Here is a 143,933-nt window from a genome sequence, read left to right on the forward strand (position 1 = left end):
ATTACTTACTATATGTATATCAAGCGAGGAATCTATTTTGCCTACAAAGCTCTTGTTAAATCAGGATCTCTTGCTTGTATGCATATTCGTCAGATTTGCAGGTCACCGTGATGTTTATCTTGCAAAGGAATATTCTCTGTAGTGAGCCAACCAACGTCGAATCTTTCCTGGCTCCCCTGCAGTTTCTTAACAGCCCTCAAACTGTATTTATCTGTGATGTGCGGAAGTTGAATAATATCTCAAAAGCGAGTCCCTTCAAAAGCAGCCTTTGTCGGTACCATTGCCCTTTTATGCAAACTTGTGTTTTTATGACAGTTGCACCAGTGAAGTCCTTATGCGTTTTATGGCGCTGAATAAATAGGACGACTACGACGACGGCGACGACGACGATGATGATGAAGAAGGATGAAACTGTTTTTTAGGTTACTTTGAACAGTACTGCTTAAAAACTTTCACACGTATGCTCTGAGATATGAGATTTTGCTTGTTTAAGTAACAAGCATGAGAGTGTTTGCTGGTGTTACAGAGCATAATTCATTCTTTGTTCTGAATTATTAGTATTTGTAACATTTTTCGACGTTTTTACAGACTTGAAGAAAGTATTGTGGAACCATATTTTTAAACAACCAGTCATCACGGCCGAAGCTCTATTTCAGGCATCTGCAGTAACCAGCTTTCTGCAAATCCCTCAGATTATTTTGCTTCATTTTTTCTTTTACAGGGCAGAGACTAACTACATAGGCCTATGGACCTGTACGACGAATACATGCTTTATTTGAGAATAGCATTGTTCAGCTGCTGTTATTAAAACATATTAGAGGTGACCTCAACAACGTTAAATGAACGCAGTCGGAGAAAATTTGCCCGTAACGTTTTCTAAACGAAGGCAAGCGGTGAATGATAGAAGCTTTTAGTTGGAAGATAAGATTGCAAACTTCTATCAATGGTCCCTTTATCACCACTCTGTTGTTGATGTTTTATTACAACAATATAGCTCATTGATTAATTGATTGATTAATTGATTGATTGGTTGGTTGATTGATTGATTGATTGATTGATTGATTGATTGATTGATTGATTGATTGATTGATTGATTGATTGATTGATTGATTGATTGATTGATTGGTTGACTGACTGACTGACTGACTGACTGACTGATTGATTGATTGATTGATTGATTGATTGATTGATTGATTGATTGATTGATTGATTGATTGATTGATTGATTGATTGATTGATTGTAGGGGTTAATGTACCGAAGCTACACCCGGGCTATGAAGAGCGCCGTAGTGGAGGGCTCTGCATTAATTTAAACGAAGCGGGTATCTAACGTGCGCCGAAATCTCGATACACGGGCGTTTTTGCTTTTCGCCTTCATCAGAAAAGCAGACACCGTGACCGGGATCGAACCCACGACCTCGGGACCAAACAGTACAGCTCGTACGAATACGTCATTATTCAATGCAATTCCTTCGCCTTTCAATCCAATTGTTTTGTCACTTGGCAGTGCAGTTCCTTCGCTTTTTAATGCTATTGTTTCATCACTTGGCAAAGGTTTGGTAACAATGAAATTGTTTCTGTTACTCCTGCAGTAATGTATTCGCCGCTGAAATCGTTGACTGGGACACGCTGGTGCCAATATCCAAACAATACACGAAGAGCGCTTTAACAGTTCCAAGTGCGCCTTCCACAAAGATTCTGTGACGTCAAATATGTCAAGGGGTTGTCAGTATGGTACGTGTAAGAGACAGCGCATACATGGCTTCAGGATCAATCAAAGACGCCTATTGAAAGACAAATGGTAGGCACGTGAATCAAATATGACAAGTGCGCCGGGAAGCAACGGAGCTGTAATGGAAAATCTACGCCCCTTTCTGGAAGAAAGATGGCTGAAACGCGAAGCTTTCTCCGCTACAAATGCAAAGTCCACAATCCATGCCATAGTCCACATCTACGACAACGCTGAGCTAAACGAACGTGATGTTATGATTTTCTATAGTTCCTGACTGGGTCATATAAAGGTGCTGATATGACGTTCAAATGAACGTCATATGAACGTATGGTAACAGGATAAGAGTGGATCCCTAGACAAGGCAAGCGTGGCAGGGGGCGGCAGAAAGTTAGATGGGCAGATCAAGAAATTTGCGGGGATAAATTGGTCGGAGCTAGTACAGGACCGGGGTAATTGGAGATTAGTGGGAGAGGCCTTTGCCCTGCAGTGGGCGTAGATAGGCTGGTGATGATGACGATGGCGATGATTGGATTGTGTACTTCGCATTTGTTTCAGAGAAAGCTTTACGTTTTTCATCATCATCGTCGTCGTCGTCGTCGTGGTCATTACGGGCTCTCCCATTGTGTAAAGTTGGCTTTCCTACTTCGTGTTGATCATCATCATCAGCAGTGTTATCATGCGTCCCCCATTGTGTAAAGTTGGCTTTCTCGCTCCGAGTTTGATTATCATCATCGTGACAGCATCATCATCATCATCATCATCACGCTCCCTTCTTTTTGTAAAGAAGGCTTTCCTGCGGTGTATTTGGGGTAACATCGCCATCAGCGAGGCCTAGAAAGCTTCGCTTTAATAACAATAATTTCCTGAATCAAACTCAGGTGTTACCGTGACAGCCTCCTTTCCTCGCAGCGAGCTCGAAAGGGCTACCAGCCACCACACATTCATCTACAAGGGCAAAACAATGTAGCCCTTGAGCATTAGGTTTTCATAAATAGCTCCGTTGCTCGCATCAAGGCTAATTCCGGAAGAATACTTAGCATTTCCCGCAAAGCGCCGTCGTCGCGAATAAGCAATCGGCGGCAGCGGGCTCCGTATACCAAGGGGCACTCGTTGACTCACGCCCGTGTCGCTGTTGCAACACCGGGCAGGTGGGTATGTGAAACGAGACGGAAGGTCGCCACAGAGCGCGCGATATCCGCATAGACCCCCTCCTCCCACCATGAAGACAATCAATTGTCACCTGTGGGTCTAAGGACTAAACCAGCTGCCGGGGCTGGGCATATAACCGTAGCGATTGACTCATTACGGATGCGTTGCAGTGCCGGCGATACTATCGATTGTGGGGCGTCTCGAACAACTACATAGATACATGTGCGCGCGGCAATACACGTATACAGGTCTTGCGAGAGGTATGGCACCGACCAAGTGGCATGGGCGAAGCGGGACTGAAATTGTCGGCGGGCTTTTGGAGGTCATTCTCTGGAACACCCCTATAATTCCCTCACGCATATTAGGACTGGCTTCAGCTGTGAGTGGTCAGTCGAGACCCGATTTCTCTGCTTATACAATGCGAAACAATTCGAACGCCAAGGTGACAATACAAGCCCACAAGTCGCACCCTGTTGAAGAGGTGTAGGTATATTGAAGAGTGAAAATTGTTGAGGGTTTATGTGGCCTTAACAAAGTTCCTAAACGCACTCCACCGCGGGTGCTTAAGGTTATTGCGTGTTACGTCAATGGGAAAGCCAGTACACACCTGGTTTCTGCTGGCTCGCACCAGTGTCTGCATATTCTTCGGCAGTTCAGCCCTCGGACCCGAATAAGCTTCGATTTCCTGTTTTCCATTCTTTTTTTTTTTTTTTGTAAACCCTAAACATGGTTTGTATGATTCTCAATGAAAACTGAATATTATAACTCCTGTGAACAAAATGCAAGCCAAGTTAGGCTCTGATGCTCCAGTGATACAAACCGTGAACGGCGTGAACGCAACGTCTTCTTATAGTTGCAAAAAAAGAAAAAAAAATAGCAGCTTTGTAGCCGATACCCACATGTGCGTTTCCTGTTCGTGTTTGAAAATTTTCTCGGGCGACTTAAGTCTTCTAACCTACTAATGTGCTTTGAAGGCAAAAACCTGGCGTACTATTGTGACGGGTGCCTTCTATACAGCAGCCACGCCATACCTCCTATACAGCAGTAGCATCGACATAGCATCCACGCTATTTCACCGTCCTTAAATCATCTTTGTCTGAAATCATCTTAATTCTCCATAATCCACAGTATAATTGGTCTTACCTCATTTTAATCCACCCTAATTTATTACCTAATCAGTTTTATCAACTCCCTTTATCTATCATAAGTCACCTTAATCTGTCTTTATTCATATCAATTCATCCTAATCTGTCTTCATTAATCTATTAATCTTAATCTACCTATATACCTTCATCTCACCTTTCTAATTATTACTATCAATCACCAATCAATCATTTTTCGTCCTGCTTTATTTAACTACAATAACTTATTGTAATCCATCTGAATAAACCTTGGTTTATCTTAATCCACCTTAATCCCACCAAAGTAATCATTACCATAAACCGCTAATCGATAGAGGCCGGATGGTCGGCAAATGCCTATTTTGTTCCTCGCCCTCCTATCGCTACACTTTGATATATGAGCATGGACATTCTCGACGCCTAATGCTGCGTTTGAATAAAGTTTTTTTTTTTCTCCTCCTTATGATGGTGTTTTTATGTTATGGTGCCTATAAATGCCTATTTGCTTCCGCTCCTATCGCTCCACATTGATATATGAGCATGATGGTGTTTTTAAAGTGCCTATAAATGCCTATATTGTCGTTCGGGAATAAAGGCCTATATATGTCTATTTTCAAAATTGGCGCCAATATGAACTTTATTTAGCCTCGAAGTTTCGATTTCGACTGCAATTTTAGATCGTTATTCACGTTACCAAGCAGCGTTGACAGTGCGAAACTCTATGGTGTTCAGCCTATATAATAGTCCACTGGTTCAACGAACTCCCGGAAAACAACCGCTAGCAGTGGTGTAATGAGACGCTCACTGTCAGTGACAAGATCCACAATTCTGAATTTAAAAAAAAAATGGAGGCGGTAGTAGTTTAATGCTATCGTTTCCACAATGTTCAAAGTGATTCTTAGACTACGGTTCCGTGTGCTCTCCAAACAGATTTCTTCGAACCTGTGCAGTCGCATCTTCGTTTTTATCATACTAAACGCAACTCTTTTTTTCAACGGAATGGGCGAGCATCGAACATGCCATGCTACCAGACCACTACCAGACCACACTGGCGACGGGCTATAAAGCACGCTGTTTCACCAAAAATCTGTTCGGCTGCTGAAGACCTTCCAAAAAATGCTCTTCAAATGTGTGGAAGTGTATTTGCCAGTGTTGTGACATCTTGCCCGAACAATTGTGATACAATTGCGTATGAGGAAATGCTATTTAGATTAAGTAGTACTTAACAGTCCTCATGTAGGAGCATGGTAATTTCTTGATGCATCGTCGTCTCTCTTGCGCTTATTATTTGTCTCTTTTTATTGTGTCGTAAATAAACTGCGTCAGGCAGATAAAGTGGCGCTTTGTTTAGTCGTTATTCCCACCTCTCAACTATTCTTTTTTATGCATTCTTCACTATATGCGACACTCGAGCAAGCAACGGTGGACATTGAACGTGAATGTGAGCAGTGCGCTTGTTGAATTAAGCCAATAGATAGCCATTAGTCCAGCAGTCTTATTGAAGAACTGAATGGCCATGTTCAACTGTTGATGCCTTTATGCCGTCGTAAATAATAACTTTTTTGGTTTTCCTGTCGTAGATTACAGGTCGTGCACGTTTTCGTTTGAAGTTCTTTGCATTTATGTAAAAATTTATGGCGCTATATTGTCGACGTTGGAGGCCTGAAATGTTGTTTTGCCTGCCTGTTTTTGGCGCCTAAAACGCGCTTTTTGATGCCTAAAAATCCGACCTCTACTAATCAGTCATTTTTTACTTCGGTAACCATTAATCATCTCCAACACATGGCTGGAATGTATTGGTTTGCTTCTGGCATTTATTGATTCATCTAGGTTTTCGCATCATTCGTGTCGACGCCGGGGTCACTCGAGGTCAACATTCCAATGCGAACATATAGGCTTTCGTTTAAATAAACCGCGCAAAACGCGGGCACAGTGAAAGAAAGACACAACACAGGCGCTGCGTTCCCTGTTCGTTTACAAGGCGTGGCGGCGTGCGGAAATCAATTATCTATCACGCCGCTTAATTCAGCGCGCGTGTTTTAATGTACGAGTTAAAGCCTTTCCAAAACGTGGTTGCTCGGGAGACGAATAATTTCTCTTAGAGTGCTCAAACAACTGATGGAACCAGCGGCGTGATATGTATACAGCATCAGCACTCCATTTTTGTATATATAGCACACTCAAGAATAGTAAGGCTTGCTTACAATAAAGCGACCGCTACTGCGTTACCGCCCTAAGCAACAAAAAGCAAACACCCTGCAGCCGAAGCGCTAAACAGCCAGCCCATTTCTGAAAACGAGATTCGGGGCTCCATTAGTGTAACGAACCGCCAGGCCGTGGCAAATCGACAGCCTCATCGACAGCGTTCTCAAAGCTTCCCCAGAGCGTTATCTATGCATGCGCCCTAATGAAAACCAAACCACGCTGTTCGCGATTGTCCATCCGCACGGGTCAACGCGCCCGTTCGTACACACACGATCTATCCGGGGCGTCGTCCGAATCGAAGGCTTTCCGGAACGCGAAGCGGCGCGCGGTAGCGCACATGCGTCCGAGGGCAATGAACGCAGGGCCCGGTGCAGAACCGCTGAGTCTGTTTCTCATCTGTTTCACATTTACGCGTGCTCCGGAGCGCGATGCGACTCGGACAGGCCGTCGAAGAGGCCGTTCGTTCTTCCGGTTGGCCGTGAACCCGACGCTTCTATTGGACAAAACAAACACGGGCGACACAGCAGGGTCGGCTCCCTCGCCGCCTGCCTTTTTCTCGAAAAGCCACCGGGTTTGTTCACGGTGCTAGGGTGATGTCTCTTGATAACGGTCATTCAGCTGCACTCTTGATGCTGATGCGCTGCCCCGACACTATTTTAATGGCAGCGCTGGCGAAGAACAGAGAGGAGACGGAGGGAAGTAGAGAAGCGACTGCTCTTTGAGGCGAGGCAGGTGGTGCGCCTCCCTTCCGGAGGCTCCGATTCCCGATTTGGCCCAGTCGCCGTAATAACCCACGGAAGCACCACTCCACTGCCTTGTGCATGCGTGCATTTGTTGTGCATTTTTGTCCGGTGCTGTGAGAGTAGTGGTCTCATTCCGGCCTGGCAAGACGCGAAAGCTTTAACTGCGATGATGAGATTACGGTAGCCCGCAGGAGTGTCGTAGAGTATGCGGGATATAAGGGGCCCGGAGCACGTATGCACGCTTAGCGTGTAAGGAATCGGCTCTGCGGTGGGCGATAACGATGTCACCGCGAAATTATGGCCTCCGTTGGGTTCACGGTGGCGCTGGAACTGGACGAAATATACGCACGGGCATTGCGCTTACACAAGCCGTGTGACGGCTCTGGGAGCGTTTTAATGGAAAGAAGAGAGCGGGTGGCCGTCTTTGTGGACAGGTTGTTTCTCACACTAGTACCGATGCCGAGACCATGATGACCCGTTTGCAGAAACTTAGTAAAATAGCCCGCACGGCGTGCGAAGATGGGTACACGATGCGTGTTAGGGAAGGAAGGCAATTCTTGATGGCAACTGCGTTCGCACCTTGGATGTATAACTATGTTGTGCCCCATATTGCAGGTTTGGTGAAGTTCACTGAATATGTCCCACTTTCTGGTCGTCATCTAGTGCTGCGGAAGAAGCAGTCAGAAAAAATTTAGAACTAAAATTGTCTTTCTGGGGACTTTGGGTCCCATATATATATATATATATATATATATATATATATATATATATATATATATATATAGCGAATCAGATATGGGAAATGAGGGGCTCGGTGAATTAAGACAGAATAAGGGTTGGCAGTCAAGAAAACCAAGGAAATCAAAGGGGGGAATGCGGTAGGTAATAGAGAAGAATTTTTTGAGTCAGAATGAAAGTGGTGAAAAAACGCCATATATGGGGGGAGGTGCGTGCATGCGAGAGTGCTCAGATAAGGACGTTGGCGGGATGCGTCGCTTTTTTATTATTATTACAGGCCACCATATGTCCCCTTACTTTAGTTTCCGAAGATTCCATTTGATATAAAAAATGACAGGTGGATTTATTAACTTTCATACCAGGGCGACATCACTGTTTTGGAGGCACGAAACCCTCATAATCAAATTTCTGATGGCACAATTTTTACAGTGCATGTTTAATTTATGTAACTTCTACTTCCTCTGTACATGACTGACGAGAAATTTCTTCTTGGGAACATGGACAACCCGCAAGGGACTCTACAGAATAAAAGTTTATCTCTCTCCATCTCGCTCTCACACACTCTCGCACACGTCGTCTGCTTCAGTCGGACTCGCTGTCCCTGCTGTTTCTATGCACCCGGTTGATGTTTGATGCTTGTCTGCACCATATTTTGCGTCTGCGTAACTTTTTTAATGTTTCCAAGGAAACTGAAAATTGCATACACTAGCTGAAAACATGGTATTAAGTACAGTTTTTTGATATCGCTCCGGAAAAAACATTGCCGGCGTCGCCTCATTCTTTGCGAAGTAGGTCCTGTTCGGAGCGCGAAGAGTCAGTGCTAGGTGTTAGCTTCTGTATCATGCAATCTTTGGAACAAAGGGAACAACCAGCTGCTAATAACCGACAACCCAGTCAAAATGACAACAAGAATACCGCCGAAACCTAGTAAGAAATTCTGTTGTACGACAAAAACCTTTGTTGTGACAACAGAAGCCCTGTTCTTACTACAAAGCTATCTGTTGTTACGACACACATTTATGTCATAACGACAAAGTCAATTTTCTCAATTACAAACATTCCTGTAGTCGCAACAGAACTGTCTATCGCTACGACAGCCATCATGCTGTCATGACATAGCCGGCTGCCAGAAACACGACACAAGAATACTAAAGGACGACAGTACGGCACATACAAATACGACAAACTACGGGAACTTTTTTGTCGTCATTTTCAACTGAGAACAGCGAAAATGCATGACGAAAACAAGTTCGAGGCCTTCGGAGTTGTCGGCTTTGGCAGAAGGCATTACGACTCCCGGTAATCGTAGGTAAGGAGATGGTAAAACAGTTTTTGTAACCTTGTCGAACGCTCGAAAGTATTGTAGCCCACTATTTTATGTTTTATTGGCATGAGGGTATTCTGACATGCACTGTGGGGCGTAAAAATGTAGGTTTAGTTCCAAATAACCTACTGTTGGTTTTGTACCAGGCTGCTCAGCAGTATGGAGGTTTGAAGTGGAGGGCTCCATAGTGATTTTGGCCACCTGGGGATCTTTAACGTGTGGTGAAATCTCGCACACGCGGGTGTTTTTACTTTTCGCCTCCATCAGAAGAGCGGCCGCGGCGGCCGGGAATCGAACCGCGACCTCGTACTCAGCAGCGCAACTCCTTATACACTGAGCTACCGCGGCGGGTATATTATAACAGATCAATGAGGGGCTTGCACAATAAATTCCATACCAAAGTGATCCGTCACAATTCAGCTGCCGCAATGACCGTATTTGAATGTAAAAAGTTAGTGTGGAGAGGAGCCATAATGCTGGTCGGTTTCCATCATTTCTGCAAGCGCGCCGCCATAACATGTTTCAGCCATAGAACACCTGCACGCACACACACATACAGATACACACACGCACACGCACGATTTCACGCACACACACACACACGCACACGCACACGCACACACACACACACACACACACACACACACACACACACACACACACACACACACACGATGCTAATCACGCTTGGTTCGTGATTATCTCAAAATACTTTAGTATTTTAGTATCTCAAAAATGCTTTCAGGAAGTTTACTCATTTTGAATACTTATCGAGGAGTTCTGAACGCGGAACCTCGCAAGTAATCAACAAAGGACAAGGTTCGCGCGATCTTCTTACAGATGCTCTGAAGAAAGTTGCTCTCTGTATCATCATGTGCCGCAAAATTGTGCGAAATACAGCTTGAAATTATTCAGAGGTGTCAGAAGCTGACAAAATAACTTAATCACTGGAAAATACGCTTTTCAATGCACTATAGCATCAAAGCGGGCGACTTCTAGCACAGGCACTGCCGCCCCTCACAAGCGGAGTCTAGCAGACGACAACGGCGCGAGTCCCTAAGCTTACTCAGGAGCCAGGCGGCGCCACTCGAACATGTCACCGCCAATAGATGAAAAACACATTCGAGTTCGTATGTGAGTTGGACCCGCTTCTCAATATATAGAGAAGTAGCCGAATGGGTTAATACCACTCCACTTCCGCCAGTTGCCAGCGGCGGAACAAAAGGCGCACCCCAGCCACGCTGGACTCTTTTTGTGCCGCGAACTCTAACCGGGCCGCCTATCCGCCGAAATACGAAGAAACGGGAGTGAAGTAGGAGAGGCAAACACGATGTGTTAGTAAAGGAGTGTGCGACAGGTATCGCCAGGCTTTCGCCTTCAAACACAGCGCGGTGGCTCAGTGGCGAAGGCGTTGTGCCGCTAAGGCCAAGGACGCGCGCTTCATCCCGGCCGCGCTGGCTGCTTTTCTGGCGTAGGCCAAAAACGAAAATGCCGGCGTGTCGAGATTTCGTTGCACGTTAAAAATCGCCAGGTGGTCAAAATCGGCCTAGACCGGAGTCCTACACCCGGGTGTAGCTTTGGACCATCAGGGTATAAGGGTGGCTACCAAGAGACGGTACTCGAGGTAGAGAAAGACAATTAATTCGACGGAGGAATGAAATCAGAAAATTAATCTACCATAGGCATCGCAAGAAGAAATGGTTGCAGGAAGGCGGGAGAGGCCTTTGCCCTGCAATCGACACAAACTGGCTTATGTTGATGATAACGACCTCGATGATTATGATTATGATGATGACGGTGGTGGTGGTGATGATGACGATTACGACGACGACTGCTACATGGCGATCTCCCGTGTTAAGGGCGGTAAGCTTTTGGAACCACGCATCATATTTCATTGCTTGAAAGTCTGTGGGCGTAAGAAATAATTGACTTGCCGGTGAGGGGAGCCTACAAGTCCAAAGCCCGTAAGAGCTGGGCGTAGTTGTGTCGCTCGCGCGGATGGATTGTTCCAATTCTTCGTTAATACGAAGGGTGAGAGCGCTGCTATAGATTAGCCTTTCTCCATTAAATGCGCTGTTTGCATTAAACGTTCACTGTATTCCCCAACTTACTACGAGATATACGACACCGGCTTATTAAATATTTAAATTGGTGTTAGCCCACCGCTGGTCCTGAGTGCGCGACATGGGCAAGGAGACGTCCCGTAATGAGTTGTTTCCGATTCGTTTATTGCGCACCAGAATCTCAGACTAAATGACGTCTGTAAATGCCCCGTTTACAAAATAAATAAAAAATTGATGGAAGCTCACACCCACGCGTAAGACTTGACGGTAGCGAAGCTGTACGCAACCTTCACAACTATCACAATGGTTAAGCCCACGATTGCAGCCGCTTTGCGTCTTGTTGGCTGCCTCAATTACGGCGGGCGCTGGAGTCTTTCTCGTTCCGAGCAAGCGTTGTCCCGATTACGGTGGATGCTGGAGATTTTTTGTTGTTGATTTTTCACAATCATGGCCAATCTTCCTAAGTGGGTATGCTTGGCTTGGCAAACGTGCGCCGGGGACGCTGGGCGGTCACCGCGAGGCACGGACACACGAGCGATTGGCATTTTTTTGTTTTTTTAACTGCTGGGAAGTCGCCGCGAGGGGCATTTTCTTGGCTGCGGTCACGAAACTTTAACGATTTGCTAAACAGCTTCGCTGTTAAAATAACACTAGGAATTGGACTATAGTGCATAGCTGCGTAGTCACTGAGCCAGTACTCCGGGTATAAATAATAAATAAATACAAACGCAATAAATCAGCACGACGACCTAACTTCAGAAAAAGCTGATAATAAAAAAACTTAGCACAGGGTATGGCATTTCTTAAGCGATAATGCTTGCATTTAGAGTTCTACACGGCTCATAAGCGTCGTCGGCATTCCACTACGAAAAAAAAAAATGGCTGCGTGTCTGCTCCTTTCGTTGCAAATGTCGCCGAAAGACGATAGTCGACTGGTGCCCCTGCCAAGGAAAGGCCTCCCTTCTCTTTCCCGCTCACCTCTCATGCTGTTTCTCTCCCGTCGCGTTCCTCCCTAGATAACACGCTAGAGGTCTGCTCAAGTCAATTTAAATTTACCGCATTCTACTGCTACAAGTCGGGTGCTTCGATGCCAGCGCTGCCATACGGTGGAGACGCGCGTGAATTGAGGCACCCTAACGCCATCTTTATAGAACCACGTTGTCCTACTGCATGAGCGTTCAAAGCGGAACGTGATCCCATCTAGTGGAACCTTTCGTTGCTATTGCCGTCTTTTTTTTTTCTTAAATGCCGCCAGGAGGTAGCGCTGGCAACAGCAGGCGACGGTTTTCTGCTGTTGATGTTTCATTTGCTATCGCAAAAACCAAGCATCCGTCATTTTTTTTAATAAGGGAACACTGCAAATATCACTTATGTATTGATTTTTTGTCTCATATTTGCGTAACGTTCTGTTCTTGTTCAGCAATGTTGACAAGTATGAACATTGACAGAGGAATTGGACGTTAAGATTTGGCTGCGGGTATATGACTATTGCGCAGATTCTGTTTCACTTTGGCCGGGTGGCTGAATCGAGTCACAGACAGACAGACAGGCAGACAGGCAGTCAGACAGACCAAAATTTCTGCGTTTAAGTAGCCCAAGAAAGACTATCGTCTTTAAAAGCTGAAGCCCACTCTTGCACACAGCGTGACCAAGTAACCAAAAAATACAGACGCAAGGAAAATTACTGCCTCCTTTTCTCTTTTCCGTACAAACCGTTCCTTTCGTACAGTTTGTATCCTCACTGAGTCGTCATTCACTTGTTGCAAAGAGGCATCTTTTCAGCCCGCTTCCCAGCGAATATATTTATGACTGTTTCCGCGGATTTTTTCGTCCGTCAACAAATCTCGGGCGGCAAAAAAGCATTGCGGCTGAGCCAACTTTATCGCAAATGCTCTCCAGTAAACGGATGTAACCTAGGGCAGAACTCCAGTTTTTCCAAGTTACACTAAGTAATCACGAAGCCAATGTAACTGCCATTACCAAACTATGAGAAAAATAACTACGTACACATTCTCTACCCAGTGTGTGTTGTGCTTTGTACACAGCTTCGCTGGCCATCCACCTTCACCAAGTAGAATGGCTCCCAGTATTTTTCCTTCATATATTGGACTGTGAGAAAAAAGCTTACCTGAAGCATGGCGCCATATTTTCGTGTTATACTAGGTCTTGGTATTTCAGTTTAATGGGCAATCATTGCTTAGAAAAATTTCTGTCGGCATTCGTATAGTAATTAGAGTACGCCTTTCTTTTGAACAACTGAATCGTGTATAAATACACTATATGCATATTCACGCGCATTCGCTTATAATCGCGAAGCAACGCATTTCCTGTGCACCCAGAACCGCTTCAACGTCCTGAAAATTATGCTACCGGGCTCGTTGCTGTTATTCTTTCCATTTCTATATCGTTCTATGCTCCAATAATTATCTTAGACTGGCTGAACCAGTTATTCACTCCAAAGCCAGATGCAATTTTATATCGCCTTATGCATCACAATTTATTCATCGAAGAGTTCCACCAAAACACCTTACCAACACAAACAAAACCTGATTTCCTGCTGGCCAAAATTTTCTGCTTCCCAAAGCGCGTGCTAACTATGGCAGACTAACCGTAAGATTATCTGCTGTGTCCATATAAAACTGCATACCTGTTGAAATTGGGTCATTTTATACATTACATTACTCCCGTAAACTGTTTAAAACATACCTATTTGTAACACTAAGGGTTGATTAAACCGAAGAATATCATTCGCCTTTCTTACCACCAAAGTTATTATTGTTTTTTATTACCTTTCAATAATTGCCCTTGTATTCTTGTTATGCGCATCGCTTAGATATTCTTGTAATCTTTCATGTTACACTAGCTGCTTCAAGACTCGCTGCGTTGATTAAACGAGAGTCGATTACATCGGGTTTGTTTTAGCGTTTGAAGGGTCGCAATGTTTGTGGGGATATTTTCTTCGGGCTCTAAGGCATACATTCCTTTATTCACAAATCGGCTTTCGTTATGGCTGTGTGCGAGAAGGGGCATATCCCCAGCGTGCGTTGTTTATTCACGTGCAAATTCAATAAGAAGGTATGGGCTACGCCACCGCGAAACGACACAGACAACGTTGTTCAAAGTACTCGAAGGCAGATTTTGTGTTCCGAATTTCTATCATAACCATCGTTATCATATATACGAACTGGCTCTCAACCCGAACATTTATGACATGATTACAGTGTTGAAGGCTTTATATACTCGCTAACGAACGCAATAAATTTGGTATACGCGCCGGTTTCCAGTATACCAAGAACCGAATCTGACGAATATGTCCAAGCAGCTCTTTATTGTTTTCCAACCCTTCCAGGCGCAAAGAACAAATCATGGCTACTCGAAATGGCATTCTATGCATTGAAGGAAAATACTCAAGATTACTCTCTTTATCTGGACTGAGGGCCCCACAAACTAACCAGCTCGATTTTACTCTTAAATAAAGTTTTCTCCCCCTCCACCTCCTCCTCCTCCTACTCCTCTTAAGTGCAGTTTTACTATCGTGCATATCTGAATATTGAGGAGATACGGCTACAGGAAATGTACCGAAATATCCCTGTAGGTCTGAACAAACATAGGGTCACTGTATGTTTACCGCAGACGTGACTCGTTTTGCTCAATAAGCCACTACACTGGTTAGAAGCCACGTACAAAACCAGCACGCGCCTATACACAGATAATGTTATTTGGAACTCAACCTACAGTTTCTGCAGCCTATATTGCATGTCGGCATACTTTCATGCCATGACAACGTAAATTCATGCGATACAATACTTTCGGGCGTTTGGCAAGGTTTCGAAAACTGTTTTACCTTACATACGATTGCCGGGAATCTTTAGTAATGCCAGAGTCCTTGAATTCTTTTCATTGAAGGACTCTGGTAATGCCTTCTGCCAAAGCCGACAGCCCCGAAGCATGGAATTTCTTTTGATCTTGCATTTTTGTTGTTGTCAGTTATTAGCAGCTGGATGTTCCCTTTGTTCGAAAAATTGCTGAATACAGAAGTTGACGCCTAGCTCCGACTCTTCGCGCTCCGCACAGGACCGGCTTCTCAAGGAATGGGGCGATGCCGGCAATGTTTCTTCCGGACCGGTACCCAAAACTATACTTCAAATCACGCCTTGAGCTAGCGTGTGCATATTTTAAGTCTTTTAATATGATATAAAGTTACGCACACACAAACTCTGGCCGGACAAGTGTCAAAAGTCAACTGAGAGGAAAGAAACAGCAGGGAAAGCGAGTCCGAGTGAAGCAGACGACAAATGCGAGAATCCCTAAGCCGATGTCACGGAGACGGGCTTCGCAGCGCCGCCCGTGGTCGCGCTCACCGCCAATAGACAAAATCACAAAAAACGTGACTGGCGATTACGAACTCCCTAATCCGAAACTTGTGCGCAGCTAAACTGAGTCTTAGGATGCGAACGCACATCATCGCTGAGGCACATCATCGCTGAGGCAGCACTCACTCGTGGGTTCTCTCTACGGCAGCGATGGTGAGCCTCTGCGTAGGCGGCGCGAAGTGCATTTCAGGAGGGGACCGCGAACTGCATCCTCAGGAAGTGAACGCACATCATCATCACGCGCACGCCTCCCCCTCATCCTGTTGCATAGCGTCGAACAGACCAGTGTCTCGTGCGGGCACAACATACTGCTTTCCCTCGAACCCTTTCGCCACACTTTCCTCCGCAGTTTTCTTTCTGTCGTCGCTCGCTCGGTTACAACGCCGTCACCATGCCCGTGGCCGTGTCCGTCGCCGACGCCATCCAAACTGCAGTAGTGGCGCCCAAAGGGATGCGAACTAGAGATATCACACAAAGGTCCTACGGCCTTCATATTTGGTATCAAACGCACCCTTTTGCCCCCTAACAAGCGTCTTTTTGCAATGCATGTTTGCTTAGAGGTGAAGCCGACTTAAAAAAGACCCGTGTGAGCTTGATTATTGTACGCTGGCTTTCCCGCATTGCCCGTTGAGCAGTGAAGCATGGCCATCTACGGAGGGACTAAGATTACAGAAAACGGCTCTAACTCTCCTGTTGTTGAAAGCGTCTCAAAACAAAATAGTATGTGATAATTAGACACTGAAATGTCCCTAAGATTACGCCGATTTTAATTTACTTGCCTTACGTAGTTCACAGTGTAGTTCTAAACCTTATATAATTACTGTCTGCTGGCCATCAACGCAGGGAGTATGGTTACAGAAAACGGCTGTAGCAGTTGCTTTACCAGAACTACCCGGGAAAAAAAATTATATCGCAAGTATCCGCTAAGACGACTCTAACATAATGCACAAGAAAGAAGCCGGAGTTGAACGGAATCTTCGTAAAGACAACCGACAGCTCCGCTGTTAAAGCAGATTTCAAACTGGGTGGAACTGGGTTTCGGACCTGTTTTGCACCTGTATTCGTTTTATTCTGCGCACAGTGTCAAATAAACATAAACTTTAACTTTGCTTTGAAATTTTAATGCACGGGGTTGCACCTTTATCTATGTCCTCTTATCGGAAGCCACCTGTGGCGATCACGCTCGGACCGAGTGCGAATACGTCGGCACAGGGAAATGAAACTTGTACCCTGAAAAAAATTGCGCCCACCTCCCCGCGAGGGGAACCCTGTGTAGATGCGACGCATCGTGGGGTTCACTTGGTGTTTCCGTTGGATTGATTCTGAAATCGCGTGAAACGTGTCGGGAACGCGTATGATTATTATGTTTTATGATTATTATTATGTTTCAATCTTGGTCAATCTCTCTAAGTGGTATGCTTCGGGCTTCGCTGTCGCAACGACCTTTACTCCATCATTGTTGCTGTAACTAGGAGCTTATTTTCTTTTATTGCAAGTGTTAATCATTGCCCCATCATGCGTTGTATCAGTAGCATCTTGACGTAGTTTGAATGAGTCAAGGATATAAGGCGCGTTCCTAGCATTTGATTCTGTCTCGATTTTGTGGCGCAGTGGGAAGAGCACCCTGTACCTCGCGTTCCGCCCACAGGGTCGTGGGATCGAAACCGGGCGCCGCTAACTATTTTTTTTTTATAGTGTAGGGGAGTGGTGTGGACGGACAACAACGCCGTATGGAAAGACAAGGCGAGTGAATGAGATGCAGTCGCATCTAAAAGCCTTCTCTGGGCAGCGAAGCTGGCTTGCGTGCTTTGAAGGCAAAAGCCTCGCGATGACTCTTCACCACTCTGTTCAACATGCGATGTAACAGAAGATATAGAACATGTCATCTGCATGTGCTCTAAATTCACAGTGCCAAGGCAGGCTGTCTTAACATCTTTGTGTATGCCACACCACGTAGGACTTAAACTGAGGGCAGTTTTTGGCTCTTTGTCGTAACCACGCCAGCCTGTACGGGCTACCAAAGCTCTGTTGCTGTCCTTGCGAAGCACTGGCTTGGACGAAGTGTTGTGATTGACTTCACTGCCAAACTTCGCGTATGTGGTTGAACGTTCGTGCTCATCACCTCCCTTTTTTAACAGCGAAGTTGTTGAGCAAATCGTTTTTCTATGGTGTCCGGAGGTAAAAATAACAAGAAAATGCCGAGCGCTCGTGCATGCGTGCCTCGAGCGCACATTCGTCAAGCTAAGCAAACCCACTTAGGAAGGTTGGCCAACGGGGGCCACAAAAAAACTCCAGCGTTCGCCGTATCGTGGCAACACTTGCTCGGAAAGAGAAAGACATGTCATAGCGTGCGCCCCTCGTTCGTTCGTCCTTGTTTCCTCGTGCGCATGCGCTGTGTACTGTAGAAGAGCCGCGACTTTAATGTCGAAGCGGCTGTAGGTGATCTTCGATTCCACATTGCACGGCCGCGGATAGTTTGCACGGCCGGGGAATAGGCCCCGCTTCGAGAGGCTCGGTGTTCAAAGCATCTGCTAGAGAAGGAAAGTTACGTTTTCAAAGTGGCGTACGAAAACGTCTATCAAAACGACGAGCTCACTCTGTTCACTGTGGCCTTGCTCAACGTAGGGCCATTGATATGCCGTGCCGCCGACGTCAACCATCACGCCACAACGATACTAAAACTCAAATATGTGTCCGCCAATGATCATCTACAACATCCTGACCATTCCAGTCTTGCGCGTGAGTGCAAGCTACCCTGAATTTCTAGTTTTTATTTATTTATTTTAATTCACAGACCTTCATGTTTTTGATTTCTCATATGGCGTAACAAGCTGTAGCGAAATGGTTCTGCTAACCCAGCATTGTATTCCCTTCCTCCCTCCCGCTCTCTCTCTCCCTCCCTCCCTCTCTCTCTCTCTCTCTCTCTCTCTCTCTCTCTCTCTCTCTCTGTCTGTCTCTCTCTCTCTCTATCTCTCTCTCACAAACACACACACACACACACACACACACACACACTTGTTTATTGCCACATCGTATTCAAGTTTCTTGGCTTTCGTATCTTTGATTTTGGCGAAAATTATTTGAACCGGCCTTTTACTGGTACAGCGTGTTTGAGTCTCTTTCATCGCCTTCGTTGGAACCGTATTGCACGGTTCAGTCTATCACGAGAGAAATGTGGCGTTGTGATGACACGTAGGCTTGGCAGATCACCAACAGAGACGTGTCATTCACGCTGAAGGATGAAGTTTCTGTAAACTCGCTGCCGCACCTTCTGGACGTCTATGGTCAACAGTCTCTCATATTGATTCCTGGGTTTCCGCTGGCGCTGTAACAGGATAGGCCACATAAGAAGGCAGTGTAAGACTCCACGTTGCAACAAATGCCACCGTTATGGCTACTTGTCAGCAGCATGCGTGCAAACCTATGCAGAAAAGCTGCGTTCGCGCCGTGAAGCGGAACTGTTGCATCTTACATCATGATGCAAGTGAGGTCGTGGATTCTTCGGGGGAAGCTTTTGCGGAGCAGCAACGAGACGACAAGGCTCCTGCTGTGTCCACGGAGGACGCATCACGTTTGTCACCACCTGAGGACCAAAGAGGTGGCGCCAACGTTGCGCTCTTGTCTGCGACAATGGACCGAGTTACCACATTACCGGAATCGGCCACCGTCGACGCAGAACGAAGACATGGAACTTAACTCTGGTACCAAAAAGCGGCCTGCGCCTCTTGATGAAGTGGAGACTTCGGGTGACAAACCAGAGGTAATGGAGTGGAAGCAGGCGAAGAAGTTTCTTGTCAGGGATGCTTCGGATTCTGTTCCCGCCGCTTCGCCGGTGCCATCCGCGGCTTTGACGGCGGGCTTCACATCCGCCTCTGGTACATGCCTGGTGAGCTCAGAGGCTGCTCTAGTTGTCGACCCTGCATCGTCATTATGGGCAGTTTTGGCTGCCTCCCAGGCTGCGGAAAGTGCTGGTCGCCGTCCTGCTGACCGGCCTCGAGATGGTAGAGACGCTACACTGCTGTAGGGTGTCATGGTGGGCGCTCTTTCCTTTCAGTCTGGAACGTTAAATGTCCGTGGCTTACGCAACAAAAGACGTCAAGGCCAGCTTCTTCACTTTTTGTGGGGTTGGAAGCTTGACGTATTGGTCATTCAAGAAACCAAAATTGAGTCGGATGAAGGGACTGCGGATGCTCTAGCTCCTTTTCAATCAGAGTACAAAGTGTGCGTTAGCCATGCGAAATGGTTATCTGCTAAGTACATGCTCTTTTTGAACAAGCGCCTCGAATTCGGTGTAGAATTTGTATCTACTGGTCCGGAGGGGCGCCTAATAGTATCTGACCTAATGATCGCGGGTCATTCATGGTGATATCTTGTCGTTTCGCACCATCTCAACCTCGGGAACGGGAACAATGTTTCCTATTATTACATCTTTACCTGCGCACTGAGCGCCACTTCATGGTCTTGGGGGGCTTTAACTGTGTGTGTAACCTGCGTGGCAGGTCGTGTGAGCACTTTTGAAAACATTGCTCGTGACTTTCACCTTTGTGACATTGGAGAAAACGTCCGACTGCAAAATCGTTCTACCCATTTTCAGGGGCCTCACACGCTAGGCTATATATATATATATATAGATGGTATTAATGTTTCTTTAGATACCCTACCCTGTGTCCATATATATAGCTATTCTGTGCATCCGGTATTTTTTAGCGACCATTGCCTTGTATCTGCTGCGCATGGTAGCCAACAGTGTCGGAATCGTCGCCTCCGCTGGGAATCAGAGAAATTTAACGATTCTTTACTAACCCATGAGCCTTTTTTAAGTGTGTGCCAGAAATTTTGCAAAATGCAAGAAACGGCAATGACCTGCCTATGCTCGCACGGTGGGAATTACTTAAGCAAAAAGTGAAAGTCACTGCTATTGGAGAGGCTACAGTGATGTTGTTTGAAAAGAAAAAAACACATAAATCGCTTAAATAAATTGTTGAGACAACTTTACAAACAAGAAAGCCGATTTTGTGGTCAATATATGTATGACATTCGGGATGTGAAGGCGCAGCTACAGGCGTTGGATGTTGAGAAATACCGGGGAGCACTAGTGCGGTCGAGATCGCAGCGCTTTGGTGAAGTGCAACCGTGTCGCCGGTCTCTACAGGAGATGAGCGCAGTCACGTCCTGTCTAAACTATAGGGGTGGGCGATTGGTCGATTAACCTTCCGATTAATCGATTAATGCTTTAATCGCGATTAATTTTTTTGATCGGTTAATCCGTTGAAGTGTAGTGTGCCACGAGAGAAAGGCCTGCTGTCTTCAACCCTGCGTGCGACTCGGCGTTTTTTTTTTTTTTTTTTTGCGTTTTTTACGTCCTGCGTACCAGCCTTCTGCTTTTCATTAGCGGCCACCACCCTGAACTGCCACGTTGCTTTTGTCCAGACCGTCGCTGCCAGTTTAAAGTCGCGCCCGCAGGCGAGTGGGGAACTCCGTGCTGTTAACGCCGCGCAGCTCTGAACAGAAAACGCTCTTTGGGGGTTCGTCTAACCGAAACAACATGCTTCCGCATCGCGGAAAGGAGCGATCGGTGGCGGCTGTTTGAAGAATGTAGACTTTCGAAGTCATTAAGCAGATTGTACAGCAGCATTGTACGCTGGCCAACGAACCAGATGTTTTCCAAAAAAGACCGCCTGTCTTGTCTGCCACCGTCCTCGTCTTTTTTTTGCTAAGCCTCCCATTCGACAGATCGCCGCGAGCACGTTCTCAGCTGGCCGTTAAGTCGTCCGCCACGCCCACTGAAAATACTTCCAGCCTTCCACCGTGCTCCCAGCAAAAAGCGAAAGTACCATTTTTGGCGGAAAATGAAGAGCAAACCACACCTTGCCAGGTGCCGTTATACCGCTCTATGGCAGAAGTAGCCGACGACGATCCGGATCCCTTGGAATGGTGGAGGGTGCAGAGCTGCCTCCTTCTAAAACCAGCACCCGTTGTAAAAATGCTGCTATGTGTTCCGGTAACCTCAACGCCATGCGAGCATGTGTTCAGCACAGCCGGGATGACTGTCAACAAGAAAAGAAACTCTTTGCTGCCTGAAAATGCTAACGAGCTTGTTTGCCTCCGCAGCTAGATAAATTTTCATTAGTTGTATAAAACTATGTACAAACTGATATCGACAGCGTGGAAATAAAAACAACCACCAGGAAAAACTTTTTTGTTTTTTAAGCCTTATTCATCTAAATGAACACATCCGATTAATCGATTAATTAACCGATTAAAGACATCAGATTAATCGGATTAAAATTTTTGATCAACGCCCAGCCCTAGTTTAAACAAGTGCTTGATATCAAGTAGAGAGGAAAAATTACTGATGACACTATAATGTGATAACGATGGATTTCGCCAATTATTCTAGAACTCTATTCCAAGCTCACCCCCCCCCCCCCAAAAAAAAAAAAGTGGTGAGCGAGGAGTCTATTGACAAATTCATTAGTTTGCTGCCCAAATTAAACCAGGACGAGCTTGAATCTATTGACCACTAGATCAGCATGCGAGAATCGGTGTCTAACATTGAATCATTGGCGAAAGGCAAAACCCCAGGACCTATAGGTCTCACTGCAGGATTTTACCAGACATTCTGTTCTTTGCTGGCTCCATTTTTACTTGAGGTTTACCGCGAGGCTTACAGTACTGGATATCTTTCACGCTGTACGAAGGCCACACTGTTCTAGTCCCTAAAAGTAATGATCCTGACAAACTGCGTAAAGTAGAAGGATAGAGTCCCATTTATTTATGTAATATAGTTTAACTATTCGCTAATATTTTCGCCAACCGTCTTCAAAATGTAATTGAGCTCCTAGTTGGTGACCATCAGACATGCGGCATCCGTGGGCGATCCATTCAAACTAACTTACACATAGCGAGGTCTATACTTGAGTGTGTTTCGGGTTCTTCAGTCCAAGTAAGGGAAACTAATTTGGCAAAGGCCTTCGATCGCGACAGTCAGCAATTCCTGTTTCGTGCTCTACAGCATGTGAACGCAGGATCTTGGCTTACCGAAGGTATTCAAATATATCATACTAATGGCTCGACAAGAGTGATAGTCAACAATCGACTAACCCAACCAATTCACCTTTTTTCATCGGTTCTTGAAGGGTGCACGTTTCTCACCACTCCTGCTTTGCATATACCTGGACTATTATGTATGCGCATAATGCAGGACAATAATGTTAGAGGCTTTACTCTATCGTCCTTCGAGGTGAAAATCTTAGCATATGCCTATGATTTCGCTGTCTTTTGTACTGACAAGCAAACGCGGAGAACGCTCTTGCCATTACACAAGAATTTTGTGAGGTTTCAGGTGCGGCCCTGAATTTCGAGAAAAGCTGTGGATTTGGTTGGGAGAATGGGGAACGACACTCGATTGCTTCATCGTAATCAATTGTAATAGTCACCTATCGTATATAGGAGTACCCATCTCGCAGTTTCACAGTAAAAACTCGCATTGGTCGGAGCAGGCGGTGAAGGTACAGCGCCAAGTGAATGACTGGGCTGTCCAGTACACGGGCGTGTAATATGTTTTTTTTTTTTTTTTATGACGCGTCTTCTTTATGTCCCACAGGGGTTATATTGCTCTCTCCTCAAGATACAAGCTTTTCACCGGATTTTGGTGTTCGCGTAGTGAGCCCATGCGTCGCGATAACCTTTTCCCTCCGGTTGTGCGAGGGGGCTTGTTCATCTTTTTGTTTGGCAGCTTGTTTGGCAACCTGTTGCGTTTGAGTCAGCTTTGAATACAGTTTCTGACGGGTTTCTATTAAATTTATCTTAATTAGATTTCTATAACATTTTTATTGTGCCCAGTCATCGCAACCTGTTGCATATGAGCTAGGTCTGAACAAAATGTCTGATGAGTTTTTATTAAATTTATCTCTATTACCTTTCTATAAAATTCTTATTGAGTATAGTCGAATATCCTGTTGCCTGTGAGTCAGGTTTTCTGGCACGTTTTAACAGAGGAGCTTTGCAGGGGCTCGAACTCTCCGGATGTGATGTCCGCCATCCCAGGCGCCACCGCTCCCAAGTGCTCCCAAGACGAAGTGACGGGACGTCCATCGCGCGATCTCGGTTGACGAGGAGGGGCAGGCGGCGCTATAGCACCCCACATATATGCACCGATAAGCCTCCGTGGGTGGGCTATAGAAACGCAATACAGAGTCTATTGAAACTCAGCATAATTAAGGCAATAAGATTCTTGCTGCGTGTACGTTATAAAAAGTTTATTGCCTGTCTAATAATCACAGTCCGCACGTTCGGAGGTCTAGCGGCTTTATAGAAAGGCAATACAAAGTTTGTTAAAACTCAATATAGTGAAGGCAATAAAATTCATGTTGCATTTTTGCAATAAAAAGTTCATTGAATGTATATAGGCTGCAGTTTTTAAGATGGGAGATTTGGTTCAGTCTATAAAAACGCAATATGAAGTGTATTAAAATAAATGTCTTGAAGGCAATAAAATGTTGGTTGAGGTTTTGCAATACAAAGTTTGTTAACTTTTTAACGAGCACAGTCTCTAAACGACGAGTTTTAAATGAGTTTTTATTGACTCTATAGAAACACAATAGGGGGTCTATTAAAACTCAACGTCCATTTTCATGAGGGACGAGCAAGACTTGAGGGACGAGCAAGACTTGACACGTAGTAAAGTTCCAGTATCATCGTTTATTTGCATAGTTGCGGAGCGAGTAATTCTCGTCATATATGCATCGAAGAGGTCGTCGTCTTCTTCGCGGCAAGTGGTGGACGCAAATTAATGCTCAGCATTGCTGTCTTCCACCAGCTCAACTGGCGAAGCTTGCACCAAGTCGCGCAAGTCTTGAACCACACATCGAAGCTGCAGGATTTCATTATACGTGAGCACTGAAGGACACAGCACCGCACATTTGTACGTCTGAAAATGTTTATTTACGTGTTCCATCGTCGTTTCGCACTGTGTTGTAGCCATCGTAATATGCATCGATATCGTCCTGTTCCTCGTGCCAAGATACATGCGCGGTATACCGCCTGCCGACGGCGCCGGAGTTTATTTTTTGTTTTGTTTTGTTCTGTTTTCTAAAGCCACTGCGTGCCGGGAACGCTCGACGGTCACCGCGAGGCATGCGCTAACGAGCGTCCGCATTTTCTTGGTATTTTTTTCCCGCAAAACCGAACTTACGGCTTGTGCAACCGCTGTTAAAAGTATACCCACTGTGCGCCAAGCAGCATGCAGGTACCCAAACCCAAACGTTAGGCCTACGGCGTGCACACCCAAGTGTCGCCGTGGGTATTCTGTGGTGCGTATCTCCAGAGTAGCACATACTCACAGTGTTGAATTGGCCAGCCAAAAAATCCATCAAGAGAAAGATTACCGTTCAACCGTCGTCGTCGTAAGGCGGAGGGGTTCATGGGTTCATGATTTATTGTTATTTATCTACTCTTTACATCGGCGGCCATTTTCTTGACCGCACAAGGACGGTTTTCGCAGAATGGGATACTTACAGCTCTCGCCTTAAAATTGTAAGCCATACCACTTTTTAACGGTGCATGAAAGCGAAGATATTCAGCACACGACACGGAGGCGACATAATTGTTAACATAGGTAGCAGCTCATTTATCGCGAACTAGCAAATCATGACGAGTAAATTGAACACTGCCTATAATGATAGAGTCGTCTTAGCGGCCAATCGTGACATAATTTTTGCTGGGGAAGTTTCGATCAGACAGCAGTTATAGCCGCATACTCCTGCCGTGAGAAGTCCATGCATTGACAGCAGACGTGCATTCTGTAACGTTCACAACTTCACTGTGAAGTAACTAGTTATTATTTCTAAACTAAGCGCAGTGACACGGTCGTCTTAGGGTCCAGTTGTCACACAATTTCTTTAGCAAAATTTCTGATAAAACAAGAGTTACAAGCGTTTTCTGCTAAGCATCCGGCATTCAGTTGTCTTTGCCGCAAGGCGCTTCCCTCGCGAACAGGAAAAATGCACGGTATACTATACTCGGTGACAACTTAAAGGAGTACTGACACGAAATTTCAAAGCTGAGATAACTATGTAAAACGCTTCCTTTTTATCAGGAGATATCTCCCAGCAAGTTTCAACAGCAACCGTTCAGCGAAACATATTTAAAATCCATTTTAATCTTCGCCTTCACGAGAAAGCCCAGAGCGGGCCGACGTGACATCATCTGCTACGTGCCCCAAACTGCCGACGTCGGGGCTCCCGTGACGAAGCCGACGCGCTGGCTGTGGTCATGGCGCGCGCTGCTCGGGCGTGTGTACACGTCATGGTTTTGGGACTGACGTCATGCTGCCCGGGCCTGTGGGGACGGCGAAAACCTCAGCCGGGCTGGGCGCGCGCGTGCGCTCGCTCGCGCGTGCTTCCAGAGAGGCAGCGATACGGCAAGAATGGTGACGTCATGTTATACATGCTGTCATGGCGGCCGCTCGGTGTTTTTCAGTCGAAACCGAAACTGGCACGAATAAACGACGCCGTAAATGAATGTTTACGCTGCGCCCGACCGTCTAATCTGTCATTCTATGATTAGTGGGCTGGTAGGCAAGCGAAAAAAACGTAACATAAAAATTTCGTGTCAGTACTCCTTTAAGAACGGCACCGGAAGTTGCCGCTGTGCCTTATCACCGTAGCCGGATGTTTTTCCGCGCGGCGCAAGTAGGGCGTTACTGGGAATATTTTGAACATGGCGTGAGCCGTTCCCGTGATTTTTTGGACTTAAAATGCTGATAAACGACTCCAGTGACGACAAAGAAACTGCGTGAGACAAGGCAGACGATATCACGCATTCATAGCAAACCCCTTTCAAAACGCGCGCGCACTGACGTCACGGGTCCTGCGCTTTGGCGGAGTGATACACTACATGAGGTGGTGCCGTTCTTGAGTTGTAAATAGCCACTTCAAGCTTCGCTCCACAAGTCCGCGAGCTTTCAGTTCAGACAACGAGTGGCCTGATACCCCTGTACGCCAAGCATGCGCAACCCTCTGTTTTGCGACTTGAATTTCCCTATACGTCAACTGAGCCGACCGCGCTGCAAGCAATTATTGGTTTGTGTGAGACCGAACTTTACCATCATTCGCTCACTCAGCTTGTAGTAATTCAATAGGCCTATTAATTTGTTCATCGGATATATTTAACGCTACTTAAACACAGAAGCCCCGATAATGAACATCCATTACATTTTTTTTTTCGTGAAAGAAATGAACACATGCCGGTTTCGAGTTATCCAAAAAAAGAAATAAATTACACCATCTTCCCGTGGGGAACCCTGATGAGGATGCGAAGCATCATGGGGGTTCCGTGTGGTTCCATTGTGTTACCGTTATGTTGAGTGACCTGGTGTTTAGTAGCGCCAGAGGGAATTCCGCGTCCGGGTCCACACCGGTGGCAAAGACACGCAAGTACTGTTGTGTTACGGTGAGTAGGCGGTGGTTCTCGAGGCGCCGAAACTCGTCCGTCATGTTCTTGTCGATGTTGGCGTCTCTGTGGTAGAATCGGTAGTCTCAGTCAGCGTTGGTGAGGTACAGGTTGTTGACGTTGGTGAGCCGGCTGAGAGCAACGTACACGCCCTCCTCTTCGCAGCTTTGTCTTCTTCTCCTTCTTCCGTTCTTCAGCGGTTCCCCTACGGGAAGATGACGACGATGGTTGAACGCGAAGCTATCTCGTGATGGATTATTTGGTTGGCCAATCCCTAGGGGCATCCTGCCACAATCATCATCAGAGGCGCTGCGGACGGGGCACGGACGCGGGACATCCCCCCGAGCAAGAGATGCTTCGCATCTAAAGAATAAATTATTCCGTACAGTTAATCTATACATGCAAATAGACGCTGTCATCTAGATGAGCTGAATAGGTTTCCACAAGAGATCTATTCCATGGATTACTGGGATGTTATAGTAATCGAATGCACGAGCTAAAGACCAAATAACAGTCCCGGGCTGTATAGGCATACAGAAAAAACGATAGCCCAATTGCGCTGGTGTGGGCACGTTCAGGATACGCTTCCTGAAAGGGACACTAAATTGCAAGAACTAGTTATTTTATGTCGGTAGATCACGTTTCGGTAATACAAATATACCTAGCGCGGTAGCAACATCTTTTTGGCCAGAAGATGCCAAAAGCGTAAAAACAGGTATCGCCATCCCATACATTTTTTCCGAACTACGATTTGAACGCCACAAATCATGAAAGGCGGACTGGGATTGGTGGAGCTTCTTCAAGAACCTACGGCAAGCTAGCTGGCAGCTTTACCTGAACACCTGATTTTAGAATGACAGACACAAACATCAGCACAGTCAGCTTTGAAAAGAGGTGGCGTCACCGGCCACCTCACAAGCTATAGGCTTTTTTCCAGTCCCGCTTTCCTCGAAGTTGATTTGTCTTGGTGAATAACCGTATAGTCGAAAGACTTGTGAAGATGGAAGCGCAAGTGGCAACCATGCATTCTATATAATTGTGCCAGTGTGCATATACACCAGAAATAATGGCAAAATATGATAGATCATTAGCGGGAGTGGCCAGGCGACCAAGCTGGTGGTACGTCGTCGTCTTTACTAGTAGTTTTATACTCTTCGCCTTGGTGGCAGCACCTCACGATTTCGTCAGCATGTGGGCGGCACTTGTTCTTCACCGTTTGTGACGTGCCTTTTATGCGGTGAAAAAAAAAACGGGACAGAGAAATACCAGCGTTTATTATTTATTCCTAAGCAAAATCTGAAAGAGCTACGATTGCTCTAAACTTTCAGTTAAAAGAATAAGCTATTGAGTTTTTAGTGCCAATTTCATGTGCCCAATTTGGCGCTGCCCCACTCAGCATTCGTGGTGTCGCAAAATTCGCGAGGGAAAGTGTACGGGGCAGTGGTACGTTTTCACGCCTTTGGAATTTTCCGCGCAACTGCTGCTGCTGCGAGTGATATATCTGCATTCGCGACACTGTAATCTGCTGATATATAATTTCACGCTTTAGTATCCCTTTAAAGAAAGCGGTGCTTGCTTCAGGGAAAGGGGCCCATGCAGAGACAAATTTTGAACCGCATGCGGGGGGAAAATATGTTCCAGAACCTCGTGGAAAACGCTTGGGATAGAAATTGGAAGATAATTACCCGAAGATGGCCAGCTCTCTTCCCCATAGACCGGAAAAAAACTTGCCTGCCAGAAAATCGCGCAGAACTCAGACGTGAAATAGGAGCGAAAGAAAAAAAAAACTGCATGCATTTTCGCGTTTTTACTTTTTAGATATCCTTCACACCAGTCCTTAGATATCTTGCACATTTTTAATAGGTTTGGCACATTTGTATGCCGTGAGGTTCAACGACGACGACGACGATGATGAGGGTTAGGATGATGATGGTGGTGATGGTGATTATGTCCATATGTGGTGGGCAAAAACGTGGGCATCCAAAATGTCTTTCTTTTCTTTCGTAAAAAACTGCGCCGCATGTTTCTCTTGGAGCATCTTGATAAATCAGGAACTCGAAAGTCAGTGTGGCTACAAAAGAAATCATCTTTACTAAAGTTGGTTTATCGCTTACCGCAAGATAGCGCTTACGGTCAGCATAAGCAGAGAGAGTATACGAGTTTAGAAAAACACACTTCGTTCGTTGAATTATGGTATCATACTATTGGTCGGCGCCGAATACTTTTCCCTTCCGATAAATCTTAGAGCTTTTGAGAGTCTACAGCCGAGCTACTGAAAAACTTTATTCCGAGCTTTGTGGGATTCATAGAAAAAAATCACACCGTAGCTGCAGTTACAGTCAAACCCGTTTATAGCGAACTGCAATATGCACCGCGATTACTTCGATATATCCAATAGTTCGATATAGCCGAACCCGCCTATAACGAACTTATTGCTACGAGTTCGCAATGCGCGGGAGCAACCCCCCCTCCCAACTCCGCCATCCCCGCAGCAGAAACGAGCACAGTAAATTAGCCATTACCATACACAAAACAATCCATTTATTACAAATCATAAAGCTACTTTCCGCCTTAACTGCCTACTTTGCAAAAATGCGGTGATTTTTGTTTTCACTTTTGTTTTGGCGGCTTCAACTAGCATAGCATTCTCTACACGAAACATTGTTTGCACCAGTTCGAGTCCGCGTCCTCCAAAATCTATGGAAGCATTGGCGGAGCACATCGACTGCCGAAAGCGCTTCATTGTAAGCGTCGGTCGGCTTTCACTCGCGACATCATCGCGAACGCTGGCGAGCTCTTCCCACAGTTCACCGATGCTGCTCTCTTGGTCCGGACTCGCGGAACGGGCGGGTTCCATCGTGACTCCCGCGCATTGGAAACAGTTACGGAAAGTATCGGGCATCACGTCGCTCCGCGCGAGGCCCAATGTGTCAGTCACGGATCTTGCTCCGTGGTCGTGGCCAATCCGCACCTAATTCGCCGGTTCGAGACCATGCATTTCGGCAGCCATTCTAGGCGCGCAGAGTTCGATATATCGGATGTGAACTTCGTTATAAGGAATATTTTTCCCAGGTATTTCTGTAACTGAAATATTTTTGTTCGATATACAGCATAATTCGCTCTATCAGGGTTCGTTATAGCCGGGTTTGACTGTATACTGTGCGATTTGCTACACAGGATGTATGTCCAGGGTAGATTCGGCGTTTGCGTCCCGTCGTCGATATATGAATGGATTTTCGTTAGCTACTGCTAAATGGCTGTCACACGCTGGTTGGCAGCAGTTTCGATAACACCCGCTTTCGTATAGCCGCAGTCACATGCATGGTCCCAAGCAAGCCAAAGGCAAGCTTTTTACACATTCATCATACCAGATCTGCGTATTAATCCTGCATGCACCTCTATAAGCGTCCCCGTATTTCCCTCAGCTGTTAGGAATTGGTTCCAACTTGGATGCGTATGTAAATAAATGACGCGATCGCACTGCTGTGTGAATAAGGAGCACTCCTTTTTTTTTTTTTCTCTCCTGTGCGGATATACGACGTGTACCTGTATCCTGGCAATCGACGAATGCTTTAAGTCGTCGCCGGTGCTCTTGAAGCCAACCGCAACATCCCACATCTTTCCAAATTATCCTAAGCTGAAAAATCCAACTCTGATGGTGTTGTCAGCCGTTTTGAAGCGTGATAATCTAAATGTTTGTGTGATACATTAACACCCCTCCCTCCCAGGAACGTCCATTTTTCTCAAAATTTCACAGCGGCCTTTTGCATTGCATCGCCTGGTTGACACTCCACGACTCGCTCAAGATGCGCGTTAAAACGCTCACTATGAACGTTATCCGGTGTACATTCACTTGGCGGCACCTTGTTGCCTTTGCCGAGTGAGTGCGCAGACGGCACAGGCCTCCATCGATCGACCTTGGGAGCACCGCCACCCCAAGACAATTGCGCGCCTCGACCCGTTCCCCCCTCGGCCATCGGGCTTGCAGCTGCGGGCTGCTGGACGCATGCCACGGGCGGATGTGTGCGGTACGCGAGTTACGCACGCCCGAGGGGCTCGGGCTCTCGTCGTGACGGAAGACATCGGTCGGAAATTCGCGTCACGTTTTGCTACACGCCTGCATTTAGTCGCGAAACGATACATACGGAATCGCAAGGAGGCGATGAGCACCTCGGATGCTGTCATCCGCGCTTCTCGCACGAACACCTTTCGGTGTGTGTGCGTTTGCATGCGTGACGCGTTATTTCGCTTATTCCGTATAGTAAACGCACCTGCCTCACGCATGGCGCCACGCCAAATCCTACCAAGCGCTTGTTTTCTTGAGAATTCGTCAAAAGCGTCAGGGAAAGAAGACCACAACATCCGTACACTCCGAATGGCCGCGATCATATTTATCTGCCTTCGTTATTTGCGCGTTTGGAAAGATGCGAATCTGAAAGCGATGAAGTAGCGTCAGCGAAGGACGCGGAGTTGTCCAGACGGGATGACAAGACGCAAGGAAGCCCGGGCAGAGGTTGCGCGCCTCCAGTGAGACGCGAACTATGGACGCGAGCGGAGGAGCGTTCGCCAGCTACAGCGACCGAGCGCCGTGACTCGGCTGGCCTCCAAATGAGGCATAATACACACAGCCTCGACGCGCTCTATCGTGTCGGCCTCTTTCCTTTCTCTCGCGAGTTCGCGCCGAACGGAAAGCAGGGAGCAAAAACAAGTGCGGCGTCGGGAGGCGGTCCGCGTGACGTCACGGCCCGACAGGCGGAGCGAGGCGGCGGGCGTTCGCCTCCCCGAGGGCGTATCCCGAACCACCGAGCGGCGGCAGCGTGGAGGCGAGCAAGCGCTCCGGGGAGCACAGTGCGCTCAGTGAGCGAGTCGTCCCGCAGCGCGCGACGATGCTCGCGGGAGCCCGACGAGCGGCAGCAGCATGATGGAGAGCGCCAGCCTGGGCCGGCCGCGCACGGCTGCGGCGGCAGCGGCGGCGGCCGCGGCCGCCGCGGCTGCCGCGCGGCTCGACCCTTTCGACCAGGAGCTGGGGGCCGCCGAGGCGCCGCACTTCCAGAACGGATTCGCCATGCACGCGCACCACCCGCACGCGGCCGCGGGCTACACGGCCGCCGTGGCCAGGGACTTTCTGCTGCGCGGCGCCACGGACCTGGCGCCGCCGCCCCCGCACCACCACCACCACCACGCGGCCGCGGCAGCGGCGGACGGCATGTTCGTGCACCACCACCACCACCACCACTCGGCGGCGGCAGCGGGCGAGCTGTACTCGTCGCGGCTGCCGCTGACGGCGGCCGACGTGTATCGGGGCGAGGCGGCGTTCCAGGCGCGGCCCGAGCCCGTGTACGCGACGGCCATGGGCGGCCACCCGCACGGCGCCTTCTTCCGCTACATGAGGCAGCCCGTGAAGCAGGAGCTGACCTGCCAGTGGGTGGAGCCGGCGCCCATCCACCACCCGCACCACCCGCACCACCACGCGCAGCTGGGAAGCCCGCGCAAGCCGTGCAACAAGAGCTTCTCGTCCATGCACGAGATCGTGACGCACCTGACGGTGGAGCACGTGGGGGGCCCCGAGTGCACCAACCACGCCTGCTTCTGGCAGGACTGCGCGCGAAACGGCCGCCCCTTCAAGGCCAAGTACAAGCTGGTCAACCACATCCGAGTGCACACGGGCGAGAAACCCTTCCCCTGCCCCTTCCCCGGCTGCGGCAAGGTGTTCGCGCGCTCCGAGAACCTCAAGATACACAAGCGGACGCACACAGGTCAGTGCCGGTGTCCCATTCTCCCGCCGTGCATGCCGAGCGGCGGCCCCGTGTGGTGTGCTTTGATCGCGGCACGCACTTAACCCGGAAGCCTAAAACCGGCACGTAAATCCTTAACGCAGCCGCGGCCATAAAGTCTCCTGGCCAACCAATCCCCAAGAACCGGCTTTTTCTCAAACCGCGATCGGAAATTCAGCCACCGTATCCAAGCGTGGCCTTTGCAGAGTTGACACCTCAGCCACACCTATAGCGCGCCTCGGCAGTGTCAAGCTCAACTTTGAACAAAATATTTCGCCACTGGTTGCAGGGAATCAAAATTGGCGCGTGCCACTCACAGTTCCGTACTCTTTCAGTGCTTTATGGGGAGAGAGAGAGAGAGAGTGTGTGTATGGTGGGGTTCCGGACACGCCGCGTAAGCGCGCGGAAACTGAAAGGTTGGAGTAATAACGCTATCGCATTAAAAAGTAACGGTAGTGCGGCGCCAACTAAGTGAGACGCATGAAATCAATGCACCATGCTCGCGAGCCGAGGTTTGTTTCGAACACCTGTGGTTCATGTCAACGCAACCCTCTCTCTCTCTCTCTCTCTCTCTCTCTCTCTCTCTCTGGTGGGCGATGCAAAACAAACGGCCCTTTCCCCGGCCGCAAGGGGCGCTGCGGTGCGTGTATTATGCACACTTGACCCGTGCCGAGAGTACCTTTCTGCTGCGTAATGCATCACGCATCGACGGCCTCTGTCGAAGTGGCTCCGTCATCGCCAATTTGTAAAGCGGCCACACGTTCGAGTTTGTATTCATTAACATGCTTGGCTGACAGCCACTTGTGCATTGCCGCCCCTCTCCCCACTTGATACGACAGACTTCTATTCGGCTATGATAACGGCGAATTAAACTGTACGCACAATACCCCGGAGAAACTGCGCGGCATAGATGTGGTACAGTTGATTCCGCGCGGCATGCCAAATATGCGAGGCTGCGCATTGTTCATAATTCATATTTAGATCCCGCCAAAAGGGGCGGAGCTGTGGTACGCCTCCGATTGGACGACGCCCGCCGGGCTATTTCGACGTGACGATACTGCGACGGCCGTTGCACAGCTGTGAACGTGGCAGGTTTGTGCATTGCCGGCCGTGCCGACAAATTAGTCCGTGCGACTTTTCGAGGAGTAAGTTCTGGACGCTACTCCGCCGAGTAAGTTCTAGACGCGTCTCCGCACAGCCTGCGCGGGTGTGATTTGTTTCGGAAAATCGCGTGCTCCTTATTTATTTCATGCACAGAGACGGCGCGGGCATCTTCGCGTAAGGCCGGATCTGGATTAATGTCTACCGAAATCTACATTAACGTGTTTTGTTGTTACTCCCCCCCCCCCCAATCCGATGACTATATTTTGTGTACACGTCGATAATGACAAATTATATTGGAAAACAGCACAGAGTTACTGGAACACGTTGGCTGTAATTTAAGCCGCAGTGACAGTGTTCATGCCATCCTTCGCGAACTGTCCGAACCCTTTGGATACTTCGGAGAGACCCGTTGAGTTGTCCATTGCGTTGTCATGCGTGGGTGACCAGTTGCCTTTATCCTTTCGTTGCACTGCACTGTGTTCAATCGCGAACTTTGTTGGAGACTACGCTTGCAGCTGCGAATCTTTTAAAAACCGGGACGGGATACTCTATCTCGCTTATGTCATTTAGTGCCGCATATACCTTCTTTTTAACTCAGTCCAAATCCCCGACACGCCGCATATCGGTAAACTGGCAAGTATACACGATGATGAAGATGGTGACGACGACGCCGATGATGATAATGACCCAAGCTCTTAGGTGCCCGCGCACGTCCGAGAGCGCTAAAAAACGGGTGCGTTCGCGAGAACAATCACTCCTCATATTTATATCTGCGTATTTTCTCATCAGTGTCAGTCGTTTCGAATATAAAACTTACAAAAATTTCCGCCGCTTGCTTTTGTGCGCACACGAAACAAGCACTACAACGCAAGGCTGCTGTAGTACCACTGAGCCCGAAAGAGGCATGTGCTCATTATAGCTGTAGATCAGTACTTAGAAGTGAAGCCTGGGGGCCTGTTGGGACCAAATATCACCCTTTAACCTGTTCGGCATCCTTTTAAGAAAGCTTTATATTTAGTTTACTGAATCATGGGCAAGAAAATAACCACAATAGGTTTCATTACTCTAATTCGGATCTTTGGAAATACGGCTGCCGAAACGAGTCGAACCTTGTACCTGAGTGGTTAGCAGAACACAGCTACATAGGTATAACTCCACCCTGCATGGAGGTTGTTCTTGGGGATCCAAGAGCTCTGGCAATACCTGTGAATTCGATCGCGCCATTTGCGATTTCTTTTTAGGGAATTGATGTTAATTAGTACATGTTGTGCAGTGAAATTTGTGGAGAGCTTCCTCTGCCAATATCTTCGCCCCAATTTATTTTTACTCCATTGACGCAATGATGGCGTAAAATACCGGAAACAATATAAACATAAAATCTGCTTTCGTAAAATAAAGACGAGAGTCGATCGAGCAATAGCTTTTTAGCAAACGTGTTTTGGAAAGAGCTGAAGTTCGCTAGCGGACTGAGGTCGATATTCCCTAGGTAACACGGACAGCCAAAAGCATGTTACAACCCGCCGTGGTGGCTCCGTGGCTAAGGCGTTGCGCTGCTGAGCACGAGGACGTGGGTTCGATTCCCGGCCGTGGCGGCCGCTTTTCTGATGGAGGCGAAAAGCAAAAACACCCGTGTGTACGACATTTCGGCGCACGTTAAAGATCCCTGCAGGACGTCAAAATTAATCCAGAGAACACCACTACAGCGCGCCTCATTGCCTGCGTTGCGTCGGTGCGTTAAGCCCTACGATCACTCTATTAATCAATCAAAACCGTGTTACAATATGAAGAGGTCCAAACGATCCAGTAGAATATTGATTATCCTGTAGGCACACATTTCAAGACGTTTTCATCCATATGCTGAGTAAATTTTCTCGCGCTCTTTGTGAGTTTATATATATATATATATATATACAGAAAGAAATGCCGGCAGTCTACAACGCCAAAGAAGGCATAGGGGAATGGTTAGAATATTTTTTACCGTTAGTGATGTTACATTTTTTTTATTTTTTATTGTTATTACGTGAGAAAGAAAGAAAAACACGCGCCCAGAGTGGGGACCGAACCCACACCTTTCGATTAGATCTCGAATGCCTTACCAATTCGGCTATCTGGGCGACTGTGTCCTCCTTCACTTTCTGGGGTATTTATAGTTACTACAACTGTATCTGACGCTTGAGGGTGGTAGCCAGCGCCACTCAGACTACACGGGGAGAAGGGGACCTTCTTTTCAACCCCCGGGGCGTGTCGCGAACGTCTACAGCCTGTCATAAGTGGTTAACCGGCGGGAAACCCTCTTATGCTACCTTGGCATCAAGGCTGCCAGAACCGAGGCCCTCGCTAAGCTTTCGCACGATAATAGGGTTTGGAAATGAGGGGCTCGTTAGGAAATACAGAAAGAAATGCCGGCAGTCTACAACGCCAAAGAAGGCATAGGGGAATGGTTAGAATATTTTTTACCGTTAGTGATGTTACATTTTTTTTTATTTTTTATTATTATTACGTGAGAAAGAAAGAAAAACACGCGCCTGGAGTGGGGACCGAACCCACACCTTTCGATTAGATCTCGAATGCCTTACCAATTCGGCTATCTGGGCGACTGTGTCCTCCTTCACTTTCTGGGGTATTTATAGTTACTACAACTGTATCTGACGCTTGAGGGTGGTAGCCAGCGCCACTCAGACTACACGGGGAGAAGGGGACCTTCTTTTCAACCCCCGGGGCGTGACGCGAACGTCTACAGCCTGTCATAAGTGGTTAACCGGCGGGAAACCCTCTTATGCTACCTTGGCATCAAGGCTGCCAGAACCGAGGTCCCCACTCTGGGCGCGTGTTTTTCTTTCTTTCTCACGTAATAATAATAATAATAATAAAAAAATGCAACATCACTAACGGTAAAAAATATTCTAACCATTCCCCTATGCCTTCTTTGGCGTTGTAGACTGCCGGCATTTCTTTCTATATATATATATATATATATATATATATATATATATATATATATATATATATATATATATATATATATATATATATATATATATATATATATATATATATATATATACGTGTTATAGGTATGTATGGACTTCACAATTGAAAATGAAATACTATCAATAGAATTGTTACTGAGAAATGTTACGTGTTATTTGCTGTCTTTTCGTAGGCCGACCTGTTGTTTCAAACGTCCATTTATGAAACACGTGACGCAAGAAACAGATGGCCGGTCCTTACGAAAATTACTACAGATAGACGTCATTCAGCGGCCGTTACGAGCAACGCTGCAGGCCGCTTTTGTCTGTCGTGTATACAGCGCAGCGGGTCATTGTAGTGGTATGCAGGCTGCAAGCGAGGACGACCCTTCTTTGTTTTGAGAGCAGCTCCATAGTTCGCTTGCCCAAGAGTCAACAAATATTTGTAGAGAGAGCGGCGTAGTAGTCGATAAGTATACAGCCTGTCAGAGCGGCAGACGTCATATTGACACCTGGAGGGGAACAAGGGAATATTATTTCCGTTACGAGCATGCAATGCCTCCCTTTGAGCGTGTTCGAGAGAGAGAGAGAAAGAGCACTTTTTTTGAACAGCTCTGCCTGGTGTGACGCTATATCTTTTGTCGTTTTTTAGGGCAGGTATATAGAAATTGGCGTGCTGTTCACGCTCGTATTTACTCACGAACCCAAACCGGCACTACCATTAATTACTGTCAGTCTAATTACTCACACTTAATTTTAAATCACGTTATTAGTCTCTTTTTTTGGGGGGAGGGGGGTGACGAGAAAGAGAATTTGGAACATAAGACATGGGGACAATGTAGGACGCTCGAGGACCAGGAAAGTTAACGATACACAAGGAGTTTGAGCCCCACCGAAATGTTGTGCAGAAAAAAAAAACAAAAACACCGGGTACAACACAAACCATACTTGAAACTTCTTCGCGTATGTAGCATTCCCCGGTTGACTACAGTTGGAAGGGAGGGGAGTATCTTGAACTAGTATCCAGTACGTTGTACCACGCACTGGTTATCACCCATTGCAAAGGGACACTGAGAACCCAGACCTTGGGGCCGGTAACACAGTCGCACCTCTTCAATGATCCGGCGATTTTAAATTTTAAGCACGTGATATACCACAAGTATTGTATGACATAGGCGCCTGAAAATCGAGCGAGTTTAAATAAAATTAATGTTTTTGAACCTATCATATGACCACTTCCGTTGGAATAAGTGAAGCACGTTAGGCCCAAAAAACGATTAGCGATGCCATTGTATCCACTGCAGCTGTAAAAATGCCCCCGGCAGCGAAAATGAAAATAACGTTAAGTCTGAAGATAAGCTCAAGCATTGCAACAACAAACCGTGAATGAATCGCGAGCTGATATGAGGCGTTTGGCACACCGAGGTATGCTTTGTGCAGCACACAACCGCCAAGCATCAGCATGCATACTCCGGACACGCACACGAGGGAGAGAGAGAGAGAGAGAAAAAACTTTAATGAGCAAAAATAAATTGTGGGGTATGCGCTTCTGTTTTTAGGAGCGATGCCCCTTAGGGGCTGGGGCTGTTGGCATCTCCTGTCTCATGTAGTCACGGCACTAAAACACCGGGGAACTCGTTTACGCCTCGCTCTATAGAACATAGCGCGTACCGAAAGAACACCGGGACACTCGTTTACGCCTCGCGCTGGCGTGCTTCGTAACGCGTACTAAAAAAAAAAAAAAACCGGGAAATTCGTTTACGCCTCGCGCTAGAGAGCTTCGTGCTCCAAAGACAACAGTCTTTGGCTGCAAAGCTGTATACCACTACCCCCCCCCCCCCCTTCCATGGTTTCATCTCTGCTGGCAAAAAACGCTAAGGCGCCAGGAATACACTTATACACTACATGCTTCGCCCCTCACCAGGTTTCACGTTGGTGTAGATGGCCCCTACCCCTCTCTTAGCCTAAAATTGACCGCTCGTAGAGCATGTATAACGACTGCAGTACCTCCGTTCCAAAACGCTCCTTCGTTGACGAAGTAGTAAACGTGTATTTGTGTGCGTTTGCGCGCTGACGGTAGTGTTTATTTGGACCTGTTGGTAGCAAGTCTCTGCAATCGGGCAGAGTAGCTAGAAAAAACAAAAGCCAACCACTCCAGTTTGATAGATAATCTCGCTGTGTCGCAATCTCTTCACTAACAACGCACTGTTTTACACCGTAATTAACAACTGGTTCCGCTTGGAGAGCGAGTGATAGAGCCGTTCCTGATAGCTGTGTGGAGAGAATCGAGGGAAATGGGGGGCGGGGAGGGGGGCGGAATTGGTAGAAGAACGGAAGGCGCTTTACAGTCTATCGGTGCATTCGTGAATTACGGCCGCGTGCATTATAAGTAAGCAGGAGAGACACATCAACGTCCGCGAAGCGTACGCGTACATGTCCCGAGAGCCATCGCGTATCGGCGGCTCAATCGACTCTGCCGAACTAACGCCTGCATTCCTCGGGCAAAATGGGCAGGGAGACAACATCGCCACTGAGCCTCTTGGGACGGCTTATCGTCTCCAGACACGCGCTGCTCGCACTTAATCCGCTTGTGGTGGAGCTGCAGCTAACGACGTGTACCGGTGAAGGGGCGCGCTCCCCCTTCGTCGTAAGGGGCCTTTTACTTCGTTGACCGCCGCGGGGCAAAACAGACGGTCGCGCACATCACCGCCGAAATTTGCATTTGTGGCGCTGTGCGGATGCGGCGCGCCTTGCCTCCGCGGGCGCTGCGCCAGGGTTGCGTGCATCACCGCTGCTCTTTCCCCAAAAACTATGTGGCTCTTGATGTACGGGCCGTGCGTAATTAATAGGCGAATGTCGTTTCGTTCGTCGGCGCTGCTGCAGCGCCCCCCCCCCCCCCTTTCCTCGGGCCCCTTCTTCTTTTCATGAAAAGGAATTAGCGCGGATGCACACATACGGATCCTCTAGAGCGCGCGCTGCGTCGATGATTATGCCGGGCTCTCTGGATCGTGGGCTTGGCGTTTACATATATAGTATACATGTCGACTGCACGGCGGAACTATATGGCGCCCTCTGCGTCACCTCTTGCGTAGATATAGTTTGCCTATGTTGTCGTTTGGTTTGTTTCATGTTTATAATTTGATTCACTGGTTGTTGAATGTGCGTCGGTAGTGCTGTGCACATGTGCTACCACGGACGGGGCCTCGTCAGGCGGCCCGATCGGGCTCCATCAACCGGGCGCGATCAAATGAGCTCAAACGCCTTTTGCCCCGTTTACGTCGGCAGAACATTGAAAATTACACTATTTTGGGTGTTGTACTTGTACTCTGCCTAAACAAACAAACAAACAAACAAACCTCTGCAAGAGACACAAGCAGGGCGTATATATGAGGGTATACATAGATTACTGTATGGTCACTCGACGACGGAAATGGTCTATTCTCGTCGCCTGACGTACACAGGAATTTTAGAGCACTTAGATGCTCTCTCTCTCTCTCTCTCTCTCTCTCTCTCTCTCTCTCTCTCTCTCTCTCTCTCTCTCTCTCTCTCTCTCTGTGTGTTGTGGACTAGTAAGAAAGCCGGCGGCAGGAATAATGGCTGACGAAGCCGTGCTCCCCTGATTTAGAGTAAATATGGGCAACTTCAGGGTAACCTCACTTTCAAGCACAGTGATTGTAGTATACACGTATTCTGTACACCTCCTTTTTTTTTTCTAGCGTAAGGTCGCGGGTGCGATTCCCGGCCTCGGCGGCCGCTTTTCTGATGGAGGCGAAAAGCAAAAACGCCCGCGTGTACGAGATTTCGGCGCACGTCAAAGATCCCCAGGTGGTCAAAATTAATCCGGAACCCTCCACTACGGCCCGCCTCATCGCCTGCGTTGCGTCGGCGCGTCAAACCCTACAATCAACCAATTTTCTAGCGAAAGTTGAGGCCATTAATATCGTGATGCAAAGACATGCACATCAAGGACGTGACGTGGCGTCTAGTCGTTGCTTGGGAAGGGACGGAAAAAAACTAAACAGAGTTATCTAATCCGCCTTCCCCGTAACATTTACGAGAGCCGCGTACACCTGTAATCGATAAGGGTACGTGGAGCTCTATTGCTTAATTAAGCAGTTGATTTAGACCTCACGCTACGTGCTTCTCGAAGCCATCGACGCCGTGTCTGTCAGTGCATAGATTAGCGGTCAGATTTCGCATTTCAGACGGGATCCACACCTGCAGTCGCGCGCTCGCACTATTTAAGCATGCACGTTGTCAACACTTCGGAGCGTATACAGTATATACTCCTGAAACATGGCGCCGCAACACCTCTCTTTGCGGCTTCTTTCCCATGCTTCGCATGCGCCCGGGCAGCTGCAGAAGAGCGTATGCATGCCTCGAAGGCTTTCCCCACACCTGGCCCTTATTCCAGTCGCTTATTCTTGCTCTTTATTTCCGTTTGTCAACAACAAGGTGTGAGCGCATGCAAATGAGGGAACGAAACCGGGACGCAGTGCGCGCATTGTTTTCAAACCTTGGATGTCAATGATGCGTTAAGAGAATACAGATTTACTGTACCCATGTTTTGTGTTCGTTTGCTTTCGTGCTACATTACAGCGTTTACGCCGTGGCGTTTTGATCTCAACTGGTGAATACTGACCGCTGTGGTACTGCGAACTATGCATTGCTTCAGAACCCTTTCCTCGAAAATACGGAGATTAATTATTTTTGGGGCTGACAGGGTCAATGAAAATGGGCGAGTTTCAGTAAAGAGATTGCGAGAAAGCGCTTATTTGCTACTTGGCAGTTCCAGCAAAGAAGGCCCCATTGCCGGGCGCGCAGGAAAAATTTGGGTGTGAAGAATCGTTTACCGTTGTAAACAGTTCACAGTTTCAGAACAAAATACCATGCTTAGGCGCAAAAAAAAAAAAAAAAATTTGGAATTGATACGGTTTTGAAAGGAACACGGTCAGAACACACAACGTGATGGCCGTAATAAAACTGGTTCATCTAACGGATTGCCGCATGAGTTAGAGAACGAGAAATCTGTTCGGCGGCGGCGAATGACCCCATGTGCTACCTTGCTATAGGCGTTCTCGCTTTAGCTTCTACGCCAGCACTATTGAGAGAAAAGAAAAGTTTTGTTGGGGAGATCTCGGGACATACGAACCGAACAAATTTTTAACAAAACGCCGTCACTTTCTGTTATGCAATTTCGGCAGACCTAATTTTGAGGGCATGGCTATTTTTGACGGCAACTGTTATTTGGAGCCGGAAGTTGTGCTTGTTATAATTATGTTGTGCCGCTTTGGCGGTAACTTTTTGAACGCGTTTTCCGGTAGTACTTATTCCGTTAAATTGAAACAATTAAATTGATTGAGGTTATGCGTTGATTGGTACGTCGTGTAAGGAGGAAACGAAGTGCCTTACATCGCATTTTTTAAAAGTCGAAATCAGACAGGAGTGACAATATGCGCGCGATGACATGCAAATGACTTCAATCTGGCTGCACTCGGCAGAGCAAAAAAAAAAGAAAAGGCGCAAAAAAAAAGAGCACCGAAACTAAGAAAACGTATATACCACCGAGCAGCTGCAGCAAAAATGGATGTCACCTTCCACTACAATTTCTTAGCATGTGTCAGCAACATTCTAGACATGCAACACACGGGCACGTAAATACTTGGCATGCTACTTTTAACTCTCGTCACGGTTTTGACGCGATATTTTAACGCCCCGGAGAAGGCAAGAAACATCGTGGCCAGCTCCAAAAATACCACGCAGCACACGCGCGTTTCCTCCTACACGTGCATACGGTGACGTAAAGCCCCAGTGCGATCTTCTCCATGAGTAATTTCTCGTTGGGCCTGCCATTTGTATTTGTCGTTCATACGTTTGTCATGATTCTTTCAACCAAAAAAACTGAAGTGCGATAGAAGTGCTCGCGTCAAAAGGGCGCAAGAGAGGGATTCCCAGCGCGCAGGCGGCATTACATGAAGCGGTCGACCTTTTCGCCCAAAGTTCACGCGTACGACATGCGTGCGACGATAGGCTTCACGTGCGAGCACGATGTCGCCGCTGCCTCCTCCTTCAGTTCTCATGCATGAAGGAGCCCGGCGATAAATCACCGCCAGTTAAGAAGCGTTCCTCCACCGGCGGAGGAACGCTCGTTCGGGTATTACCTGCGGGCAACGCGTACACGGCCTTGGCGTGAACTCGCATGCGCTGCCGTGCGGCGATGAATTGACGCCCCTTCTCGCTGCTTCGTCGCACTTTTGTACACGCGTGTGGAGCGTCGAGTCCTATTGGCATGCGATGCGACGCGCTTGTTCGCAGCTGTTCTCTTCCCCCTTCCCAACCCATAAAAAAGATCAATTAAGACTAAGCTCCGGTAACGACGACGGTTTATTGCGTCTATGCGCACGCAAAAGAACCTGCGTATTGCGCTACTGACATTGAGAGGTGCAGCCCGATAAAAGTCGAATATGACAACGGGTAGACGACAACTCTCGGACGACGTTTACATTTTACGGGGCCCAAAAGACGCGCTTATAGCCTCGTTCGGCGTGGCTGCGTAGGACGTGGCACCTTTCCCTTCGAATGAGCCCTATTAAAAAGACATATTTAATTTAGGATATTTGTATGTAGATGTCCGAACGCTATATCTGGCATTCATTTGTGTAGTGCGTACTTGCAATTACACCTGTGCTCGGCGTACATCTCATATACAGGCGCAGTCCAAAGTATGCAGAGCACGGGTTACTGAACACAGTATCATTTCCCGCTATTCTATAGGCTTCTTCCAAATATGGCGGGCGTTGTTGGTGGCTCTCAACTTCTCAAGCAATCTGGAGCGAGAACAGGTGACAACGCAACGTTGATGTTAATGAGTGCAAGTTTCTATTTCTGAACTTACGACGTGGTTCCCGCACTAATGTAAACGACCCCAGCGGTAAAAAAAAAGAGGGGGGTGCTCATCCTAATTGTCTTTTTTTCTCTGGTTTTCATTCCCACGCCTCGATACGTTTGAAAACGATTTTGTGTAGTTCACATGAAATTTCGGGTTAATTCCGATGCTCGACGTTAGAGTTGTCATCATTTCACCCAATGCCGTTGGGTCAAATATCATTGGAGTCGCATTTGCGTGAACGAAAACTGTGCATGCATGCAGAACTGCATGGCCGGGAGTTGGCAGCTGACACTCGAGCGATCCGCGGCTCTTCGGCTGCTGTGCGCTCCACACACGGTAGAGTTCACGACAGCGGGATGTATACGCTCCCTGCGTCATGACCGATCGCGCCGACCGAAGTTCACGAACCGCTGACAGCAAACCAGACAAAAGGCGAGAGAGCCCGGCGAAGTCGCGAGGCGTGTGCACCGATCGTATGCGGTGAGCGGTAACCGCGCCCCTGTGGCTGCAGATGGCGTCGTCTATGCACTGTATACGCGATTCGCACGTACTTCAGCCGTAGCTCCGTTATGTGTTTTTCTTCTATTTAGCCTGCTGCTACCTCTGTATACGTATTGACCGTATGAATGCCGTCTGGGGCTTCTTTTCGGGCAGGTGGTGGACAGACGTTGATTGACGCGTTTCTGACTCGGCAGATTCACCCGAAAGCGGAAAGGGCCGCGTCAGGGTTAGGCGACCGAGAGCCGTATTTCCTCTGTACACAAAGAAAACAAACAAACGAAAGAACAAACAAACAGAAGTATCGTATTCGTGCACACAATATCGCATGTTCAGAAAGTTACTTGCCCTCGATTTTGCGGAACGTGATAAAGTAATGGTTTTTCCGCGCTTTGCGGAGACGCTTGAGGACAAAATACAACTTCATTCATTTGTTAAGAACTATAGTTTTTGGTAACTCACGGAGCTCTATTCCATCCACGAAAGACGTCTTTTTAACCGAAAAAGTGCAAGAAATAATTAAAAAAGACATTCAAATTTCGAGCTACAGTGACGTGATATGGGAAGGAGGGACGTTTTGTGTGCCAGCACTGAAAATGTATGTAGTTGTATGTATGTATGTGTATGTATGTATGTATGTATGCATGTATGTATGTATGTATGTATGCATGCATGTATGTATGTATGTATGTATGTATGTATGTATGTATGTATGTATGTATGTATGTATGTATGTATGTATGTATGTATGTATGTATGTATGTGTTAATGTGTGCTAAGGTATGCATGTGTTAACTGCACGTTAACATACAAGTGATACCATCAAACGCAACATAAGGCCCCACTGGAATCGGCCTGTCATGCATGTTCCTTGGCGGCGAGGTATGGGTAGGCGTCCGCCAACCGCACGAACAAGATTCTGTGACGTCATAGAGAAACCGCCGGTAAGTGACTGGGGAGTAACCACTGCCTCACACGTTTTGTATGATGTCTCATTTATTTGCTGGAACTTTTCATATAACTGGGATCATTGATATCCGGAGAAAGGAGAAAGCAGTCTTTTTATTGAACCAAGCTTGCATTTTGTCTTCGTGGCCTCTTTACGCCTCTTTTCTGTAATGCGTCCTCTCTTTCGAATAACCGGCTTTTGGGGAGATCGAGATCCCTTTCCGTTGCGCCCCGTTTTTGCAGCTCCCATAGAGAAGGAAACAGGCCTTAGACAGTACGATTTCGCAAAATGTGCCCTGCGAATTATATATGTGTAAGGGGCATTACATGCGAGCGGAGAAGTCACGTCGCTTTTGTGATGACAGTGAGCGTACGGCCTTTACATTTCTGATTTGATCCAAGAGTCCTGCAGAGACCCACTGGTCCAGAGTGACGGTGCTTTTGTTGAATGCGGAAATGACGGTGTGACCGTCGATCTGCCGTGTTTTAGGTTGCGTCATAATGACGCGATTGCTCGCTGTACAACGAAGGCAGGTACATAAAAGCACCAAAGAGTAATTAAACATGTAAGGACGTCACCATAGCACGTCACCTATGAAAGAGACATCTGTAAATTACAAGCAACATAATATAGAAACCGGCCCACTAACAATTCGATGGGTAACTATAGGCATACTAACGATACAGCGAACATCTCACAGAAAAATTCCATTGTCACACGGCACATCTGATGACAATTACAGCGAATGACGTTATCTGTAAGGGCCATTTGTTTGGTGCTACACGAGAATACCGAATGACATTCGACGCAAGTGGTATTCTGTGGTCGAATGAGTTCCGGGGAGAGATTCGCATAAACTTCGGAACCGAATGAGTAGCCTCGACAGCAGTGGTCTGTTACTGAACAAGGAAGCTTTAGCAAGTAAAGAGAACTTCGTCTGAAAACTATCAGCAAAGCAATACTTTCCTTTGCTTGTTGTTTTATGTAAAAGAATTAATGTCCTTTTTGAAAATCTCCACCATGTTTGCCGTTACTCAAATACGAAATTTTTGCTTACTTGTCTCGGCTTCTGATCTGAACGTCTTCTGTAACGGAGATGCACTTTTTAATTTAAAAATAAAATTCGTTTTGTTTAGAAAAATTAAAAAGTTTTAAAAAATTATGCACGCATTTTCATTTATTTCTAGCAGTCCTGCGAGTTTTGTAATAGTCACTGCTGTCATTATCAAATGACATTTACTTCGCCGTGTACACTCGCAAGGCCAAACTGAATGTCATTTATTGCTAATGTCATTCGCTTTGAATGACATTAGATTTACCGCATGACAGAGTATTGCATAAAATACCTGTTCTTGTTAATCTTAACTGTGGAAGCATTAAAACGCTTCCATCAGCTGTTCAATACGCACTCAGAACGCCTGTCGCTACAGGAAAAAATACGTAAATAGACCATGTGCAAAAACCTGTAAAGCTAGCTTTTCCGCACAACTAGCACATTAGCTTGAAGGCCTGACAGGACGAGTGGTTGGTTGCAGGTATTAAAGCGAAACTTTCTTTGCCTCAGTGACGGCGACCGTCCACACCAAAACGCACTGCAGGAAAGCCAACTTTCTCTGACGATGATGATAATCGTAGGACAAGTGAAACATGGTTGAAACGCGAAGCTTTCGCTGATCGAAAGCCAATGTCGTCAAAGTCCAAAGTAAAAGTCCAAAATCCAAATCGTTCAGCCCAAAAGGCACTGCAGGAAAGCCGACTTACGCAATGAACGCCTCAAGAAAACGCTTCCCGTCGTCGGAATCGAACCACGGGTCCCTCGCGCTATCAAGCCCACATCAATCCGATTGCGCTATTCCGACCCGGTCTACGCAGTTTTGATTTTGGACTTCGACTTTGACTCAAGCTTCAAGGGAGATAGCTTCGCGTTGCAGCCATCTTTCGCTTCAGGGAGCGCTTTAATTTTTCTGCAAGCATGTGGGCAAGTATTGCATGTGGAAGAGCTGCACTTGTATGCCAAAATATCGGGAAGCACCGAAAATTTATGCGCATGACAAGCAGCCCTTGTCACAAAAGTTGTTTTCGCTTTGAGATGCCGTGTGGGCCGGTAAATCAACCGTAAGCAATGTGGGAAAGCTGAGCTCGGGGGAAAAGAAGGGATTCCCCACGTCTGCTTCGCCGCAATACACCTGAGCGTCTAGTCGCGGCGTCCAAGGGCGAAAATTTGTCCAATCACTAGGCCGAACGTATGAGGGCTCGAGGAATGTTAATTTTTTGGATATCTCCAAAACGAAAGGAGGAGGAATTCTACCCTATAAGCGTTCGAACGCGACATAAAGAATTGAGCTGAAAATTTACTCTGCGGGGTGACGTCATATTTGCGTTCCGTAATATCAAAGCGCGAACCACACTACTTCCATTAAATCGTTTACTAGAGCAATAAAATTTACTGTAGGAAATTGCGAAACTGGGACAGTTGGCGCACATTTGGGAACTAACGGTAACAGTGTCGACGCCCTGTATAAAGCATAAAGAAATATAAACACGGCACGAGCATTAACAACTCTCACAGCGCTCGTGTCGTAAGTATTCGCCTGATTAGTTTGTCCTGGTGTTAACCCTATTATCGCTCATTCAGGCGTATCCTTGGCCTTGCTTTTGGCCTCCTTTGCACCTTACGGTATATTTGCTAGTCCTGCAGGTGCGATGCGGTGAAGCAGACCCTAAATGCTTCCTACTTCCTTCGAGATACGAGGTACGGTTTCGGCGAGGTCGCGTACACGAGTTATGCGCCTTGCCAGTAGGAATATTCATGGAAAAATCGTCGGGCTCTTGTCCCCGCTCATTGCTTTGTGCATGGGGGACCAAACGTTGCCTGTCGCGCGGCGGTCCTTAGGCGTTTCCAGCTGAAGGCCGCGCCCCTGAAGGTGCATCCGATGAGATGTCGCGAGGATCAGGCGTCCGTCGGACACTGTACTCCTAACGCTTCTCCAAAAACAGCTCAACGACTTGCCAGTCGCGGCGATCTTCTCAGTGTCAAAGCCAATCCGGATCAGTGGTACCTGCGCGCCACTCTTTGCGCAGTTTTTCTTATATATATAGCGACTGTCGAATCGCATGTTCGCCGCTGAGCCTCACGTGAGGAAGCTCTGGGATCGGCCAAAACGAAACTTGTGGCCGTTCGTTGCGTTCATTAACTGACTGCGAGTGTCGTTATATCAGTAGGAATCCCCCTCCTTTCTTTTTATGGCGAGCCGGTTGAGGTTTACGTATACATATTGATTGTAACGATGTGAAGCGACCACGCATACGAGACGTTCGGACTTGTTTTAGGGGCTGGGGCTGTTGGCGCCTCCCGTCATCGTAGTCGCCGTAATCGTCGTCTCATGTACTCATGGTACTAAAACACCGGGAAACTCGTTTACGCCTCGCGATAGGACGTAACGCGTACTAACAAAAAGTTAAAGCCATTCCACTCAATGTGAAAGCTGCCGGAAGTGCAGAGGAGTGATTCGCCGGGCTGTAGCGCCGTTCTCTGCTCATTGTTACCACCAAATGCAATTCCAATTTCCCGCCCTCGCAGTGCTCGCGCGCCCCCTGCCTGAAACTGCGCCAGTGGGAGCTCTGTTTTCTTTGTGCTTTTCTCCCCGCACGTGCCGGCGTCACAAGCCACATTTTGCGTTTACTGTCGTAAAAACCAGCCCAACCGGCGTTCTTAACTAAAGGAACGCGGGCGCTGCTGGTTTATGACTATGATTTCGAAGCCTCTGGGGTACGCCGCGAACAACAGCGTTACCTCGGGTCGAGCGAGCGAGCTAGGATGACAAGGCGAGCGCCTGAAGTGCTCTGCACTTAAAAAACACCGGGACACTCGTTTACGCCTCGCGCTAGAGAGCTCCGTTCTTCAAAGAGAAGATACTTTTACAGCAAAGCTGTATACCTGTACCTCCCAATGGTTTTATATCCGTTGACAAAAACGCCACTGGGCGCAAGGAATACACTTATACACTGCATGCTTCGCCCATCCTAAAGTTTCACGTTAACGGAGATGTTCTTTTTTTTTTTTTTTTTTTTTTCGTCTACGCTGGTTTCTGCCCTAGACCTAACAATCTCCAAGTGGCCGTGATTGCTGAGGACTCCGCGCCGGGGCAGGTCTGCTCGCTTCAGCGCTCCTGTCGTGCTCCACTCCCGCGCATGCAGCAGGACTGCGAACACGTCTGCGTGTGTTGCTGTGCTCGGGGCTTTCAACCATAGCAGAACTTTCCTCTGGTACAGCCTTCCTTCCCTTTCTCGAGCATCACTTTTACTACGCACATCCTTTTTTCTTCATATATTCCCTCCCCCGTTCGCGTTGTGCCTTCACGGAAAGAACAGGCACAATTGTTGCGTTGCTTCCAGATCTGCCCGAACGTATATACGGCAGCGCGTGCGCTATAAGTGAGGCGCGTGCGCGGCCACAAATGTGACTGGTGGTTGAAGCGGCGTGCATATACATAGTTACACTGTAGAATGGCGCGCGTTGTCCAGGGGAAAGGCAGCGGGTCTCCCCGTATACATTGTTCGTTATACATGGATGGATGCGGGGGCAGCTGGCGGGACGGGCGTAAAGCAGTGCCGCACGTCGTGTCGACGTCTCCGAAATGAGGCATAAATCTGTCAGGACGGCGAAACAATGAGCTGGCTTCCCCTTCTTCTCAGCCGAGGCCGCGGTCCTCCCTGTTGCGCACGGCTGCTGCAGCTGACGGGCCTCTGCGGCCATCCACACCCCTTCGCGTGCTCCTTTATAGCTCCCGCGCACACAACGCGAAATGCTTGGGGAGAGCCTTTCCTGAATGCATGCTGCGCCGTGGGTTTTATCGGCGCGCTGTTGGATAGGACGGCCTCGCAGAGCTGACTATTCAAGGCCTTAGAGTATCGTGGGCAAAATAGGACAGCCTGACTTGGGATTATGGTCCGGCACTAAGGCATCTTTTTTTTTTATTCGGTACGAATTTTTCTGTCAACCAGTCTTTTGTTGTTGTTGTTATGACTGCTAGTCTGAACATAGGTAACATTCGTGGCTACATATACATTCCACCTTTTTCATGTATGGTGTATAGGTAACCTTCTGCTTTGCCTTTCCAACTGCAAGCAGGCTGTTGCAACCGTTCTGTGTACGCTGTTGGATCAGATGTAAATATACAGAATATACACACATCACAGACGACAGTGTCTTTTTTTTTGTCATACTTGTTGGTAAGCGGTTTAAGAATATCCTGGTTAACGCGCCGGAGGTATATCAGTATACCTTTGGGTCGATGTGAATGTAATACCCTTGTCACACGGGCACTTTCAATCGCGATTGAAGTGAATCTCGATCGAGTTTTCGAGCGCGCTCGACGTACTACCGCTGCTACACGGCCCGTTTCAATCGCGATCGAGAAGTTGCCCCAGTTGCACTTGTGTACGCCAGATTGCGCTAACAATGTACTTGCGGCCGGCGCCTGGTAACTTCGCGCGGTCGTAGGTATACGTAACTATGGAAATGTTACCGCACGCTCATTTGGGTCAAGTTATTTGACAGAATTTGTGGCATTAGTTGAAGTTTTCACCTTCTGTGCCATTACCGAGCGGGGACGAGAGTATCGCCGCTTTCGTTCGATCGCGCTTGGAAGCCTCGATCGCGCTTGATAAACCAGGATTGAGTTCGAGCGGGATCGAACTCGATCGCGATTGAAACTGCCGTGTAGCAGGCGCCAGATCCGGATTGACTCAATCGCGATTGAAAGTGCCCGTGTGACAGGGGTATAAGGCAGGGATATAGGCACTAACAGGACCCACCGCGGTAGCCTAATGCGTATACCTGATGTTTCGCCTTCGACCGTCTTTGCACACGTAACCATTGAGTACACGCCTATAGCTACGGAACAACTTAGTCGTGTTTGCTGCTTGTTTGCCTTGCGAATCTGTTTAAGAGTTAGAACAAAAAAAGGGTTTATGGGAGGCGCCCTCAAGTTACCACAGATCTGTCCGTTCCGAAGACACCGTCGCTGACAATTTCCCGCAGACGGCATGTCGGCATGAGGACAAAGGGGAAAACGATGTCCGTAATATGGATTAGAAATAGTATGTTCCTGTTAACTATTAAAGCTGCACGAGAAACTGCTACGCTTTAAAGAGAGTCGTCGGTCGCGTCCCATCAGCGAACCTCCCATTAATCGTCAGGCTCGTTTACTCCATATTCAAGTCTTAAAAAAGAGACAACAGCATTCACAGAAACGCGCGTTTCAATCACGAAGACAATCTCAACACACGACACCCAGAAACCGCAAGCAGCAGCCAAGCCGGGGCAGCAGCGCCCACTGGCAGTGCTCCATGCAGGTGCAGCGCTCCGACGCCTCGTTACACGGAGAGGCAACGCCTGCTTCTTCGCCGGAGTTCAGTGGCGGTCAAACGGCTCCCCTCTCTAACCACGACAGGACGCAAACGACGTCCCGGGCCCCCGCGGCCACAGAGACGCAAATGTGGGCCCATTAATTGACGAGCGAGCAGCGAGAGAGCCAACTCTCGACTCGGAGAGCGCAGCTGACGCGCGCCCTTGCTTCGATGAATGCGCAGTGCCATCGGCGGCACTACGCCGCCGCGGGAGTGCCTCTCGTATACGCTACGCCGATGCGGGAACCAATTGACGGTGCCGGGCACTCGCGTTGTCTGCTCCTTCCTTCCTTCTTTTTGTGGTTGCCCGTGCGCTTTGTTTTCTGATGTCGCCGCAGTATAAATGACTCGCAACCACGCCGAATGGGAGCGAGACAGGCTAAGGGAGAAGCCGCGAAGAGTCAAGAAGACGGCAGAACCATTCCGAAGCCACGCGCGGGCAGAGGAGAGAAAGCTGCACATACACAAGCGCGCTGCGTTTAAAACAGGAACGCGCAAAGGCGTGTCCGGCACTTCCATTCATCTGGTGGGGAGACGGCCGCAGGTTGCTCGCGTAAAATAACAAGTCCACCGCGGCTGGCTGCAGGAGAAGCGGCTCGCGCGCGCGCGCGCTCTGTTCTCCATTAACGCAGCCTCGCCCCTCAGCGCGGCCGAAAAGAAAACCGCAGACAGGCCTTCAATTTGGGCGACCGTGCGGGGCCCCGCGGCAGTTCGGCGTCGGGAAGAGATCGCGGCGTGGACGGACGTTCCATTACGCACACCTCGGCACGTCCGCCCCTTTTCCTGCCCCACCTGCGCGCCGCGATGAGCTACCGGAGTTGGTGCGCGCGAACCGGCCCGCTCCTGACGCTGATCCCCAGCCACTCCCTTGTGCTCTCAATATACTTCCGTGCGTCGACCGCGAACACAACGCGTCCCCACGCAGCGCTCGCGCCGACGGGCGGCGTCGATCAGCGCCGACGGGGATGAGAGATGTCAGCGGCGTGAAGGACAAGGTCAAGAACGCAGGAAACGTCCGATCGCCGCAGCGACGGGGAGCGGCTTCGGCTGTGCGCGCGCACGTCCCCGACGGTCGTGTGCGGGGCGCTATCGTCCTTTCGTTCGGCACGAAGACCAACTGGTGAAGCGAGATCATCTTGGTTAGTTTTACCGCGGGAGCGGTTATGACGTGTCGCGTCTATACGCGGCATATGGACGCAACGCTGACAAATGCATTTGTGAGTAGAAAAAGGCCGAATCTCAGTCGAAGCCGCGCACGCCGACACGTCGTCCGGTGCGCCTCAAAGTACAATTTCCTATCTCCCTCTAAGACTGTGTATTAGCATTCATACCTTCGACGAAGAACAAGACAAAACGGAAACAAGCTATTCCCCTTTATCCCGGCCATCACAGCTTTGTGTTCAAAATGCAAGCAGTCAATCATACGTTATCACGCGAACACAGTAGCGGTCCCAGAGATCGGTTTTGGGGGGGGCGATTTTTTTTTTTTTTTTGGGGGGGGGGGGGGGGGGGGCGAGGCGAATAAAGAATCGCTACCCTCCTATGCGCCAATTCTGCGGAGGTGGTGATAACCATGGAGGCGTGTGCGCGTATGCGGTGTAACCCGCTGGGATTTAACTTCGCGCAAGTGGAATGCTTAAAAAAACTAAAAATAAGAAACTGAGGACCTCTTTGGGGGGGGCGACCGCCCCCGTCGCCCCCCCCTTGGGACCGCCACTGCGCGAACAGTAAGTATAACCGATCAGTGGAGAGCAGCCTACATTTGATCAAGACGCCGCAAAGTCCTGTGGCCCCTTGTTGTTAGTCTCGCAGCCATTAAGGGGCGAAGCCCCTTAGGGGCTCGAGCTGTCGTCGTCGTCGACGTCGTCTCATGCAGTCACGGTACTAAAACACAGGGACACTCGTTTACGCCTCGCGCTAGAGAGCTTCGTGCTTCAAAGACAAGCGACTTTTACAGCAAAGCTGTATACCTGTACACTCCCAAACGCTTTCATCTCCGTCGGCAAAAACGCCAAGCAGCCAAGAATACACTTATATACTGCATGATTCGCCCCTCCCCAGGTTTCGCGTTAGTGGAAATGCCCCGGGATTTTGTATTCTCGAAACGCTTAAGCGTTTGTTGGCATGACCAGGACACATATATGCAGGTGAACTATAGTAGGAAGAATTATTACTGCAATGCCATTTTATGTTACTTTTATGCCGCTTCAGGTCAATGCTTGCATTGCGGCGCCAGTTTCAATCCATCCTGCTCCATTCAAACTTCACATCTGTTCAAACTCCACATGCCGCTCCCAATTTAAGGCGCGGATGCAATCGTCGGTCGCCTGCACCAACGCGATGCTTCGGGTGCACGAAGAGACGTGCTAAATTCTCTACGAGCCTTGAAGGTGTACAGCGTTCAGTTTAAAGGTCTTGAGCACCCCCACCACTGTCACATATGTATACAGATACAATGAGTACCGTAACGAGCTCTGCCCCTCACTTGCCCTACAAGAATGACCATGTTGAAGCACTGTTCTTTCTTTGTTACTTTTTAACCACAGATAACTCAAGGCGGTCTCATACATGCTTAAATTTCAAACTGTTCTGTTTTTAAGCACTAAATCAATCCAGAGTGCAGCATTGGGCAGCTTAGGATTTGAGTAATTGACGCTAACAGGTGGCCTTGGTTATGCGAGCCCATAAAACCACAACCTTATATTTTGTGGTCAGCCTAATGGGGCCAGTTATGCTACACAAGCACGTTTTGTTGCTGCTGAGTGTGCCCAAATTTTTCAAATCCAACTTTGGGCAGTCCTGCCGTCGCGATGCCTCAAAGTGATGTCGATGGCAATTACCATGCCACGCGCACTGAAATGAAATCTTCGAGATGTCACTCGTCGAAATAGGGTCGCTTTTTTGTTTCCTTTTGAGGAAACAAAATCAATGCTGCTATACCGGGCGTACGTCTCCAATGTAGCTTGTCAACTCCTGCTTTGCCGAATGTTGTCCGTCGCGACATTCGTAAACTGTCCATTCGCTGTTCGGACGCCGCCTTCTCTGAAATCTTCATTCGCGTTCGCACTCGATTTGGAACTACCGGAACTGTATTTATGTATCACTCGGTTTTAAAAATCCCGCCTCCACTAAACGGAATCTGCGTACCTCAGCGTCAGCCGAATTTTTAGGCCGCAGTACTCGCTTCACTGCGTGCGTACAACACACGGCGCGGTGTCCCAAAGTGTGCGTACAGTATACAGCAGAAGTCCCTTTATGCGCACGGCTGCCTGTCATCCGCAGCCGCTCCTCGCCAACCGAGTTCAACGAGTCGCTCCTTTCTCGCGCCATAACCGTTCGTCGACGCCGCTGCCAACCGCTTCTCCCATCGCACCCCCGCCGTCGTCGTTGCACGGAGAGTCCCGACTTCACCTGCAGGTGGCCGGCCCCGGGGCAGCAGCTTTGTTTCTTTACTACATCCTGCGTGTTCGTCGGTCGCGGGTCTTCCCTCCACTGTATACGCGCCCGCTGTACGTGTGTGTGTGTAGAGACGCTGTCATGTTTGGCTGACTCGGCTGATGGAAATTGGCGGCTGCTGCGGTTCTTTCTGTGTGTGTTCCTCGCTGCGGATGAAAACATGCTCTTCTTCACGCAGCTGCGCGGGTTTACACCGTCGGCGGCAGCGAAGGAAACAAAGACGGTGTAGCCAGGATTTGATTCGGTACACAGGCCGTTGTTAATACACCGTTGGTGTAATTGTTGCGTTACGCTGCGTGCTTAGCGGTCTTTTAAATCGGCTCGTTGAGTATTCCGCGGCGAGAGGCGATATATATATATATATATATATATATATATATATATATATATATATATATATATATATATATATATATATATATATATATATATATATATATATATATATATATATATATATATACATATATATATATATATATATATATATATATATATATATATATATATATATATATATATATATATATATATAAATACAGAGAGAGAGAACCTTCACAATTGTGAGCCCTGCAGAAGCTACCTAAGAAAATATTTCAAAGGTGATGCTGGTTTGTGCTGGTTTGCGTGAGAATGTAACGCAAAATACTACGCAAGACGTCGGAAGCAAGCCTGTGCTTGGACTGCTTCGTCACGTGAAATTCTGAAGAGTGTTATGTGGTTAGGAATCGTGCACAAATGCGGGCAAGCTTTCCGCCAGGGCGACAACGCGTTGGACCACGCTAAGGTCTGACGGAGCGACTTACGTGCGATAAGTGCCCACTCCCTACGAGGTGCCAACCGCCACATTCGTAATCTACACCCCCCCCCCCCTTCGCCCCCCGCTCCCCGCCTTAATTTTTGAGCCGCGGGAAGTCAAAGTTTTCAACTAACTTACAAGTTTACAACTAACTTACTTACAGCCCAATGAGGCTGATTGCCGTATCCCTTTTCCAACAGTTACTTCCTTCCGAGCCCGCGACCACATGTCCGCGCGGGCGAAGTGCGAAAGGGAACAAGAGGAGGAGCGCGTAAAACTCGCGCCAGTTTTTCAGGGTCGAGTGGGTCGGTCAACAGCCGAAAACTGCGGCGTCGTAAGTTGGTCCGTCATCTGCGGCGCAGTTCGTTTCGCGCTTTCCCCTCTTGGGCCTTTCGGAGAAGCCCGCCCGCGGCACGCACACCGGGCCGGGAGTGCGGGGCCAAGCAAACACGGCCCGCAGCAGTGTGTACACACCGACCGCCGCCGCCGCCGGACAGTCTGCCCCTAACCGAAGTAAAACAGTTCGGCGAAATGTGCGGTCGAGCAAACCAGAGACAAAAGCGTAACCGCACACTCTTCCGCAGGAACCTCCGTTCCGCCTGGTGGCAATTAAAGGAGACAAACCACGTCGTCGTGTACGCGTATACGCGGCCGCTGGTTGGATGTGTGCGTGTATATATATTGAGAGGCAATGCAAAGATGTTTGGTGGACGACGTTCAGCCGGCGAGAGGTACCCTAGCCAGAACAGGAATAATCACGATGATGATGATGGCGTGTCAGAAAAAAATGAAGAACGATGTGATGATGATGGACGCACACATTGCAGCAACGAAGACAAAACATGAAGGCGGCAGCATTGAACAGTCACAATTATTAGTTATCGCCTTATGAGGAGACATGTAATATATATATATATATATATATATATATATATATATATATATATATATATATATATATATATATATATATATTGGACTAAATTTAGCGGGAAAAACTAGTTCGTTCCGCCTGTCTAGTGAAACGAAATCTTCTCATCATAGTTGTTTCGACGAAAACTGCCCTTCATTAATTTTCTCTTGCTCTGAGCTGTCAGCGGGTAACGACGTGTAAACCGGCTGACGACATCGGGAGCGACAACACAGTATCATTCGCGCTCTTGACGCAAGTGAGCATACCAGAGTGGCTGATATATCTTGCCAACATCTACAAAATGGTTCACTACTTGGGCTCTGCCTAATTTATTTGCAGTTCTTATAAGCGCTCCCCTGTAACTGCAGTGATGTTACGAAACCATAATTTCTTTCGATTAGCGTATAATTTGTCTCATGGTATAGAGGCATCGAGAACGTGACATGCCTTCACTTCTCAAAAGCTTAATGCACGTGATCGTTCATTCACGAGCGTCATTGATTGCTTCTAATTAAAGGGACCCTGCAACACTTTCGATAAACGCTCTCACTCTTTCATTCGCGTCTGGAAGCACTGTGAAAGCTATAGTTATCGCCAGCACGGAGCGCCACTGCGTGATTGGCTCGTCGCGCCGGATACGCCTTGCATTTCTGCTTTGTTTTTGCGGCTTTTTTTTTTAAGTTTCTATCGAAAAGCGTTCACGCAACTGAAGGAAAACCTGCCAACAGCCGCTACATGGCCTTAGTGACGTAATTCGAGCAGTTAAAGAACGTCAAGACCGAGAAAGAGAGAAAAATCTTTTGAGCGCGTTTCCAAGTTTTCGGATGGGCATAGAGCAGTAATTTTTGGCTGAGGTAATTTGCGACCCCGTAATCTAAGTACTGGGTGTGTTGGGGGTGACTACCTTCTGCAAGCATATAAGATTTTAAAAACAGTTGATAAAAGTGTTGCAGGGTCCCTTTAAAGCAACTGTGATGACTGCCCGTATCCTCCTGTCCTCGTCCGATCGACGTAACACCATCTTGCGTCCGGACACGGCGGTAACGGGCCACAAAGCAGCCGTTTATAGTGCACACCAGACACAAGGAGTTCACTTAACCGTGACAGTGCACACACTCGAACCCGGCCGCAGGGCGGCCCCGCACTCACTCCCAACCCACGCTTTCTTCGGTTCCTGTTCCTCTTTTGTTTCGCCGTAGGGCGTTACGTTTACACACGCCGGCGTATATATACTGCGCACCCGCGAACACACGGACTGCTTCGAATTGTGTGCGGCGGCGTTCATAGTGTCTCTGGCGTTGCTCAGGCCTGGCTTTCGCGCGTCCCTGCGTTCTCCCTCTGTTATTGTTATCATCGGGCAAACCTGGGCCAAACGTATGTGTGTATTCCGTGCACCCGCGGTCCGTGTCGGTGGCCCCCGGCGCTTCTTATTCTTCCATAGCCGCGCTTTTGTTGCGGCCGCGAACACGCGTCGAGTTCGCCGCGATGCGCTGCTCGCCACCCATAGCTTGTTTGCTCAGGCCACCAGAGAGCCCGGTGAGGCCCCTCCGAAGACAGCCGGGGGAACCTCCGAGAAATTACGGCCAAGCCGCGCCGAGTGTCTGTACGAGAGAGTGCGAAGACCGCGCGAGTTGGTGGTGTCTTTTCGTGCGAGTACGAGTTGGGGTGGTGCATGGCCGTTGGTGTTATGAAGGGCGTGAGACAACCGCAAGAATCGCCGGGTTCTCTTAGGACCTGTACCTAAGCTCAAATATTCCGCAATGCGGCGAGCTCTTAGATCACTCTATTTAACTGACAAGATGCCGTTCGACCCTATGCGGAGCAATCGTTATACGGTAACATTAACGAACGAATATGATCTGAAGATTCTGGTGCTGTCACATGTTTATTCGGTCATAGCAGTATAACGGTCAATTACTCCTAGGTTATCGGTTCCGCGAAATCGAAGAGGAAGGGGGTGCTGTAAACATTTGTATGATACGTATACGCATTCGGAGCAGCAGGGTTTGGGCTCGTGAGGGGGAAGATAAATGTTTTGGCTGGTATATTTGTCATCTAATGTTGAGCGAGCAAGATTTACTGCACCATCTTTGCGTGCATGTGAGTGTCGTAAACGAGAGCACTGCCCACGCGGCGGTTGTTGTTGAACGCCCTGTTCTCGCCATGGAGGAACAGCTCTGAGCGGAGCGGCGAGCGAGAACGGATTTGCGTTGGGGCCATGGCGCTCGGGCCGCTTTTGTTTTCCTGTCTCCGTTTGTGTCTGTGCCGCGCCCTGCTCTTCTGGGCGCACGGGCCTTCGGACAAAGGACTGCGTGGGGTTATACGGGACGGGGCGCTCTGGTGGGCGTTGGCACTCGGAGCAGGCCCTTGAACTTGTATACAAAGACGCGAAGGGCCCCCTCAATCCTTCATGGCCGTGGCCGGTGCACGTCTTTCCTTCCGCAACTTAGCACGTATTTCATGGGGCGAATACGAACGGACCGCGGAATGGCCAAACGATGTCAGTGGACGTCTTAACTTGTACCTTTTTTGCACTCTCGACAATGAATAGTTTGCAAAACTTATGCTTATATAATATAAGATTGTTGCGACGTGCTTTGTCCAACCCCGCTACTGTTGCATATTGATTCCGGAGTCTTTTTTTAAAGTTTGATGTTAACTTGCTTAATTTACGCATGTAGAATACCACTCGCTTACATTCACGGCATAAGATTTCAAATGTTACGCTTATTAAATCGAAACAAAAAAGTAATAAAAGGCACTTGGCAGAACATAGCTAATGTGTGAAATGTTCCCCGGCTTCTCCTGTGTAAATCCACCATGCACCTCGGTTTTATTACAAAAAAAAAAAAAAAAACACGCCTCCCAACGGCGCGTAACTACATATAGAGTTAGAAGGGCCTATAAATTGATCCGCATGATGTCGCTGATGGGTCACAAAAACAACCAATCGTAGGTGCGTCTAAAAATAACCACGTGACCAAACTTTTAGATGCGAAGGCATCTCATTCACCCGCCTTGTCCCTGCATCCGGCGTCGGTGTCGTCGTCGTTGTTGTCGGCGTCCACCCCTCCCCCATTCTCCTCACCGCGCCAGCTTCGCTCTCCGCCGCTCACCCCTCTCCTCTACGATAGCGAACACTCTCTCGCGAGGGGCATTGGATTGGCTTGGATTTGATTGGATTTGGATTGGATTGGATTAAAGTGGATTGTGTTGCGTCATAGCCGCGGCAGACGCACTGGCGCCGGCGCGTCCCCTCACCGTTATGCGCGCTATAAAACGCGGTGCCTGCGCCGCTCCGCTCCATCGTTCCAGCGCCGTTCCTCCGCTGTCCTACGCTGCCTTCAATGGAAACGTGCCGTGAACCCCCTATGCGTCGCATCTACACAGGGGTTCCTGCGAGGGGAGGTGGGAGTTTTTCTCTCTCTCCCATGCAGAAACTCAAAGGCGTTTTCTCGAATAGAAGTTTAAAACAAATGAACCAACTAATACATACAACAACAAAAATCAAAGCCGAATTTTTCAGAAAGACATGGCTAAAACTCGAAGATTTCTCTGATGAAAGCTGAGTCGAAGTGAAAGTCCAAATTCCAGACTGCTTCGACCGTGTCCGAATGGCGCAATCAGATAGTCGTTGGTTTGCAACGTGAGGGGTGCAGGGTCGATTCCGATCACGGAAAGCGTTTTTTTTTTCCTTGAGGCACTTTATCGGCTTTTTCTGGAAAGCCATTGTTTAAGTTCGCTTTCTTGCAGTGTGTTTCGGGCGTAACGATGGACGGCACCAGTGAGGCGAACGACGCCGTCAGTGGGGCATAGAAACCTATTGTGTAAAGTTGGCCTTTCTGCAGTGCGTTTTTCTCGGACACCGACGTCATCAGTGTGGCATAGAAAGTTTAAAAACAGCTGACAACTCTCAACACTCAACAAGGTGAAGAGTAACGTGAGCTGGAAAAAATAAAGTCCCTCTTTTCACAAGCGACATAACGCATCATTACCCTCATGGCTGAGGGGAGTAGAGGGCATTCCTTGGCCTACACTGGCTGCACTGAGATTTGAAGGCTTGGAGTAGGCAAGGCAGATGCATATGAATGTACTACGGCTGCACTCGTGTAGCCGGTACAAGAAATTGCGTGCCATTCAACGGAATGGCATGAAGGTGCATGACCAGCGGGGCTGTTTGTGGGTTATTGGTTGACCACAAACCAAACTCCTGCTCAAACCGCGCTGTCGCGACGGGGAAGCGTTCAGCGGGATCCTAGCCCCGCCGATGTCGTTCGTTTTCCTCCTCGCAGTATTCGGGGTCCCGACGGCCATCGCGCTTACGCTTGGCGTTAGCGGCCCGATCTTCTTCGGTGATGTAGGCTTCACTGTGGAACTAATAATGTGGGAAAGCTAGCTTACAAAAAAGCAAGCTTTCAACAATATTTTTAAAGCCGGCTTCACTTCTGAACACAAATGCATTGCTAGAAAGACACTTTTATACGGGCAATATACGCCTACTTGTGTCAAAATGTGAAGGCCGGGGACGGACAGGTGACCAAAGCGAGGTCTCAAAAAAAAAAAAAAAAAAAGGAAACAGGGAAGTTTGCACTTACTGCTTCGCTGTAATAGCCCTAATGGCACGAGTAGAAGGATTCTGATCCAGCTACTCATGCGGTAAGGGGATGCAGGCTCAAACTACAAATATTCCCCAAGTATGTAATAACTCTTCCGTCATCAAAACGAAATGGCCCGATCATTGAAGTTAGATGCGCTGTTTCACGCGTCGTGGGCGGCTTCCGCCTGCCCCCTTCCGTGCACCTTAGCGCTCCTGCATCTATAACTATAGAAGTGTGCACGCTGGGTTAAGTGCTGTAAGATCATTGCGCTGGCAGTGATCTCACCGATGCTTTGACGTCTCAATCTTGTTCAAGCTGATGACCCACCAAGACACACCAGGCTTTTATGTTAGTTACCAACCTTCCTGAAGAAAAACGAAGCGAACACGTTAAAAAAAACAGCATTCAGTCACGTCTTAGCGCATGCAACTGAAAGCAAATGTGTGCAGGTATGACAGCTGGCGAACCCCAACGCTGACCGAAGCAATTTTTTCCGACTCGAAGAAGTCGTTAACTTTGAACATCGGAGATAAGAGGACCTGCAATGTATATTGGAAAAGAAAAATAAGGAAACGGGGGAAGGGGGGGGGGGGGGAGGCAGCAACACAGATTCGTCGTGTAGGGTCCTCCGCACTGCGCGGTGGTGGTTTGGAAGGCGAGAAACGCCCATGGACAATATTTTACGATTACAGGACTGGATTTGCCCTCCCCCCTCCGCTGGGCCCATTCGAAGTCGAAATTCATGCATAAACCCTGCAGCCGTTGCGCACGCAAGACGGGAACGCTACTACGCGCGTGTTATCTCTTTCTGGGAGCACAAAATAGACGACGTGAAGCACTCGACACACACCCGTTCCGAGCAGAATTTACGTCCTTCGCTTGGCTGAACGCGATAACTCCTTCCCTCCCCAGAGCGGCACCGTTACCAGAAATAATCGTGTGTAAGGTAAGGCGTTTACAAGCCGCGTGGGACGTGCTCTGCGTCGCGCGATGACCACTCGCACTTCCGGGCGCCTGTTTACGAGAGTGCACTGTTTGATCTTGTTGGAGGTGAAGCGGTATGCTGTTTAATTTCGGGCGTATTTCTTGAGAATTAGTGTGGCGCGAATCTAAGTTATATGGCGTGCGAGGTCTTCTGCGCCCACGATTCTGTCGCACATGCGGCGGTCGTGGTCCGTCGAGTCGTTTCGGCGAAGAGGGGATGACTTTTTGCCGTCCCTTTAAAAAAATGTCACTCCTATGCCAAAAACCCGTGCATTGCATGCAGTGCTTCCGGAGTCACGTGGTTATTTCATTTCATTTATTTTACCCTCAAGGCCAGGGGCGTTACAGAGGAGAGTGGTTTACAAACACACTAAAAGAAGAGATCAGGCAATGCACCAAAAAGGTAGTGTATAACAAGCTTATGTGGTTCCTAAAGTAACAATGTTAGCTAAAGTTATGCGAAACTGGCGATGGTTTTCAATGGCGGCGAATTGTCCGGGGAGGTGGTTCCAGGAATGTGCTGTTGTTGTTGATAAACTTTACTGACACAGAAAAACAAAGAACGAGACCCCCAAAGTCCGGGGTTCCGAAAGGAAAAAAATTAAATCATCTATACAGACGGGACAACCTCACGAACGTGAGCCCACAAAGCTCGCCACCAGGCCGTTCGGTGTGTCCCGTCCGGCGGCGCGAGCCAGTCTTGGAAACAAGAGGGAGGAGGTGAAGTCATATGCTGTGCGAGGAATGAAAGACTGTTACGTTACGGTATTTCTAGAAATACGTTACGGTATTTCTAAGCCGAATTTAACAAAAGAAGAGAGGAGTTTGCATCTCTTTTTACACTCCGCGTTGTACATGTAAATTCTTCGGTTTGACTGACAGCGGCGCTTTCTTGCCGACACGGTCACTTAAAATGAGTAACTGTACAGATATCCCGCTATGTAGAACCGGTGGAATGAATCCTCGCGGCCCACTCGATTGGCACTTGCAACGCAGCTAAATGAGATCTCAAAAAACCGCGTGATGTTACGGCCCGGCAGCAGACGGCGGCAAAATCGGTTGGGCGGGCTCGTTTAGCGTGAAAAATGATCCGGGAGGGAACATTTTTTACGTTTCGTCTAACAAGGTCGCCATCTAGCGTACACAGAGATCTGCACTCGCTCCTGGAACCGATAACGAAGTAGGCATTTTCGCAATAACCCGCGCCTCGCCAGAGATAAGGCGTCGACCGCGGGAAGCCTCTGCAAGGCACAACGGCTGCGGAGAGCTGAAAGTCTTCTTGGAGGCTCGCCCGCAACATCAATGGCTCCGAGCGCGCCGCGCTCCAGTATCGACTTGAAAGATCGCGTCGCGAAACCAACGAGCGTCAGTGGGTTCGACGGGCATTAGATCTCGTCATATATCACGCAGTACGACCAACGCACAAGCATTAGAAGCAGAGGTGACTTCGGGGGCCAGCGTTGTTCCACGCGGCACTTCTCGGTAGTGTTTGTTGCCTGCAGATGTATATACAATCCTCCGGGTGCGTCTCAAATATGCCCATAAACCCCGTGCCCTCCGATCGCAGCAAAGCGAGCGCTCGAATCTCGGTAGTCGAGAACGCGTTAGAGAGAAACCCCCCTCTTAACTCTTATTCTCTCCTGCTCAACCTTACGCTTTCTTTCCGTTTCTTTATTCTTTTTTCAATCGCCGCCGTTATCGGGGGCGCGCATCGGATCATTATGCCGTCGAGTCGGTCCCCCTGGCTTCTCCATTTCACTTTGTGGCACGCTGCCCTTTTCAACTCGCGAAAAAACAAAACAAAGGCCGACACGCTTGAAAACGCGATATATGGAGCGTTCAGAAAGCTTTCGAGCGCCAGAAAGAGCGAGAAAGAGAGAGAGAGAGAAAAAAAAAAGGAAATAATGGGTCGGGTAGACGGTATACACTTTGCGTATGTATATTTTTTCCTCGGCCTCTCTCGCCCCTCTGGGAGCGGTGCGCCAACCAACGAACAGCGATGTCGATATCGATCGTTCCGGCTCGAAATCGCGGGACCACGCAGGACGAAACATCCGGGATCCTCCTCCTTGTAGGCCGGCCGATCCTTTGCGCGCCGACGGTGAACGTTTGCAGGGAGCAAACCGCGAAATGAACGGCCCGCTCAGGCATGCAATGCCACACACTGTACCTTGCGCCCAGCAGAGGATTGCGAAACACAGGCTGGACAATTTGGTAGTTGTTCATGATGGCAAAAAAGGAACAGAACACAGGGAAAACGCCGCAGAGATGTATTATTGCGCCTTTAGATATGCTAATGGTGGATTGTCAGAGTCAAGCCATACTTTGTTGCTGCATCTCTCTTTAAGAGAGAGAGAGAGAGAGAGAGAGAGAGAGAGGAAGGGGGGAGGGGGGAGGGGAGATGGCTAGAATAGCAGCGCCCTTATTAAACCAGCACTATAACATAGATATATTACATTCTTGGGCGAGGAAGATACACATCATCACGCGTTGTGAAGGGTATACGATTAACAATCAATCAAAAATCAATACAATCGGAGAGAGGGAGATAAAGATGTTAAATTAAAGGGACGGAAGATAAAGGGTGAGCGATAACAGAAGTTATTAACTGTTTAAACGAACGGTTCGTGACGGTTTTTTTTTTTTTCAAACGCTATGTTCGAATACTCGTACATTACCGTGAACCATACCACATGACGCGTTTAAAGTTATTCATATCTCACGAGCCTTCTCCGGAGTTCAGCCAGTCATACAGCGCCGCTTAGTCGCACGCATGCGCAGCGACCCTTTTAGGCGTAGTTTTCTGAATACCAGACGCCTGGTGTCTCTAAAGGCACGCGTTCAACGTCCGGATGACGAATACCCGTTCGAATCGCTAGTTGCTCCGCGCACGACAGGAAGCGGATATCGAATCTTAAACCTCTACACGTGTCGCGAGGGGACGCTGAGGCATGAATGCGACGCGCGCTCTGCGGGAGCCGCTCAAAGGTTCCGCGCATTCTCGAAAGGCTCTGTCGTAGGGCCGGCTCCAAGCCAGCTGAGATGCACGGTGCGATAAAACGTTCCTAAGTGGAACGTGCCGGCTGCCACAGTCCAGCCGAGAATGGGTCGCCTCGCTGGACAGTGCACGGGCGGTCACGTGGGCATGGGTGAAGACGCTTGTTCGTTCGCGCCGAACGTTGTTTTATGGCTTCACCCTTTGACCCGAGCGAGATTCATGCCGCATGCGTGCGCGATAAGGACTAAACTGGAAAACCTTATCTTGTAATGAATCTGTCTCCTTAAATTGCCTTGCCTGCACTTATCCTCCTCTGTCTGAACCGACTGCGTTCTCCTGTGAAGCCCACATTTATCATCAGTGTTGGTAGCACGAGATGATTAGGATGCCTGATCCATTGCGGCCTCATTTGCTTTGAAAACGATATGTTATAATTTTCTCACAGTTCCGCATTCATACTTCTTGAATGCCCCTGGCCTTTAAGGCGCGTGGTATAGTGTAGGGCCCCTGATTAATTTTGACCACCTGAGGATCTTTAACGTGCGCCGAAATCGTTTCGCCTCCATCTGAGGAGCCACCACGGCGGGGATTGAGCTCGCTTCCTTGGGCTCAGCAGCACAACGCCTTAGCCACTGACACTCGTAATTCTTACAATACTTCTTCCGCTCTCGTTAACACGCCTTCATAGCGCTCAACGAGGCCCCGGAAAGAGAGAGAAGGAGAGAGGGGGGAGAGAGCTTTATTTGCAGAACCACCAACTCTGCAAGGGTCGTTAGACGCAAGCATGTCTAGGCGCGAGTCTTCACAGGAGATGCGCGTCACATGGGGCAATGCGGCGTTCTCCGATAAAGGCGGCACATTTCTCGTGGGGAGCGTTCTTGGTCAGTCAGGGAGGGAAGCCTCTCATGACGATGGTGAGCTGATTCTGTGATGCTGTGAGCTGATGGGGTGTAGGCGCTTGCGGTCTGACGGGTTGGGTTGATTAATTGATTGTGCGGTTTAACGCGCCGACGCAACGCAGGCGATGAGGCGCGCCGTAGTGGAGGGCTCCGGATTAATTTTGACCGCCTGGGGATCTTTAACGTGCGCCGAAATCTCGTACGCACGGGCGTTTTTGCTTTTCGCCTCCATCAGAAAAGCGGCCGCCGCGGCCGGGAATCGAACCCGCGACCTCGTGCTCAGCAGCGCAACGCCTTAGCCACTGAGCCACTGCGGCGGGTCGACGGGTCGGGTGGGCATGCCAGTAGGATGTGTTGAAGTGAGGCAGATGAGATGGCACAACGTGGACAAGCATCACGATAGAGTTGGGGGTGTATAATAACTAGCTAGTCTCGGAGTGAAAAAGGAACTGAGTTTGTAGTCTACTGTATGTGGTGGCCTAATTGCGTGTGAGTGAGGCATGCGGTTCCGGTTGGAAATGTCTTGCGTATCTATGTTAGGCAAATATCTCCGAAGAGGTGTGGAGGCGGTCTCTACAGGACATTTTGGATCCTCTGGCGAGTTGGAGACCACATTGAACCCCCAAATGACAGCAGCTCGAGCCTGCTGATGTGCCCGTACCGCCGGGTTGATTGGTGTGGGCGGGTACCAATTTGATGATAGTGATTTTGTCTGAGTGAGGAGCTGAATAGCGAGTGGAGATGTGGTACCGGAGATTATAGGGAGAGGCATTTGCCCTGCAGTGGGCGTAGATAGGCTCGTGATGATGATGATGATGATGATGATGATGATGATGATGACGACGACGACGACGACGACGATGACCGGGGCTATATTTATATATGGCCGTTTTTGGGCTCGGAGAGGTCCTTCTCGACTTTGAGGAATATTTTGTGACTTCACTACGTCCTGTTCGGAATGCTTTTCCCTTCGCGTATTGGCTCTCAGCTTTGCCGCGCGCTTACTGTGCTCCACGTGTCACGTTCAACCACTGAAAGCACATGACAAAGTCAATCACAAGCAATAAACAACTTCTGGTCGAAATGGCGAATTCATCAAAGATTCCCAAAGTCTAGAACCCTGCCCCCCCCCCCCCCTTTTCGTAACTCATTTTCGACAAACCCATTCCAGCTGCACTGTAAAGAACAGCACACACACACAAACATGCAAACGTACGCACACGCGCACACACAAAATCAGACAGAGCCCTTCCTACCTGTGAGGAGGGAAGTCAGCGAACCAAGGGCAGTGGCGCGATCTCTTCGTCACAGGCTGGGGACTCACGCGATTGTTGGGTAGAGACAATGACGTTTGATTATCGCGGGGCTACACCAATCACTGCGCAGGCTCTAGTGTGCCGAACTGGTGGCCGCCAAAAAGCGCGCGGCATTGCGCAATGTCAGAAGGGGGGGGGAGACGCCGCGCGTGGCGAGGAGCATACACGACCCGAGAAAGAGACGGCAGTGGTGGAGAGGAGTGCAAAGCGGGGCTTTAACCACATTCCCTATGAAGATGGACATGCAATGAGGAAAAGCCATCTTACAAAAACCAAACTTACAGCATTTGTTTAAAGTAGGCTTCACGCACCTGTAAACACAAATCACTGCTGGGAAGACATTATTATCAGGGGGAAATTTAAACCTTCTTATATCAAAATGTGGATGCCCTACGACCATCTGTATGTTTTTTCTGAATGTTTTCTATGCTCTCGAAACTGTTGATCTGCGCACGTTTAGCCGCCGTAGTCGGTCTACTAAATACTAGCCATAGACAACTTCGCTATAAAAATTCCCCCGCATTTCCCCGAGGGGGAGAATGTGAAAGTGCGAATGCACGGTTGTCGGCCCGCTTGCGGCGCTTGCGCTCGGCCCCCGCAGCCCACCGCCTCGCCGCCTTCTCTTCCATCTCTTCCATCGGGTTTGTAGTATCACGTGTACACCACGCAGTTATCAAGCCGCTATAACGCCGCTGAGTCGCCAACGCACGCCGCTGACGACGTAGTTTGAATGCGTTAAAGATATAAGGCGCGTCACTAACGCTGATATCACGTCGCGTCCGTGGCTTGGTCGGTAGAGCGTCGCGCTGCGGCCGCAAAGTCCGCGGATCGAAACCTGGCGCCGGATGCTGTTTCTTTATAGAGGAGCTCTGCGGACGCCGACGCCGCCGCCGACGCCGACGCCGGCGGTGGATGGTTTGGGGTCGCTCATAAAGTGCATTAGTAAACAGCCGGAGCACAAAATAATGAGAATCTTGGAAGAAACGTGCCTGGGCACAACGTGCGCATGTTTCACGCCGCTACGCGTGCAGCTCTTATTCATCGCGCGAAATTTCACCAGGAACACGCGGCATACCTAGCGGAAAGGACGTTGCCCGAAGCAAGTATCTCGGCATCGTGCTTCCGTACCGCCGCCACGTGACCGCTCTCTGTTCAGCCGCATGCGACCGACGCACCCCACTGACAGACGCGTATAGGAACGCAAAGGCGACTTGTTCCCCGCTCTGCTTATCGCTGGAGGGGATCGCGGCAGCCGCCTGACAGCGATTCCGGGGTCAAAGTGGCCGAACCGCAGCGTCAGGCCTGTGCCGCCGTGTCGTCCAAAAGCGAAAGGACGCCGCGTGGCGCTCGGGTTGGCGGGCGCGTATTATACTGAACGCCGCTGCGTCAGTGCACACCACGGCGGGTGCAGTTAAAGTGGCTTGCTCGCGTGTGTGATCACGTTTGATAGATTTTTGTGACGCGGAATTGTGTCCGTCTAGAAGATGTGTCCATTTTACGTCCGTTTCATGACATGACTGAGCTGGAATTCGCGAGGACTTTTCCATGGGGAACAAATTCCGTGGAGGGCCGGAAAACTTCCGGCGGGGTTCATTTTTCTCCCGTGGTCTCAGGGCATGGCCCGCGCGCACTGTTTTTTGGGAAGCTTTAGCGCGCGCAGCCAATCACGTGAGACCGTGTGAGAAATCAACGTGGCTGGTATACTTTTCCGACACACCACAGGATTTTCCCCTGTACCGCGGCACAAAAAAAAAAAATAATAATAATAACGACCCACTTACCTTGTATTGCCTCACATGCACATCGTACGTATGCTTTCCAGCCAATCAAAGCTCCCTCAATATGTTTGTTTGTTTGTTTGTTTGTTTGTCTTTATTTGCATCTTGCCCAAAGTACACGACGCTAGAAGCGAGCAGTAAAAACTGTCAGAGATCGACAGCTTGACAGAGCTGCAAGCCCCCAAACACTGGGGAGCATTAGAGCGTTAGAGTGGACACTTTGAAACCGACACGCAAGGGACAAAGCTCATAATTCCGCCATTGCAATTAAGGTCTCGAATATTAATTGTTACGAATGCAATGGCGTGTGTGGGATCGGGGGATGTAAACTGCCCGACGTAGCGCTCGCCTTCACCCGTGCTGCACGTAACTCGCGCACCGCTTGTATATACAGAGGGGCGGGTGCCAACGGCCACTGATTCCCTTTGTTCCGGCATATGTGACCTATCGGTCGCGCAAAACTGGAAGCCCAGGGGCAGAAGACACGCGCGCCGACAGACGCGCTCGCATTCGCGCCGAGCGAGATCGAGGTGACCGTTACGCGCGATTCGCGCGCGCGCTTTTGGAATTCTGTCGGCGCGGCGGAGGCAGCGTCGCAAGGACCCCCTCCCGAGCAGATCCCCAGGTGATACGGAGGCGACTCGTAAATCATAGGCCTGCCTCGCAGCGCCGCTAAATGCGGACGACGACGACGACGTTGTCGGGCGCGCGAGCACAACGAAAACAAAGTCGCCGCCGCTGCACGCAGGAGGCTACAGTATATAACCTCAGGCCCCAAGTTAGCGCCGCTATCGCGTTTGCCTGCATGCGTATACCCGACAGTGTGCGACCAGCAGGCTTATTCTGAACTAACAGGGTACGCTCTCCCCGGAGTTCCTGATTCCCGCGAGCATAGCTTACGTTGTGGGGAGTAGAAATGGGGGTAGATGGGGGGAAAAAAGTTGGCTTTCGAGAAGTTTCGTTTTTTGCGCCCTCTCATTATACAGATTGAATATCATTATGGGAATCGGGTTTTAAAACGGGGGCAACGCAGCCTTAAGTGCGAAAGCGACGCTTTATATAAAGCGAACGATACGGCAGATAAGCACATATTGCCATCTCACGACACCGCGCTAGTCGTTTCCGGTTTTCCCTTGCACCGTGCTGCCCCGCCGCGACCGCACGCCACGAGTTCGATTAGTGTAGGCAAAATGGCACTTTAGCGGGAGATAATCTTTCCTGTAAGCAAATCCGCCACGGTTCTTTATTGCAACAATTTAACACGTTTTATCTAGCACAACGAACTGACACGCGTTTCTTCCTGTATACTTCCGTTTTATTCTTGCGCTTACGTTTGATGAACTTGCTATCGACCTCCCTTGATCGAATAGCACCGATTTCACCGAACTGTATTTCCGTCTCCCCGTTCAATGAAACCTCGCTAAATCAATTAAATAAACAATATCTCTGTCAGCGCTTGTGACTCTATTTGTTAAAATACAATTCGGTTACAAGTGCAGCTTGCGGTCTGCAGTCATAACTAAAGATAAAACGAAAAGGTATCTTGGCTTAGATGCAGGAAAGAGTAGCCCACTGCAGGTTAAGATTAGAGGGAGACTTTCAGGATAGTATAGCTTGCCGAGACTTTGTGGGTGGCTCACGGGGGCAAGCGAACTTTTGCCATTGGCAGACGTGGGGAAAGGAAGTACAATAGGGGTTCGTAAGTGCTTCGGGGTGTGTTTTATGCGCCCCTGGTTTTGTCCACGTCTCTTAGCGCCAAAGCTCGCAGCTACCTCGGTTCTCTGTAGGCGTCACGAACACGTGGACAGGACTCAATCGGTGCCACTTTGGGCTAACGGCCTGTAAGACACACGGCACGCAAATACATTCTCAAATTGGTTCCTGCCCAGCGCCCGGAATGAAACACATGTGACGGGGAGAAAACGCCCTACACCTTCTAATTGGCGCATGCGTACCACACGGCTTCGATTTCACTCCCCGCCCACAACAGCATCTGCCGCGCGTTCAGTGACCACCCGCTCTCTCTGCGGGCCCCCTACACTTCGGCTTCCCCGCCGCATATCGAGTTTCGGCTCCGCACCGCCGGTTCCGCAAATGTGCTTTGAGGCTGAGCACGCTCTCGGAGCTTTGCAGACGCGCGAACAGGCCGGGGGCGTAAATATAAATTACGAGCCGCACTCGGTGGAACCAGCTAACGGGCCCTGCTGATTGGGGGAGCCGCCATGGCTCGTAGCGATGGAGCGGGCGGTGGACCATGCGGCAGGCCGCGCGTGCACACGCGTCCCCGATTGTTTCTTTTTAACGAGCTCTGTCTTATCGGAGGTCGAATCAGATTGGCCCACCGTGTACGTATAATACGACCCTCTGTCCGAGGCAGCCAGGCGTGTAGAGCCGGGGAACGCTTTCTTCGGTTCGTGAGGGTAGTACGCGTGCATACCGACTGTGCAGGGTACCGGTCGGTATACAGCGGCGGGTGTAGCGAAAAACGCAGTGGCACTCTAAATAATCATGTATCCGTTACCATACGACCGTGAGCTTGAAATTACTCATTATTTCGAATATTATTATCCCCACAAGCGTTGAGGCACCTACGGAATACCGCCTTCCGGAAGCAGTATACCAATATTGGTTTGTTACCTTTTTATTCGCTAATTCACCATAATCTACGGTACATTTACCTATTGCAGTGCTTCAGCGGTATTCCGTAAAGTATTCTGTATTCCTACTGTATTCCGTAAAGGCAGTGATACCTCTTAGTATTCGACAAACTAGACCCAAAATGACGAATAAAGATACGAGAGCAAATGATAACGAATTGTCGATTTAACATCGATGTCGTATAGTATTATTTTCTTTTTAAAGTGTAAAGTTAGGTACCTTTATTCCTACCGAGAAATAATTACTGTGCACTATTCGCGGCCTAATCTTTAGCGTAGATTTCTGAAGTAAACCCTCGTACAATTAACAAATTCGCTTTCTTCGAATTTTCACTTCAATCGAAGTTCTCGCTGTCCTCACTGCACCAGGTCATTGAGAGCAAATCGTCGCCGCTTTTAACGAAACGTTTATTGTAACGAAAGGAATTTGCTGCCCCGAGGGCGTCGATATACCAGGGTTCTCTCCTCATTTAAGATTAAACTTATTCGTGAAAGAATAAGGGGAAACCAGTCTGTCCTTAGTTTTCTTCTTTACTCATTATCCATCCACTCTGTCTCGTCTGCCGCGCATTTTAGCTAAGAATGCTGATATACAGGAGCTGGCATTTGGTCGTGGGATGCTACTCCGCGTATAGATAAATGAAGGGGAAGGCGCGGGTCGGGGCATTTTTGTTTTCATTTCTCCGTATGTATATTTTTTGTTCCTGGCCCCGAACTAAAATGAAGTCGGTGCCTTTTGCTTCCGTTTCAGACTTGAACCGCAGTGGCGAAAGAAATAAAAGTTCACAGCCTAAGTGTGCCTCCAGGGCAGTTACGTCAGTGCAAGCTATCACGCCTCCGAATGAACCGTTTTAACAGCGAAGCTGTTTATCAAGTCGTAATTTTTCGTGTCCGCACTTAGAATACCAAGAAATTGCCGAGCGTGCGCATGTGAGCGCGAGCCTCGCGGCGACCGCCCGGCAGTTAACAAAACCAAGAAGTGCCTATAGCGTTCGTATGTGCGTGCCTCGCAACGACCGCCCAGCGTCCCCTGCGCACGTTTGTCAAGCCAAGCATACCTACTTAGCGAGATTCGCCAAGATTGCGGAGACATGCTCGGAACTTAAAAAAAAAAAAACCGACAAAATGCCGAGCGCTCGTGTGTGCGTGCCTCGCGGCGATCGCCCAGCCTCCCCGGCGCACATTTGTCCGGCCAAGCGTATACCCACTGAGGAAGATTGGCCAGGATTGGCCAAAAAACCTCCAGCGTTCGCCGTAATCGTGACAACACTTGCTCACACGCCCCTCAAAGGTGGCGTCCAATGATTATCTGCGATTGTGACTGCGACTGTGCATGACTGTGCGGACGCCGGACGCCGATTGTTTTCGCTGGATGGGCCATTTCAGGCTTTCGCCTGAAACGGTCTTAGCTGATAGCGCCGAGCTTTACCTCGATTGTACAGTTGTGATTCAGCCAATTTCCCGCAAGCAGACGTGTAGGGACCTCTGCAACTCAAGTAACTACAAGTATGGTCTTTGAAGCCCGGCTTTTAGGGGCCTTTTTATAACTGATTGGCATTAAAACTACGTTACACGTACAGTTGTTCACAGGCTCAGCAAGAGCATAACATTTGGCTTTAGCGTAGAATATTTCAAAAGTGTCTAACAAAAATTGTTCAAACTGAAAAAAATGTATGTGCAGGACTTAAGAGCCCCCTTAAACTTGAAAGAAATGCAGCAGTTGTGACTAAATTACCTTAATAAGCAGGAGGAGACCATAAGTGGGTAAAGCATTGCGCCAGCTTGGCCTGTTTGATGACTGTACGCGCATAGCTTTCGCTTCACCAACACGCTGCAAAGAAACTGACGAAATAGCAGGCAGCTAGTGATCTTGATTAACGTTTGTAAAAGGCGACCGCTGTTCATTTAAACCGGCAGCAACTCAGTCACGCCGTTGGGAAAGTCATCCGCGATAAATGTCATTGTAAAAAATGAAACGAAGAAATAAGAGCGCCTGTTGCAAGATCCCGACGCGGCATTTGAAAAGAGCGACAATATAACGTCCGTCTCAGTTCTTGCTTCCGGAAAGGAATTCCGAGAGGGCACGCACGCGCATACGGGCATGCCTTTGCTTCACAGCATACGGTAGCAACTGTGCTCATTGTCTTCCTTACAATGCTTCAGAAGGAAGAGCAGTATCACTATTAGCAACTCTTAAGTGGTGTCTAAATGCAGAACAATAATACAACGTTGCAGATGTTGCATGTAGAACGTGAATATGCAAATGATTACTGCGGACCATGAAATAGAAAGCAGGTCGAATGTCCTCCACTGATGTGTTTTGTTGACTGCGTCATTGTATTCATCCAGGGGTTGTACTTTCTACATCTCTGCTGCCTTAATATGTTCACGTATTTCGTGGCCATATTTTAGGGTCGGCCCGCGGATCAGGTGTCATAACAACGGCCCACTTTGTTCAAGCTTACCTAAAATGAACGTCGTAAAAATATGCGAACTAATGGCGCTGCAGACGCTTCCCGTGCAATCAGCGTGCGCGATGACATGGACTGAGTCCAGCGGGACGAACGAGGTATGCGGGCATATATACGCTGGGAACGGAGAGAAACGCGGAGTGCGCGCAACCTCGAGTAGTGGTGCAAACGAAGGTTGCCGGCCAGTGGCGACCTCGTTGATTGCCAATTTCGCTTTGAAGCTCGTAGCCGTCGACGTCAGCCTTCCCGGAACATTTCGAAATGAATTTCACCGTTGTCTAATAAGGCACTAGCGCTAGCTTGCTTGCTCATTGCGATCAAGACCCCATCCCTCCCCGTGGTTCTTAAGCTGCACAGATCTTGCCTTTCTTTGTTTTAAAGATTATAGTCTTTCTTGGGCTACAGAAACCCAGAAATATTGGTGTGTCTGTATGTATGTCTGTCTGTCTCTCTGTGACTCGATTCAGCCACCCGGCCAAAGTGAAACAAGGCCGGCGCAATAGTCTTATATACAGCTAAATCTACCCGTCTAAGTCCGGTGTCAATGTTCATACATGTCAACATTGTTGAAGAAGAACAAGACATTACGCAAATATAAGACAACAAATTAATACAGAAGTGATATTTGCAGTGTTCCTTTATAAAAAATCCTACATGCTTGATTTTTGCGAAATTAAATACTTCATCAACTGCAGAAAAAAAAAAAACCCTCCGCCGTCGCCTGCTGTCGCCCGCGCCACTATAGCTTCTGGCGCCATTTTAAGAAATCAACCGGCAACAGTTACGAAAGGTTCCACTAGATAGGTTCCACGTTCTGCTTGGAACACACGTGGAGTAGGGCAACGTGGTTCTACCAACGTTGAAGTATATTGGACGCCTCGATTCACGCGTATTTCCGCCGTACGGCAGCATTGGCTTTGAGACACCCGGCCTGGAGCAGTGGAGCACGGTAAATTTAAAATTATTTAAGCAAACGTTTGGCGACTTTAGCTTGGGAGGAGCGCGACGCAAGAGGAACAACATGAGAGGTGAGCGGGAAAGCGAAGGGAGGCATTTACTTGGCAAAAGTCGACAAGGACTATCGTCTTTTGTCGACATTTGCAACGAAAGAAGCAAATACGCGATCATTTTTTTCTTGGTGGTCACTTCAATTGCAGCGTATACCGACCGTCTTCAATTGATGTTTGCATGGGCTTTCAAAGTGGGCGTTAGAGTCAGTATTCTCCTTATAAGAGGCACAGAGAGCGTGCAGGGGTGAGTGCACACCGTCGACGTATCAGGCTCGGCGTCGTTTTTCCATTTCGTTTTCTTCTCCTTTTTATTGTGCAACACCGTGAGGAAACAGAAAGAAATCTGACTGTCGTCATCCTTCGCAGCTCGACTTACTTCACCGCAGACACATCCATCCGTCCGTCCAACGATCCGTCACGCCTTACGCTATTCAAACCTGGCGATTCAAGCTAATATTACACGTCTGCATGTTCGAACTACAGTGCATATACTCAAGTGCTGTTACTTGGAGAATTCTGTGGAATTCTCAATGAACACAAGGGCCCGGAGACAAGCGCCGACTGTGGAGGACCAAAGAATCGCACAGCTCGTATCATATAAACGGGCGGTATAGATTGAAAGAGCGCGGCATTTGTAACAGTCAATTACACAACGCAGGACAGCGGGAGACTATGACGCATGTACGACGCGCGGCGGCAGAACATAAATACAAAGAGAGAGAGAGAGAGAGAGAGAGAGAGAGAGAGAGAGAGAGAGAGAGAGAGAGAGAGAGAGAGAGAGAGAGAGAGAGAGAGAGAGAGAGAGAGAGAGAGAGAGAGAGAGAGAGAGAGAGAGAGAGAGAGAGAGAGAGAACAGCATCTGTGAACGGCGCCCGTCGGTTTCTATCCGCACTTCTGCAGCATGCAGCGGCCACGGACTCGACACTATTCATAGGAATCGGGCGTGCGTGGAACGCACATTTACGCGTGGACAAAGGCGCGTTCACTCTACCGTCTGGTAAATGAAGCACCGTGAATGCGCAGCGTGCAACCCGCAGACCACCCGGCGCGACTTGTCGGAGAGCAATCCGTGTAACACATATTATATATATAAGCATTTGGGGCGTTCATTTAATGTGATGCGCCGTGCGAGCGAAATCATCACTTCACGGCTAGTGTTAGCAGCGAGGGGTACGCTTCCCAAGCTCTTGTACTCATGCCCCATCGCCATTGTCATCTGTAAATAATAATAATGATCATCATCATCATTGGAATCGCGCTTCTCGCAACGTTCGGTCTGAGCAGGCTAATAAACGTTGTCTCAGAGACCTCGCCCCTCGATATCTCAATATATATATATATAGTGTGTGTGTGTGTCTGTGTGTGTGTGTTCGTGCGTGTGTGTGTGCGTGTATCGCTCGCCTGCGTGCGCGATGCATGGTTGCGGATGCGACCGACCCTGAATCTCGGGGGCGGGGTGCGGCCGTTGAGAAGAGGAGAGCGCGCATACCTGACACGGACGGAGAGCGTCCAATGCGGGCTGCGGCCGCCGGAGCGTGAATTAATCGCGGCTGCTCGTGGTGGCGCTGAGGGCGAGGGGGAGAGGAGGGCACGGCCGGAAGAAGAACAACGAAACAGCAACAGGAGAAATGAGCGCCGCGGTCTCCTGTTCTGAGCATGCCGCCCGGGGGAAAGGGCGAACGGTGATGATGCAACCAGGGGAAGTGTGCGCTCCCTCGCTCAGCGATGCGGCCCATACGTTGCCTGCATGTGCCATGAAACAACACGTGAAGAGAGATGCGTGGGCATAAACGGGAATGCGAGGTACCGGCAAAATAGAACATCGCCTAAACGACAAGGCTTGCTTGTTACGCGAGGGACGCAGTTGTGACGGTTCGCGTCCACCGCTTCTTGGACGGCGTGATCAGTATATGACGTCGCCACGCTATACGTCCGATATCCGCACGATGACGTGATACGGTATGGAGTATTAAATAGGCGTGTTATAAAGGGCGTTTTATCCGGGCAGTGTTTTAAGGGGTACGTATAAATGTGCGCACGGCCCCCCGTGCGAGCCTTCCCAGCTCATCACCCCCTACTTATCATGTCCTCGCACCCTGTCTTGGTTCTTTTTTTTTTTTTTTTCTAGTACTGTTTGGTGCTGGGCATCATTATTCGCGCTGTTCTCTCCACCCGTAATAAGGTTCGGGTGGGTGTGGCGCCCGAACATCTAGTTCGCGGCTTCATTCCGTGGTTCGCGACGGCGCAAGTGTAGCATTCCTCGCGGCGAGTTTTTCGTGCGCTGCGATTGCGAACGCGTTGTACAGAGCCGACGCATCTGCATTGAACGTCTTCTCAACTCGGCGCGTTCGTTTGCTTGTGTGATGACGAGGTGATTGAACTGCGAACGTAGAATAGTTTCGGGAAATGTGGCACATAGGTATACCCCGCAGCGTTTTGATCACGCGCTCATAGGCTTTACAGTGAAGCTGTTTGTGGCTGGAATCCAGTACATCACATCCAGCGACATCACGAGCGTATACCAACAATTTTCAACGTATAAAAAATATTTTAAAAAAATGCCGTAGAGTCTGTTTTTTATATATATGAATGGCTGATATTAACCCTCGAAAATTATTATCTTCTTTGCAATGCACTTTTGTTTAGATGCGAAGCCGACTTTGGAGCCATCAGTAAAAGTTTGGGTTTTGTAACCTGGCTTCCCCACATTGCGTGTTGCGCGGTGAAGCATGGCCAGCTACGGAGGAAGTATGATTATACAGCCCCACTTTGTACTCCTCTCCACCGCCGCCACCTCTTTCCCGAGTTTTGCATACTCAGACGTGGCGTCTATTTCCCCTCTTACACAGCGCAACGCCGCACGCTGTTCGGCGGTCACCTGTGCGGCGCACTTTAGAAGTCATTGTCTCTCTCCACCAATCATATGCGTTTCTTATCTATGAAGTAGAGATAGCGCCCACTGTGCTTATAATATAGCATAGCAGTCCCCGATATAGCTAAAACTTAACACAGGAAATCCCACCAAACCGCCATCTTCACTGGACTTCCCTCTTCACGGGGGCTAGGTCCCTGATTTTTTTTTTCTTGCTTTGTTTTGTATCTTTGTCTGATTCGTTTAGGTTTGCAATGACATTTTCTTCTCTGTTCTGCCGAAATAACCAGGCAACCTTAACTTGTTCTATTTCATCATGCCTTGAAAGCCATTCATGCGCTGTCTTATACTATACATGTGAAGCACCGTGAAACAGTTACAGCAATCTAGTTAGCGAAGTGCCACATGTTAATGTATGGGATATGCCTATTTATCTCTCAGAACCCCCGCCTGAATATGCATAGATATGTGCGATGGAAGAAGTGTACTGCACTTCTTCCATCGCTGCAGTAAACAGCATATAACTGATTAAACAAACGAACCCAAATTTATGTTATTCGTGTTTGCAGTTTATTCAGTGTCTTTTCATTCGCCCGCCTGTGATTAGGTTTCGCTCTGTAGTACTGATTCCCTTGCGAGTCTGCGTTGGTTTGGCCACTTCTTTTAGTTCGTGTCGCCGTCCGCGGTGAGATAGATTTGGCACTAGCACTATGGCACTATGGGATAGTACTAGTCTTCCGCGTAACTTTAGAACACTTAAACGGAGCAGCTTCTAAGAACGTGAATGAGGCATTTCAGGTATAAGGGGCCATGAAGATAAAATACAAGTTTGCTCCATTAAAAAAGGCTGTTTTGTCCCGATGGCATTGACATCAATTTTATCGGAAACTTCAAACAAATAAGGTAGATATTAAGAAAAACAAATGCAGCAGTGGTGGCTCACCAGCGATTTTCTCGCCTGATATTTATGACGTCACAGGATCTTGTAGGTATGATTGGTGGCCGCTGGCTAAAGCCACCGCCAAGAAACATGACTAAGCGATTGTGGGGGATCACTGGATCGTATCGTATGATTTCTTACGTAATAACCATGCTGATAACCGTGTTTTTAATGTTCCCTCTATTCCGTTGACTGCTGACGTCGTGTAGCGGGAATTTTGCAAGTTTTTAATATTTTTCGCGTTTATTTTTTTTTGTTTAAAAGTGTATTTTGTGGTTTTAATGGAGCTTAGTTGATTACAGAAGGCTAGTTATTTCAAAATAAGGCTGAGTTCCAATTCGCGGACAGCTTAGCGGACAACTTACGAAGCAGTCTAATTCGACGTTAAAGGAATAAGAATCGGAACGGCGCCGCGATAACGAACGCAACACCAACGCAGACGACAACCTCGTACCAGACATGTTGAGTAACGCAAGCCGCAGGTTTCGTAAATAATATTACCGTTATTACTACAAACAGTACACGATTTAAAAACAAAACAAAAGCATCTTTACTACTAGTAAACTATACTAAACATTTCAATAAAAGAACAAGTTAGTTTGTAACAACATTAATACGCAAAAAGGTGGCGCCGGCGTCACTTAATAGTTCGGAAAAAAAGGTAGCCTGCATAGTTGCTGACTTCGATGCTGTCTCCTCGAAGCAGTCTTCGTTGACTGCCTCGTTCGAATGGGAACGGGGCTTAACGTGGCGGACTGTCCGCGAGCACGGCAACGAAGCCTTCTTAAGGGTAAATTGGAACGCACCCTTAATAAATTGTGTCTTCATGACCTGTTAACACCCTACGCTAATAGAAACACGTCTCAACCACGCGGTTACCGTACAGCGCAACTGCTTTGCCGCAATCTCGCACCTATGTACGCGTATTCAGTGCTTCGCGGTGTTGCGTGCGTGCTCCGTCGTCGTCTTCTCCTTGGCAGGGTTTTCCATTGAGTGCGCGGCCCCCGGCCATGATGCGAGCCGTGAAGGGGGCGCAAACAAGCCGAGAGGAGTCCGTCACGCTGCGACAACGCCGGCGACGACGTCAATCACGTCGTCGCCGAGGACGCGTCGCGGACGCCGTCGCCGCTGTTTCTGCTTCTACTCACGACTTCTTCGCCCGTCGTATAGAAGTTCGAGAGACACTCGCATGCGGGCACCCTGCCCTGCGAGAGAAAAAAGAAAGGGGAGACAAAAAAAAAAAAACGCTGTTAAAAAGAATACATGCATATTCGTGCGCCTTGCAACTTAGTAACAGTAAAACCTTATAACGAAGTCTTTTTATTGGAATTTCAGCTTTACTAAAAGTTTTCCCGGTCCAGTATCAAGGTACCGTTTATAACGAAGTCAGTTTTCTTGTCGAGAACTTCGTTATAACGAGCATTTATAGTTGGAACTGAAGGCTCAACAAAAATTTATTCGATTAAAGCGTGTTCCAAACAAGGTGCAGTACAAAATGTGCGATGGAAGATCAGGGTCGGTTGCCACCTTCAGTGAGTTTGAACTATCGATATGTGTGCGGTGTTTAATCTAGTAAATTGGAGTTTGAAAGCACACGCAAAGCTTGGTTCGCTGAAACGTTTAAGATTTGTTAAATAGAGGGGGGAAAATTCGCATTTGCCTCTAAAACATTCGTGGTTACTGTGCGAACTTGCCTAAACGTGTCGCCGCCAATTTGAACGGCGACAGCCGCAAGAAACCCAGAGGTTCTTGTTTTAGTGGGGTAGTTAGCGCGAGCGGGTTCGAATAAGCGTGCCTGTTCACCGGCGTGCCGGGTGCTTGTAACGTTTACGCCGAGTAAGCGTTGCCGTTACGAGCATCAAGCCAGAACTTAAAATGTTTGGATAAGTTGCACAGAGAGGCGTGACAACTTTCTATTGCAGCAGCGACAAACTGCTGTAGAATCTTGTCGTCGGGCGACGTGCTAAGCTTCTTGAACGACTCCAAACACAAAACGGGGACTTTGAAAACATCGCAGTTTTTCGTGGTAATTGCGGTCTGTAAAGTGCAGAGGTTATTAATGAACGCAAGACCGGGACATCCGCTATAAAACCAGAAATTGTTAGCGCATTGCGTCGTACGAAACTAGAACAACATGGACCGCTACTTACTTCGTGTTTACGGGTGACATTGTGTTGAAGGAACAATGCTGCAACTAATTCTAGTTACTCCGCTCAATACAGGCGAGCGCCGTGACAACTTCCTTCCAGAAAGTCAATAACCTCGCGAATTTATCTATACTAGTCCAAACTACTCAGCGAGAACAATTTTCCGCGAGTGTAGCCGGACGACCTAATCAACTCCGCTATCTCCAGGGTACGCTTCCCATCTGGCGATGAGACGTTCTGGCAACGCTGCGCGCATTCATTTCGAATTTCGTGATGACGGGCACGGGTGTTAGGCATGTATTACGCAGTTATGGACGCCAGCTGTACACGCGCACTCCGGTGCCCAAAGACGGAGGAAGCGTCGTCACACACGCTTCGATCGTTTTCGCCGCCTATGCTACCTCCCGCCACCATCTCCCTTTTCCGGCCCTCCCCAACAACGAGTTCTTCTCTTCCGCGCGGCGCGAAAGTTGTCGTTTGCCTCGCAGGTAGGTCTCCTTCGCGACCGTCGGCGGCAGTTTGCGTCAACTACGCACGGGCTCCTTCAGGCACATACAAACAGGCGCGCGTGCAAACGCCAAGGCGAGCGCGAGCAAAGAGGGAGACGAGTCTGCAAGGGGAGCCCCTCGCCGCAGTGCTCAATCACCTGCGTTTGACGTCGGGAGGTCGGGGGCTAAGCGGCGAGCAATAGGAAGAGGAGGAGGAGACATCCTCCTCCTCCTCCTTCTTTTCCTCCTCCCCCCGTGAGTCCCGCTGTTGTTGCCGCTGCTGCAACCTCCAAGTGTGCAGCTTGGCCCGACGGACGAACCGCGGCTTCGGCCAGTTCCGCTTGCGTATGTATACATATAACTTTGTTGCCTTGAGGCAGCGACGAGACCGCTTAGTACGCGGGCTCGTAACGTCCGGGGCCACCTTGCTCGCGTAGTGTCCGAAACGTCCGAGACCACCAACACGTGCAAGCGCATAACTGTGGGCGCGTCAAGCCGACAGTTTGTCTTGGCCCGTTGCAGCCAGCTTTACCGGCCTTTTTTTACCATCGTCGTTGATCCGCTGCCGCGGCCGTGCATGTACCGCGGTACGTTCGTTTCGTTCGATGAGTTATAACGAGAGCCTGTTCCTTCTCACGCCTCTCCCGGTTTTTCTTGGCTGGCCCTCTCCGCCGCTACGTTTGTATGTGTGTTCGTATTATTTACCGTTGTGGAGAACGTTTTTGGCGTCTGCGCCGACAGGAATTGTTTCTTGGTGCGTAGCTAGGGAAGCGGCGCCGCGATCAACTCAGCAGAGAGGCGAAAAGTAATTGGAAAAGTTAAACTAAGATACGTTCTCTGTCACGCCAGAGATGTATAGTATACCGAGTAGAAACCGCGGCGTATAAGGCAATTCTTGTTGCTTTCGGAGCACTGTCCTTTATGTGCTGGCCTAAGCAAGGCAGAGCAACGTTGACGTGGTGATAGAAGCCTAGTTGATAATGATACCAGAGAGGGAGCGATTATGAGACCTCGGAGAGCCTGGATGCTAAATACCGGATTGTATACGCCTGAGGCCGGGTTCAGACTGTTGTCGCAACTGTCGGAATATCTTTAAATAACGACGGGGTTTTTACGCCATTTTTTACGTGAATAGCGCACGATACGGCTGTTACGTCGTTAGTCTGAGCATAGCCTGGCGTGTAACGCATGCAGGTAACGAGCACCGCGGAAGATAAAAATAACGTAGCGGTGGAAGCTTCGCGTTGAAAGACTATAACAGCGCTGGATAGCTTATCGCCCACTTAACAGGTGACCCATGGACGCGCGAACGAACGGTACAAGAAGCAGTCAGAGGCAACGAGGAATGATCAATTACGCTCCAACAACTTCCGGCGCCCGTGTACGGAACGGAATTCTAAAAATTCGCGGTTGAAGACAATGTCATGGGCAAAATAACCGAAACAGTTGACATTTTGTCGCCTACACCGCTATTCTGTATCTATTTTTATGCAATTTACCGGTTATTTTACTGCGAAATTCCGCTAACATACAGGTGCAAGCACGGCACTTCTTGTGCGCACTAGCGCCATCTATTGCTTCGCTCGGAACATTCGTTCCCTCTTGAGGATTTCAAATAATTAGCAGAGATTGCTCTGAGGTTTGCGCAGCGGACGTGAAGCATGTAATTAAATAATCCCGTAAAGACACTCGCAATCAGCGATCGTTAGTCTCCTTTGATAAAACACGTCTACACGATATGACTATAGTATGAGTTTATTTCCACGAAGATCAACCTCCAACTATCTTTGGACCAGGCGAATGGGGCCGGATGGGCCAGTGGAATGCAGTCAATAAACGGGGGCACGATACACAGCTACCCGAACAGACGAAAGGTGTGAGGCAGCATCATTCGAGCCACATGGCCCAAGATTTATTAGTAGCTTATTAATGTTTCGTGTATTCAAAGAAAGAAAAGAAATGAGAAGTGGCTCCCGACTCCTTTTAGTGAGATGAATACCGTACCAGGCCAAAGGTATAATAAAGTAAATCTTTGTTACAGGAAACTCACTTCGCTACATGCAAAACTTGTTAAAGGCGGGTATGATGTGATCTCTACACTAAGTGAAGACAACGAGACACTTCAAGTAAGAAGAGATTTCGAATAAAAGGATTCAGTTGCAAAACGGTTTACTCTAATTTACGTACTATATGGGATCATCGATGCATCGTTCTTGCACTTCAAGAACAGACCGGTGTTTCGCTTGCGTCGTTGATGCGCCAAGCTTGCAGTATACCGATGTGGAACCGCGCACGAAATACCGCGGCCTGGCCGTCTTTTTCCAAGGTACGTGCTTTTGAAAAGAACCGGGATGAACACAATGGTTCTCCTCCCAGCGGGAGGTGTCGCGAGAGGGCCACGCGCACACCTGAAGTGGATCAAATTACTCCAGCCCTTCGCTTCCTCGGCTGGGTCCTTTATCCAAAACTAGGCGGAACGTTTTCTTTCTCCTTCTTGATACGCCGCTGGTGTGGTTATTGTCCATTGTATGTTTGTGTGTCTATGCCTTTTTTTTTTGCGTGTTGTTGTATCCGTCTTACCACACCTGCGTGAGGTCGTTCGAAACGTAACCTGCTATACTTTATCCGGGGTCATGGCTTCCCGTAATTTTAAAAGAAAACAAAAACCATATAGTCTTAGCTCCTGGAGTACGTGTAGAAACAACGCGTTCTTTCTGCACTGTTTGAAGATTCAGAGTGTTTGCACGACCATCTCCGCGCAGCAATCGTTTCCGCGCCTTCTGAATGTCTATTGATTCGAAATGTTGAGTATTTACTCTAAATTTCTCCGTTTCTAAACCATGTGAACATAAAATTAAAAAGCAAATGACACACACACAAGCAGGGGTGCAAAAAAGACATTCTTTCCGGCATTAGTCTGCTCCTCTTATTCCAAAGGACGACGTTACACTTCACTGTCTGCCGTGCTCTGTCGGCGCATACGCAACCCAGTTTGTTTTTTTTTTACTTTGCTTCGCTTTCGCATGGCGCAAAGCCGGAATTAAACACTGTGATCGGCTGCACACTCCGCATAGAGCAATCTAAAGGATGCCAAAGCACTGCTATTTACGGAAAAATGGGTACAGGAATTGATTCACAACATTTTTACACGAAAATCACTATACTAGAAAAAAAGATACAAATATAGGATTGTGGGTGTTCGACCCAGACCTTCACAATGGGAACCGCAGACACTACCTTAAAGCCACATAGTTCGAACGGCGGGTTCTGTTTAGCATTTGATCAAAGGAATGTCGCTAGTGTTGAAAGCGAACCAGTATATGGTGCTAGGGGTTTTCCTTTCTGTATTGTATACGCAACGGAATGGCGCTGCCGTACCATTGAGTCACACGCGGTGTCCGCGTTGCCGCAGAGAAAGTGCCCCGTCGTTGGGAACTACCCGCGGAATTACAGATCATTGCAAATTGACTCCAGCACTCCAAGTCACGCTTACTGATTCTCAGTGCGCATTCGGCGCTAATAACCATACGCCTCGGACGCATATTACGACACGTATAGGTGACACCCACTACACGCCTAATTTGTTGATCGACTCTTCAGGTACACGCACTCTGGAGGGAGCTCGCGAAAGGCACCCACTGCGCGGTGTCAGTCGCACTGTCATTGCGTGGTCGGCGCATGCGGTTCGCTTGACGAAACGCGAAATGCCTGCGTATACATCATACGACGCTGCGGTGTGCATGCACTCGCATCCGCAGCAGCACGTTGCGAACAGATGCTTCGTGCTCGAAACTGTGTTGCGACAGAGCGCGCTGCAGATCAGCGAGCGCCGGGCGCTGGCGAGTCGGTCGCCGGCTGTCAATCTCATTCGCACGGCCTTCGTGCGCCGGACACCTTCGCGCGCGGGCGGGTATCAGGCACGCAGCATTGCGACACCCAGCGCCGCAACTCTGAACAGCGACGCGGGGATAGCCGTGTCCGATGCCGTGTCTTTCGTGTCCGTATACACCGCGGGGCTGACCTGCATCTCACGTATGCACAGCGTTGCGCATTATCGTTCGGGATGTCGGCATCCGAGGATCGGTTGTGTCGCCATAGCTGGTTGGAAAACGCGTGGTGGTCTCGATGGGGAACAGTGGAGTGAGAATGCGATTGCGCCAAGAAACCGCTGCGAGCCGATTTGAAGTGACAGCGCGCGACCTTCGATCGGACGTCTTTCGACGAGCAGAACATATGTGATACCTAACCACAACTACGGCGCGGGGACCGGTGCTCTGGCGGACGTTGGCGTGACACGATTACGTCTGGCGTTGTTTTGGAGGGCCGTTGAACCAACACCGCGCGCTATGTCCGCTACAACTGCACGTATTACTGGGTTCGATAATAAGGAAGGCCCCCAGACATTTCCTAGCAGGGATAGATGATTCCTCCTTTTTCTGTGTGCTCCATAGTTGATGAGAGTGAGTTTAAAATAGTATTGGATCAAAAAGAATGTTTTTTTTTGCCGCTTCCCAACACTTAAAAAAAAATATGGGCTGGAACTTCAACTTCCTGCTGGGGAATGGTCGTATATCGCGTTGCACGCAGCCGCGCCGCCACTATAGCAGCACAGTTGGATGAACCGGGGAGCGGAGCACCTTGATTCAATCGACACCATCGTGAGATACGACAGCTTCATTATCGTGACCATCAGTGTGCTGGGACATGAGAGCTCAGCTCGCACTGATGAGCCCCTTTGGACCTTAGCGAATAATCTTAATCCTCTGCGGCACGTTGCCCTGCAGTCGCCCTAACGATAAGCCGGTTTCTCTTTCTGAAACATCCTTTTTCCAGCTATATTATTCGCCACGCTGGATTTTGCGCGTTCCACAACCCCTGCACTCCCTCTCCTCTTCACCGTTACTTCCCCCTGACGGCTTTCCCCGAAGCTTCACGCACACAATGCTGAGGCTGGGTTTTTTCTGAATTTACTGAACTATTGCTTGTGCAATAAACTTAATATTCCGGGATTAACGCGTCGATGAAACACCTGTCGTTGTAAGTGCACCGCTCTCTAAGAATAACTTCAGATAATTGAAGACAATCCCTTTAAAGTGCGCCGAAATCTCGCAAACAGAGATTTGGGATTCTCGCCTCCATCGAAAAAAAAATATTCACCATCCTTCAAGATTTTGATTTCGCACCCCAAGACTTAAGCTTGTAAATTGTAGGTCCCGCCGATTACACCACGCTGAGGGGAAACTGCGGAGAACCCGCCGCGGTGGCTCAGTTGCTAAGGCGTTGTGCTGCTGAGCACGAGGACGCAGGTTCGATTCCCGGCCGTGGCCGCCGCTATTCTGATGGAGGTGAAAAGCAAGAAAGCCCGTGTGTACGAGATTTCGGCGCGCGTTAAACATCCCCAGGTGTAAAAAATTAATCCGGAGCCCTCCATAAGACACGCCTCATCGCCTGCGATGCGTCGGCGCGCTAAAACCCTACAACCAATCAAATCAAACTGCGGAGAACTGCGCTCCGAACGGGTGAAAACAAAACAAAAAAAAAAGAACCAAGAAGAAGGCGGAAGACGTCCCACAGCATATATTTTGAGAAGAGACAGGCCGCAGGGACACATTTTTCTGCGGCGGTTCGGGGAGTTCCGGGAATCTGGTCGATAGGGCTCCGCGCTGTGCGAAGCGTAAAACGAGGATCTGTTTGTTGACACGGCCTGCACTCGACGACGGTTCACAGGCCGTCCTCTCCATACATCACAAAAGAACTCTGTCGACGTATTGCCGAGAACGCTGAAGGTCAGTCACACCGCTCTGCAGACGCACGAGGAATGCTGTGCCTAACTCTGAAGAGTCTCCGTAGTGGCATCTAGTAGGAGGTTGTAAAACTATCTGAAAGACAAAACTCCGCTTATACATTGGGGCCATCCAGGGATTCACGCGCTTTTACACAGCTCAGAAGCAAAATAGGCCTCAGTTCGAGAAAAGGGCGTAAAAAACGTGACTTAAAATGTATCATTCATTCATTCATTCATTCATTCATTCATTCATTCATTCATTCATTCATTCATTCATTCATTCATTCATCAGTCTTGTACTCTATGAACATGTATAAATGGACTCCTATGTGTAAATTACACAATGCTACAGACCTGCATGGTGAATTGTGGTTGTATGATGTAGAAGGTCCAAGGCGGTGAGGAGTGTCGAAAGTATTTGCGGCGAAGCAAATTTACGAACCCGCCCCGGCGGCTCAGTGGCTAAGGCGTGTTGTGCTGCTGAGCACGAGGACGCGGGTTCGATTCCCGGCCGCGGCGGCCGCTTTCCTGATGGAGGCGAAAAGCAAAAACGCTCATGTGTATGAGATTTCGGCGCAAGTTATGATCCCCAGGTGGTCAAAATTAATCCAGAGCCCTCCATACGGCACGCCTCATCGCCTGCGTTGCGTCGGCGCGATAAAACCCTACAATCAATTAAATCAAATCAAGCAAATTTACGGGGTTCTACAAAGCCCCAGCACCAGTCATGGGTGACGTTTCGGCAATATTTGACCAATTTCGGGAAATGCACTCCTAGCCCTCGCAAGTTCTACACGAGAACCTTTTGAGTGTGGCGCAGTGTTTAGATATGTTGCTGCTGAACGCATGGTAACAGCAAGTTCAATCCATCTACTTTGGTCGCATTGAAATGAGTTAAATTTATATATAATATATATATATATATATATATATATATATATATATATATATATATATATATATATATATATATATATATATATATAAGATACCGCGACACATGGCAATAATGTACGCCCCAACGCCACCAGTATGTATGTCTAACACCACCCGCAATTGAACTCTGGCAAGAATACGGCTCAGTCGTACAGTTATAACTCTCAAATCATGATGGATTTCTCATTGCTTAAGGCCTATTTTCTCATCAATCCAATGCTGTCCAATGGGCGGATCACAGCCGCCCAAACATAACGTGGCGTCGAATGAGAATTACGTGCATGTGAGCGTACGACGCCATAGAAATGGACGGCTTGGGCTAACACGTGCTCTCCACTCTAAGCATGGCTTGTTCACAAATAGAGACCGTAAAAAAAGCCTGATACAAAATCGCCGTTTTATCTTCACGCAGACCAATACGCCCAGCAAGGGCGCTTTTTCTCAATGAAGAGTTGTGCTCGGACACACGCAGGAAAGGCAGCGGCCGGTCGGCATGAATGGCAGCACGTCGACATCCGGGTCCCCTGCTCCGAAGCGCCCTGTTCTACTATAAATACTGACAGGCAGAACGAACGCGCCTCAGCTTGCGGCAGCGAGTGCAGTAATCGCCGCGGGCGTCCATTGTTGAGCGAAGCAGCTCGTTCGGCGAAGCCTTCGCCATTCGTCACGCGGACGGATGGCAGCACATCACTCCTCGTCTGCAACGACGCCCTCTCTCCGCGCTCTCGTTTCCAGGTCGCGCCGACCGCGCGTACACCTTGCAAGAATTATTCATTCATCCTCGTCGTCGCCGAAACACGCGCAGTAGCAGCGGAGGACCTCTGTTGCGATCCATTATGTAATTATTGCTGCTGGTATTTAAACTTTCTCGTGGTTCCATTCCCCCCTGGCATTCCCTCCTTCACGAAGTTGGCTTTTCAGCATAACGAACATGTTTGCAGTGAAGTATGATACACAGGACGTTTCCAAATCGGATGGGTGACGCCTGTAAACTGTGGCGGCCAGGGCCGTAGCCAGAATTTTTTTTCGGAGGGGGTTATGGGTTTTGGGAAGGGGGTAGTTCTGCCGAAAGCAACAGTAAGTATTGTTTATGCGCTGCCTGGGAAAGATTTCGGGAGGGGTTCAAACCCCAAACCCCCCTCCTGTCTACGGCCTTGGTGGCAGCCTTCTATTGCAGCTGTCGCATTCAAACACAACAGGGAGAGCATTGGTGTGAGAGTGCCTCGGAAATAGTTGCAGTGGTGCAGAATACGATACATGGTTTCAAGTGGGACTGCTGAATAATTTAGTTACACGAAGCCGCATATAACTGCGCGAGTACGACATTGTCGCAATGCTTCTCAAATAAGTTAGTTTTTAGCACCTCGTCGAACCCGCGTGTTCCTGCTAAGCACAGCACTCGCAGAGATGGATGGGCCAAATGTAGAACAACTTTCATCTCGCGGTAGTAGAGTCTCATCAGGTCTTGCGCTGCATTTCGTCGTTAGTCAACTTGCATGGTTTCCTAACCGGGCATGTGATCACCTATTACATAATTACGATTCATGTTTAATAAGAACGTATTACCCTTTTCGCAAACAAGGCAAGCTGCACCGCAATTTTTTTTTAATTATTTCTTCCAGGGCTACTTCCGAAGTTCAAGCAAACATTCACCCTTCAAAAAATATTCACCTACCCTTCTGTATAACAAAAGGTGCCACGAAACGACCGACCATGCCTGGTACAAAAATAGCTCTCGTTAGTTTCCTGGCTACAACTCAGCTTCTTTACACGCACCCAGACTCATTATTAAGCTATCACGCACCCCCCCAAAAAATTACATTTCTACGCCCAGCTACACGCTTGCAAAAAAAAGGGGGGGGGGGAGGTAACGCCTAGTGGTCAGAACGGCTACCGAAATTTTAACGCACCCACCATGCAGACAGCGTATTCTAGGAGTTAACTTCCCCAAACTCTCTTTCGGAAACACTTACCGAAACAAATTACACTAAAGCTGTTGGCTGTGATGATGCCTGGCACACCCCACAAAGTAAGAAAAACGGCAATCTCCTTGATGAATCATTCACATCACCCTACATTTCTCTAACCGATATTCCTCACTCAGCATAACCGCTTATACAATAAAGCTTCACCCAAGGCAATTTTGCTAGACAATTCAAGAGAAAAATTGTTTGTCAGCACTGCTCGCGGCGACATGCCGCTTCGATGTGCAACCAAGACCTGAAGGGAGTTAACGAGCAAGTCACTGCAACTCCAGTACAACTGATGTCTCGACGACAACACCCCATTATGCTCCTTCAAACGCTGACGACCAACGTGTCCGGGTCGACAAGAGCGCAGATTAAGCGACACGCACGCTTCGGAGGCAAAACTTTGCTTTATCGTCAAAATCAACTGGTAACACGCGTAGCCCTCGACGCGTTCGTGCCACGCGTTCGCAACGGGCGCACTTCGAATAGCGAGAGGCTTGTCAACACCTCACGTGTAGTCTAACGGCTTCGTGGCACTCGACGCGTGCCGAGAGAAAGAACTGAAAACGCTCACGGCACTCACAAAAGGAAGCAGAACATCGAAAATGGGAGGGGAGGCCTGTTGGTGGGGGGAGCTGGTTACACGCGAAGTGCAGGAAAGCCTACCGACAAGCGTAATCCCGCACCTATTCAACGCGGTTCACGCTAGGGCACACGGCTGAGGGCGAAAAAGAGGAGGCCGGGAGCGTGAGCCCCGCCGGCAACCCCGGACGATCGAGTCGTGCCCGTCACGCCTTCCCGTCTCGCTGGTGCACTCGCCGCCGAACGATTTCGTGAGCTGTGAATTAGTTCGCTGTTGCGAACGGGAGCAGCCGTGTATACACTGCAAGCAACACCCCTGAAGCCTTCCCAGCATTCCAACCCTCTTTTTCTCATTTTGTTGCTATCGATCGGGGCACTGCTGTACGGCGAAAAGCGGCGTCCTTTGAGCGCCGCGTGAACTCGGCTTAGGTTACGCGTTAACTGCTGCTGCCCGCGTCGTGTGTGTCTAGCAGAGAGCTCAGAACGCGCGCCACACGTTCGGGCATTCTGAACGTGGTGAAGTGCGCTCGCGCACTCCCTCTCGATTGACTTCCGAAACGGCTCATTTGTCTCTGGCGCGTGCGTTTGGGGAGCGGTAATTGCGTCCTCGTCACTCGAACGAGGTCATGCAGGTTAAGATGAGAGAAGTGGCTTCTGGTGTTTGTTTCCATGCCGACAGAGTTCTGGAAAAATGGGAGATATATATATATATATATATATATATATATATATATATATATATATATATATATATATATATATATATATATACATACATACATACATACATACATACATACATACATACATACATACATACATACTTGGCGTATAATTTACGCGCTCATGTTGCCTGATCAGACGGGTGCCTTACGGCACGAGAGCAGTCAAGCTCAGACATTGGCGGATCCAGAGGGGGGGTCCGGATGTCTTGACCGCTCCCTTAATTTTTGAATTTAAACCTTCAAGAAGATGACCACTCAGGTCGCAAAAAAAGGTGAATTGATGACTTGTTGTATTCCTTGTGTTTTTGCTTTCTCAAAATTTCAGTGAATAAATAAGGCTCCTCCTCCTCCTTCTCATCATCATCATCATCTTCATCACTGATAGGAGCTGACCCCCCTCTCAGAAAAAGCCTGGATCCGCCCCTCAGCTCAGACATTCTGCCTATGCCGCAAAGCAGATCGCAACCATGAGAACGCAAACAGTGATGTCCAAAAAATAACAGTGTTGTTGACAAGTCAAGGCGTAAACAGTAGACGACATGTTTCATGTTGTATATGGCGCGACTGCACTTGTTTGGTGACGTTAACGAAGTAGTATTCGTCAGAGGAAGGAAGTAAGAAAAAGAATGCAGACGCCGTGTCAGGTGAATTTCTTAAGGCTTGATGAAACTAAAACAAAAAAAAATGTGATATCAAAACCACGAACTAAAAATTGCAACAACAGCAGTGACAAAAAAAACCTGACCCGGGCAAACCAAACACTGAGAACCAATCTTCTGTGCCCCTGTTTTGATGGCTATCGAGCTCTTTGTTGAGGTAGGATTGACCCTCCTGCGTTCCATTGCGCGTCTTCCCTCGCAATGCATCCGGGAAGCGGCGAGCTCCCGAGATCAATAGAAACCATGAAGAGACGACGGCTCGTCTGCGTACGCGCAATTACCGTGCCACAAATTTGCAATACACCCTTTCAGCCACCCCTCCCTTTTGAAGCAACGTACTATTCCAGACAGCCCTTCTGGATGTTGAACGACGATACTTTCCGCGGCATTCTCACTGCAAAAAGAGGTGAGGTTTCCCTGTCAGCTGCCCCCGCAGCGTATTTAACAGAGCCGGTATAGTCTAATGCGAACGTTAATATACTTGAATACGCGCGAGGATAACACCATTCGCAGAACCGCACAGTGGACTCAGGACAAAAAAGAACAAAAATAAATGAACGGAAAGTGACGGCAAACAGGCGTTTACTACAGCACTCCAGGCGCGTACTCAGTCAGAGGTGAACGGTGCAGCGGAGGCGGCGTTCAGAAGCCCGATCGTCGGCGAGCAGCAGCGGTGCGCGCAGCATGCCCGGGTGGAAACCCGCGGCGACTCCGACAGCGCGCACAGCTTGAGCGAGACAAAGGCAGAGAGCGATCGCGCGCTGCGGGCCCGCTGCGGCGCGGCTGCAGGCGGCCGGAGGACGCTCTTCGACGCTAGCGCGCTTGTACAAGCGCTGCCGAGAGGCCACAATCGCCGGGGCGGTAACGCCTAACGCGCCGTGTCTCCGATGCCGAGCCTGTCTGACAGCGGACAGATGGCCATCGCCGCCCCGCTTCTACTAGGGCGAGCGCGTGTGTGCGCCCCGCTCTCTTGCGCCAGCGTTCGCCGCGCTGAACGTTCTCTGACACCGGGGTTGTAAGCCTTGTAAGCGCGCCCGACACGAGTGCGGGAGGCTTGAGCTTCGGCGTGGTGTACACGCCGTGGACACGCGTTCACGGCCCACAATGGAGCCGACGGGTGGAGCTTTTAAAGGGCGGCCCGTTTAAAAACCACTTAACGGGATCGACTCTCCCGAGATTTATTTTCTCTTTACGTTGTCGACATTTTCTCTTTCCTCCCTCCGCGTGCTGTTTCAAATGCGCAGCGCGAATTGATTCCAGATCGCTCAGACTCGGCAGAGGTTTGCGCACGTTTAAATATTTAGTGATGTGCGCTGCGAAGTGCGAAAAAAACATAGACAAATGTAATGTTTCCAGGAAAACAGATTTCGATTAAATGCTTTCTCATATATCAGCCTTCTTGCGCAATTTACTTGCATTGAGGATGGGGTTTGGTTCCCTGAATACATAAGCCGGGCATTATGATGTCCAAGCAGCCTGTGGCCGGTAGTTAGTTTTTCCCGAAGACTAGGGGTACGAGGAGGAATTATCTTTAATATTTAACGAGCTTTGGTACTGTTGTTGGGTGTCGGTACGGGCGTCCTTATGCCCTCGGTTGGGTTGACTGTCCAAGCTTTCTTCAGCAGGTTTCGCTGGGTCCCAGGGTCATCAACCTAATAAAGCGTAGGCATGCTTTGCCTAAGCGTAAACCGTGTTGGGCCTTGTATCTGCACAAAAATGACGAATTTGCGACGACGTTCAATCGTTATAATAGTATAAACGTAGATCATTGTAAGAAAAACAAAACGAAGGAAAATATAACGAATTTACAACGGCCTGCATAATCCAACGTCCTCACGCGACCAAAAGAAAACTGGATTTAGGTTTTCCTTCAACGCCACCAGGAAAACACAAGGTTGGTAAAACGGGGAGGCGGAGTAAGAATTCTTGCGCGTCAGTAAACAATTCTCAGAATTAACTTTTTTTTTGTAATTTGGAAGGGAATGCACTTCGACAGTGACGGCCGTTAATGCGGACTGTTGTGGTTTTTTACGACCGGTTCCACTAATAGCACGCCCACTTACCAACGTTCCGACTAAGCAGCGTGTCCGATTGACAGCCTGCCATGCTTGTCGGCGTGCCAGCATGTCAGGAGCGTGTGATTGTCCTCAAGATTCCCAACGACAAACTTAGGTCGGAAAAATTTGTCATGCAATGCAGCGAGCTCTTAAGTAACTGCCGATGAGAAATCAGCGAGCTCTTAAGTAATTCCCGGTGAGAAATCAGACTCTGGATGACCAAGGCACAGTATTCGCAGTTCAACGCAACGAGTCACCTACACAAGAGAGCGCAATGGTAAACGCAGCGAGTGCCCCTTAAAGGGGCCATGAAGACAAAATACAAGTTTGGTTCACTAGAAAGGCTTCTTTGTTCTGATCAAAATGATACCGATTTCGTCGCAAACTCCCAAAAAATAACGGAGGTATTAAAGAAAACATGTGGAGCTGTGGTGACTTGCTAGCCCGTTTTCGGCAACTTTTCCATGACGTCACATAATCTTGTTTGGGCGATTGACGGCGCTCGAACTAATCAATCGCAAGGACACATGACTGGACGATTGTAGTGGGGCCGCTAGTTCCGTTTGATCGAACCACTTGAATGCTAACGTGCACCTAACCCACTGAAAATTATGCTTTTACTGCTGGCCCATATGACGTCACTCGCGCCGATAACACGTCACTGTGGCGCGAAATTTGAAAGTCCTTAAGTATTTCTTGTGTTTTCATCGGTTAAAAAACGTCTTTCGTGGACGGAATGAAGCTGAGTGAGGTACTAAAGTCTAACTCTTTATAGTTAAACAAAGTTGTATTTTCTCTTCATGGACCCTTTAAGAATTAGGGAGAGAGGAATGGGTTGCCAAAGGTGTCGCGACAGCTGCCGCACTGCTCCAATCACCGCGACAGGTTGCTGTGATTTTGTGCAGGCCTTTTCAAGCACATTTAAGCCTATTTTGTCGCATCCTCCACACACTGGCCACAAAAATTACCTTCAGACGGTAAGTGGGGGCAAAAATGGTCCACTGTTCTCTTTTGTGGTGGAAGATTTAGGATCTGCCAATCGTCTGCAGCGCCTGCATGAGCCATGTTTCGGCATTTTATACAACCTTATCCAGCTTTCGCTATAAAACAACAATATAAACGTCCTGAGGTCAGTAAAAAACCTGTGTGTTTCACTGGCAACTTTTGTTATACGGTTTTCACTAACCTCGAACTTAGCCGCCTGAAAAAAAATATCGGGTATGATTACACGAACGCAATGAGATTGATCAGCGTTTGCTTGCCTTGCAGCTTCTGCCTACTGTGGCGTAAAGTATACATTACGACTATTATAATTATCAACCAACGTTGCGACATTTTCCCTCGCTGGAAACTTTGTTTTGCTATCTTCCCCGCAGCACGAGTGTAGCTGCTGTGAAGTACCCTTTCCAGGCATGCCTCGATGCCGATGGTGACGTCGGCGCGGACATAGTGAACCCCGGGCACCTTCTCTTAACAGCCAACGCTTTTATAAAAAGACTGGAAACACAGCTGCTGAAAGCGTGGGTTTTCAAAAGGAAGGTTCTGTAGCCTGATTGGGAAAAGTAGAATGGCGAGGGAAGAAAAAATCAGGTGCCTGGACACCTCCTTATGCGATTAGGCGCCTCCATACAGACACGTAATAGTTCCAAAGCCTTGAGCGAGGGCTTCGTGTGCTGCCAGGGCCCCGCACCAGTATCGCCTCAACTCAGTCGAGGTAACTCGCGGCTTCGGTGGTCATTGCTGTTGGTGGAGCGGCTGCTTGTTGCCCCGCCGGTCGAAGAGCCTCCGTTTGATCGGCGGCTCGCCGCTTGTCATACATCAAAGTCGGCCCGCTGATGGCAATCCTCTTGGTGCAGGAAGAGGGTGCGGCTCACTGCTCTGCCTTTTACTCGCCCCCTTCTCCCGGACAAAAATAAGTAGGAAAAGAGAACGCAACTACATACCGTTCGCTGCGGTACGGATGAGGCTTTGTGACGCAGACGTGGTTAAAAAAGGGCGTCGGCGCAAGTGAAAGGTCAAGCATCAAGTTAGTGAAGTTTAAAGTGCTGCCGAATATTTGTTTTGTTCTTTTCTTATTGTTCGACGTGAAGATGCCTTTTTATCAGCGCTTAACTCTTCCTTTTAGAATTGACTGAAGCAGTAAATGCGCCAACCAGACTGTGGGTTTTGGAAATGCAGGGTGGCCGAACTTATATTAGCCTTTGTTCTTCATGTTGCTGGCTTGTATGCGTGATCATTGCCAACATAATCAAAGGCTGAAATAGAAAGATAACTCTTATAACTCCCCGTAGGTCGTCTTCATCACAACGCTCCAGAATGACCAGTCGAAGCAACTAAGGGCCTAATTCTGTAAAGTGGCAGCCATCGTTTTTGAAACGACGGGGCATTGGCGGGAAAATGTAACTTTTCCTCGGTTGGTAGCCATGCGATCATGCAAGAGCTGAAAGAGAACGCGCGCCAGATTTCCTTTATTGCAGAAAAGGAGAACGGTGGCTCGAAGCGACGCCATTCCTGAATCGCGCATTGTCAGCACAAACATTAAGAGAGCCAGCAAAAAACTAGAGGAACTGGAACCGATGAGGACCACCGTCCAGTCACGCCTTTCAATACGTTCCCTTCCCGCGCAAACTTGTTCCACACGCTTTCGAGCGCCTGTATTGCACGGCAGCAGTCGCGTATATATATATACACGGCGCAACGCTAACGCGACGCGCAGCTGACCGTATGATTTACGAGCCGCGAAGGGCCAAAGAAAAGAAAGAAAGACAAAGGCTTCGCGCCGTCTGTGTCTGGTCGGAGGCAAGAGCTTCCGGGGCGGCCATCCATTCTTCCCCACAGTCGCCCGCACGCCTCCTGTAGCGCGCGATCACAACAGTGAGTTCGACCAGACGAAGGTCGCAAAAAGTGCGCCGATTCCGACGCCGCGCGAGGGACGGACAGAGCTGCTCGCGTGCACGCGTCTGCGCGATGACCTGCTGGGCGAAAACCTCGGCCGATCATCAATTTGAGCGAGGAGAAAGACGATCGCTTCACTCGGACTGCGCGGCCCGCCGCCGATTGAACGGGGACGACCGGGCGCGTGTTCCGTTCATGATCGACTCCCCTCGCCGCCCACACCGCTTGTATACGCACGGACGACGGTTGCTTCTTGAAAAATGGCTCCTACATAAAGCCTGGTAAATGGGTTTTGGTGCGTATGACGGCTGATAATGGGCCTCGCTCACGGTTCGCGCGGAGGCCGCGCGGTGATGCGTCGGCACGTTCCTTTAGGAAGGTGTGCGCTGGTAACTGAGGCGGGTGAAGTCGTGAGGTTTCGACCTCGTGAGGTCGCCGCTTCCAACGGAACTCAACCCCAGGAGGTGAGGTTAGTCAGTATCAGCGACTCTGACCTACCGAGGAAGTTCGCTCGCGTGCTTTGGCCTCAGGCACAATCTCAAGGCTAAGGTTGCAGCTGAGGTTGAGGTGAGGTCCCAGTTCACAGCGCTTACTTAACCGTGAGCACGCCGTATCCATCCGCTTGCGATTTTTATTGCGCATAACGAAATCGAACCCCTTCCACAGATATTTTAACCGGGAATTTCTGTTGCGGCGAAAGGTGCTAAAGATATTTTTGTCGCCGTTCTCGGTGCCCATATTTGTCTATCTTCAAAATATGCTTTCCGCAAAGCCAACTTTAGCGACAGCTAGCATTGAAGTGGCTTACCCCCTCTCTTTGTTGATGACACAGACATGGTCTTGTCAATCCAGCCTTGTCTGTAGCATCCTGTGGCCTTCCTTACGTCCCTAACCGATCTGCCACTGGCGGTGCGGCAGTAAAGCGGTGTTCACAAGATGGAGCCTTTCAGCGGTGAAAACCGAGGGAGATAGTGACGTCGCCGCAGACGGACCTCCGCTCGGCCAGCTCCTGCGCTCACACAGAGGGTGTGACTGTCGGACGGAAATCACTGTTTGCCGTCACCAATCTCTACCGAAGAGCAGAGCTGCCACGGAATCGACGGTACCGTCGATTCCGCGTCGGCGGCAGTCTCTGCTAAAGCCCCTACATACTGATCTCGTTATCCGCCTAAAAAGCGGCCGTGGACATGATGCAGGCGCTGCTAGGCTGCTATAATTGCTGCCGCGGGTAGCGAACGACACGCGACGCGCGACGCAGTGGGTGGGGAGACGCGCGCTGGGAGCAGCAGGCCGATGCGCCTATATATACTGGCCGGCTGCTCCCAGCGTTGCTTAACACTACGGCGGATATTCAATTGCCGCTCTCGTAAGCGGCGCGGATGACGATTTTTAATGCAATTTCCCATCACATCATTACCTCCTTTCTCGCATGTGCAGCCTTGCTTAAGCCTTGAGTCCCATTTAGGGGAGTCGTAACAAGCTATAGCTCGAACTGCGCCACTTCGCGGCCGCCGCCCGCACACCGACCGTGCTGGTGGTATGACACGGCTCATTCAGTGCGCCTGTCGTGTGCGCGGCGCGTTTTCGCGTTCAGTGTAATAAAAAGCAATAAAAGTAGAGTTCCTAAAACCGCTCTAGAACATAAATCGCGGCCAGCAGCCCGAGGAGCCATCGAAATCCCGCCGCCTCCACGCCCAAGATCGGATCGTTTGTAGCTCGAGACCAAATGCTCCGACCTCTGATCTGAGCGGTGGGCCTGCGAGGAACCGCGATGTAGGAGTCACGTGGTGCGCTCTCCTACAGCAGTCACACGTCGGATTTATCCGTCGTGTAAATACCCCGACAAATCGGCGCGTACGTAACCTACACGCTCTGGTTTTTGTTATCTATCATCCCACACTCGTACAAATATCCGTGAGTCTGCTTAGACGAGGAGCACAAGACGACACTAACTGACAGTAACATGCGAAGCTGTTTGCAGAAAAGTGACCGTAATATCAAAGCACATTTTGAGGAATTGTGCTGTGTGCCCGTGACCTCTGAAAACATTCATTCATATTATGTCCACGCTCTACGCGTTTCGTCCTATTATTCGTTGCGCCTGGTTGAAGCATCCCATGGAAACGGTGTCGTATACATAGCGTGCATAGGAATACCTCAAAACATTTTCAGCAGTTACTCATCGCGTATTACAGTTTTTCTTGCCTCTCCTCTGGTGGGTCTCAAGAGCGTCAACTAGGGTCATTTTGTGTTGTGTTCAGGCGAATGAAGAGTCCCTAAAGAACTTGCAATTAGTTACGCACTTATGCACGAACGAACACTAAAGTGAGCAACAATACAGGAATGATTCGTAACTTGTGTTTTAATGCGATCTTCCCAACGAGTTCAAACGATGTATCCCGTTTGTTCCCTGCTAAACATGGCTTAGCAATTCACTTCTGAACGTTTTCGGCGATCGTGCTCCGGCGTTGGGGATATCGCCAGAACACACCGGGACTCCGTGCGATCGAACAAAAGCCGCGCATAACGACTCACTCTCAAGCTGAACAATAGCGAAACTTATAACGCGGTATTTCTTTTCGCGCGCGATGTTTCAAGCTGTATTTACGCTCTTTCCGCTCAAAAAATAATCATACAAACTAGCAGCGTTGCGTTTCATTTTTAGCTCGTGACAGCGCCAGCTAGCTCGCTTATGCGGCAGCCACAAGAGCATCTTCGCTTGCTTGAAGATTAATCAGCTGCCCGAGACGGTGGCGGACGCCTCTGCTTTGTGTTTATCGAACAATGTTCGCGCATGCGTCAGTCTCGCGGCCGCCAAATACCGAGAGGAAGACAAACGCGTGAGCGATGGTTTGGCCCGCTTATCGCATCGCGGTTTAGCTTGTTTGGAGGGGAGACAATGGGCGGTGAAGCGCCTCCGCGCAAAAGTGAGAACAAGGAGGTGGAAATCGCGCAAAAGTACGCACAAAACACGCTGCGGCATCGAGAAGCCGAGGGAGCAAGCCGGCGGAGCAGCTAAGCACGCGGATACGCGCGTTGCAGATGTGCGACTCCACGTCGTTTGTCACCCGCTGTAACGAGCACGGCCAGGCGGGCATCTGCCTGTACGCCCCTCTCCCACCCCCGCCTCCCCCTGTTACGCATGCGTACAAATACAGGCGCAAAATCACACAACAGCAAACATGCCGGACGCATATATGTGTACTCTCGGTGCAGCGCAGCTTTCGACGCGAAGTGGCTTTGACTACGGCTTGTGTCGACTTCTCTATACCTGCGCCACACACCGGCCCGCAGCAGAGGCGCCGCTTGGCCGCCCAAGCGATATGCCGGGGCGCGAGACAAGGCGACGCTTACAGGGTTGACGCGCGCGGAAGCGTTCCCGAGAAGAGGCGGTGGAAGAAAAACCCTCAGATGACAATGTCTGGAAGCCCCCTGGTCCCTCTACCATGGTGGACTCATTGTAGACAGAACAGTTGCACTAGTGCTGGGAGTTTTTTTCTTCGGTTTAAAGCTGGCAGTCATAACGACAGGTCTGAAGTGGACGATCGCTTCTTGTGCTTAAACCGCTCACAGGCGTTGTACCTGGACGTGTAGCGCATTCCCTTTCTCTATTTCGGTTGTTTTGCTTAGTTCGGCCATTAGCGTGGCTGAGGTGGAGAGGGGGAGAGAAAGAGAGAGGCGCCCCTTTATCTTGTTGGAGGTATCGCTGATTTCACTGGCCGATTTCCAGCTTTCACCTGAAGTCAGTCCCACTGACCGTTCGGAAGACAGCCGTATTCCCGGAAAACACGCTTCTCCTGCTGGCGGGGGGTACGGGGAGTGGGCGCGCTTTTACGTTTAAGTCTGACTTTTATATCTTCACGGAGCGTTTCCGGAAGAGCCGTACTTCAACGAACTGCTGGACTGTTTTGAAATTTTTTGAGTGGGACGAGGTAGAAAATAGACGAAGCCCGCGGCGTGCCGTTGGGACACCATGGACGGCGATTTTTGTTGAGAGTTCGATTCTGTTTGATGCCTTCTTCCCTTCTGGTAGGGTATGATTAGTTGGGATTAGTATTAATTAGTGGGGGAAACTTGTTATATGCGTACTGCTAACTTGAACATTTTTTTCGCGGGTTAATGAACAGCATCGCAACGGTTGCGGTTACGCCGAGAACATCGAACCTGTCTCGTAAGTCACCCACGTGACAGTGGAGTGTGATGTTATTGTTTCGGGCCACATCTGCTTTTTTTGTAGACAGATATTCTGAACCTCCCGCGTCTAGTACACGCATATACACAACGCATTATTTGTAAGCTCATCAAGTGGAGGCGTTTGGCGACGCTATTGTGTATTTGAGGATGACCGAAACGAAGAAACTATTATCGTATAGGTTTAGCTATATTTCAATGCGTAAAGCCATGCGCTAAAACCATAAGACCTTACCCTAGGCGGGACGCGGTCAATTTTCGACGCCAGACCGGATCGACGATAGTAAAAGGTTTCTGAACACAGTTGACGCGCTTAGCCGCACCACTCAAGTGCCTGGCGGAAAGCACCACACCATCTAAGAGAGCGAACGCTGGGCGACGGTTTCAACCTGATGTTGCTGCTCACTGAGCTGTCCCATAACGTCATTGTACTTGCCCGATTTTTGGTCGCGGATGCTGGTAAGTTTACCACTGCCATTCGATAGGTTCCACTGCCTAACGGTGGGATGTAATTTAAGGTAGCCAGTCGAACATTATTTACACATATTCAATAGACGCAACAGGGGATAATTCTTGTTCGCTTGCTAACAAACTGGTATCAATATCTGAACGTGAGTGCGCCAAAGAATTCAACGCAAAATGTCCCTTTTAGTCGAATCGTTGTCATCTTATTCGCGTGAACGAAATACCGCATTTACTCGATTATAACCAAGCCCTTTTTTTCCAAAATCGTGATTCCCAAAGTGGAGGGGTGCTTAGATTTCGAAAAGCTAAATTACCACCCCACCCCTCCACTTTTTTTTTCGGGCCGTATATCTCAGAGACGGGCAAAAGAAATAATATTCTATTTAAACATTCAAACATTAAAAAGCAAAATAGGTACAGAGAGTGAACCCACCGTTTACATCTGATACTCAGCCAGTCTGTTATGCCGTTTGGGCCGCCGCTCTCAGTATCCCCCAGCAGGTCGTCTTCTGTTCCGTTGAAGTGGTTTGTAATTGAAAACTTCATAAAGGACTTCGCCACAGCGCCAAGTCGGGCCCGCTTCCACGCGTGTCAAATTCACCTTGCGATGGTTGCTTAGAAAAAAGGGTGCTTAGATTCGCATGCAAAACTTTTTTTCCGATATGTTCTCTGAAAGTATACTGGAGGGTGCTTAGAATCAATGGAGTGCTTAAAATCGCGAAAATGCGGTAATTTCAGTACGCAACAATTTGACGCGTATGGACAATGAACCAAATTCATGGTTCATGGACAATGAACCAAAGCACACAAATAGCGCGATTTCTGTCCGTGTAAGTGAAATTGGCGCCTGGCATTATTACAGTAGCAAAGCCTGAAACTGTGTCTTTCACAAATGTACCACTAGCGAGCCATTATTGTATTTCCACTACCCATATCCTTTGTTTTTGCGTGTTCTGGTTCATGTTTTCGTGTTCTCATATCGTTTGTCCATCATTGTACATCCGTCCAAAAATGCCGGTCGTCGTGTGGCGATTTTGTAACCACAGTGTACGTACACTCTTTTCTGGACACACGGCGCCCTTTTGGCGACGTGTAACAACTCACAACGGTATGTGCATCACGCGGCGACACCCCTGCGACTCCGTCTGCTTCTTGTTTTCAAAGCGAGCTCGAAAGGTCGAAGTGCTCTCTGCAGAGCTCGCGGAACCTTTCACGCTGCAAGAAACCAGACGAGCGCACTTCGCTTTTCTTTTCTGCATTTATTCCTCCGATCGTCTTCACAAAGAATACCCGCTCTCGGAGCAATGTGATCTGCCTCGCGTGTATATATCGATTAGCCACGCATGCGCCCTCCCACGGAGCGCGCTCTCCATGTCGCCCATACATGTGACATGTAAGGTGCTTAGTCTTCGCCTAACATCCTTCCGCGATGATGTATGCGTCGCAGACTTTGTTTGTGTTACCTTCTCGGCCACCTGCGCGGCTTCTCAGAGCACAGGTGGCTTCGAAGTCGCTCCATTCCTTCCTCCTCGCACGTTACGTTTGTTCTGTTAGAAAAGCAGCGAATCCCTGCGAGGACGTCGAAGTGCGGACGGTTATTATCTCGTCCGCGCCTTTTAGGGGCGAAGCACCTTAGGACCTCGCTTTGTCCGCGGCTTAATTGTCCCTTGGCGTCCGTGTACACAGTGTTACGCACGCGCGAGGAGCATTGGATTGGATTGGATTGAATTGAATTGTATCGGATTGGATTGGAATTGTATATACTGTACACACGCGTCGTAACTCATTTACATGCGCGAGTGGGCAATGCCACGGGTTATTTACGGTAAGAACGATCCCCAGTGCTTCGCCCACTCGTCATGATTCACTTCGTGGAGATGAGGCATTTTTTTTTTTCCTTTTCTTCGCCGCACTTTCAACGGCATAGTTGGCCGTTAAATTATCACTTCCGTTCCAACATGCCTGTTTTTGCATAAAGCGAAATGATACGGTGGGAATAATGCTCTGCAGCACATAATGGCTGTATATTGAAACAAATGGCGTTGACAAGCAAGCGTTCAAGTGCTACTGGGGAAGATAGCAATAAGAAAATCAGCTCTTTAAACTCGGCTTAAGGTTGCGCGATGCGTTCGTGTACTAGTTGCGCCGTACCCCGTTCGCTGTATTCTCCCTCACATTTGCGAGAAGTTGTTTACGCTTCGGGAAAACCCTGCACAGCGGAGTCAGGCGCCCGCGTCTAAAACATGCGCCGCGAGCAGCCTGACTCGGTTATCGGCGGAGCCGGGAGCGGCGTGGGCAGTATACATCAGGCCAGAAGGATGTGCTCTGTCAGACATGAGCTCGGGCTGCGTGGCTGACACCATATTTCAAAGTGATCCGAAATTCCCCCCTCAGTCGGCACCGTCACGGCGTCGTCGTAGACGACGGGGGCAGAGGGCGGCATCTCATCACTAACGCACACACGATTCGCCGCTGCCCCGCATGGCTCGCTCGATCGAGGGTCAAACGCTCCATTCTGGGCAGCGGCAGCGACGGTGGACGGTTTCGATTAATTCGCGGCGTCGCCAAAAGCGCGAGCGTGATCGTTGCCCTTCTTGTTTCTGCTTTCAAAGGCCGGCGGCCCAGAGCACGTATGGTGCCGTACCGCGCGCGCACTTTCCCGCGGCTCTGTGCGCAACGGAGTCAGCGGCCCGCGCAACAACAGTGGCCGCCAGGCGAACGGAGCAGACGAGCCGGCGGCGGCGGCGGCGGCAGCGAGATGAGAGACCGCCCGCCGCGAGGGGAACGCTCCTCCTTCGGCGCTGTCTTCTTCTCCTTCGCGAGCGTCGCCTCTTCGCGCCAGCGAGGCACAAACACAAGCAAGAAGCGAGCCTGATCCACATATGATCCAGCGCACGGCGCATCCATAAGCCGCCGCCGCCGCCGCAGCCGTGGTCATTATGGGTATGCGCATGCGCTCTCCGGTCACGACCGTTTCTGGAGTCACGTCCGCGATACCCCCCCCTTCGCAGCCTCTCTGCCAGTTCACCGAAGTATTCCTCACCTACCTACCCGTGCCGCGGCGGTTTTGTGCTTTTGAGCGTTGTTGTTTCTTTCGCGGAGCTGCTTATATTTTTCACTCCTCGGCGGTCGCTTTCGTAGGGAGAGACCGGTTCCGAGCCGAGTGCGTACTCGCCGACGGTGCCAGAGCAGCGTACAACGCAGTAGGAAAAGAAAAGCAGCAGTCTCGGCGTCTCATCGATTATCTGCCTCGCGAGAGAGAACACGGGGTGAAAGAGACTAACGACGACAACCAAAGGGAGCAAAACAGTGAGGAAGCGCGCGGCGTGGCAACCGCGTTTCGGGTAAATCGCCGCCGCCGCCGTCGCTGCTGCTCCAATGCGACCCCCCCGGCACCTGCACTCGCCCCCGTGCTTTTCATTTTTTACCCCGGGGCCAACCGTGGTCAAGTCTACGCCGCCAGTCAGCCCGCGGCACAAAGCTCTCGAGAATGCGAGTGCGCGGAGCAATGAATTATAGTTTCTTTTTATTCTCATTTTTTTTCTTCCTTCTGTTTCCACGACAAAGCAACAGCGTGGTTCCTTGTCTTAACTCTCCGTTTCTGTCCTGGGCACAGGCGGGTGCGCTGTTCGTGAGGTGAGTGCTAAGCGGGTCGCGGACCATATCTGCACGCTTCTGCATCGTGGTCGAAGCTACTGATCTCTCTCTGTAATTACACACACACACACACACACACACACACATATATATATATATATATATAAATATATATATATATATATATATATATATATATATATATATATATATATATATATATATATATATATATATATATATATATATATATATATATATATATATATATATATATATATATATATATATATATATATATACGATAGAGAAGTCAAAGTGAAAAACATAACAACATTTATTCTAACGTTTCGACCGGGGGCCGGTCTTTTTCAGACCTCCGACGTTCCTTTATCTTCCACGAACTCCCTCTGACTTAGAAACTCGATGATAGCGAGACACTCCAATACGAATACAATAATTCGCGTCTGCTGAGACTGCACTTGCCATGACAAAATACCAAAAGATAAGCTTCCTTGAAGAAAAGAAACGATGGATAAAAGAAACTCCGCTTTATCCTTGACACGTCCTAGCGCAGCCTATCAGGAACCAGTAGCTTAAACTCGTATCTCTAACATCAAACCGCAACCTAGATAAAATGGGTCACGGAAGGAGCTCGACCGTAGACGAAACTTTCTCACGCCGAACAAACCGCGTTTGGTGTCCGCAGCGCCTTTTAATATCGTGTAACGTTTTTTTTTTTTGTTATTATTATTTAAAATCTTGCATGAGCGCCGAAGGATAGGTCACGTATTTCGGTTGAATCCGTGTATGCCCCCCACTACAATTTAATTCGTGAATACCCAAGATGCGCTACGAGCACTGAGCGTTCGGCCGGAAAACATTACCTAAGCAGCATTTGCACTTGCCGTCTCTGAAAATGCGTAGAGGTTCGATACACGGAATTCTTCGCTTTTAGCTTCTTTGCTTCCGTTTTTTATCGCAAGATGTGATACCCTAGTCCCTATTGGCTTTCTTTAAAATGTGCTCGCGCTTGTGCATGCACATTAATGATGAGCATAGTATGCTTGATGATGATGATGATGTTCATTATGTTCCATGGTGATTGGACATACCTGCTTCCATTCGTAGTCATGGCCGTAGTAGTCAACAACATGATTATCATCATCATAACCATCGTCATCGTCGTCGTCAACCATGTTCACTGAAAGACGAGGGTCTCTGCCGAAATGGGAGGATTCAGTCGAAGACTGCCAGAGGGAGAGAGGGAAAAAACTTTATTTTAGAGCCTGTGTGCAAGGGTCTGTTCGGCTTCCTGGTCTGGTTACCGAGACCTATATAACCCCGGTGTGTTTCTGATGTGGGTTAGTTCCGCGGTTCAATGCAGCCAATGATCTTTCGGTGAAATAATGCTTTTTGTGCCCCCCCCCCCACAAAAAAAAAAAAAAAACATTTTGTTTATGCTTCCAGCCACCTTTGGTATCCGGAGATGCTACACCTCGCCGGACAGATGGGAGCGTTACTTTCTTTCCTGCTCCCATTACGGGATGGTAGCCACTGATAGTAATTTATCCTGTCTTCCCTCCACACCACCGAAATCCCACCTTTGAAGCAACTACGGGATTTAGGTCATGGGGATGAAGAGGCCAGACGAATCCTCCTCTTGAGGTGTGGATTGAAGTGTGATGTGAAGGGAGAGTACAAGAACGCCCGTCCTCCTTTCATGTTGATTTTGTTGAGCAGGGAGCACAAATGGGAAACAGTGATGCCTGGTCTCGCATTGCTGCGCAAACTATGGCGTTCAGGGTGGGGTTGTTGCATGCGGTACACGCTTCGAGAACTGGCATTGAAATAACTTTCTCACTTACAGCGTGACAGCTCGGCGTCATGAAGTTTGGCACCACACTTGCACGGTGCAACGGCACGTTAGCACAATACGTTTTCACCGCTACTACGTTCCTTTCTTGATATCTTAGGAAAAACGTTTCAACGGTGTTGTACATCCGCAATATGAGTATCCACATCATTTCACGTCTTTTCCAACTCCTTCGAACAAAAACAAAAAAGGAATTAGCTTATAGACCTTTTCGTAACAATAAACGACCGAAGTGCCACGAACCAATAGCTGTGCCCGCGCATCCCATCCGAGTCGTTCGTTTCACGGGCCTAAAGAAAGAAATCAAAACACACAGAAGGGGCAGCATACTGCAGGCCTTAATCTATCAGCGCATGCAAGGCCCAAAGAGGAATTCGCACTGAGCATGTCCTTCAGAGCAAGGGTTAGGTTTATTTTATTGTTCACGCGGCGATTCCAAGCAGAATTTGCGAGGAGCAAAGTGCTGTCCATGTATCCGTGCACAAAACGATAAATATAAAAAATTAGGCGAACGAACTGAACGCGAGAAAAAAAAAAGGACATGGAACTGCATGGGCCCGGTACCGTCCTGGAAGCTGGATTCCCCGCCACGAGGGACTACGCGTGCGTGCGCTGGGACCCGTGTGTGTGTGTGAGGGGGGGGGGGGGAGGAGACGGCCAGAAAGATGGCTCCCCATCCCGCGGTGACCATTTGTCAGGGCAAATCCGGATCTCACACGAACTCGGGACCGGTTTGCCAGATTCCGGCGCCGTGCCGCTGCTGCTGCTGCTGACTGAAGGAGAGGAGGGTGTGTATGTGTACGTATATGTATGCATTTGCACGCACTGACTCGCGTGAACTGCCATTCGCGGCCCACGCCGGAGAGCCCGTCAATACAATAAATATGCAAACACGCATGCGCGTATATGCGTACGCTTGGAGACGAGAGCGCACGCAATCATAAGGGCTTCCCCTCCCTCGGTGTGCGCACACATTGGCTCTGGAAACAGAACAGAACGAGTTCACCATGCGGAGACGTTAGCGCGCTATACGGGGAGTTCTAAATGAAGCTCCCTTTGATTGTAGCTCAACACGTGTAGAATCCGTACGGAGCTGTACAGCGGAGTGCGAGAATCCACACGTGTGCGAGGATCCACAAGTGCGCAGGGCCGTGCTCGAACTGGAAACCGTGGTAGCGTAGGAAGTTCCCCAATCAGACATTTTCAAGACCCCGTGTTTCGGCCTTAGCGACAAGAGAAAGTTCAGGTGACTGTGGAAAGCACTCAATAGTAAAAAAAAAAAAATGAATAAGTAGCTCCCTCCGCTGTACGACATTTTGAACGTTGTGAAATATATTGCGGTTCAAAATTGTCTCCCGAAGTGACGTACGTTTAAATGTTTTTGTGGATGGATATAGCGTGCAAACGACGATGAAAGATAAAAAAAAAGAGACCTCGAGGATTAGCTATTTCTGTCGTATTGAGCAATTACGATGAGCGGTGTGCACGTAAAGATCACCTCCGCTAGTAGCTGACGCTTTGAAGTTCACCAAAATAGCCTGCCAAGTACGATGAAGGCGAAAACAAGCATTTTTTGTGTAGAGCGTTGGCCGATAATTTAATCGCCACATCTACATGCCGCATTTCTATCACCTTCTTATGCGTCACGAACCGCGTAAAGCGTCTACAACAATGTCATTTGTCATTATTTCTCAAGGAGCTATCATTATCGCGAAAGAAACAGAAAAGCTTAGATAGAAGACAGAATGGTAAGCCCTGTTAACGTGGAATGGATTACCTTGTATGCGTTTATTGAATGGGTCACCTTATTACCTCGTATTTGCTTAGGAGCCATGAAGACAAGGTACAATTTTGGTTCATTAAAAAGACTGCTTCGTTCCGATAACAAGGATACCAAATTTATTGCAAACTTCAAACAAATAATTGAGATTTTAAAGAGCACACATGACACAGTGGCGGTTCCCCAGTGACTTTTCGGCGATTTCTATGTGACGTCATAAAATCTTGTTAGGACGATTGTATTTCCATGTGACGTCACAAAATCTTGTTATGGCGATTGTATTTCTATGTGACGTCACAAAATCTGGTTAGGGCGATTGTATTTCTATGTGTCGTCACAAAATCTTGTTAGGGCGATTGGATTTCTATGTGCCGTCACAAAATATTGTTAGAGTGATTGGATTTCTATGTGACGTCACAAAATATTGCTAGGGCGATTGGATTTCTATGTGACGTCACAAAATATTGTTAGGGCGATTGGATTTCTATGTGACGTCACTAAATCTTGTTAGGGCTAATGGTGGCCTCCGACTAAGCCGCCAACGAACATGACTAGGTGATTGTAATGGGGCCTCTATCGTTCGATCGTATCACTTGAATGCTAACGAGCAGTTAACACATCTATAACTGCGTCTTTAGTGCTGGCCCATATCACGTCGCTGTGCTGGTTCATATTATGCTGTAGCGCGAAATTTGACAATTCCTTTATATTTGTTGCACTTTTTCGATTAAAGAAACGTCTTCCACAGCTGGAAGGGAGCTGAGTGAGCTACCAGAGGCTATTTCATTCAAAGGGATCAAAGTTGTATTTTGTCTTCATGGCTCTCTTAACGAAGTGAATAAGTGCCGCATGAAATATCCCATGGCAAAACATTCCGCGACGTCTTTCGCGCGCGGCAGCCATGGGCCACCGTGAAGCGTGACCACGTGAGAGACCGAACCCGCCGCGTCGGTCGCTGCATCGACGGCCGCAGTGTCCGCGAGCCATTGCGAGCGAACAACCGCGCGGGAAAAACAAAACAGAGAAAAGGCGTCCGTAGTACAAACCAATAAATTTTCACTCGATAGCTCCGCTTCAGGCGCCGAATGCGCGGCACATACCGAGAAAAGGCTTTCGACCATTTTCTTCTTACTCTTCCAAGCTTGGAGGTTTACTTTTCCTTCTTGAGACCCTCGCTTTTCTCCTCCTCGCTCGAGTCTTGTCTGGCGCTCCTTGCTTCCGACAGCTCATCGCACTCTCCCATTTTTCAAATCTCCCGCCTCCTCCTCTTTCCTTCTCTCTCTCTCCGCCGATTGACATTCCCCTCCTCCTCTCTCCAGGCCGCTCCTTCCCCCCTCAATCCTCCGTCGCGCCACTGCGCCCGCACACAGGTGTGTACAGGTGTACAGTCCCCGCGACGAGATCGGAGATGTGTTCCTTGATTGCCACAACAGAACGCGCTGCGGCGTCGGCGCGGTTTGGGAGTGGCAGGCGAGATTGGCGCTCGTGGACACGTGCGCGCGTCAGGGAGGAGACGAGATTCATTTCGACGATTGCCGACGACGAAGAGGCGACCGACCGACCGACAGTCCGGCAGGAATTACTTTTCGGCGCGAACGAGGACCGAAAATTGCCTCGCCACTTTGAAGCTGCCCGCTGGTGGGGCGCTGTCTGTGCACGCGCGGAGGCAAATCGGTGTCCGATCCGGTCCTCTTCCGCTACCACATGCGAAGAGGACCTTCACCGGGGCCTTTAATTTGCGTGGGGGCGGACGCTGGCTTAAGTGCCGCGTGAAGTAACCGCCCCTCGTCGTCCATGCGTTCGTCGGCGCCCCGTGAACACCTGTTGAAAACGAAAATAGGAAAAAACACGGCGAACTAAACAGCGTTTTAATGATCTCTGGCCGCGTGATCTCGCGGGCGTCATTCTCTAAATACTTATAGCTGTCGTAACGTATCTCCTCGTGCCATCTAGTTCTTGAAATATTCGCGCAAGCATTGAAGACAGGTTGCGAAGTGCGACTTGTTTAGAACACTCGATTACCGACATAGAAGTGTGGAAAGATAAGATTTATGGGTAGTGAAAGCGGCTGATGATACTAGTGGGAACAGAGGAGAGACGGGAACTGTAAAACTAAACACCTTAATCTAGCCGAAATCATCGGCACGAATGTAAACAAAATGCTCTCTCTCTCTCTCTCTCTCTCTCTCTGGAGTTGCTTGCGTTTGGAGGCTCTCTCGCGTTGCTTGCGTATAGCGGCTGCTTGTCAGTTTATCGCATATTTCTGGCTGCTCCAGCGTTTGCGACTGCGGGTAACCTGGGCAATGCCTCAGACGCGAAAGGTGTCGAAACGTCGTACAAAAAGCACTGCGGACAGGCACAGCCGTGCAGGTCAGCCACCTCGTGTTCGTGCCACGCGCCACCGCAGCGGCCCCAGCCGACACTACCTAGGATAAAAGTCCCCTAATCACATCGTACGACCATGACTGACTACTCAATAGTACACCCTTAAGCGACCGAAACTCGAAAACCCCACGAGAGCGCCTTGACATGTCTATCGGGTAGGCTATCGAAGCGGGCGGGAGGAGAAACTCGTCGGCTTTCTCCTCTGGAAGGTGTCGTTGCGGTGCAGCTGCGGCTAGTAGCGGCCCTCCCATGCAATTACGTCGGCCCTCCCTTTCTAAGCGCACGCACGCTGTGGTCGGCCTGCTGCGCCAACCCAGTTATCTGCCCCTTGGACGCGTGGGTCCGTTTACAGCCGCTGAAACCCATCTCAGCACTCGATGGCTTGGGCGGCGGAGCTTTTCAGGAACGAGCACGCTGCACAACTTTGCGACTACTACCAGAAGTTTCACGGGGAAGCTATAGTCGATGTATACCGACATGGCTCCTCTGGTTTCGACATCATCCGTCGCGGTTTCTCGTCCTTTTTTTTTCTTTCTAAAATCTCTCGCGCTGTTCTGCGATTAAAGGGCCACATAGCAAAAAAATCAATACAACTGTGTAACCGCTTCTATCCTCTAGCACAACGTAATGCTCTATTATTTGTTATTATATTTTTTTGCACTGATATGTTGTTGTTGGTGGTGAAGATGACGATGAATAGTCGTTTTTATTAATATTCATGTCATGCCTAGAGAGGCGGAAGCAATTTGCCGAGTGGATGTCAGTTTGCTGGTAGATCCAACTTTTCTTCGTTGCCCAAAAACCATTTCGCAGGTAACCAGAACAAAAATATATCACCTTTATTAAAACACTCCGCTGGCTTCTTGTATACTGCTCAGAAGTGCTTCAAAAAATGTTTATAATGGAGTTATACAGACTGGCCACCAAGTGCGGCATGAATTTTGATGCCTGATTGCGGCGCCATCGATTTTTGTTACAACAGTGTGTTCGCGACGTTTCTGAGCCCGAAATCTCTTGAGGTGCCGTAGGTCAGGGAAAGCCTGAGTGATGTGTGTTCGATGTGAATGTTGCGAACAGGCCGTGCATTTCAAGGTTTAGTCGAGACACGAAAGCAGCTTCTACGTTACATTTCACCAACCATGGTGCCTCAGGCGTGGCGTCACCGAGCCCACGAGCGGTGCTGAACGCCAGCCGCACTGTGACGCAAATAATCATTATTACAAATCAGAATAGTCGGTGCTCTAACGCAATATTCTCGGCGCGTAAGCATCTTTATGCGAATTCTACGAGGAAACCTGCTTGCCCGTTTGTAACTTGATGTATCACGCTTTCGCCGTAGGAGAAAATTCTAATACTGAAAGTAAACGCTAGGGCCATCATATTTTCACATTAAACCGTTCAAGTGTCTTGCCAGCAATGATTTTTCTGAAACAGTGAAGCCGACTTTAACGTACTTGTTGTATATGCTCCTGGCAACATATCCTTCCAGCAATGTGTTTGTTTGTAACAGTGAAACCAATTTTAAAGAGGGTCGCTATAGACAGCTCCATGGTGGCTTACTGATGTACACGAAGTCTTATCGAAAGGTTTGTTAAGGGATCCTAGCGCGTTTCCACTTTGATATCAGACTGCTAATATTGACCTTACACTGTCTTTTTAGCAATGCACTTGTGAGTAGCAGTGAAGCCAACTTTAAGTCGCCAGTTTGTACTTGTGAGTTGTCGCGGCTTCTTTTTTCCCGTTAATTGCAGGGTGCAATTGCCCCAACAAATAAAGGGTGGCCAGAGATCGGCCATAGTGCAAATTCCAATGTACATGCATGATACGCCGACGACTTCCGTCAACTTAACGACGTCGTCTCGCCCCTAATCCTCTTTCGCTCTTCTTCCCTCTGTTGCCACGCAGGCGAGAAGCCGTTCAAGTGCGAGTTTGAAGGCTGCGACCGGCGGTTCGCCAACTCGTCGGACCGCAAGAAGCACTCGCACGTGCACACCTCGGACAAGCCGTACAACTGCAAGATCCGCGGCTGCGACAAGAGCTACACGCACCCGAGCTCGCTGCGCAAGCACATGAAGGTGCACGGCAAGTCGCCCCCGCCGTCGCCCTCCTCGTCGTCCGCCTCGGGCTACGAGAGCGACCCGGGGGCCGCCATGGCCGCAGCGGGCCTCGGCACCGTGACGAGCTCTTGCAACGCCGCGAATCCCGCCGTCGGCGCGCTGACCGGGGCCCCGTCATCGCTGCAGTCCCTCGGGCTGTCGGCGACCGGGCCGCCCCACCAGCTGGCGCCGGCTTCTACGGCCCTGAACGAGTGGTACGTGTGCCAGACGGGCGGCATGCCCACGCCGCCCAGCAACGAGCACTCGCCGCTGGGCGGGCCCCACCACCACCTGCCGCCCCCGCCGCCGCCCTACTGACCCCGGCTGCCGGGGGCCAGCTTCTGAGACCCCCGCCGTCCCCACTACCGCCACCCCTGCAGCAGCGGCAGCAGCAGCAGAGCAGCCACCGAACTCCGAGGGCCCAAAGTGTTCCGACGAGGATAGCCGCCACCCCACCGAATCACGGCACGGACATCATGCTGCTCGCTGTGGCTGCGGCCGTCGCCAGCCCGTTGGAATCGAGAGACTCGCGAGGACAAAAGTGCATCCTTCCGGCACGGTGTTGTGGCTCGGGCCAGTCAGACCCCCGGTTCTACGTCCGCCACAGTGAACCAACTCCGAACGCGCGCCCAAACGCGACTGCAACGGGGAAAGTGCGGAGGACTGCCTCGCCCGCCTGCACGATTTCCCCTCTCGCCTTGCGGAGTGCGATCCCCGGTATTACGTGTCGAGTTCGCTCACTGTGAAACGCACTGCGCCAGAAAATGTGCTCGGTGGGCTTCTCGAAAGGCGCGCTGGTCTTTCAACAGATGTGTGGATCTTCCCTAATGGGCGACTGAGTGGCTTCTAGGCTGGATAGTCAAAATTTCTCGAATACACCATTGAAAAAGAGTGCTTCCGATAAATTGGCGTTAACATCTGCACTACGAATTGACGCAGTGTCATAGAATCATTCATGATGAGATAAAATTAGAGTACAAATAAACTGCTGTCATTTGAAAAGTTGACAGGCCGCGAGTCATATAATTTCTCCATATAGTCTCGTGACATTTAACCCGAAAGTTTGGGACCTGTGCTCTTTTGCGAACTACGAGGCTTCATAAACGCTGTAAGAAATGGATGGCTTTGCAGCCATTGAACAAAGCCAGTCGCAAGACAACACGATCGCACGGCTCAGACAGCGAGGCTGGAGAGAAGGAAACCTGGCACATGTTCGGGCGCAGGAGGTACCAGTCAGTGACAGCGATCACCTCGGCACGAATCGCTGAAAGCGACGTTTGCCGCCAAGTGCGTGCGACCTTTCTGCTGCTGACAGCGCGACTTAAGTCTCGTTCATTACGTCTGAAAAAAAAACAGTGTTTCGTTCTTGTAGTACGTCGCACGTGTGTACTTATGTGGACAGAATTATTTTTGTTCTTTTTGTTTGTGATAGACGCGGCTTTCTAGCAGTGTGTATAGTGACGCATCCTTTGTCGTTTGTACATTTAGCTGAATCGGTGATCTCAGGACGATCATTCTGTGCACTCCTCCCTCCTTTTGTGGGTAAGAGAAGAAGAGAACGAGGTACAACGTAAAAGTAGAGAAGCGCGCGAGAATAGCTTCATCATGCCCACGAAATTTAAAACATGTCTCAGCACCTCCATTTTAATTCCTGTGTGTTTTATTTAAACGTACGGTAACTACGCTTTCCCGGTCTATATCTTAACAGGCTAAGCAGAGCCGAGATTGAAAGCCTCGGCAAATTAAATGGGCCGCGTAAATTTAGTTTTCTTTTGTTTTAGCAGCATCTTTTATTACGTCTGTAAGCATAAAATGCTCGCTGCTTTATCCGACGCATAAAACAGCTAAACCAGCTATACATTCTTAACGGCGTAATGTACTTAGAAGATACTTAAGAAGTGTCAGCCATTTTGACGCCGAATATGAAAACTATGCGGTCGTGCCTATGAGTCGCCAAAACAGGGCCACAGCCTTTTTTTGAGGAAGTCAGGCCAAACATCCTTATTTTCGCTTTAGCGTGATCTCTAAAGTATAGTTCCCTTTCATTTTTTTACCACCAAAGGAGGGCGGTAGAGGCGGACACCTTGTAGAGTCGCAAGAAGTGTTGAGATACACCCACTACCTCATTCTGTGTAGAAAATGCCGCAAGTTGTATTCGCACGTTGATTCCCTGAAAGCGCCATGAATGCACGGAGTGCACATTGAGTGCGTATTGAGTGCACCAGCCTGAGTGCACCTGTGTACCCTTTAGTTACCCCCAACCATCGAAGGCCCGTCGGTCATATTAAACTTAGGAGCTTATACACACTGAAGGGACGTTAAAAACGCGATCTTTGAGCGAGTTGAAGTGAAACGCCAGTGAGAAATTGGCCCGCGTGTGATGTTTGCTCTTAAAATAGGGAGTACAGCAGCTAGCTCGGGAAGGCAGCCGAATTTAGGACTCGCCTATCTAAAAGCTACTCTTCCAGTGTCATTTCACTTAGGTCTATGCCTCGTGCACTCCAACTGAAATCACTTTTAACTGCCAATGGCAGCGTCGGTACCCTGTAGTGTTTCCCGCACACCATGGCACTGTCCATTCAACGATACAAGTAAGCCCTAAATATATGTGTGCAGTCGTCGTAATTCGCTCCTACCCATAGATTTGGCGACAAAAATAAAATTGAATGTTTGCAAGCTATCGAATGGTACAACGGACGAATTACGTTTGAAGGAACAGTAAGAGAAGTTATAGCTTTTAAACTGGGTCCACTAACGATGTTTGAGGGCAGTTGCATCCAGCGGAAGTTGTCTGCAACCCAGTGCACGCCTAACTAAAATCGACAAGAATGATGCGCATTCCTTTACGCAATACGGCTTACCTCTTTTAAAAATACACTTTGAAGAAAAATGCGTCTGTCTTAGGTGGTCGAGTCTACTTTGTGTACCTCATGCCCAAATTAGTGTACACTATCTTTTCCGTACTGCCTGTAGATCTTGTTAGTGCTGTTTTATTTTGTACCTTACGTATTTTTTTCCCAATCGTTAGGCCTAGAAACATATAGCTGCTCGCAGGTAAAACAATGTCAGAGTAGTTCGTGATTGAGCGGCGACTTCGCTGTCATTTAGACTTTCGCGGGAAACCAGCCGCGTATTCGCGGGGAACCAACCGCCGGCCAATCACCAAATGACTCTTACGATATTTTACATGCAGACAGCTTTCTCAATCTGGGCCTTGATTAATAAGGATCTTCTCCGTTGCCTGTATGTTAGACAGTATATAGGTAAACAAAAAGCGCTAGCGTCCCTAGGGCTTGAACTGTGGGCTGCCAGTATACATAGTTGGCGTCATCGTGGCCTCGGAAAAAAATTACGTTCGCGAAACCGAGCCACGGTAAGGCAAGATCAAAACAGCACGTTGCGCACTATTATTCTATTTCCATTTCTTTCCCCCTTAGAAGTAAATTATAATTTTTGTGCAAAGCACGGTTGTAGAAAAGGGATCGGAAGGAGCTACTTAAATCATTAAGCATGTGAACGGTCTGAACAAAACATTACCATAAAGTTCCCTGGGCACTAATAGCATTCTTCAATGTGACAAAAATATTTTGGTGGGTATGGTGCTTGATATATAAGGATGCTGTATTATGTCAAGTGCTTGCTTTCAAAGAAAGAAAAAGGAAACATTCAATCTCGCGCACGCAGTTCGAAGGCACAAACGCAAAGGTATATAGGAAAGATGGAACACCGTAAGATCTAGCGAAATTGCCAGCGCGCTTAAGTGCACACATTCTGCCTTCATGTCCGTGTATTATAAGTCAAAGGTGGGAACACGCTCGAGTCGAGAAGCGTCGTTCCTTCTAGTGCGGCGTTCGCATATGCATTGTCCATTCTGTCTCTGTGTAAGATACCGTCTCCATCGTTATTTTCATTCACTGTGCGTGCGTGTTTTGACGTTGTGCGTGCTGTCGTGCATTCTTTCAAAAGTATGTACAGCGCTGAAACCGACGTGTGATATAATAGCACGCATGTTGCTGAATTTCTCGGGCCAAGCCTCCTCAGGTGACTGACGACGCGTCACCATGACCACACACCTTGGGACCACGTGAAAAAAAAAAGTGGGGTCGCTCCGTAGTGAATGTATCTCGATTCAGCCGGAGACGGACTGTGCTTGTCACGTGACGGAGAAGCGCTGCGTATGTGCGTGCATCGGTGCTGTGACGTCACGATTGTGTGCGATGACTGTGCTTGTTTCTGTGTACCACCAGTGCTGTAAAGAATAGGTGCACCAAATAGTTTTCTTCTCGTCGAAACACGGATGGCGAAGAGGAGAAAAGAAAACAGCGAAAAAAAAAGAAGCGGACAACGTGCCCGGAGAACTTGGTTGTGTGCGTGCGTGCTTGTGTGTGCGTGTGCGTGCGTGTGTACATTTCGAGCTCTCTATTTTATTACGGCGTCGAACACCCCCTCCGCACGGTCGACATCCCGCCGAGAATCGGAAGTGATAGAGCCTGCAATGCGCTCGCCGTTCTATTTTTGCAAAAGGACTTGGACGAAGGGAGAGAAAGTGAAAGTGACACGGAGCATTAAAGCGAAGTGAAAAAAAAACGATGTCGAGTTGCAAAATGGAATCGAACTTTGTCCTGTGTTTCTGCGCTCTGCAGTTGCATGCGGTACCTGTCTGCCTTGTGCACTGTGGATCGTTTGCCATGGTTTAATACCCGGAAGGTCTGAAGGAATTTGGAGGTGAGGACGCTTGGACGGTTGGATGCAAACGTGGGCAGAAGGGAAGAGTCAGAATGGTGACATTTAAAGCAAAATGTTTCGGTTAGGAGAAGAAATATCCTGTTCTTTCCCGGTATCTTTTAACAGTAGTGTACCTTAGCTGCTGTGGCATAAGCTATGCGCATACTTAGAGGTTAGGAACACATTAGTACGCCGTCGGGCTAATGAAGCATCTAGTCATGAAAAATTAGGATTGAGATGAGGTTTGGAGATGGCGCCAGCTTGACCAGAACACACAAAAAAAGTGTGATTGATTCCTCTGTCATAGGAATCGTAAAACATGAAAGTGAAATGTGCAGCGAAACCTGCAGCTGAGCATGATTTGCGGGTCGGCGGCTGTCTTGTGGGTGTGCTTGGCGAGCGACGTCCCGCTGGCGGGTTGCTTCGGAAAAGGTGTACTGGCGTCATTTCCGTGACGGATATGACGTCAGTGAAACGTTGGTGTATCGCAGAATAATACACTTTCGTGTTAAAATATAAAACCGGAAAAGGAACAACCCTAATTATAATGTACTCCTTAGTACTAAAGGTTGCTTCCCCGCAAGATGACCCTGCGTGAAAGGGTGCATCCTTTACAGGCCGCTTGCTTTGTTTACTGGCGTCACTTCCGTGACGGATATGACGTCAGTGAAATCTTTGTGTAACCAGGCATGATACACTGCCGTGTTAAAAATGATAGAGCGTGTAACTAAAAGCCCTTAAACAGGTTAGCAGAACCCATGGTGATGTAGTGATTAGAAGCGTGCAACAAGTATAATTCTGTCCCTCATTATGTGGCTGCGATTGGCGGCCGCTGTTTTTGCAATACATTCACAGTGAAGGTATTCTATGTTATGAGGAAATTGGCTCAATGGTGGCAGATAGCAGGCCGTAAATCGGCGCATTAATTATTTTAACCTTTTTATTGCCAATACCGGTTTATTGTCACTGTAGATTTTGTTATTTTGTTAATTTGATATAATGATAATGGTTCAATATGAAGCCGTGAATGCGGAACAAGCGCTGAACGTCGGTTATGCAGCTTTTTACAGCGACAGCTATATACAGCTTATTATAGTGGGCGCTTTTATTTTGGCGTGTGTTCATCACTATTCGGGCGCGGCCATTTGGGATTTGCCTGTATCACAAGCGCATGTGCCTTGGAATACAAATCTAATAACAAAAAAGTTTCTGCCGGAACAGAAGTTTCGGGGATAGAAACCCGACCTCCCTGGTTCTGAAGCGGTTATCCTAAACATAAACATGAAACATGAACATAAACATCATAAATATATCATTTGGCCTCGAGAAATTCCCTTTACGCTCTATATATGAAATCAAGTGGAACACGGGCGGTGCCAGCAATAAAGAAAAACTAAAGACAAAATGAAGAAAAAAAAAGAAATGCGTGCTCTTATCTCTGCTTATTGGGTCCTTCGCGGCAACAAATAACAGCAGTGTTCCCAACGACCTCTTGTATCTGATTGACCCACGTAGTCTTACAGAAAGAATGATAGATCGTCATCCTGTATAGCCAGCGAGCTCAACCGAAAGTGTGCGTAAAGAACAGATTACCTAAGACCACAGTGTTTGGTAAGCGTCCAAGTGATACATTTGATTGATTGCAGTGAACTTATCGCTGCGTGTAAGTGCCCGACGTTTGGCATGCCATTTAGACTTTCGTTGCACCTCATGTTTTGCGTGTTTCAGTGTGTTTAGTTTTACTTTCGCTTTATATGTGACTGATTCATCCAGGCGATAAATATTTACTAGTAGCGTGGTACGATTGCGGGTGCTTTATTCAAAATTTTTAGCCTATTGTAAGACCCAGGAGGTTCAAGGAAAACGTATCAGAGATTCCAGATTAAGTCCTGGCCGACTTAACTGAATTGTCGTATAGGACCTACGAGTATCCCTATGGCGCAAGCAGTTCGTTCAGGGTACGCCGCTTGCCATGGAAAACATGCGGTGATACAATCTCGTGGAGCCAACACAAGTCAGGCTGCCTGCGTTTCGTTTTCTTAGTGCCCGGGCATGACGCAACAACATTTTTTTGACAGAGGATTTGCCCGCTCATACACCTCTCAGTCAACGACGCAAGGGGTACAAGGTACAAAGACTCGACGAATCCAGGAAAAGCAATGGGCCCCAAGGCCCACAACAGACTAACGAAATTTGATACGTGACGTGCACAGTCTGGTAGAGTCGTTTGCGCCGCGGCACACATGCACTTTATGTTTGTCTCGTTGAATGCGCGATGCGGGGAACGTTCCAGTGCCGAATAACGTTCTACAGGATAAACAGAGAATATGCATTTCCTTCACAGCCCTGTACTCAGTCTATGCCTTCCGAAGGAGATGGAGTATCATGATTATGATGATGATTAGAGGCCCTCCCTTTGTATCGGCACGTCGGTGGGAACCAACCGAGTTGCCTGTGTTATTCTGCTTCTTTGCCCTAGCCTTAACTATGATTTAGCCCCCCTCCCCAGCGGTTTTAAACTCCCTTCAATTCCCATCCTTCCTGCCATTGCACACCTGTTTATCCCCCCCCCCCTCTTCTGTTCTAAATTTCAATTAGGTATATTACCCATATCAAATATGAAGCAAATGCGCCACCTTGTGGTTTTAGTCGGTATAATAAGTTTGTCAAAAATGTTGCACCGGGTATTTACATCTAATACTAAGTAGGCCTCCCCTGCTTACCTTATTAGCCCCTTTTTTAATTATGAGCACCTTTGACCTCCTTTCTACTAGTGCCGCGACATTGCGTAATGCGAGTTGTGGCATTCCTCCCTCCTGTGTAGCAACCACTGGGGAGTCAACAATGCGTTACGACAGATCTGCACCCAAATTTACCCTTTAAAACGCGCGCCATCCTCTAAGGACTGAGTACCAAGCGGCTATCAACGCAATTTCACCTGCAAACAGTGCGGCCTGCCATGGCATCGTTCGCCCCACTTTTATACGTCGTAGTCCATTCCAGCACTGACGGAAAATGGCAAGGCACGTACCCTGCTAGTTTATCTGGGGGTCGTATACGTGCATTTGCGCACAGGAGAGCTGCCTACGCCCGGAAATTTTCTTTCTTCGAAGCGGCAACTTTAGGACGCTCCGTATGAAGTATTGTTTGTGAAGAATCATCGAGTTTGCATAGCCATGCGTAAACAGCTGTTGCTGTCGTCGCGTCCCTCAGGCTTATCGTCTGTTTTTTGTACAGAAAAATACCATCCCAGAGATCCAATCGCAGTGCTTGGAGAAGTATGAATGTTGTTAATCACCAGACAACGGCAGAGAGAGGGCAGGACCGCGTAAGGAAAGTGTGGGCACGACTTCTGTAATGTTGAGTGACGACACGGAGCAGAGGGTGGCGGAGGAGGAACTCCCCAACCACGGTGGGGCGAAGCCATGTCTTGGGCCCATGTCGACACGGAAGCCGCCGCAGCCGCTCAACGCTCAACGCGCAGATCCATGGGAATGTGTGCGCACAGCGAACTTCATCGTTTAGAAAGTGGTGCAGAGGAAGCCCGCCAGGCTCTCCGCAATGCAGTGGCTGAGAGAGAGAGAGAGAGAGAGAGAGAGAGAGAGAGAGAGAGAGAGAGAGAGAGAGAGAGAGAGAGAGAGAGAGAGAGAGAGAGAGAGAGAGAGAGAGAGAGAGAGAGAGAGAGAGAGAGAGAGAGAGAGAGAGAGAGAGAGAGAGAGAGAGAGAGAGAGAGAGAGATAAGTCCAAACGCTGTCTTCGCACGTTCCGCCTTCTCCATCGGCATGACCCCTGATCGGCGAGGTGCGCTCTGGACAGCGCAGTCTCGACTGCTCGAGGTTTGGGCTAGAGAGAGGGAGTGGCAAATCTGAGTTGTGCCTGCATTCCCACATTACGTGATACAGGGAGCCTGTTCGCCCGCAGAACTTGCATTGAGTGTTGGAGAGGCTGAGTAATGGAGGCGGCGGCATTGCATTCACACAAAATAAATAACTCACGGTGGGTTCGTGTAAACCTTGGTGTTGATGCAGTGATAGGGACACCACCGGCTTTCGCAGTTACATTTCTCTTAGGTGATAACAAGAAGAGCCGCTAATTTTTAATGCGCAAATTTTTAATGCATAGGTATACTGTCCTACTAACCATGGTTTCAATGGTCTGGCAAGGCTGGGTTTCTAACATCATACTCGAACTTGCCTCTAACGGGTGCACCACAACCAATGACGTGTTATTGCGGTGAAGCAAACGTTAATGTCAACCATGCTCCCTCCGACTGCTCGCTCGTGCACTACGCGCACTCCCACAAGTGGCACTGCCCGCACTCCCACTACTCGCACAACGAGATTTCTTTCCCGTGCGAATCCAAAGATCCTTACCGTGTATGCCCGTAAGGTAATAGCGAGTAATTCTTCCGTGCTTACGAATGCTTCGCAGTTAAAGACAGTCATCAAATTACGATTCTGCCCGGATTTCTTTCGTTTCGTTTTACGCTCGTCAGTTTGATAATTACCATTACTCTCGCGTTTTTTGGGAGAAAAAGGACACCAACATCGTCAGCCTGTTTACGTCCCAAGACAAAGGAACCTTTCATGTTCCTCCAACCGTTCCCATCTTTCGATGCTTTAGTTCGGGGGGTTGGCAACCTTTTGAGGGGGAGGGCCGAGTTGCATGAAGCAGACACGACGGGAGCCCGGGAGCCTATTCGGGAGGTGGGGGAGCCGAATTGACCGTAATATGAAAAATTACGGTCAATTACGGGGGGTTCTGATGTTGTTTTGGGGCCGCATCATACTCCTCTAGGGGCCGCAGGTTTCAGACCCCTTCTCTAGTACATTCTCTGCCTCCGAAATGTCTTGTTTCATCCCTCCACAGAGTTAGTAAGGGTTTTCTTCAACTTCTAGTCTTGCCTTACGGTAGTTATCCGTTATCCTAATATTGTCCACCGCTTGTCACTGATCTGCATTGCAAGCCCTTCCTCTAAATTAATGTAAGCTGTGATGCCTTGAATGCTCGTTTCCTATCCCTAAGCGTTTCTCCTATCACACTTTTCCCCGTTGGTTGTTCGTATCTGAATACTAAGGTTTCCTCCAAGGCGCTTAGCAAAGGGTCATGATTCTGCCTTATAAGGAACCACTGGCAGTACACATTGATTGTACGCCGCTCATTGATTGATTGATTGTAGGGTTTAACGCGCCGACGCAACGCAGGCGGTGAGGCGCGCCGTAGTGGAGGGCTCCGGATTAATTTTGACCACCTGGGGATCTTTAACCTGCGCCGAGATCTCGAACACACGGGTGTTTTTGCTTTTCGCCTCCACCACAAAAGCGGCCGCCACGGCCGGGAATCGAGCCCTCGACCCCGAGCTCAGCAGCGCAACGCCTTAGCCACTGAGCCACCGCGGACGCCGCTCATTGCAGTGATTGATAGAGCGATATTAGTGTTCAATGGCTGTGCTTGCCGAATGCCTTCAGCCCATTAAGTTTTTACTCCGGATTTCTTTTCTTGTGGTTGGGATCAGCAGTGATAGCTTGCCCAAGATAGTTGTATTGATCCGCCTCTCCAAGTATTTGATTACTACGATCTAAGTGAGGCTTTCTGCGTATCTGTTTAACAATATTTGTGATTTTTTTTCACATTTATTTTTAGTCGTGCTAGGGTTTCTTAACTGCAGCTGCTTAAGCCCATTTCGCCAATTGTCCTCTGGATTCACTAAAGAAGGCAATGTCGTCGGCAAATCTTAAGTGGCTCAAGTCTTCTCCCTTCAACCGTATCTATGACTTCTGCCATACAAACTTCCCGAATACACCGTCGAGACAACGTTATTAATTGACGTGATTCAATCAAACTGAAATCAGCTTTAAAACGTTTTTTTTTTTGCTAGATATCGGTCGTCCAGCACGACGCCTAACTAACGCAATTACAATAATTCACGCACCCTTGCCAGCTGACCCGTTTGATCTGCGGGCAACGCATGCAAAACAGTCAGCAAACGATCGTCACGCGCATGCGCGCCATCACAAAGTTCTCACGCAAGCACGGGACAAAGCCACGGGAAGAAGGTCCGCGCACCGTCGCAGATAACCATACCGTCGCGTACACGCATCACGCTCGCGTGACCCAAACCTATTTATTCATACTCGCACATGCGTGATCGCCTGGTGCACAGATCGATAGGAGGCGGAGAGAAATCCATCGTGGGTTTCAGTGGACGGGCTCGCGTTTACGACAGGCGAACGCAATAAGTTTCGGGTTCTCGTCTGCTCGGCAGCAGCGCAGTACGCGCATATATCCTAAATGCATGTACAATACGCGCACGAGAAGACGACACGCGCGCTGCTCGGAGAGAACTTTCCGAGGCGCATAATGCGAAGCGTCTATATATTGCGGCCGTATCGTGCGGAGCTCCGTCGCGATGTCGTTGCTGGAAAGCCAGTTGTCACAAAGCGATCGGCCGCCGCTGCAGCGACACATTCGTGACCCGATCAGCGCGGCAAGGCATGCATGCACGCGAACGATCACGCGTATCGGCGAGAAACGGTCGGATAATGCGCCTCGATGCACGCCGCATGCCAACGCAGTCGTCGAGAACATTACGCATATCAGACAGGCCGAGTCCGCGGGCGCCGTGCGCTTATATCGGCCTGCGGCGAGCGAGCAGTTCAGCCCCGTCGTCGGCATGCGCGTCCAACAAGTTGTTTGATGGAGATGCGTGCTGCGTGAGACGCGCAAATCTCTTGCGCCGGGACAGGCGATTACAAGGCACTCGCCACTCAAAGCTCGTTCGGTTTGCTTGACCGCAAATTTGGCCTTTTGTGGTACTTTTTTTTTTTTTTTTTTTTTACCGAGCGGCTGCTTACTCCGCGTCGTCGGGAAATCGGGGTGAAGCTCACTCGGTCACTCGTTAGTTGGTTGGTTGGTTGGTTGATTGGTTGGTGCCGAAAGAATGGCTCATACCCACTCAGGGGGATTGCCAGGAAATGGGTGAGAACTCGGTAAGCATAAAACGTCGTCATTTATTGTCATCGTCGTCTCCAGCCACGCAGGATCTTGGTCAAGCAGCTGACTGCTAACCACCCGTCGACTTCATCGACTCCGAAGATGGGCCGAGAAGATAGCAGTTAACCGCCATAGTCACCACCGTCGTCATTAGAATGTTGGGGACGTATAGCAAAGCAAAGTGTCATGCAAGCTGCGCAGACGGGGCAGTGTCATTGGTGTGAAAGGTAAAGGAAGGAAGGCTCGTCTATATAGCTGTAGAAATGCAGTGGTGGCATCAACACGTTGTTTGCAGTACATTAGTTTGTAACAGCAGATCAGCGAACGCATCCTCCTAGTCTGTGTTATCTACTTCGGCGCAGGGAACGTGAGATGCAATCTATATTTGTAAACTAGCGCCCATGATTGATGCAGGGACAATGAGCAAGGTGGTGAGCGCGCTTGTCGGCTATGTCTGTCCTCGCAGACGGAGAGAAAATTGCTTACTGAGACGAACGTCTACCAGTTTGCTGCTCACCCGTGGGCGGCGTTTGCTGCTCTGTTGCAAATAAAAATAAAAATCGTCGAGCAAATGACGCTCTACTTTACACCGAGCCTTTTAAGACACTATTGCACACGCATGCGTTGCTTAGAAGACATTTTAACAGCGGTGCTGTTGTACAAGCTGTAAGTTCGCCGCTACAGAAAAGAAATACAAGAGAAAAGGATAAGTTCTTGTGAGCGTATGCCTCGCGGCGACCGCCGAGCGTCCCCGGCTGCGTGATTCCAAAAGCTTCGCTGCACAGAAAACCCACGTGACATGCGTGATGTCACTGCGCGCGCTTTTCTTTTCAGCGCCTGCTAAAAGGCGCCCAGTGTTCGGACTCTGTGGCCTCAATGTAGAGCACTGAGTACTGGCCCTGACGGCTTGGGTTCGAATCCCAGCAGGTTATCTCTTAGTTTTTTTTATTGCCTAACTTTATTCTATTTTTTTTTTCTAAAGTCAAATCTACGTGTTGTTCTGTTTTTGTTGTTTTGCAGCCAATGACGGCGTTTAATTACCGTTCTGCGTCGTGCAAACAAACCTGTCATGTGGGTGCTCTGTGCAGCGAAGCGTTTGGAAATACGCTCCCCGGCTCGCCCTGTGGTTTTAGCAAAAAAAAGAAAAGAAAACTACAGCGCACGAGTGAAGCGCCACCGCGCATGTAAAAAAAAAAAGAGAGAGAAACTCCAGCGCTAATGCTAAAATTGAAAAGACACCCTGCTTGGGAATGAATGAATGAATGAATAAAGCTTTATTGTTAAACTACCAGCCGGGTTAGGTACCCTCAGTTCTGGGCACCTCTAACTAATTCTTTACGAAATCTAGTCACTGCGGCCGCCGCATTCTCCAGAAGCCATTATGGGTAATTGGAGACATGGTTACGAGTGTGGCACACTTTCTCGAGACGACTTGCAGATCCCGCCGCCGCTGCCTCGAGTCAACGACTAAGAGCTGGAAGAAGTCTACAATACTGAGGATGACTTCACAGCCACCACTAGCCGCAAAGAAGACGACGACCTCCTCGTTGCACGTGACGACTATTACTAGCACCGCAGCTATGCAAATAAACACTGATACTAAACCGTATCCGCCGCGGTGGCTCAGTGGCTAAGGCGTTGTGCTGCTGAGCACGAGGTCGCGGGTTCGATTCTCGACCGCGGCGGCCGCTTTTGTAATGGAGGCTTAAAGCAGAAACGCCCGTGTGTTCGATATTTTGGCGCACGTTAAAGATCCCCCGGTGGTCAAAATTAATCCGGAGCCCTCCAATACGGCGCGTATTGGAGCCCTCCAATCGCCTGCGCTGCGTCGGCGCGTTAAACCCTACAATCAATCGATACTGAAACTTAACTATGTGCCCAGCAATGCTCACCTGCAACAGCGTCGCTATTCATGTCTTGCTTGTGAGTGCAAGCTTCCCTGATTTTTTAAGCACCATTTAAGCAGCCTGATACCAAAGTAGAAATGCCCCTGGCGTCTTTTATTTAACACCCTCATAAAACCCCGTGTATCACTAAAAAACTCTTTGCAAGGAAGAAATTTAAAGTTACCTTCACTACGATACACAAATGCTTTGCTAGAAAGATAGCCCTTATCGACAACATGAGGAGTTTGATATCAAAGTGTGGAGGACCCAACTCCTCTCATTATTAGCATTTTTGTTCGCGGTAAGGAAGCAGGTCAAGCATTACACAGGCGGACAGATGGGTTTCCCCGTATTAATATTAGAGTCCGCGCAGAAATGCCCAAAAAATTCGGCAAAGTGCCGCAAAGCACCGGACTGCGCGCCAGTCTCTGATTCCTCGTCTTCGGAGGAGAGACCCTGCATCCGAATGGCGAGCTAGAAGGACAGTCGTGAAACTGAAGCGCCATCAAAAACAACCTGAGTGGACCCATCCCAAAAGGGTCTCTAATCGCTAAGTCCGGGCCGAACGTCGTACGACTGGTTTTGGTTTCTGTTTAGTAATGGCACCCTGAAGCGCGAGACACCAGCACGACTGCAGCATACGATTGGCACGCGACTGATTCTTACGACGGTCGCCACGACTAGTCGTACGCGTGAATTCGAGACACATGCTCCAAGACCTTAACCAGGTGTCTGTATTGTCGGCGCAGACCACGCAAGTGCGCACCGCGCTGCTCCCTTAAAAATACTCGGAACTGCCCCTAGCGCCCCCTTGTGGCCTTGAAAGAAACTTTAGCAGTGACGTCATTATGACGACACCTTGGAGATCTCATTGGCTGTGGCCGCACGATGGTCGCAACGATTGTACGATTGGATCTTGCTCGCCACTAGCACGTCGTGAGTCCCCCCGACCAGCGTGCGACGCCAAAACCGGTCCTAACGATCAGTCGTACCGATCAGTCGCATGCCAATCGCATGCTGTAGTCGTACATGTGTCCCGCGTTAAAAGGGGGATCCTTAACAATTTTTGAGCACTGCCCCTTGACTGCATTCTTCCCGTTCGAAAACATTCCGGATACCTAGGGCGTTCCTGCAGTGGCGGTCCCAAGGGAAGGGGGGGGGGGGGGGGGGCGATGGAGGCGGTCGCCCCTTCCCCCCCCAAAAAAAGGTCCTCAGTTTCTTATTTTTAGATTTTTTAAGCATTCCACTTGCGCGAAGTTAAATCCCAGCGGGTTGCACCGCATACGCGCACACGCCTCCATGGTTACACCACTTCAGCAGAATTGGCGCAAGGAGGGGAGCGATTCTTTATTCGCCTCGCGCCCCCCCACCCCCTAAAAAAAATCCCCCCCCCCTTCCCCAAAACCAATCTCTGGGACCGCTACTACGTTCCTGCACAGACCCATTGGCGTTTGAGAATATTCAGTTGCGCATCCAATAGCTGTGTCGAGTGACCGTATAGTATACACTGCATCGCACGCTGTTCACGTACAAAAAATTAGCAAAAAAGCAAGACAGAATGACAGTGAACCCGAAAGCGGAACCTAGTTGTTTAACAAGCTGTGAAGTATCATGATATGCAGTGTCATCATAAGTGTGCTGCATTGTGTTATGCACAATTAATAAATGCCATCTAAGTTCTGTTCGCTAGGAAGCTGATAGTTTTGTAAAAATAGCTCTTTGGAACAAGTCAAATCCTTGTTCTTGTTTTCTGTTTTTCCAGACAGCGAGTCCAGTTGTCTAAAGAAGCACCATCCCGTTTTCTCTCTCGAGCTCAGTCATGGTTTCACTATGTAGGCACCGAGACATGCTAAAGATGAGCACAGTTTGGACAGGAACAAAGTGGGTGAACCGAGCAAAAAAAATTCCCCGCATTTCCCCGAGGGGAAGAATGTGAAAGTGCGAATGCACGAGTTGAATTTGCGCGGTTCGGTAATGTTCGCGAAAGAGAGATCACACACACACACACAACTACAAAGAAAGAAAGATGCATTTATTCACAGACACCTATTTGTGTTGTCGTTGTACTTGATTGCTAGAGCGGATCTCAGTTTTGAAATTTCGTGTCAGTACTCCTTTAAGCAGGTGCATTAGCCCTTCTCACGCCCGATTCTTGGCCAATCCCCCACGTGGATATATGTGCCATGTCAGCGGCCAGGCAGCGAGCCGCCATCTTCCCCACGTTGCCGAGGAAGACGAGGAGATTCCTGGCCAATCCCCCACGTGGGTATGTGCTATGTCAGCGGCCAGGCTGCGCGCGCCCATCTCCACGTGCACGGACATCGCCGGTGGACGCAGGTTCAGGGTCGCTTAAGAAGTGCATTGCACTTAAAACTCATTGTAGCGGCAGCAGAAATGTGATTTAGGTATTACATGACCCCGCAGGAAAGTTTTTGGCCGAAATATATGTGGGTACTTTTTGTTTGTTACCGGTCGTGGTTTGTTTAGCGGTAATAGGGGATGTTGTCGGGATGGCGGCGTGGGTAGAATGCGCAGTAAGTGAACTCGAGGCAAACAGAATTATTTGAAGTTATTCAAGCTGAAGTTTGACTCATCAAGAGATGTAGTGATCATTTACGAGCCTTGTGTAAATTTTGGAATCCCCAAGGTGCCGCAAACTGCGCCTGCTGCAGAAAAAAAAAAGATTAGCGAACCCTTTTTCTCAGGAAACAGGGGTACACGCGCAGCTTGACCTCAGTAACAACGAAAACGAACATAATCGAAACACAATGACCGCAAAATGGAAACGGAGAAACTTCTGCCAAAATCAAAACATAATGACCGAAATGAAAACGCAAAACCATCGATCAACCGAAGTTTACCCTTTCATTTCTCTGAACTTTACCCTAACGAAAATGTTTGGAATACGCTATTGTAGATCTTTGATTATCGGGAACGTTTACATTCTCCAATGGCTGCCGGCTCTTCCGTGGGACGAACCACGCGCGGCCTACCGGTGCCGCTCTAGAAAACGAACTGCCCGGCAAGAGCGAGTGACCGCACCTGCGATGTGGCGTTATGCCAGCGACGACGCTGCACCCGAACAGCACGTAAATTCATCCTATAAGCTCAAACAGGGGTACAGTCAACACTTTATTCCTTGCCACTCCCTCCAAGTAGGTACTTGTAAAACATTTCAAGAGCATCATAACCATCATCATTGACGTCGTCGTCCTTATAGTTGGCTTTGCAGCAAGGCGTTCCGGCGTAAGCCACCGCTGACTGCGCAAGGCAGACAACACAAGCTTCGCTTGAAAAAGGAGGGTTTTTGTAAAGGATACTCTTTCACTACATATCTGGCGCTTCTCGGGCCACTCGACTGAGTATTGACATAAGCAAAACTCGCACTCATCCACCGCGGTGGCTCAGTGGCTACGGCGTTCTGCTGCTGAGCACGAGGACGTGGGTTCGGTTCCCAGCCGCCGAGGCCGCTTTTCTGATAGAGGCAAACTGTAATAACACGGATAGGCGGGCTAGTTGGTTTGACATCTTAACGGTAACTTTTGCGCACTCGATACGGGACACAGAAAAAGATGACACGAAGACAAGCGCAGACTAACAACTGCGCTTGTCTTCGTGTCTCTTGAGTGATTTCGCTCTCGTCGTACTCACTTCCTCGTTCCCTCTTAGCGCCCAACAATGCCTCCGCTTCATTGTACTCTCCCTTTCCTCCCGTCGTACAGCCTGCTTGTTAGACGCGAGCGCCAGACAGCGACCTGGTGGGGGTGGCCCACTCTCCGTTTGCGTATTGTCCTTGACCGTGAAACTAGTATGGCAGCGAAGACAGAAGAGGGCACACGTGAGGCCATTTGCGAACGGGAAGGTGTTGGATGCCCGAAGGGTCCGATGAAAGTGGTCGAGATGGTGCGAGAGAAAAGAAGGTAGTTTGCGGCTACCAGGAAACTCCGGCATCCGTCTCTCGCTCTTCACCACCGCCGTTTGGATTCGGACGCTCATTTTGTTTCGACCCTCACCTGGACGCACCGGTGTCTTCTTCAGTGTGCGGGACAAGGGGCCCTTAACGAAGGAGCGTACGGGAAGAAGAGGCTTTTTGTAGAGATCTGCAGGATTGGGGAACCTGGGTGAAAGTGAAAAGGGCCAATGGTGGAGAGAAGAACAGGAATGGCTTCGTTTACGATCTGTCCCCACGATGAAGGAAGTATTTACAGCCTTCTACGCCGCGGAAAAGAAAGAGGCAGCCCCGGAAAGCATGTGCGCAGTAGAGAGAATGGGGCACATCACGTGCAACCTTTATTCGTTTCTCGCCAGCATTCAGACACTTTTCTGCAGCAGCCTGGATCACTTTGTGGGGTTCTATGTTTGTTTGTTGGTTTGTTTGTTTTTGTGCTTGTGCGTCTTTTCTACCTGCTTGCTGAGTGGAGCATACCGGTTTTGTTCTGTGATCGTTCGAGCACGATGTAAAAAAACAGGAGGTAGGGCGACGCTGCCACGTTGGTGCTTTGTGTCTGTTTTGGATCCACGCCCTTTGGCTTTTCTGAGAAGTCGCTGCGTATACCTGCCACGACTAACGAGTTCAAGAAAAGAGAGAACGAAAAAACGAAGTAAAAGAAAACTGTGGAACGGGGAGGAGGGGATAGCAAGATAAGAGCTTAGCATTTATTGCTCACGTCTCCGAGATGGGCTCAAACTGTGTACGAACACTCCCCGATGATCAGCCGATAAACCAGTGGACTGTGGCTCGTTGCACTTCCGTGTGGCTCTTCTGTACTTTTTGCAATGAGTAGAAGGAGTGCGAGTTTTTGATTGAATGATTGATTGTAGAGCTTAACGCGCCGACGCTTCACAGGCGATGAGGCGCCGTATTGGAGTGCTCCGGTTCCCCTACGGGTAGATGGTGCAATTTTTTGCTTTTCGCCTCTATCAGATTCTTAATGGTAACTTTTGCGCACTCGATACGGGGACACAGAAAAAGATGACACGAAGACAAGCGCAGTTGTTAGTCTGCGCTTGTCTTCGTGTCATCTGGTAGCCGCAAACTACCTTCTTTTCTCTCGCACCATCTCGACCACTTTCATCGGACCCTTCGGGCATCCAACACCTTCCCGTTCGCAAATGGCCTCACGTGTGCCCTCTTCTGTCTTCGCTGCCATACTAGTTTCACGGTCAAGGACAATACGCAAACGGAGAGTGGGCCACCCCCACCAGGTCGCTGTCTGGCGCTCGCGTCTAACAAGCAGGCTGTACGACGGGAGGAAAGGGAGAGTACAATGAAGCGGAGGCATTGTTGGGCGCTAAGAGGGAACGAGGAAGTGAGTACGACGAGAGCGAAATCACTCAAGTTTGGCCTCCGGGATAGACGACGCCTTTACTCCTGACCGGGTCAGCGAGGCGCGAGCTCGAAAGCTAGAAAGTTAAACGAAAAGGCCCCCGCAGGCTATGGGGAAACGAGGCAGGTCGGAGGGACCCAAAGTGCACGAAACAGCAGGTATACTATACGGGAAAGGGGCAGACGCGACAAGGACAAAACAGGCACTCAAACAGGACGTGGGATGGTTTGGTGTTCGGTCGGAGCGCAGGAGGAGGACAGAGTATAATAGTGTGTACGGAATTCGCGTGAACATCCCGGCCGTAAACAATTTCTTTACAGACAGCCACGCTGAAATAATGTAGCGGGTCTCTGTCGAACAACGGCGACGGCTGCGCGAAACTAACAATATAAACGGCGACAGCGACGGGAGGTGTGGAGGAGCGCTCGCCCCTTCGCGAGAAACCGCGCCGCTTTGCGACGAGGGTGGCGGTGTACGGACGTCCTTAAAAACGCGTCAGCGAGCGGAGAAAGTATAGCGGGGAAAGGGGAACAACAAGAGCCGCGAGCGGGTGCAGGCAAGATGACATCGCAACGGGAGCGGAATTCTCGCGAAGTCGTCAAAGCGAGAAAAGGCCCGAGAGCCGCGGGGCGGAGTTTTTGACAGCGCCACCGCGGGTGCGTCGGTTAAAAGTCGGGCCGAACACAAAAGAGCCCCCGTGCAGCTACAGACAGGAAGGAGAGGAACCAGTGGACGAAGGTGGAGGTCCAGTGCACAAATCGATGGGGAACGAACGCGGCGGTGCAAGGCTGTGCGAACGTACGTATACGGCCCCTGATGCACTGTGCAGCCGACCTGCTGAAGAGAAAAGGTCCACACACGGTTTTCCCGGAAAAGGTGGCTCCGTCGGATTGATCGCGCTTTGGTACATTGCAGGTTATTTTGAAAAAGCACATTTAAGGTGCGAGCCTTAGACCGCTATGTTCGCGTTGGGAGATACCTAGAGTCGCGCACAAAATCGGAGCGCTCGCCGGGAAAGGTAAACAGCAGTGCCGGAGGAGTGCTCTGAGAAATGGCTATGATCCGTAGACCACGCCTTGCATACGCTCCCGCTAGGAGCTTCATTTCAGTTCGCATTGCTGTGGGTGACAACACACCAGGCCCTATTCGCGGGCGTCGATGACAAGAAGTATGCCACGGCGGAAGAGGCTGGAAGCAGCTCGAAATGCGGCTCGTCGTAACCGCCGTCGGAAGGAGGCGACTATGGGTGAAGCTGCGTCAGCAGCACAACGAGAGCGGCATGAAAGCTTAACAGAAAGTCAAAACAGCTGACCAACAGAAGGTCCAACTATAGGCTCTCACCTTCACCGTTCTAAGCATCCCCCGTAATTTTTTCGTTACCATTTCCTTAAAAGAAACGTTCACGTTCCTAAGCCGTCATAAAAATGCAGAGGTAAAAAACGAAAGACAGACAAACAGGCGGGGAGGAACAGGACCATATGAAAGAGGGGTCGACGCGGTACGCAATCTCTGCCGCTGTCGCCTTCGAACGCGCAGGTGACATGACAGGAGCGAAACAACAGAGAAGACTACCATAGCAACAAGGCCGTCGCAAAAGTATAAGAAGCAAAGCTCGCCGACGACCAACATGACGACGACGAAACCACAATGAGGAGAAGAGTGCGTCCGACAACTTTCGGCCAGGGTGTGTCCCAGCGCGAGCAGGCAGCCATCGAATCGTAAGAGAGAGTGGAACAAGAGGGGACAGCGAACGAGAGCTATGACGAAGCGAGTCTTCATCTTGCGCCTCTAGCAGCATGCAGCACGGCTCGGTTTGAAAAATCACCGCGAGAAGAAACTATCCCCCCCCCCCCTTCGCTGCTGTTGTCTGCTTGCCGCCGCCGCCGCTGTGGCCGTTTGCTCCCCCCTCCCCCCCAATGTGTGTCTCTGGTGGCGGGTTGTAGGACCACCGCTCCCTCGCACCTCGCGGGCAGGCCAGAGGGAGTCCTTGAAGTGCCACTTGCCCCGGCGGCATTCTCGATGCGTTCTTCGGCGGCAGCGCCGCAACTCTTGTTTTGTTTCCCAGCCGTTTCGGCGTGGCGGCCCGCTCGGTCGGTAGGTCGGTCGGTGGGTTGGTTGGTCGGTCAAACGCCGTGGCAGCTTCTTCTTCGTCGTGCGTCGTGCGCTGCGCCGCCGCCGCCACCGACAGGCATTCCAGGCGTGCTTCCTTTCCGCTCGGACAGTCAATCCTCCGCAACGGCATTCCTCTCCACTCCAGCTCCTGATTGCTTTCGCCAGAACGCCCTCCCCGACCGCAGCTTTTTCCACGCTGGCACGCACAGGCAGCAGTGCCGTTTTAAAAGAAATGGGGAATCCGGCCGATGGAACGGTCCGGGCCATCCCGACAGAGAGCGTCAGGTGTGATACATGCTTGCCCGCGTCGGTCGGCTCCCGGGGCCTGCGCGAACCGTTTAGAACGATAGACAAGGGAGGTAATTGGTTGGCGATAAAAGCTGAGCGATGCCTCACCCGCGCTGACGTGTTGCAGTTCGCTCTTTCTCCGGCAGAATTTTTTTCCCTTTTCCTTTCTTTTTTCGCCAGTGTGTGAAAGAAGAGGGACTCTTGTTTCCACGGCGCAGAAGGTGAACTCTTCGAGACGCGAACGCTTGGAATACCTCCGCGGATTGATAGTTCCGTTTACGAAGTGAGAGCACGGCATGAAAAAAGTACGCTTTTGCATTCCATGACGATTCTCTTGAGGACCGAGCGTTTGCAGGATTGCCTGGGTTTGAGGAGTTTCCGTTGCGAAGCGTTAAACGCCCACGGCGTTTTCTGTATCGTGTTTTCACCTTCTTCCCCTTCTCCTACAGAATAGGTTGCCACACTACCGGAATATGCAATTGGATCATAACCAAGCGGTGTCGTGATCTCGCGCTCGCACTACGCTCCACTTGATAGCTGCTCCCGCTCCGTGGGGCGGTATGACGCCTACACCGAAAGACGTCATTCTAATTCCGTGTAAACGCTATTCTTGCTAGTGAGAAGGGGTAGAGTTATCCATAACAACAAAGAGGAGACTGAATCCGCTCCTCCTTGCTATTATTTTTATCATTCGCGTGTAGGTCGATGTGAAAGGCTACGCAGGGATGCTCGGATGCTCTTCAATCCGCTCCTTATGTTAGTATAAGCAGAGCGGTGTCAAACACCGCGGTTGATAACGAATGCCAGGTTCATAATCCCACAGCTACTCCTTTCGCTATTCAATAGCAGGCAAAAAGACAACTGCCCCACACATAACGAGGGGTCTCAGTCGTTCTGTATTGCTTATACACGTTACAGGATTGCGTACATCCCTTTCAGAAGGACGCGAGGCCTGCCAGTTTTTCGAGCAGTTTCCCGCTTTATTTATTCTGTTTAGCGGGCTTCGCACGGATCCTTCATCAGTGATGGCGGTTCTTTTTACCTTGATTTAGATCGCATATTTTTATCTTGCAAAAGACAAGCGTCCCTCTCCCCAGCTACCCCCAACCCTTGTGCGAAACATTTTCATGAGTTAAGCTTTCTGAGTTCCATCATTGCCCTATCTACGTCTAGTACATGATGAATTCCCCTCACATAGACTTCCAACCTCTCATAGACTTGCGATGCCCAAATGCGTTCGTAGCACCCGATTTTTCTATTTCAACCCTCCATCGAGTTAGTTGTATTTGTCGTCTCCGTCTTAGTTTCTTTGTGTCAGTCGTCTCCGCGTAGCTACTGTGCTACCCGGAGGGTCACTTTTCCGCATTGCATGCCTGGTCGGACGCTTATGGTCACTAGATCCAACGGGTCATTAGATTCAACGAGTCAGGAGATCCACTACGTCACGTGATTCCCGAGTCAGAAGATCCAAAGAGTCAAGAGATCCAACCGAGTCACTAGATCCAACGCGTCAATAGATCCAACAAGTCAAGAGATCCATCCGAGTCTTTAGATCCAACGCGTCACTAGATCCAACGAGCCATTAGATCCAAAGGGAGGAACCGCGTGTTCATGTATTTCTTTGGATTGGGTGGTCGTTGTGTTTATCGGTTTGTTTTTGTTTACTAGCATCCACGAATAACCGCTTGATGAACTGCTTGCACTCTCTAAATGCCTAAGTCTGAAAGCAAAAAAAAAAGAATGAATTGTCTGCAAGATGTTTTCGCCATTGAAGTGGTACTGATTTTGTGCAGGCCACAATTAGGTCTCAACCGTGATTTATATATGCATACATTTCGCAATTAAAAAAAAAACAGAGGGCATAACTAAGTCGTCATGATTTGCAATTTCAGTAATTTGTTTCAGGCGTTAGCGCTGCTATTCAAAGAACATTTTCAAGAAAGGTAATGAAATAAAGGAGGATTGAGGAATGATCCTTAATAAGTAACTACAATTTCAATCGTTTAAAAATATGCAGATACATAATTATGAGTAAATATTGCAATATAAGAACAGACGCCGTTTTTATAAAAATAGATCCTTGAGATACTGCCCAAAGACAAACCAATACAACGCGATTGAGGAACCCTTTTTAGTACACAATTACTGGAGAAATCGTTTCGAAGAAATTGAGTGCACCTATGATTATGCCGGGATAAAGAAAGGTATTAATAGCATAAAAAAAACTGTAATTGATTGCAACTGTTCACTGTTTTTTTTTTTCCTAGTATCAATTGCTGAATCATCTGTTTGTACCGAAATCGACCTGCACTGGAACGTGCGGGTGCTGGAACTGTGCGTGTAATCGTATGTTCATGCACTCAAAAGGCCTTGTAAAAATACCCCCAAAACAAATGTGTTATTTCATTTTTTTTTACCCCAAATTTGGATTCTGAATCCCGATGGACGTTCGCCCTAAGGGTCCGGACCCTCCCCGAATTTCTCTCGGCACATGGGAACGAGGTAAGGGGCGTGCAAGGCGCCGGCTTCCGTGGGAGCTCACCAAGAACTCTTGCACTTGGATCGGGCCACCGCTATCATTCGTGTCGCTTAGTACGCGCTGCAGCGTCAGCTAGCCAAGGCAACCCATTCGGGAGCTGAAGGCAGAGTTTTCCACGAACGCACCGAAGCGGACGGCGGGGGCGACGGAGGGATGAGAGACGCGAGGGTGAAGGTGACGAAAGTGGACGAACATTTCAGCATTCCGGTATTTTTGTGAACGGGCAACAGATACTTCAGTGTCTAGGGTACACACCCCAGCAGCCTATTTTACGACTGGAACGTCTCAGCCCACGCACGGCCAACCTACTCAAAGTTGCACCCATACCGAGACACATGCATTGCCAACGAAACAAGGTCAGAAGGAGCATTCGAGCCAAATACCTCGATAAACGAGCAGCTGCGGACCAATTCAACAACCACGTATACACAAATGCAGCAGTAACAGACACAGCAGCAAGCATAGCGTATGCTGACATCAAAGGAAAATTGGAGTACCAGCAGTGCATCCCCCTTATGAAACCCATCTGGGCTGAACTCACCGCCATCGCCACCGCCATTGACCACACATCCAGCACCACGAAGCACACATACATATACACTGACTAAAAAAGCGCCTGTCACCAACTTCTAAGCATGGAACTGCCACAAGCCATAGCTACGGCCATCAACAACAGCATCAAGGGATCCGTAACAGTGTACTGGATACCTGGGCACGAAGGAATGGCAGGCAACGAAAAAGCTAATCAGCTGACCCGAGAAGCCGCAGCCCGGGCTCCTGCCAACTTCGAACCACATCAAACGCTCATGGTCCCAACAGCACCTAAATTGAAGGACTACTCCACGGGAAGGAGGGAACTGCCACAGCTCTCTGACACGCTCACAAGACACCAAGCAACCCTAATAAGACAAGCTCAAACAGACACCTTGGACACTGCAGCTAGACTACACAAGATATGGGGAGATCCTGACACACCACCCCCTACTTGCTCTACCTGTAACGTCATACTCGACCAAGATCACATACTCTGGAACTGCACAACCATACACAACACTACAAACACACCCAACAAAGGATAGCTGACCGCAACAAGCACCACCGAAGAGCAAAGGCAACTGGCGGCGTACATCAGACAGCGGTTTGAAGACGTCACCAGAGGTTCTCTGGAATGTGAGGACTAAAAAGCTTTTCTCTCTCTCTCTCTGCATTATCGGATTCGCCGAACAGGGCATTGTTCCCAGGTCGTCAATACGGATGCTTTCCCCTGTTTTACTATCTTGCACGAATGTAAATATGCGTGCATAAATTTCGTTGTCATACCGCAAACTTCGTCTTCATGGCCCTCATTTTACTTTGGCAACGAGAAGTCCCCCGAAGAGGCCAAAGCCACCCCAACCTACGGTTGGCGTCCAAGACGGAATATCAACGAACAATCACTCTGTTATTATTGACTCCTCCCCAGCTTTCCTGCTGAAAAATATAACTGGACGGGAATCTAGTTAATTCACAAGAAAAAGTGATATTTCGTACTGACCAAGGAGTGGACTTGGATATGAAAATCCGAGTAGTTTGCGTGTCATTAAATATCAAAAGTTACTACTCATACACTTCAAAGGGATATTTCAAAGGCCATGAAGCCTGGCAGAACAAAGTTATAAACTTGAAACTGCGTTTGAAAGCTTTTGCCCCATCATTGGCTGTGCGAAAAGTCATTGCACCGCGCTCAATAACTTAGTAATCATATATGGAAGAATTGCGGTAAGCCGGAAAGCTGCACCTTATCTTTTTTTATTCAACTATTTGTTACACCCCATTTATTTTGCGAGTAGGTAGCAATGAAGTTATTTTTTACAGGGAAGCTGTAAATCGTTCGCTCGTGTGCATTTATACTTTGCCCTGTTGTGTCAGCAGGATCGTTCAGCAGATTACGTTTTGCGACAAAACCCCAACTTATTAGGGAAACTGCTGTAGCTTTAAATCCAGCGTTGACATCTCAGGAACAATTATGGTGACGCCTGACAGATCTTTCATCACGGCGAGTTCATTTAGTTGTCGTAATTGGGTGGTCCACAGTGAAATGGTAAGCGTTGAGGAATTCCTATTTGTTGTAAACATGCATGTGAACATCTACAGAATGAGAATGGTTTCAGAAAATGACTGTAACTCATGTTTTGGTAAGGAGACCCCGAAACATATAAATGAAGTCCGACTGCTCAGGAAGCTACATGATCGTGGGGAGTTTTAGCTTAGGCGATATCACAGGTAATTACCAGTCGCAGTTTTGATAGAACGAAGATAAAGCTGCTGCTCCTAAGACATTTCATTAACGCCTCGAAAACAACGTAAAACAGGCAACCTCATGTTTGTCTGTTCGAATAAAACTACAGCCATTTCAAATTAAATTACTATATTGAACTGAGAAATAGTTTAAATCGCAAAAAACAACCGTATTGTGTTCCTTGGGCTCGTTCGAACTACGTCCGGTGAATACGCTCGCAAACAAGATACAACTGGCTCTCGGTAATTAAAAGTCGCAAGAATTTTCGGTTAACTTGAAGGGATGTTCTAGCTGGTCTCGGCAATAATACGTGCAATTCAATGGAAAAATTGGCGATAATTCGAATCCAAAATCAATTATATCGGTAATTGGAAGGTATTTTGAATAAAAACAAACAGGTGGCAGCCATATCTCGATGAAATTAAAATTCTTCGGCGCCAGGAAACCACAGTGCACTGTGTTATGTCGGCGCCACGGCAACTGCGGCCGCGCGCAGCCAGTTCCGCTGAAACTCGTGCGAACGTACGCATCCGTATACGTTCTTTGTACGCTTTTTGTTGCACACAACTCCGTGTAAGCAGTTTGCCTGCTGGACACTTCAGGCTTCAACTTTAGCTATGAGTCTTAACACTCAGCACAAACAATGTCGTGGGCTTGAATTGGCGAGGAAATTCGAGGTTGCGACCAAAATCGGGAAGGAAGACGTGTAGCGTAGTTATGGCAATGCTTTCATGGTGCTTTCTGTTTGATTGATTGATTGATTGATTGATTGATTGATTGATTGATTGATTGATTGATTGATTGATTGATTGATTGATTGATTGATTGATTGATTGATTGATTGATTGATTGATTGATTGATTGATTATGAGGTTTAACGCGCTGACGCTACGCAGGCAATGAGGCGCGCCGTAGTGGAGGACTCCGGATTAAATTACACCTAATGAAAATCTTTAACGTGCGCCGAAATCTCGAACACACCGGCGTTTTCGCTTCCATCGGAAAAGCGGCCGCCTCGGCCGGAAATCGAACCCGCGTCCTTGGGCTCAGCAGCACAACGCCTTGGCCACTGAGCCACCACGGCGGGATTCTGTTTATTTCACAGCTGGGTTAGTTCGAAGAATTTTGCGGTCCTCATGGAGTTCGTAATATATGAGTCAACTGAATTGCGAAATCGCAATTCAAAGCGCTTTTGTAACTCATTTCGTAACATCATTTTCATTAGTCTCTAGCAGTTCACTGTTTCAAGGCTGAGCAGGAATGATGGTCAGTTTTTATATGAAGCTTTCGTATTTTGCTACCAACTGTGCGCATCGTTGCTGAAGTTGTTTGTTTTGGCTTTCTGCGTTTTTAAAGCGAAGCTTCCGAGAGGTTCAAATATTCCAGCAAATATTCAACAAATAAACAGTCGTTTTTTGGCAATGCCGCATAACCATCCCCTGGCCTAAAATAAGGCAGAATTGCAAACGAGAACATTTGTAATAAATAGGTTGTAAATTTGTAAATAAATAGATCAGGAGCCCGGCGGGCCGGTAACGGTTAGCGGGGCTCTCGTCGTGGTTGGTGTCAAGAAGACGACATAGGCCATGTCTGAAGGATCATTACATGTTTTATCCAATGCAATCGGAGATGCCGAAAAAAAAAGAATAAAACGAGATCGAGGAATGATTCTCAACAAATACTTACACGAAAAATCATTTCAAGGAATTAAGTCGAGTGCATTTATATGAGGCTGTGTCTTATAAGCCCTCCACTATAAAGCGACGCCCACAGGCGTTGTTTTGGTAAAAAATGTCCAGTAAGGCTGTAGTGGCTAGAATATACTGGGCACCGTAGTCTGGCACTGCTTCGCCTTCCAGTAAAGTAACCTAACGTAAACGAATCTAACACAACCTATCAAACAGAAAAAAGTTAGGACACCGAAAACTAACCTAAGCTTTGAGAATTAAAATTATAGTTGAAAATGCAAAAGAGAGAGAGAGAGGACTGATAACGACTCTTGCGTTATAAAGTGAAAGGGACCTTTCCAGCACCGGTCCTCCTAGCGGCTGCCACGGCGAACTATGATGATAATGATGATTAGTGGCTTTCCCTTTGAATCGGGGCGTCGGTTGTCGGCAACCAACTTGCCTGTTTTATTAAGCTTGCTTGTCCTACTACCAGCTAGCCTATAGATTTGCTTCCTCCCTCCCATCTCTCCCTTTTTCCTGTTTTAAACTCATCACCCCCCACCTCCCTTTTTTCTCCCCTCGCTGCTCTAAAGTCTGATCCCTATGATTACTCCGCCTGCGTACTAAAATTAGCAGTAAGGCACCCCCTTTCCCAAAGTCAAGCTTTCCGAGACCCTGTGCAGAAAATATCCCCGTCCCGCAGTCCCCCCCCCCCCCCCCCCCCCCCCCCGCACCCGCTGTCGCGTGTACCTTTTACATGAATGTCACAGTAGCAGGCGCACTTTCCCGTGACTAATCTGCAGTGGTCGCTGCACCCCCTTTTACTACTTTTTTTTCATTTTCCTTACTCCCTGGCTGATAACCGAGTGCTCGCAGCGTGGTCAGTCTCAAAAGTCTTTGCCCCTTTCTTTTGAATGTGTTGTGTGCGCTTACAAACTCACCACGAGCTGTGGAAAAAGAATGAAGGCGTGAAGCGCTAGAAAGCATACCCGCTTTCTAGAGAGAGAGAGTTTTTATTAATGCAGGGAAGCTAGACGCTAATGCTGAGGTGCGCGCTACCAACTTGTTTGTATGGCGAGGCAAAATCTTAAAATAAATCATGCGCTCTCCCATTTCCGTACGACTCGAAAGGCACAATAAAACTTCGGAGTTGACGACCTGTGGGTTGCCTGAAAATCAGGTCGCGTAGCCACTTCCACTCTTGCTTCTTAACTTTGATCTCCATGTTTCAGGTTACCTAACGTCAAGCTCCTTCAGAATCGTCTTTCTCTTATTTGCCAGTAGGGATGGTGAGTATCCCGCCGGCATGGGGCGGCAACTAGACGGCTCGCACCTCGCGCACCCATAAGCATATATACAGTGGTGCATTGTTGCTCGTCTGCTGCATCGCGCATTTCAAGCACGTTTTCTGCACTCGGCTCTGGGAGCAGACGAAATGAAACAGTCGGTAAGGGGTGCGCGCACGACGCGGTGAGACCGCGGTGTACGTGCACAGGTGCAACGCAAGAAGAACAAGAAAAAGAAGACGAAGAAACGAAAAAAGAAACGAGTCCCTCGCCAGCGATGAGCCCCGAAAGTGGATCGAGAACAAGCAAATACTCAGCCAAGATAAAAACCTTTTAACCGCCTGTCAATTCTAGCTGCCTCTTACGGGCATCCTTTCCTCTTTTTTCTTTTCTCGGTCGTCGTCTTTCTTTCATTGTTCGCTCCTCGGAGGCCTCTCTCCCTGTCGACTCGTTAGGTTGTTGTTGCCGTTTGGCTTAGTGCTTCTTCGGCGCTTCTGACTTCGCGTAGCGTCGGAGTTTGACTGGTGCTTCATTGGCGGAAACCAGTTCCAAGGAGACGGCGAAGGGAGATGGAGGGAGAGAGACAGAAAGAGAAAGATGGTGCAGGAAGGGAAAGAGCTATTGGAGAAGAAGAAAAAGAAGACGCAGGCTCTAGGGAGAGCCGCTGTGGAGGAAAAGGAGGTACGAACGAGTCTTCTCTCGGCTCGTTTTGGAACAATGGTCCGTTAAGTGATCGCTCATTTCTGCTTGACTCGCGACGCTTCCCTCTCATCACGCCATTTTGTTCCCCTTCAGCGTCGACCATCGCCGTTGACGCATGCGAAAGTCCTCCTACGCACTCGTTTTCATTCGAGCCTCTTACTTGCTCTTTTTCCTTTATTTTTTTTTCCCTGACAGTCAGCTCTCGCTTCTTACCTCGTTTCGCTCTTCTCATTTTTCTTTTATCGTTTAAGAAACCTCCGTGTACTTTTCTTTTTTCAGTCTCCGTTTCTGCTCGTCATTATAGGC

General features: G+C 48.9%; 1 protein-coding gene across 1 annotated transcript; it reads left to right on the plus strand.

Annotated features, from left to right (window-relative positions):
• Positions 1-31,745: 31,745 nt before the first annotated feature.
• Positions 31,746-118,431, plus strand: LOC144170224 (uncharacterized). Its single transcript, XM_077699873.1, has 2 exons — positions 31,746-32,658; positions 113,631-118,431. The coding sequence occupies exons 1-2, from the start codon at positions 31,821-31,823 to the stop codon at positions 114,137-114,139; spliced, it is 1,347 nt and encodes a 448-aa protein (XP_077555999.1). The 5' UTR covers positions 31,746-31,820; the 3' UTR covers positions 114,140-118,431.
• Positions 118,432-143,933: the final 25,502 nt, after the last annotated feature.

This window comes from Haemaphysalis longicornis, unplaced genomic scaffold, assembly GCF_048455015.1.
Source record: "Haemaphysalis longicornis isolate Haplotype H1 unplaced genomic scaffold, Haemaphysalis longicornis Haplotype H1 scaffold_2, whole genome shotgun sequence".
In the NCBI taxonomy this organism is placed as follows: Eukaryota; Metazoa; Arthropoda; class Arachnida; order Ixodida; family Ixodidae; genus Haemaphysalis; species Haemaphysalis longicornis.

Bases quoted from the DNA above. Each gene is read 5' to 3' on its own strand.
- LOC144170224 (XM_077699873.1), top strand. From the start codon at position 31,821: ATGATGGAGAGCGCCAGCCTGGGCCGGCCGCGCACGGCTGCGGCGGCA. The intron at 32,659-113,630 runs GTCAGTGCCGGT...GTTGCCACGCAG, and splicing joins ACACAAGCGGACGCACACAG to GCGAGAAGCCGTTCAAGTGC.